The sequence below is a fragment of the Pelophylax lessonae genome, assembly GCF_965119305.1.
Source record: "Pelophylax lessonae genome assembly, chromosome: 11".
NCBI classification, from domain to species: Eukaryota; Metazoa; Chordata; class Amphibia; order Anura; family Ranidae; genus Pelophylax; species Pelophylax lessonae.
In genome coordinates, this window is record NC_138778.1 from 57,123,885 (window position 1) to 57,229,512 (window position 105,628).

At 44.1% G+C, this 105,628-nt stretch overlaps 3 protein-coding genes across 3 annotated transcripts; 2 read left to right on the forward strand and 1 right to left on the reverse strand.

The window, feature by feature from the left end:
• Positions 1-25,127: 25,127 nt before the first annotated feature.
• On the forward strand, positions 25,128-48,754 carry LOC309566883 (sorting nexin-21-like; the record flags this gene model as incomplete). The annotated part of the gene is made up of 4 exons (XM_082272229.1): positions 25,128-25,283; positions 32,697-32,880; positions 38,897-39,051; positions 47,903-48,754. 4 exons carry the CDS (start codon positions 25,128-25,130, stop codon positions 48,581-48,583), a joined length of 1,176 nt encoding a protein of 391 aa, XP_082128355.1. The 3' UTR covers positions 48,584-48,754.
• A 2,436-nt stretch (positions 48,755-51,190) lies between these two features.
• Positions 51,191-77,875, reverse strand: ACOT8 (acyl-CoA thioesterase 8). Its single transcript, XM_082272069.1, has 6 exons — positions 77,653-77,875; positions 71,774-71,910; positions 61,106-61,331; positions 55,947-56,104; positions 53,051-53,242; positions 51,191-51,466 (listed from the first exon to the last, which is right to left on the reverse strand). The coding sequence occupies exons 1-6, from the start codon at positions 77,775-77,777 to the stop codon at positions 51,348-51,350; spliced, it is 957 nt and encodes a 318-aa protein (XP_082128195.1). The 5' UTR covers positions 77,778-77,875; the 3' UTR covers positions 51,191-51,347.
• A 107-nt stretch (positions 77,876-77,982) lies between these two features.
• ZSWIM3 (zinc finger SWIM-type containing 3) lies at positions 77,983-91,079 on the forward strand. Its single transcript, XM_082272954.1, has 3 exons — positions 77,983-78,164; positions 78,282-78,636; positions 89,019-91,079. The coding sequence occupies exons 2-3, from the start codon at positions 78,482-78,484 to the stop codon at positions 91,030-91,032; spliced, it is 2,169 nt and encodes a 722-aa protein (XP_082129080.1). The 5' UTR covers positions 77,983-78,164; positions 78,282-78,481; the 3' UTR covers positions 91,033-91,079.
• Positions 91,080-105,628: the final 14,549 nt, after the last annotated feature.

Below are 105,628 nucleotides of genomic sequence, written 5' to 3' on the forward strand. Positions count from 1 at the left end.
AAGGTGAGAGGCAGAGAGAGAGGCTATCCAGTCCACCACTTTACTTGAGCAGATCACAGAAGAAAGGTGGAAGCATCTGACAGCAAGTGACAAGCACTTCTTAGATTGCACACTGGAATTCAGTTATGGACTTTTCCTTATAAAGTTTAGTTTACACACTTAAACTTGCACCTAACTTATTCACAATCACAACTTATTTTATTGTGGTATTGTCATATATATTTTATATGAATTAAATGTACATTGTGGGAATAATTTGCACTGCATTTAGCACAGACATGTCACTTTATTTTTGATACTGTGGGCGATGATTTTGAATACAAAAAGAATATATATAATTGCAGGCACTTTATTAGCATTTTTAGCACAGCCACTTTGTTAGTAGTTTTTGATGCATTTTTCACTTTAAGCGTTGTAGGTTTGATGAAGCTGGCCTTCACATCATCATCAATTGAGCAAATCAAATCAAACCGCGATTAAGAAGACTGCGCATGCTCCTGTTCTGCCTTTTGATCAGCTGAAAAGATGGACGAACCAAAGACACCAACTTCCACCCCTGGCCCTTCAACTTCAAGTGATCTGCCTGGCTGTGAGAGTGAGGAAGCTCAGGAAGGAGACCACCCCTGGCTTTAAAAGGTGGATGCTTTAAAAGGTGGATGCTTTAAAAGGGGAAGGGAGGGACATACTTTATCTGTTTTTGTTTACAAAAAGTTACAGCCTAAGGAATTGTGATTGTCCTTTAGGTTAATCATTTGAATAAATCATTTGAAATAATAAAAAACAATATGATGTTCAACCTTTTGACTTCTTTCTTTAATAACTACATAATACAGTACTTGTACTTCTACTTTCAGTACTTGAGTAGAATTTTTTTTTCAAAACTACTGGTACTTTTTACTTTTAGTACTTAAGTAGCAATTTTTTTGAAAAAACTACTTGCAATACTTAAGTAAAAAAAATGTTGAATACTTTAGTACTTCCACTTAAGTAACTTTTTCTGCGAGCACTTCCACTTCTACTTAAGTCACTTTTTGATCGACCACTTGTACTTTTACTCAAGTAGAAATTTTGAGTACTTTATACAAGTCTGGTGTGCATAAATATATGCTCAGGATATGTAGGAAGAAGAGAGGGGCTCACATGGGGAAGTAACGTTTTAAAATCCAAAAAAGTTTATTAAAATTGTACTCACAATAGTGAATTAAAATACAGGCAATCAAAGGAAATCGATTCCTCCGCTATCAGGGTAAAGGGAAGTGCTCCTGGTTTACATATAATATATATATATATATATATATATATATATATATATATATGTGTGTGTATACAGGAGGTCCTCGGGTTACAAACATCCGACTTACCAACGACTCCTACTTACAAATAGAGAGAGACAACAGGAAGTGAGGACCTTTCTACCCCTAGGAAGGGAAATTCGCTCCTGTAAGAGTTCTCATGGGAAAAAGTGTCTTCATTGGTGCTTTATCACTAATCCTTGTTTCCACAACAACCCAGAATTTTCAAAATCCAGTTGTCACAGGGACAGAAAGTGAGGTGAAATCTTCTGAACAGGGGCACAGACAGCAAAACAAATGGTACAGGGGGGTTAATCCTTCCCTATGCTATCCAAAAAATTTAAAAAATATTATTTTCGGTGGTGCTGTACCTGTTCCGACTTACAAACAAAGTCAACTTAAGAACAAACCTACAGTCCCTATCTTGTTCGTACCCGGGACCGTCTGTATATATAAGATTTTAGGTGACCTCTACTTGGAACGTGGAACTAAAGGCACTTCATGGCCCCCCTTCACATTGGTGCCTCTGGTGTAGCAGAGTCTGCTTGCTCGGCAAGGGGATCGCTCTGCTGAGCAGGCTAATGACAGGTCCATGTCCGCTCTGCACAGTGGACACATCCCGTTCTCCTCTATGGGGAAATCAGATGGGAACGGTCCGCCTGTCCATTTACATCCGATCCGCCGGATGGATGTGTAGCACCCTCCTAGGTAGGTGCTAGAGAGAAAGTATAGTTTTTGGCTCTGTCTGCCTATCAGAGGAGCAGCAGGTAAATTCTATATTCTCTCTGCTTAACAGGGAGCAGGATCTGTGAGTTGGGTCTACTCAATGTGCTCAGTGTTATTCATGTGGTCTCAGGGAGTGTCCCCACTGGTCCAATGGGCACATTGCACAGTGGAGGAAACCTGACCAATGGACACACAGGCTTTGATACAGCCCCAGTGATTGCCACAAGACTGCTGTCTCTGTGCATTGTGGGGTGTAGCATATAAAGCCAGGGGCACATGTGCTCGAGGTCTTTGGCTGGTGAGCAGAGTCCCGGAAGGAGGGTGGCGACTGCCTCCTCTTTTGCAGCGGTGGGTGTATGGTCAAAGGCAGTCGGCCTGGAGAGTCAGAAGTGTGGAGCTGAACCCAGAGGTCCAGGAGAGCTGACTGAAGGAGTTGAGGCACTGGGGAACCTGGAAAGCAGTATCGTGAGTACAGGGGATCATGTCTAAGGGCCTGACCAGGAAGGGGGCCACTCCAGAGTAGAGTAGTCAGAGGACGAGTGTCAGCTGGAGGATAGAAAGGGGGTACTAGGTGTGTGCCCTGAAGATAATTACTAAAAGGAACATTACCTCAGATTCATCTGGTGTCAGGATGATGATGCGGCCTTGCCGCAGTCTCAGATAGAAGTCCTCAGCACTGTGAATAGTTCAAGTGTTGGAGTATCCCACTCATCCCTTCTCCCATCCCAATATCAAATAAAACAACAAAAACAACCCCTAGACTGTTCATTGACTGAGCCAAGAAAGTAAAGTGTTAAGATTCTGCATGCATTTGCTACTGGTAACCCAGGGGAATCCAGAAGTGTGAAAAACCAGCAGCTCCTAAGTGGGCAGCGCTACAGATGAAAAATGGGACAACCACCCGTCTTTTTTTTTAGCCAGGATCAGAATAGCTGGCAGCGAGTGTTAGCGGACATGTGTTTGCTGTTATCCGTCGCTCCATATGGGAGACTGGGCGGTCCAATCAGGTCTGCCTGAAAAACTGACAGGTGGAACCGATTTGACAGCTTGTGTGAAAGCCCTACCTCTTCTCTAACGGTCCAGGTCCCTTGCCAGCACCAGTATCTTCTCCATGAGTGTCAGTCTTCAGGCATCTCCCAATGAGGTGGTGCATGATGACATATGCAGCTCAGTTTACATAAAGCATAAAGGCCCATTGCAAGTGTGTGTATGTGTATTTTATATATATATATATATATGTATATATATATATATATATATATATATATATATATATATATATATAATCTCTATCTAGCCTTGTTTTTATTTTTTCCAGAATTCAGCTTTAAGGCCCTTTTAACACATACGGTCCGTTCAGTTCATCAGTTCAGTCACGTCAAAATGTATCGGTTTTTCATCAGTTTTTCATTCGTTTTTCGTCCATTTTTTTTACATCCACTACCAATGCAAAAACGGACCGTTTGTCCGTTTACATTCGTTTTTTGCCCGATCCAGTTTTATAACAGAAGAAAAATAGGGCTTTCATCCGTTCAAATAAACAGATATTGACAGAAGCGGATGAAACTGATGTAAATAGATGATCATCCGTTGTCATCCCTTTTTCCATAGGAATGCATTGATGTCTGTTTTTCATCCGTCAACGGATGATTGAAAAACGGGCAAATGGTCCGTATGTGTGAAAGGGGCCTAAGGAAGGTTGATGTTTATTAGTAAAGTTGTGATGTGTGGAGCACATGACAGACAAAATGTGCAAGCAAAGCTGAATTAGCAGATCCTTCTTTTTTTGTTCACTTCTGCTTTCTTCCACAGGATATAATAGCGCAGTACTCGGCGTTACATAGAAATCTCTCTTGATCCAACAGGCTGGTCCCACCTGTCTTTCCACTGCATTGGAAAGGCTACATTTGATTAGTTGTAATTAATCGGTTTATTAATCTGCCATGACGGTCTGTAAAGATTAAATATAATTATTAAAAATATGATTCGCAGATCCAGATAAAGACAGCTGAATTTATATGTAAATCTCAATAAATCCTGTAAAAATCAAGCTTGCCCCTGCCCTTTTTACCTGAAAATCCCATTTCTATTATATTTATTGCACAAATTCCACAGCCCCCCATCAAAGTGCCCCTTTCAGTCTGCCCCCCCCCCCCCCCCCATCTCTCTTTTACTCTCCACCCAGTCCTACCTTTAGCATAAACAGATGGTCCAAATTATTTGGTGGAGTGGGGATCATGGTGTGGGACTGTTTTTTAAGGATTGGGCTTGGCCCCTTGGCTCCAGTGAAGGGAACCCTTTAGGTGTCAGTGTACCAGGACAATTTGTATAATTTTATGCTCCCAACTTTGTTGGAACAGTTTGGGGATGGCCCTTTCCTGTTCCAACGTGAGTGCGCACAGCAAGGTCCATAAAGACATGGATGAGTGAGTTTGGGGTGGAGGAACTTGACTGGCCTGCACAGAGTCCTGACTTCAACCTGATAGAACACCTTTAGGATGAATTAGAGCGGAGACTGCGAGCCAGGCCTTCTCTCCAACATCAGTGCTTAACCTCACAAATGTGCTTCTGGTAGAATGGTCAAACATTCCCGTAGACACTCCTAAACCTTGTGGAAAGCCTTCCCAGAAGAGTTGAAGCTGTTATAGCTGCAAAGGGTGGGCCAACTCAATACTGAACCCTACAGACTAAAGCCTCGTACACACGATCAGATTATCGGACGAATTTTCGCCTGTTTTTTTTTGCATGCTAGTCTCACATTGAAAGTGAAGAGGTTACTTTCATACGAAAATTTTCATACAACAGAATTCAACTTCAGAAGTGATGTAAGGTATTTGTTGTAATGTTTTTTGTAATGTATTCTTTCGTTTGTGAGAATGCGTAGTCTTGCTCTTAAGATTTTTTTCTGACGAAAACTGTACTAATAAACAAAAATCGGACGTTGTGTTGACGTACGATAACATTTTTTTAGCCTGCACATCCAGTTTTTGTTGTACGAAAATTTCCTAATCGGCTGTCGAAAGCACTATACTAATGATCCGAAAATCGTCAGATCGTTCGTCGGATGAAATTTTACTTCCGATTTTCTTATTGTGTGTACGGCCTTAAGACTGGGATGGCAATAAATTTCATGTTTGTGTAAAGGCAGGTGTCCCAATACTTTTGGTAATATAGTGTAAATCCTGTGTTGTAATAATACTACTACTAATTAAAAAAAAAAAAAAAAAAGGTCCTTGTTCAGACACTTCCTGTTATAGGGTGACAACTGTTTTCCCTGTGTTGTCACCCCCTCACATGCACCTGTTAGTCGAAACCTAAATTGTACAGGCACGGTCCAAGGTTGTCATCATCAAGAAGCCAGGTGAAAGCAATGATGTGTGGCTGGAGTGAATGTATATAGGTAGGGTGTGGATATACAAGGCTGCATTACATTAGCGGTACTGACATGTAAAAAATGATAGGTAATAAAATGGTAATTTTTTGCTACACAGTGCTTTAGCAAAATACAAATCATTCAGTTAGATTTTAGATCTGAAGCTCCAAAACGCCCAACACACAAATCCCCGTTCTTTTCAATGGCTCCTGTTCACATCTGTCGCCTGAAACAAAACACATGAAGTTCAAAAAAGTATGACCTTCTTTTTGGGAGATATTCCTCCTGTATTGAATGGTATTGTAACTGTATTGCAGTGGCATGGTGCTCCATGGGCCGGCAGATGGACCACACCATACACCCCCCCCCCCCCCGCGGACCCAACCAGCTCCAGCCCGCATACCATACCCCCCCTGGTTGCCGGTTCACTCACCTTGGACTGACATGTGGAGGGCAGGTGGCGGTGGCTTCCCCATCAGTCCCCTCCGTTGGTTGGGCTTCCCCTGTGCCTCCTCCTTCTCCTCCTTGGCCAATAGCATGGCTTCTCCTTTTGGCCAATAGGGAAACGGGTTTAGGACCCACTTCCTGATTGGCAAGGAGGAGAATCTGTGTGACAATAGCGAATATTCATTCACTATTGTCACACAACTGGGTGGGCTCAGGGCGCAGTACTCTGCGCCCCGAGTCCACCCTTTTTTGAAGCATATTAGAGCCTCTGGCTCTAATCACGTGCTTAAAAAAAACCCTATTGGAATCCATGCGTCCGGCGCCCTGCATGTAGATTAAGGGCCCGGACGCTTCGATGGGGGGGCGGCGCCACTGCTGTATTGTCTTCCCTCATATTGTAAAGCACTGTGCAAACTGTTGGCGCTATATAAATCCTGTATAATAATAATTACAAGCGTTTTTGTCCCCTTAGACTTCAATAGAAACGCCTGACTTGAGCAGAAAAATGCTCATAAAAATGCTCATAAAACGCTCAAATAGCAACTCTCCACCCCTAATTTCCTCTCCCTCTCCTCCCCCTCTCCTCCCCCTAGTGCTTTCTATTGGCTAAACAAAAATGCCCGAAGCTGTAAAACACTTGTAATACGCTTCTAAAATGCTTTAAAAAAGCTGCAAAAAAAAAAGCTTAAAAAAGCCTGAAAAATGCCCATAAATCGAGACTCTCAGATGTGAATGGAGCCTTTCAGAACAGAGGCATTTTATTTCTCTGTGACCAGTGATTAAAAAAAGGGACAGGTGCACTTTTAACTATAAATGCTTTAATTACTCTAAGTCCTTACACTAGAATATTCTTTATTGCTCAATTTCGAAAAGCGAGACCTGCAGCATCATATCGAAACTATGACAGGAAACTGCACATTCAACTCAACACAGAATCAGCAAAGAGTGCCCTCTGCTGATCACTACGAGGAACTTTATCACCAGGCAGAGTCATACATGAACACCAATGGTGATCTGTACTAATAACAGGTCCTATTAACCACTTCTGGACCGGAAGGATTTGCCCCCTTAACCACTTAAGCCCCGGAAGATTTTACCCCCTTCCTGACCAGGGCCTATTTTGTGATTCAGCACTGCGTGACTTTAACGCACAATTGCGCGGTCGTGCAACGCTGTACCTAAACAAATTTGACGTCCTTTTTTCCCACAAACAGAGCTTTCTTTTGGTGGCATTTGATCACCTGTGCGATTTTTTGATCATGTGCTATAAACAAAAAAAGAGCGACAATTTTGCAAAAATAATATTTTTCACATTTTTTTATATGAAATTCCCCCAAAAAAATGTAAAAATCTAATTTTTTTAACATTTTAGGCCAATTTGTTTTATGCTACATATGTTTGGTAAAAAAAATCGCAAAAAGCGTATTTTGATTGGTTTGCGCAAAAGTTATTGCGTTTACTAACTAAGGGAAAGATTTTTGTCATTTTTGTTGTTTTTTTTTTAACGAGTAATGGCGGCGATCTGCAATTTTTTTCGCGGGACTGCGACATTGCGGCGGACAGATCGGACCCTTGACTGACATTTTTGACACTTTTGGGGTTACCAGTGACATTACTACAGTAATCAGTGCTATACATATGCACTGTTACTGTAAAAATGACACTGACAGTGAAGGGGTTAACTTTTTTTTGAGAGGAAGGGGTTAAGTGTGTCCCTTAGGGGCGTGATTCTAACTGTGATTGGATGTGGCTTGATGTGTAAGAATAGAGATCAACGGTCCTACATAGCAGAACCGTTTGATCTCTATTTTTACATAAGGGAGAATGACAGGCGGCTTGTTTACATTAGCCGCCTGCCTTTCTCCCGGTGTAACGGACGATCTCGAGTGACCGGCGGACATCAGGTCCGCCGGGCACATGCGCGGGGGGGTCCGTGACCAAGCGGGAGCATGTCTCCGGCCGCGCGCGCTCGCTCCCTAGAGCCTCACAGGCTAGCAACGTAGTCCTGCGTCACTTTGCCTGTGAGGGGCTGACCGCCGCAGTAAATAGTCGTGCGGCGGTCGGCAAGCGGTTAATGACCAGGCCATTTTTTGCGATTCGGCACTGCGTTATTTTACCGGACACTTGCGCGGTCGTGCCACGCTGTACCTAAATAAAATTGATGTCCTTTTTTTCCCCACAAATAGAGCTTTCTTTTGGTGGTATTTGATCACCTCTGCGATTTTTTATTTTTTGCACTATAAACAAAAATAGAGCGACAATTCTGAAAAAAAAAAAAAAACAATATTTTTAAAATTCTGCTATATAACATTTAAAAAAAAAAGTAAAAATCTAAATTTTTTTAACATTTTAGGCCAATTTGTTTTCTGCTACATATTTTTTGGTAAAAAAAAAAAATCGCAATAAGCGTATTTTGATTGGTTTGCGCAAAAGTTATCGCGTCTACTAACTACAGGAAAGATTTTCGTCATTTTTATTGTTTTTTTTTCTTTACTAGTAATGGTGGCGATCTGTGATTTTAAGCAGGACTGCGACATTGCGGCGGACAGATCGGACCCCTTACTGACATTTTTTACACTTTTGGGGGTACCAGTGACATTACTACAGTAATCAGTGCTATAAATATGCACTGTTACTGTTATAATGACACTGGCAGGGAAGGGGTTAACACAGTGGTTGATCAAGGAGTTAAATATTTACCTAGGGAGTGTTTCTAACTGTATGGGGGTTGGTCTTTTGAAATGATCACAGAGACCTGTGGTCCTATATAGAAGGATCACAGACGCTCTGTGATCATTCCAGAGAGAAGAACTATCAGCTGTGTTAACAATAGCTGACCGTCCTTCTATCTCAGTGGGGAGCGATTGCCGGTGCCAGGCGGCAAGCGGAGCTGCCTGCCCCGTGCATCGGAGTCCTCCCTGCCGAGTGGGGGCAGGAGCGTGCCACCGGCAGCACGTGCTCGCCCCCTAGCTGCAGGCACGCGACCGAAGTAGAGCTACCTCGGTTCACGCAGTAAAACTGCGGCGGGCGGTCGGAAAGTAGTTAAAGAGGTTTTTTTTTTTTTTTTTTTTAGAATTATACTTACCTAGGTGGATGCAGCATCTGTCCACTGGCGCCTCTGCGCTGAGAACCGAGCGATCAAACACCGCCAATCACTTAGTTCTGACAGCTCCCCGAGCAGAGAGCTGCTGACTGTCAGTCACCGCTCTCTGCTCTGCCCTCTCCTCGCTCATTGGAGCACTGGGCTGTGGAGGGGCGGGGAGCGGCCAGCTCAGGCTCTCAGAAGCTTGCTAAGAGGTTGAGCCGGGTGTTGGTCCAGGCACCTGGTGGATCTAAGGTTGCCAACTCATCCCTTTAAACCAGGGCACACATTATTTACACAGGTTCTGTGGCTGATTAAGGTGGTAATTAAACTCATTTGGTGCCTTATCTGCATTATGTTAGCCTCAGAACCTGTGTAATTATTGTGTCCTGGTTTAAAGGGATGAGGTGGCAACCCTAGGCGGATCGCGACTTCCATTGTCGTGATGACGCGGTGCCTGGACCAACTTCTGTGACGTCAGCAGAGAGCGGACTTCAGCCCACTATGTGCTGAAAACGGGTCACAGGAATGCAGAACAAACTGCACTCCTGTGATCCATAGGAGATGTACAGCCAAACAAGCTTTGGCTGTACATCTCCTTTAACCACTTTACGACTGCCAGCGCCCCAGATGTACCACGGCAGGCAGCCGCTCCCAGGCAAATGGCTCTCGGGATGTTAGGGGGTGAGCTCCTCAGCGGGGATCCCGATGCAGCGGGCATGTGGGTCTAATTGCAGCCCGACACCCGCGATTGTTCCCCGCTGAGAGAGAAGGACGGTCAGTTGTTGTAAACACAGCCAACCGTCCTTCTCCCTGCAATGATCATAGAGCCCATGTGATCCTTCTATAAAGGATCACATGTTTCTATGGTCATTTAAGAAGCCACCCCTCCCCCACAGTTAGAATCACTCCCCTAGGCTCACATTTAACCCCTTAATCACCCATAATCTTAACCCCTTCCCTGTCAATGTCATTATTACAGTCACAGTGCATATTTTTAGCACTGATTAGTAATCAATGTCACTGGTAACCCCAAAAGTGTCAAAAATTTGAGTCAGGGGTCTCATCTGTCCGCCGCAATGTCGCAGTCCCGCAAAAAAATCGCAGATTGCCGCCATTACTAGTAAAAAAAAAAAAAAAAATGACATAAATCTTTCCCGTAGTTAGTAGACGTGATAACTTTTGCGCAAACCAATCAAAATACTCTTATTGTGATTTTCTTTCACCAAAAATATGTAGCAGACAACACATTGGCCTAATATGTTAAAAAATTTGGATTTTTAAATTTTTTTTTTTTTTTGGGAATGTTATGTAGCAGGTTTTCCAGCCATTGGGCCTGATGTAGGTCTGCCATTGTCACCAGTAACACCTTCAGCCCATTTAAAGCGGAGTTCCGGCCTCAAAAAACACTTTGGGCCATCCGCTTGCTGACAATCACCTGGCCTAAAATGTTAAAAAATTTAGATTTTTACATTTTTTTTTTTGAGAATGTCATAGAGCAGAATGTGAAAAATATTGTTTTTTTTTTTTTTTTCAGAATGGTCGCTCTTTTTTTGTTTATAGTGCAAAAAATAAAAATCGCACAGGTGATCAAATACCCCCAAAAGAAAGCTCTATTTGTGGGGAAAAAAGGACATCAATTTCATTTGGGCACAGCATCGCACTATCGCGCAATTGTCCATTAAAATAACGCAGTGCCGAATCGCAAAATAGGGCCTGGTCAGGAAGGGGGTAAAATCTTCCGGGGCTGAAGTGGTTAAGTTTGAGTCTGTAGGAAAACAAAAAAATAAAAGTAAAGCATGTAAAGCAAGCAAACTTATTATTTATAGTGGACCTCCATCTTCGTCCTCTGCTGCCTCCCCCTCTCTCTTACACATTTTTTTCCAATTGGAAGAAGAAACCTTTTTGCATTATGCAGCTTGCCACTTACTGACTGTCTAATGAGGTTGTTTTACCCCCCTGCTGCCCACGTGGGATGTCCATGGCACACATCCAGGAAACAGTTTTGGATAAATAATTGTTCTCTTTGGATCTGAGATCTGGCAGAGATCTGCACATATTTGCGCATGTGTGAGATGGGCACCAAAACAAGGGAAGACTAGATACAAATCTGGTCTACTATGTCCTAATCTATTAACAACCACAACTGAATCCGCATTCAGGACTGTTGCGTGCAGGTACATGGTCCCATTAGATTAGAGCATCTTTACTCCTCCTTCTCTGGCAGATGCATTTGTGGCTGTGATGTCCACACACAGTGGACCTGTCTAATCCTCACAAGGTTTTGGATCAAAATTCTCAAACTTTTGCAGAATCTGTTTCATTGCTCTTTCCTTAGAGATCTCTGGTATGTTCTGCGTCATCTTAAACCTCAACTAAATCTAGCAGTTTATGTTCTGATGAAGCAGACCACAGCAAAAGCTTGGAAGAAACAGTTTACCCCCTTTGAGGAAGTTTGTTGCTGTATTGATGGTTTCCTTAACAACAAAAAACCCACCAGCATTCTTTTAAACACACATAGGAAACTGCTTATGATAGAAACCCCTTGGGTACAAAATGCCCACAGCAAGCTATTCATCCTTGTAAGTCACAGGTGTCAAACACAAGGCCCGTGGGCTGAATGCGGCCCCCCAGGCCATTTCATGTGGCCCTCGCACCTCTCCTGCAGCTGCGGTACCCCCCTTGTCTCTGCTCCCTCCTTGTGTCTGTAGATGGCAGAAGAGAGGACAGAACTCCTTTGCCAGATCCTGCACTCCTCTGTGCAGCTGCAGAAGAAAGGCTGGTCTTTAATCACCCACCCCCCTTCTCAACAGTCCGCAGCAGAGAGGAGGGCAAAACTCCTACAGATCCTGCACCTCTCTGTGCAGACGCAACACCACCTTGCCTCTGCTTCCCCTGGTCTCAGCATTCAGCAGACTCTGGAAGCTGACTTCAGCCCTCCTATGGTTCTCCTCCAGACCCTGCTCTTCTTCCAAGATCCACCCGAATCTTCTTCCTGGCAGCAGGACAAGGTAAGGGGGTGCATTGTGATGTAAGGAAGGGTGGGTAACTCTTGACTTCTGATGGTGGGGGGCTCTTGACATCTTATTTAAGAGGGCATGTGGTCGCAGGAGGTCCTCCTGAGGGCCAGAGGAGCGGTTGAGAGGAGCTGAATGAAAGGGGAGACACTGGAGACCCTGTGGCTGCAGTATTGTGAGTACAGGAACTCGTGTCAAGGGGCCTGACTCGAGGGGGGCCACCCCTGCTCATAGGATAGTCAGTGGACAGGTGTCAGCAGAAAGAGGATGCTAGGGAGAGTATTCTGAAGATAAAATAAGATCTTGTCCACCGAGTCGCCTTGAGAGAAATCAAGAGACTTATTCCTATTCATCTAAAGTGGCAGGATGAATTAACAACTTGGTAGTTCCATACCTACAAGCGAAGTAGAGAAGATCGAAGTCCTCAGATATTGTGAATAGTTAAATTGGAGTATCCCACTATTTCCTTCTCCTACCCCTATTACAAAATAAACAACAAAAACAACTAAATACCCCTGGACTGTTTATTGAAGTGAAGAGCCAAGAGGAATGTAAGAATTTCATTTGCTTATAGCCGTGTGTTGGTAACCAGGGGGACCTGCAGAGTGGAAATTCAGCAGTCCCTACGGGGGCAGTGCTACATAAATATACCAACCAAGACACATTTCCATATTATTATTAGCATCATTCAACTCAACAAAGCCCTAAACTTCCACCTAAACACACCCTCAGGTTAAGAAACAATTACACATTTAACCCATACATGCAGCCTCTTTCCAAAAATCCAATCTTATCAAAAATCTAGGGAGTATGAAAGGACAGAAAGAAAAGCCGCACACCCAGAGACTGACAGACAGCAGCTACATAAGCTCTGAAGAAGGGAGCTTGACTCCCGAAACGCGTTAGCGGTCGCATTTTCCAGGACATGTTCCAACATACTTGTGACGGGAATTTGTAACACGATTTCAATTCTTCATGTTTGTGAGTATGCATTCAGCATTTATTGAAATATTTTATACAGTACCACGGGTAATGCACTAGGTGTTTGCGCCTCCTTTTCCTTTCTTTTAAGCAGCTACAGGGGACCTGACATTCCTCCGTGTCTTTGCACAGACTCCCGGCCATCACCTGTCCTTCTCAAGACCCCAAATCTTCCCAACCTCACCGAGAATGTTGTGCACCTCCACCTCAACAGGAAGAACTTTTTTTCTGAGTGGAAACCTGACACCGTGCATTCCACGTGAAGTAACAGACTACTAAGCTAACTAGAAAAAGTGTCTCAAAATCAAAATTCAGATGTGTCTCAAAAGACCCCTACGACCACTCCGCATAACTCAAGCGAGAAAAGAAAGGAACACTAGAGTAGAGCCCTACCCACTCGTTTATAGACTTCTATATTGAAGGGGCACTGAAGCAAGAAATGGTCCATCGTGTTCTCCACACTCCACTCTTGGACAACCATGGTTCTCCGCAGAGCCAAGTTGCTTTTCACATAGAGTCTGCCACAGAGTTGTATAAAGTACTCAAAACTCATACTTGAGTAAAAGTACAAGTGCTCGATCAAAAAGTGACTTGAGTAGAAGTAATAAAGTATTCAACATTTTTTGTACTTAAGTATTGAAAGTAGTTTTTTAAAAAAATTTGCTACTCAAGTACTGAAAGTAAAAGTACAAGTAGTTTTGAAAAAAAAAATTGCTACTCAAGTACTGAAAGTAAAAGTACAAGTACTGTGTTATGTAGTTATTAAAGAAAGAAGTCAAAAGTTTGAACATCATATTGTTTTTTATTATTTCAAATGCAGCTTTTATTTATACATACAGTAGCATTTATTTTCGTATGCGCTGATAATACACATGTTTGAGCTTCATGAAACCTGCCATCTACTGTTCTGGCAGTAGTAATTTTTATAATTGTAACGAGTAACTATGCAGCACAAAAAAAATATCGGAGTAGAAGTATTGAAATCATTGAAAAAATGTAGTGAAGTAAAAATAGGAGAAAAAAATTCTACTCCAGGAAAGTACAGATACCGCCTTTCGGTACTTAAGTACAGTAGTGAAGTAGTTCTACTTAGTTACTATACATCTCTGGTCTGCCATGGAACGAGAGCCAGACCTAATCCTGAGAAGAATAATAAAAAAATAAAAATAATAATTTGTTGGACAGCCTGGTCTGTTAAAGAAAGTTGAAAAATAACAGACTTACCAACCCAAATCACTAGAACAAAAAAGTAGGGAAAAAAGTCTAAAAAAAAATAAAGAAAACTAATAAGTAAGGTGCAATATAACACATTTTTGTTTTTGAGTTTAACGCTGACATGAAAAAAAGGTGCAAGAAATATCTACAGTAAAGATAAGACAAAGCTAACATAAGCAACCGTTAAACAAAAAAAGGTCCAAAAGTGAAAAGTACTTACTCTGGACCCTGCTGCACACAGCCATTGTAAAGCACTGTGCTGCCCATGTAGTGGTCAGTATGTCATATATCGCAATACACAGCCTTGGAGCAGGAATCCATCATAGTGTTCATGATGGCCAGGTGATTGTGCTGACCAATGAGAAGAGCTTCTGAGGCTTCTCCTTCTGTTAAGGTGCATCATATGAAAGAAGTGCTTCTCTTTGGTCAGCTTGGTCAAGTAGTTGCGCTGGCCAATGAGCTTTTACCATTACAAGCCTTATGATGGATACTCCAGGGCTGTCTATTGCAGGGTACGGACAGCTACACTGCCAGCACAGGGCACCACAAGTGATATTTTCAGTGTGGCCCATAGGGGTTGCCAGGATTTTAGTAGATGGTTCACCTTTTCATTTTCCATGATAAGGTGAACTTACCATTTAAGCAGAATCCATGTGGTCTTTGGTACAGGGCAGAATTTACTTGATCCTGAACTCACTTCGTCTGATGTTGCAAGAGTCATGGGACCTCATAAATAACCAGAGTCAGTGTAAAACAGCATGCACTGTGTAGAGATGTGATACGTTGACATGCAGTGACATGTGTTGTGCTGTGTAAAAATGCAGACATACTGCATATTTTTGCAACACATACCAGCACACATGTATAGATAGTATACCTTTATACATCAGAAACACCCTAAAGTAAGCCTATAGTAGCGATCGCCAACCAGTGGTCCGTGCACCACTGATGATCCACGAGAACATTTTGGTGGTTCCTAGGGGTTCTGCCGCAAATCAACATTGTGGCAGATGCATACCGCCCAATGTTGTTGCCAGAGTTGTATAAAGTACTCGAAACCCATACTTGAGTAAAAGTACAAGTGCTCGATCAAAAAGTGACTTGAGTAGAAGTGGAAGTGCTCGATCAAAAAGTGACTTGAGTAGAAGTACTAAAGTATTCAACATTTTTTGTACTTAAGCATTGCAAGTAGTTTTTTTTAAATTTTGCTACTCAAGTACTGAAAGTAAAAGTACCAGTAGTTTTGAAAAAAAAATTGCTACTCAAGTACTGAAAGTAAAAGTACAAGTACTGTGTTATGTAGTTATTAAAGAAAGAAGTCAAAAGTTTGAACATCATATTGTTTTTTATTATTTCAAATGCAGCTTTTATTTATACATACAGTAGCATTTATTTTCGTATGCGCTGATAATACACATGTTTTGAGCTTCATGAAACCTGCCATCCACTGTTCTGGCAGTGGTAATTTTTATAATTGTAACGAGTAACTATGCAGCACAAAAAAAAAAATATCGGAGTAGAAGTATTGAAATCATTGAAAAAATGTAGTGAAGTAAAAGTGGAAGTAGGAGAAAAAAAATTCTACTCTAGGAAAGTACAGATACCTCCTTTCGGTACTTAAGTACAGTAGTGAAGTAGTTCTACTTAGTTACTATATATCTCTGGTTGTTTCCAGTGTTGTTCTTAATGTGTGCTGACAGTCAATATTGTCAACACGCATTGATACCCGATGCCGCCTCTGTAGTTCCGGCTCCTGTGTACTCAGAGGGAGGCATCGGGAGTAGTGCAAAGAGTGGGAGGTGAAGAAGGAGGGGACTTTCAATGGCAGCGCTGATCACAGATTGTTGGAGGGAGCACAGAGCTCGAGCACATGGCTGTATAAGAAGGTGAGATCCAATGAGGAGTCCGTGTGATATAGAGTGCGGGGGGGGGGGGGGAGCAGAGAGCCTGAGCATTGTGTGTATAAGGCAGCAGTGTGATCCAGGGATAGTGGGCAGGGAGCCGGAGCATTGTATGTATGAGGCATGTAAAATTTATGTCAGTGGTTCGCGGGATTCAAAATTGTGAGTTTAGTGGTCCATGAGGTCCGAAAGGTTGGCAACCACTGGCCAATAGGATAGCAGTGGACACTGCTGTGTCTGAAGCTTACCAGAAGAAATAGCGATTGCTAGGTTAAAAAAAATAAAATAAATATTGTATGCTATAAATGACTGTAAAAAAGTGTAATTCCTTATCGTTATACTTTTCCAGGTGTATTGATGTCCCATGATTCTCTCATGCAGGTGTCTAAGATAAAGACTTCAGCCAGACACGTAGTGCATTCTTTAGTTGAGCAAGTCATAGACTTGCACTATGGGAGGGAGCAATAAAGTGAAAGCACTGTGTAGCCCTACAAAGCTAGAACCTGAAACACAATCTCTGTTCTTATGGAAAGGACGAATCTTACCAGTTGGATAAAGGTATGAATAGAATTTGCAGGGAAAATGCACAAAAATGGGAAACTTTCTGTGTAAGGGATTGTTTAGACTAGATTTTCTTTTTTTTCTTATACATTTTTATTCTTTTTACAAAGAAAATACAAATCAGAGCCTTGGGCATACCCAGCTCAAAGCAGACAAACAACAGAAAAAAAAATATAAGATTACATAACATAATCTAACAAAACAGCTGCTCAGTGCTAAATACAGGATTATGAAGGGTAATAACGTTTAGACTTGTGTTTAAGTTGGGAGTGGAAAAAAATATAGTCAGGTCCATAAATATCGGGTCATCGACACAATTCTAATCTTTTTGGCTCTATACACCACCACACTGGATTTGAAATGAAACAAACTGCAGACAGCTTTAACTGCGGACTTTACGCTTTAATTTGAGGGTATTTACATCCAAATCAGGTGAACGGTGTAGGAATTACAACAGTTTGTATATGTGCCTCCCACTTTATAAGGGACCAAAAGTAATGGGACAGATTAACAATCATAAATCAAACTTTCACTTTTTAATACTTGGTTGCAAATCCTTTGCAGTCAATTACAGCCTGAAGTCTGGAACACATAGACATCACCAGACGCTGGGTTTCATCCCTGGTGATGCTCTGCCAGGCCTCTACTGCAACTGTCTTCAGTTCCTGCTTGTTCTTGGGGCATTTTCCTTTCAGTTTTGTCTTCAGCAAGTGAAATGCATGCTCAATCGGATTCAGGTCAGGTGATTGACTTGGCCATTGCATAACATTCCACTTCTTTCCCTTAAAAAACTCTTTGGTTGCTTTTGCAGTATGCTTCGGGACATTGTCCATCTGCACTGTGAAGCGCCGTCCAATGAGTTCTGAAGCATTTGGCTGAATATGAGCAGATAATATTGCCTGAAACACTTCAGAATTCATCCTGATGCTTTAGTCAGCAGTCACATCATCAATAAATACAAGAGAACCAGTTCCATTGGCAGCCATACATGCCCACGCCATGACACTACCACCACCATGCTTCACTGATGGTGATGGTGATATGCTTTGGATCATGAGCAGTTCCTTTCCTTCTCCATACTCTTCTCTTCCCATCACTCTGGTACAAGTTGATCTTGGTCTCATCAGTCCATAGGATGTTGTTCCAGAACTGTGAAGGCTTTTTTAGATGTTATTTGGCAAATTCTAATCTGGCCTTCCTGTTTTTGAGGCTCACCAATGGTTTACATCTTGTGGTGAACCCTCTGTATTCACTCTGGTGAAGTTTTCTCTTGATTGTTGACTTTGACACACATACACCTACCTCCTGGAGAGTGTTCTTGATCTGGCCAACTGTTGTGAAGGGTGTTTTTTTCACCAGGGAAAGAATTCCTCGGTCATCCACCACAGTTGTTTTCCGTGGTCTTCCGGGTCTTTTCGTACTGCTGAGCTCACCGGTGCATTCTTTCTTTTTAAAGATGTTCCAAACAGTTGATTTGGCCACACCTAATGTTTTTGCTATCTCTCTGATGGGTTTGTTTTGTTTTTTCAGCCTAATGATGGCTTGTTTCACTGATAGTGACAGCTCTTTGGATTTCATATTGAGAGTTGACAGCAACAGATTCCAAATGCAAATAGCACACTTGAAATGAACTATGGACCTTTTATCTGCTCCTTGTAAATGGGATAATGAGGGAATAACACACACCTGGCCATGGAACAGCTGAGCAGCCAATTGTCCCATTACTTTTGGTCCCTTAAAAAGTGGGAGGCACATATACAAACTGTTGTAATTCCTATACCGTTCACCTGATTTGGATGTAAATGCCCTCAAATTAAAGCTGAAAGTCTGCAGTTAAAGCGCATCTTGTTTGTTTTATTTCAAATCCATTGTGGTGGTGTATAGAGCCAAAAAGATTAGACTTGTGTCGATGTCCCAATATTTATGGACCTGACTGTACGTTATGTAGCTGTGTTTTTAATGCCCTCCAACCACCACCCTTCCCGTTAGGCTTCAAAGGCAGCAGATTGAGGTGTTACCATGTCATGGTCGCAATACTTTGCATTCGGCATACAAATGATCCTCCCATTGTGATCTACCGGCAGTACTGCCGCCAAATGTGATTCGTTCAAGCAAATGGGGATGCACTGCAATGGCATGTTGGTGTGGCATTTACGGGGTTAAAAAAAGGCATCATATTTTCTCCTTAAAGCCGGTCAAATGCCACTGAAAGTGATCCAAACATAGATCACTTTTAAGAGGCACAGCAATTTATCCACACATCTAAACTTAGACCAATACTTTAGGGATAAAGGGTGCAAATATAAAGGATAAAAGTGAAGCTACTATGTAAACATAGTTCCTATAATCGTTACTTACAACTTAGACACGCCCTTCAGGCCCAGTTTAGCACTGAAAACCTTTAATATCTCAAATTATTCCCTGATCGGTATACTTAGGTCACAGGGTCCAAAAAGGTTGATCTCGGTTTTATACACCCACTTAAAATGTGCATAGTACCACTCCCTGCATGGGCTCGCTGGCAAGATCTTTGCCCGGAAATGACGAATGAGGATTGGGAAGAGGCTTGGTCCTCCCACCTGTCCCCCCCCCCCCCCCCGCGCCGCTAACAATAAACTTACACAATTGTATATTATCCACCAAACGTACAGTATCTTACCGGTAAGACTGTTGGCTATGGACATTAGTGATCGACCAATATCGTTTTTTTATTGACGATACTGATATTTTGGTCATCGCATATCGGTATCGGCCGATATTGGCCAAAATTTTTTTTTATTTATTTTTTTTTTTTTACAGGTACTCTTGTGGAGGGATCTGGGGGTCTAAAAGACCCCAAACCCCTCCTCTGCACTTAAAAGTATTCAAAACAGCCAAGTCATTTTTTTTAATCTGGCACCAAGTACCCAGAAGTGGTGTCATGACAGGAGACCCGGGCGAGCCGCAGAAGGCGGCGAGAGGGGAGGACGTCCCCTCCCACTCCTTGTAATGACAGCCGAGCGGCTTCTCAGCCGCAATGGTTGTCATTACAAGACAGCCGACCGTCGGCTTTGGACGCCGGTGCTGGGGTGATGCCTCTAGCTGCAGGCATCACTCTGGTACAACACTTTCCCGAAATATCGGCAATGTCGGTAACCTAAGGGGCCGATTCCGGTATATCGGGGAAAGTGCATATCGGCCCCCGAAAATCGGTCGATCCCTAATTGACATGGTTACCACTTTAAACTGTTTGCAATGTGGTTATCCTGGGGCTGCCTTTGACCACCTAATCTGGTTTTGTCCATCAATCATACCTTACTGGTCACAAGTAGTAGATTTACTGATTAAACTTCTCTCCACACCAGTAGCACTTACACCAGAATTATGTCTTTTTGGTTTGCTAGATGAAGAACAATGGCCTAGGCTAGGCACACCAGGATATTTTTGCACAAGGCTTTGTTTCTAGCCCAAAAATAAATTGCCATTAAATAGATGCAGCCATCCATACTGTCTGTTCCCCAATTGCTTCATCCCGTTAATCAAATTCTACCTTACATGAAAATCCTGTATAAACATAGGGGGTGGACTCGGAAATATGGCAAGGTGTGGGACGTGTGGTGTGATTCTAACCTCCTCTATCTCCAATAACTGTTAAATATATGTTGTTGGTTAATCTGTCCATAGGAGACTAGCCATATCATGTAAAGCATTCTTTATATGCTCACTTAATGTTTGTATCCATGGACCAAGACAAGGCTTGTCTTGGTTTTAGTTTGTAGTTTTATTGCATTTCAGCAATTGTAGAGATCAACCGATTATCGGCCGATATATCGAGGGCTGATATGAACTTTCCCTGATATATCGGAATCGGCCACCAAGATATTTCGGAAAGTGCTTGTACCGGAGTGATGCCTGCAGCTCGAGGCATCCCAGCTACCGGCGCCCATAGCCAACGGTCGGCTGTCTTGTAATGACAACCGATGCGGCTGAGAAGTCGCTCAGCTGTCATTACAAGGAGCGGGAGGGGACGCCTCCCCCTCCCGTCGCCTTCCGCGGCTTGCCCGAGTCTCCCGTCCCACCGGGAGAACCAGGCAACCAGCCTTCACAGCCGCCGAAGACCCGACCAAAGCCGCATTCGGCTCTGATCGGGTCTCCATGCAAAAACCCGGAACTGATGTCATGAGTGACATTACTTCCGGGTACTGTCTGGCGCCAGATTAAAAAAAATGACAGCATTCAAAACAGCTAAACTTGGCGTTTTGAATGCTTTTAAGTGCAGAGGAGGGGTTCGGGGTCCTTTAGGAGCAGATACTGGTCCAGCTGATGGGTTAATGACCTTCTACGCCCTGTCCAGCTCTCCTAGAGTAACTTTCTTTCTCTTGGAATCTTCTCAATGCTCTTGAGACTGTGCTGGGAGACAAACTTTCTGGCAATGGCACCTACCGATGTGCAGTCCTGGAGGAGTTGGACTGCCTGTGCAACCTCTATAGGGTCCAGGTATTGCCTCATGCTACCGGTAGTGACACTGACCCTAGCCAAATGCAAAACTAGTGAAAACAGTCAGAAAAGATGAGTAGGGAAAAAAAATGTCAGTGGCCGCCACCTGTAAAACCATTCCTGTTTTGGAGGTCATTTCATTGTTTCCCATCTAGTGCACCTGTTAATTTCATTACCACCAAAACAGCTGAAACTGATTAACAACCCCCTCTGCTACTTAACTGACTCAATCAATATCCTGGGCGTTTACTTGATTTGATGTTATACTCTGATTAAAAAGTGTTCCTTAAATTTTTTTAAGCAGTGTATTACCTTTTTGTTCTTGGATTTCGATACACTTTAAAATTAGCCATTGTTAGTACATCAACTATCATGTGATTGCCATGTGTTCTAGGGGGACATTAGAGAGAGAATTTACGAACCTAAATGGCCTTATTCACACTGAAGATGTTGTCATGCATCAAAATGCATAAGAAAGAAAAAATCCATTCTTTTAAATTGGACATGTCAATACAAAAAATATCACATTAGGAAAAAAGTCATGCATGCTATATTTTTAAGGCAATAACCTGCATTTGCCATTCAGGCCAAGACTGTGCTTTAACCTTTTCGCTGCCAGAGCTGTTTTTGCATTTTTTGCACACATGTTTAAAAAATCATTTTAGGCCTGAAGATTACATAAAACCCCCAAACATTATATATTTTCTGAAAGCAGACACCCTAGAGAATAAAAAATTGGTAATTCCAATTTTTTATGTCACACGATATTACCAAAAAGGTCTAGGAAACCCAAAGTTTCAGTAAAAAACACACTAAAGTGAATTGTAGGGCAAACAAACACAATAAACTACCCACTTTTTTTTGGTAAAATATAAAATATGAGGTTGCACAAAGTAAAAAAGATACCCAACATGTTAAATCTTTGATTTGTGCGCGCTTGTGAAATGGCAACAAACTTCAGTACCCTATATTTTTTATTGGTGACGCTTCAAAAGCCCCCTTTCATCAGTTTACTGTGACAGTCACAGAGGAGGTCTTGTTCTAGAATTATTGCTCTCGCTCTGGTGTGCGCGGTGATATGTAGCATGTGGATCACAAAGTTTTCACGTGTAGGCACCCTGACACATGTGTTTATGTTGGTAAGTGCATATATGTGGGGGGGGGGGGGTGGCCCCAACATTTTTGGGGGGATTTTATTATTTTATTTGTTTGGATGTAACTTTATTTTTTTGCAAAAAAAAAAATGTTTTTTTACTTAACTTTTTTTTTATGTGACAAGTTCCCATTAATGAGATATGAGATATGCAAATCATTAATGAGATATGCAAATCATATGATATTTTATATTTTTACTCAAAACGAGTTGGATCCATCCAGGCTCTAGGATTGGTCTATTATCTATATTTTTATGTCAGTGACAATTCATGACAATGTCTAATCCCTTTACATTACCCATTTCATTGTCTAATTATTAATTCAAATTTATAAAGTTTTTTATCGGTGGTCTGTTTTATATTCTTACTGGGACCATTTGCAACACTTTATTGTGGTGATGTATTATAAATTTGTTATTTATCCATTTATCCAAGTAAGGGTTTACAGCATAGAGCCGGCGAGGATGGACGATTTATTCGCCTATCGATGTTTATCACACATATATCGTGCATACAATTAGGTTGTATGATTCGGCCGACTTTAATGCGTTAATTTACCCACAATATAAGTGGGGATATTAAGATCTCAATACTAGTCCCTTTTGGATGCAACTCTCACCGGGTTGTAGATTTATTTGGGGTATAATTGGTTGCTTATTAATAAGATATTGAATGTCGTTTTGCATTATCCAGGAATGGGTATTTCCATAACTTAAGATGGCGCCCGTCGCTTCCATTAGTTTGGACACGGCAGCAGCTATATAAATGTTCCCAATGTTGCTCTATGTGTATGGAGTAAGGGCCTTTTCCATGGTCCAACATGGTGCCGGCCGCTTCCATCGACTCCGGAAGGGGCGGACGCCTCACATGGTACATAAATGGTGACTCAGTGCGCCACCCGCATCCCCAGGAAGACGTCATCTCTGACGAAACGCGTAGGGAAGGCATGCTGACGTCACCACGGTGTACCTGGAAGTCGGGCGGCGGCGGTCGTTTTGAATTGTTTTCTGACAGCGCTTGATTTTTACTACGAAATTGTGAGTGTATTTCTCTATTGTTTAATAAACTATATCTGCAATCTACACTATTGTGGCCCCTTTCTCTTGCATACCTTTGCTTGATTGGCGATCTGGACGAGGTGGCTGGTGTGGTTTTTGCTGGATGCTGCAGTTTTCTGTGCATACTAAGACCCTGTCAGGAAAGGAACTCTGCACTGGGATGTGCCCATAGGATGTCCATATTACATATGATGCGGTTTTTCCTTATACATCTGGTAAGCGCATATCTTTAGCATGCCTCACTAACGGCTGAAAGAGTGATCTATGGTGGCGGACTCATTTCCTCTTTATTGCACTTTAGAATCCTTTATATTTTGGACTATCCTATCTGAACTTTTAGGCACAGGTTGTGCCATATGTCTGGACAATTTTATGAACTTTTTTATGAAATATTTTATGAATTATTTTTAGGAATCATTGTTCATTTATTATCTGTCAGTGTGATACAGTTAATATCAGTTATAGCGCAGCTTTCTGTTTGCCATAATATAAGAATGTCTAATCTGTAATTTGATGCCTTTTGGAGATTTTTCCATCTTTCCTTGGCTTCTTTATGCACATTAATACAAATTTTTACCTGGGGTGCCCAAACTTTCGAACCCCACTGTACCATTAAAGTAGAACTATAGGCAAAGCTTTTTTTAATTTTGGAATAGAGAAAGGGTAAATTGTAACTCCTATCTGAATTGTTTTTTTGTTTTTTTTGCCATCTATTTCCCATTGGGCAGAATCACCTTCTCTTCCTCTCCCATAGCCAAAACAGGAAATAAGAGAAAATTCCTACAAAATAGAGGAAACCTTTGGGGACACCTAGTTCACCAGGACAAGTGTCCCCATTGGAAGATTTCCCCTCTATTACTTTTCTGGGGAGAGCGCAAATCTTTCTAACAGGAACATAGATGGTAATTAAAACCTAAAAGGTGTTCTAATTCCTCTCCACTTCCAAAACTAAAAAAAAAATGTTTTGCCTTTAGTTATACTTTAGGGCTTTTTGTTATTGTAGTCAGGTGTTTGGTTAACAATAAGAGAGAGAGAAACCCTGTGGTGCTGAACTGTTTAATGGATATCTCCACAATATGAGAGAGCTGCTAAGCAAGAAGAGTTCAATAGACTGTGTCAGGCAGCAATGTACTGTTGTAACTGTAGTCCAGAGGAGAGAGACTCTACTGTGTAATCAAGAGCTTTTGAACTGCATTTCCCAGAGAGGAGATTGCTGGGAGGAGGGGAATGAGCTGCATTTCCCAGGCTGTACAGGATACAGCTTTCTCTTGCAGTGTGGGAGACAGAAGAGTCCAGTGTGCACCATCACTGTTGCTGGAGATTTACTATCTGCTGCTAGAAAGACTGAATCCTTTAGGAACTGCCCATAAAACCATCTAGTAGCCTTACTGCTGCCTGTGGGCTTGACTGGGGCAATTTGCATGTGCACCAACAGTACAATTGAGCCCCAATGCTAACCGGCTGATGAATTAGGGCTAAAGACTGCCCCTTTACAGCTGCTACACAGGGACCTTTACGTATTGTCTATCCTGAATGGTACCACTTAGGGGACTTTGCACCATATCCTAGCCATCCTCTTAGGGTGCACTCTAGACTAGTTATAGAATTATTATTCACATTGCGGTTAATGCTTATATGTACTGTTTATTGCGGACTTTGCTGATTTATTTGCTTATTTCATTCTAGTGGTACAGAACGCCATTCTAAGTTACTTTGTCATAGTGATTGTACTGTCTAGCTATCACATACCTGGTGCTGGAAGCCAATCGAGAGAGGGCTTCCCTTGCGGCTAAGTTCCAGACCCCCCCTGAGAGTGAAACAGGGGAAGTCAGGCCCAAATTAGCATGGGTCACCTTCTGGACTGTGTGCAGGAAATTCCAGAGTACAGCTGTTGTGCTGGAGTGAAGTCAGCAGACAGGTGGCACCCTGTGAGACGTTGCAAGTCTAGAATAATGCAGAGATTGGAGAGTGGTCAGTGGGAAGCCAAGGTCAGGAGCCAGGTGGGTATCAGAGCAGACGTGGTTAGATGGGTAGCCAAGGTCAAACACAGAAGGCGGGCAGGAGACAGCTCTGGGACAAGCCAGGTCGGGAGCGTGTATGGTTGCACATCTGCGCATTTGTTATGCGCCTGTGTACTCCTTACTCTTGCGACCATGCAAGGTACAGGCAGGACTGCCAGGTCTTCGAGCACTTCCGTTGCGGATGGTGCCCTGACACTAGCAGACTGTGTCTGAACCTACCTTCTGTATACACATTTATGCTCAAACCCCCATTTACTGTAAACCACACCGATACATTGAGTTAATTCACCACTGAACAGTCTTGTACCTAGTTCCTAATACTAATTCACAGTCAAGTTAAAGGTATCCACACTTGTGTTCTTATAGGTGCATGCAGTAACTTTCATTCAACCAGGTGTGCCAGAGGGGCTGAGGTTGTTCTTGGAGTTGAGGCGCAGAACAGAGAACCAAAATTACCAAACGGCTCCTGCGGGGGTAGCGCTACATTATTTGTTTGATAAGTGGAAAAAAATATTGGTTGATCATGTCTGAAATTCAGAATTGTCCTGTGTACACTTCCTGTGTTATTTCAAGGAGTATAATTAGCCCTCCTAGTTCTTATCTTTAAAGGGAATGTCAACCCTGCCTATCCTAAATCATTTTAATAGCATGCAATAATAATCTGAGGCAAACCTTTTTAAACAAAAACAAGCAAATCTTATAAATGTAGTACTACTCCCATGGGAGCTGCTGAGTGTGGGTTCCCCTGGGTTACCATTAGCAACAGTAGAACATTCTGACATGTTTCCAAGTGTTTTTACCTCAGACAAGGACCAGTCCAGTTTATATGGTTTTTATGTTTTATTAGGAACTTGAATAGGAGAAGGGATGAGTGGGATACTCCAAAGAAACTAAACTATGCACAATAAGCAGGGACGATCTGATAAATGCTGATTAACACTGGTTAAATGCTGATTAACGCTGGTAAAATGCTGAGTAACGCTGAGTTGAGCTAGTCACAGCTAGGCCGCTTAATTTACAGTACTTTGCCTTTTGACTGTGAAAGAGTCCTTTAGCTTCCTTAGGCACTCCTTTCCTAAGGTAACTGTCCTTAAAAATAGACTGTACAGCTGAGCAACTTCAGGGCCCTTCCTGGCGCCCCCTTTACCCCCTAATCTTCAGGGCTTTACAACTTGGTACCCCCTTTTTACAGTAACACACTGGGTTAGCTGGCTCTTGGATCCCCTGGACCTTTCTGAAATGGTCCCCTCTCTTAGGCAGACCCCTGGGCAGATGCTTAGGTACTCATGATACTGTTTTCCAGAAGAATCCTGCCCCACAGCTCCACTTGGTCTGCACACACTGGATCCTCTACACTACAGCACAGCTCATCCCCTGGTCCCTAGCCCATCTGCCTGGACCACCTTCCTCAGCAACAGGAGGAGAGACAGCCATCACCCTCCTCCTGGGACCTGGCTTACCGCCCAAAGACACCCTGTCACATGCTCCCTCCAGATTTATTCCCAATCCCAGGATGCATTGCAGCAATGCCCACCCACTGGGACAGTCATAAACCCTGGTGTGCTATTGGCTAGGTTTCCTCTACTGTCCAACAAGGTCCCTCAATGGATACAGTGGGGAGACTCCCCAGACTCAAGAGAACACACATGGAAACATGTGACAGGCTAACTGACAGATCAGACCCCCCTGATAAGCAGAATAGGGTCACATTTGTGTTTTACCTAGCATCTACCTAGGAGGGTGCTACATCAATATATATTTTTTTCATATGTTTAAGTGATTACATGAATTCTATGCAGGCTTGGCATCCTGGGCTCCAAAGGCTGCTGCCACACAATTGTGCAAAGCTGGGCTGGGTCATGTCTGCAAAGATCAAACCATGACAGTACAGGCACACACAGCATCCTGTGTCCCCTAAACAGAAGGCAGAGCTGGGAGGGGAGTGAAAGCCACAAACTGACCACAGTAGTACATGTACGGTCTGTGTAGGCATGTGAATATGGCGTTCCTCCTCAAATGCAAAGGTTCTGTATCATTGAAGAAGTTCTGTACACATATTTAGGATAAACAGCAGTGCAATCTGAGCACAGACACGTTCAGCCATTTTGCCACATTTTTGCTTGCTGGAACTCTGACCAAGTTGAACTTGACCAAGTGGGTTCAAAGCCATCATTACGGATGGCCTGAGGCTAGTTGACCAGAAGTGCCCTGTGGCTGATTGAATACGGTTGCTGTTTGTCTTTTATGGTCTTACCACTAATGGAGGTTATACCAAGGCATATGTGACCTTCCATAATAGAGGGTCCATACTCTGTGGTAAGAGTACATCTTTACCTAAGGTGGAGGTGTTTTCATGTGGTGAAGGTATTCCACTTCTAAAACAGAAACGCAAGATTCTTCGCTTTTTTCATTGATCGGTTGTCACATTATTGGACTTCATGTTTTTTGTTGTTCACAATTTTTCTTATGTTTCAACACTGGAACTTCTTATGATTCACTTTTATTGCTTTATAAACAAAGATGTATTGTAACTAAGTAGAACTACTTCACTACTGTAAGTACCGAAAGGTGGTATCTGTACTTTCCTACTTCCACTTTTACTTCACTACATTTTTTCGATGATTTCAATACTTCTACTCCGATATTTTTTTTTTTTTGTGCTGCATAGTTACTCGTTACAATTATAAAAATTACCACTGCCAGAACAGTAGGTGACAGGTTTCATGAAGCTCAAAAAATGTGTATAATGTCATGTGTACTTTTGACTTTTGACTTCTTTTGACTTCTTTCTTTAATAACTTTAACTTTAATAAACTTTTGACTTCTTTCTTTAATAACTACATAACACAGTACTTGTACTTTTACTTTCAGTACTTGAGTAGCACATTTTTTTCAAAACTACTGGTACTTTTACTTTCAGTACTTGAGTAGCAACATTTTTTAAAAAAACTACTTGCAATACTTAAGTACAAAAAATGTTGAATACTTTAGTACTTCTACTAAAGTCACTTTTTGATCGAGCACTTCCACTTCTACTCAAGTCACTTTTTGATCGAGCACTTGTACTTTTACTCAAGTATGAGTTTTGAGTACTTTATACAACTCTGTTTATAAATCACAGTACAGATTGTATTATCGTAGTAATTTTTGTGAAAAATCAACATTATTGTTGCAGCTGTCCTGATACACTTTTGGTAATTCACAAGCGCCATTCACAAGAGCCATTTACTTGTATTGGTGGCTGTACGTGGCACATGTGGCTCCCCGGGAGGTGGAAAATGCGGAGAATTATATGTAGGAGCTGGTAATCATCCATGTATATGAGGCCTAACACAGAATGAGGTGATAGTGGAAGAGAAACTTGACCTACCCTGCTACTGTGGTATATATATATATATATATAGGGGGCTATAGGGCCCCCTATAGTTTCCCTTTAAAACATTCTAAACTTCAGTGAATAGATGGAACCCAGCCGCATTGCAAATAATGGGATTTCTACTTAAAGCGGAGCTCCACCCAAAAAGGGAAGCTCCGCTTGTTTGCTTCCTCCCCCCCTCTGCTGCCACATTTCGCACCTTTCGGGAGGAGCAAGTATCTGGACAGGTAAGTGTACTTATATTAAAAGTCAGCAGCTACAGTATTTGCTGACTTTTAATATTTTCCCCCAGGCCGGAACTCTTCTTTACCATGTATTTTCATACTGAAAAAGCATGTGTTTTACTGCAGGAAAACGGGCAAGTGTGAATAGGTAAATAGATCATAGTAGTGGATTTAAACCCTAACCATGAACTTCTCTTAGTGCTCCCTTTTGTTCTGTTAAATATACCCTTGGAAGCATTTTATTATATGCATTCTATAAGTTCAAAAATACCTGTTGAACCTGACAACTTCTTGTTCCCTCTGCCAGTGCTGCATTTTTATCAGTTAGCACTGTGCCAAGCCCTTTCTCTGGACAGCAAAACACCTCTATGTTATAGTGATGAAGAGAGGAGAAGGTGTTGTGTAGTTGAAAAAATATTTGCTGTTTCCCTGCTCCTATGCAAGGCAGCCAAGATTACATGATCACTGGCGGATCATTTCTGCAGAGATTCGGTTTTCAATCGGCAGATAATTGAGATAAGAGGATAAAAAGGGCTGCCCCATATACACTGAACAAAATTATAAATGCAACACTTTTGTTTTTGCCCCATGTTTTGTTTTCATGAGCTGAACTCAAAGATCTAAGAGCCCATTCACATTAGCGCGACTTGTCAGGCGACTTGTCAGCCTGACAAGTCGCGGTATGTCGTGGTCCATTGAGTAGTACAGGACACGTTCTAATAGGAGCGACACAAGTCGCTCCGACTTAGAAAAAGGGTCCTGTACTACTTTGGGGCGACCTCGGAGCGACTTGCATAGACTTCCATTACGTGAAGTCTCTGCAAGTCGCGCCGAAGTCGCGGTACACGCGACTTCACAGGTCGCCCCCCCCGAAGTCGTGTCGCCTCAATGTGAATGGGCTCTAAGACTTTTTCTATGTACACAAAAGGTATATTTCTCTAAAATATTACCTAATAAATAATAAAATAAACCTAATGTGAGCAAAAAAAAAATAGCTTCTATGTATTTCTCCCAAATATTGCTCACAAATCTGCCTAAATCTGTGTTAGTGAGCACTTCTCCTTTGCCGAGGTAATCCATCCATCTCACAGGTGTGGCATATCAAGATGCTGATTAGACAGCATGATTATTGCACAGGTGTGCCTCATGGGCGTTGGCAGAACTTTTTTCAGGGGGGCATCATTTTAAGGTCACCCATGCTCTGCCCCTTTTCGCCCCATAGTTCCCCTTTTAGAGCAGGCCAGGCTAGGGTCCCCCATAGATGCCTTTTAGAGCAGGGTCCCCATAGATCCCTCTTTACTCTTACCTTTTCACCTATATTCCCCGTGCTACCAGGTTTTCCTGCACCACCAGGTACTTCAGGCACTCCCTGAAAAGAATATATATATACATAGCCAATTTGACCCCCTTTAAAGCAGGCCAGGATCCCCCTAAATCCCCTTTAGGGCAGGCCAGTGTCCCCATAGATCCCGCTTGAGACCTGGCCAGGCCAGGGTCTCCCATAGATCCCCTTTAGAGCATGGTCCCCATAGATTCCCCTCTTAGAGCAGGCCAGGACTTTTCCAGGGGGGAGGGGGCACTTGCCCCCCATTGCAGACGCCCATGGTGTGCCTTAGGCTGGTCACAATAAAGGCCACTCTAAAATGTGCAGTTTTACTGTATTGGGGGGGTCTGGGGGGTCCGAAAACCAGTCAGTTTCTGGTGTGACCACCATTTGCCTCATGCAGTGCAAAACATTTCCTTTGCATAGAGTTGATCAGGTTGTTGATTGTGGTCCACTCCTCTTCAATGGCTGTGCAAAGTTGCTGGATATTGGCAGGACCTGGAACACGTTGTTGTATACCCCGATCCAGAGTATCCCAAACATGCTCAATGGGTGACATGTCCGGTGAGTATGCTGGCCATGCAAGAACTGAGATGTTTTGAGCTTCCAGGATATGTGTACAGATCCTTGCAACTTGGGGCCGTGCATTATCATGCTGCAACATGAGGTGATGGTCGTGGATGAATGGCACAACAATGGGCCTCAGGAACTCGTCACGGTATATTTGTGCATTCAAAATGCCATCAATAAAATGCACCTGTGTTCGTTGTCCATAACATAACCCCACCGCTACCATGGGCCAGTCGATCCACAAGGTTGACATCATCAAATCGCTCACCCACACAACGTCATACATGCTGTTTGCTATCTGCCCTGTACAGTGAAAACCGGGATTCATCCGTGAAGAGAACACCTCTCCAAAGTGCCAGACGCCATCGAATGTGAGCATTTGTCCGCTCAAGTCGGTTACGACGATGAATTGCAGTCAGGTAGAGACCCCGGTGAGGACGACAAACATGCAGATGAGCTTCCCTGAGACAGTTTCTGACAGTTTTTGCAGAAATTATTTGGTTATGCAAACTGATTGTTGCAGCAGCTATCAGGGTGCTGGTCTCAGGCGATCTTGGAGGTGAAGATGCTGGATGTGGAGGTCCTGGGCTGGTGTGGTTACACATGGTCTGGATGAAGCCGGTTGGATGTACTGCCAAATTCTCTGAAACGCCTTTGGAGATGGCTTATGGTAGAGAAATGAACATTCAGTTCACGGGCAACAGCTCTGGTGGACATTCCTACAGTCAGCATGCCAATGGCACGCTCCCTCAAAACTTGCGATATCTGTGGCTTTGTGCTGTGTGATAAAACTGCACATTTTAGAGTGGCCTTTTATTGTGGCCAGCCTAAGGCACACCTGTGCAATAATCATGCTGCCTAATCAGCATCTTGATATGCCACACCTGTGAGGCAGATGGATTATCTCGGCAAAGGAGAAGTGATCACTAACACAGATTTAGGCAGATTTGTGAACAATATTTGGGAGAAATAGGCCTTTTGTGTACATAGAAAAAGTCTTAGATCTTTGAGTTCAGCACTGAAAAATGGGGGTAAAAACAAAAGTGTTGCTTTATAATTTTGTTCAGTGTAGTTAGATAATAACAAACGATACATAGAAGCTCGTTTTTTTATAAGATTGCTCACTTTAGGTTTAATTTATTATTTATTAGGTAATATTTTAGAGAAATAGACCTTTTGTGTACATAGAAAAGGTTTTTTGATAAGATTGCTCACATTAGGTTGGTATTTTCATATGTATATCTAATTATTCTATTAAATAGTACTATATTCTTTTTGGAGGGACATATAGTAAAATATAGCAATGATTTACTGTTACCAGGTTATGGACATTCAGATATTTACATTATCTCTACTAAGCAGTAAATGATCTTTGAAGTGACCCTGTCACTGATATAAAATCTTGATTGGGACTATTACCTGTAAAGATGAGACCAAAAACTTGACTCTCCTCCTGCTCATGCTGATGAACGTCTCTCCATTGCTGGGAAATCATCCCACAAAGTCTGCTGGGATGCCAACACTTCAGGAGTGTCCATTTTCTGTTTCCCATGCAGCACTCACTGGTTCCTCCCACTGGCCTGCATTCCTCTACAGGACACTGTAATGACATGGAAGTAAGCAGGAGGAACCAGTGAGTGCTGCAGGGGAAACAGGAGATTGACACTCCAGGAAGTGTCAGTTTCTTAAAAACTTCAGCAGGTGATTCCTCCTCATCAATGCTGTGTTAAGCACTGTAAGCAGTGGCAGAAGTAAGTATTTTGTTTATTCTTTACCAGAACATCTGTTTTTTAAAGGTCCATTTTAGTTACAGAGTTACTTTAAAGAAGCTGAAGGTCATGAGAAAAAGCATTTTTGCTCAGCATTGACTACTCAATCAATTTTAAATCTCATTCTAGATGGCATCCAAATTTCCTCAGCTTCTCGGTACTTTCAGTTTGAAAAATCAAAGTGACCCTGAGCCACCTGAGGAACCGCCAGAGACTGCAGAGTTGGTGGATGATCCAGATATTGCAGGACAGCTGAGTGGGACCCTTACTTTGAGTGAAGACAGCCTGGGCTCCGAGGAGAGCAATGGAATTGGTACTTAACTACCGGGCAAGAAAATCTCATCTCAAATAAATTACATCACAATAAATATAGTTTAGATGGTGCATTCTGCAGTTTTCTTGAGTTTTGGTGGAGTTTTACCTTACATGATGCTATTTAACCACACAAATCTGGAAAACAAACTTCCTGTTATGTGGATGTCGTTAAAGAGGATCTCCAGGCACCTGTCAAAAAAATAAAAGTCAGCAGCTATAAAAAGTGTAGCTTCTGACTTTTAAAAAACAGCTTCTCACCTGTCCCACGGTCCAGAGGTGAGCTCATCCCAGCCATCTTCATCTTCCCTCTTTACTATGGGCACCCAGCTGTGACAGCTTGGGGCTTCACAGGCGGGTGCCCACTGCGCATGCCCGAGTCACGCTGCGCATCCTGACTGGTGGATGCAGTCCTTTGGGACCTATCAGTGTCCCAGAAGCCTGCAGGGGGGAGAGAGTGAGGAGAACTTCTGTTCTGGAAAATCAAAATCAGGTAACTGCCCCCCCCCCCCGCTCCTCAAAAGTGGCTATTGGGGAATGAGTCCTTAAAGCGGAACTTCCCCTTTTGGGTGGAGTTCCGCTTCAACTATTCAGTTTGGTACACCCTTCCTGATCCAGCAGTTGGGGGCCATTGAAAGACATTCAAATTGCATATCAAGCTCCTTGTTTTAGCACCTATGTGAACCTAAAGTGGTTGTAAACCTCTGAAATGCAAATTGACCAAAGCATATCTTTCTAAAGTGTGTACTTGACTATATCCAAAGCCTCTAGTCTGGTTACTTTCTGGTCTCTTCTCTCTCTGCTATCTGCATTAATCACTTCTGAAAATCTAACCTGACACCACAGAATCCTGAGTGACAGCTCTGCCCACCCTCCAGCACACAGCTGGTGATTGACAACGTGCATGCTTCCCTGTTATTCTGTGTAGAGGAGGTGTGTCCTTTCCCACCCTTGATGTCTGGGGTTACAATCATCTCTCCTCTCTTGCATTGCGTGACATCAAATCCCTGACCCCTGCCTGCTGGAGCTGAGAAAAATCCTCTGATCTGGGTGTTTTAGAAGGATGTAGAGGAGACATAGCTGCAAATAAATAGGTACAACTTACATAAGAAGATTTGTTTAATCTCTGTGTATCCCCTGATCTTAGTCACTTCACTGGGTATACAGGTGCATCTCATCAGAATAGAATATCATCAAAAAGTTAATTTATTTCAGTAATTTAATTCAAAAACTAAAACTCGTATATTTTATATATGGATGCCTTACACACAGAGTGATATATTTCAAGCATTTCTTTCTTTTAATTTTGATGACTATGGCTTACAGCTAGTAAAAACCCAAAATTCAGTAACCCAAAAAAATTTGAATATTACATAAGACCAATAAAAAAAGGATTTTCAATACAGAAATGTTGGCTTACTGAAAAGAATGTCCACGTACAGTATAGTATGCACCCAAATCTTGGTCAGGGCTTCTTTTGCATTTATTACTGCATCCATGCAGTGTGACATGGAGGCGATCAGCCTGTGGCACTGCTGAGGTGTTATGGAACCCCAGGTTGCTTTGATAGTGGCCTTCAGCAAGTCTGCATTGTTGGGTCTGGTGTCTCTCATCTTCCTCTTGACAATACCCCACAGATTCTCTATGGGGTTTAGATAAGGCGAGTTTGCTGGCCAATCAAGCACAGTGATCCCATGATCATTAAACCAGTAAATTGGTACTTTTGGCAGTGTGGGCAGGTGCCAAGTCCTGCTGGAAAATGAAATCAGCATCTCAATGAAGCTGGTCAGCAGAGGGAAGCATACAATTCTCTAGAATTTCCTGGTAGAGGGCTGCACTGACTTTGGACTTAATAAAACACAGTGGACCAACACCAGCAGATGACATGGCTCCCCAAATCATCACTGACTGTGGACATTTTGCATTTCATTTGGAAATCAAGGTCCTAGGGTTTGGAGGAAGAGTGGAGAGCCACAGAATCCAAATTGCATGAGGTCCATTGTGAAGTTTCCACAGTCAGTGATGATTTAGGGAGCCATGTCATCTGCTGGTGTTGGTCCACTGTGTTTTATCAAGTCCAAAGTCAGTGCAGCCCTCTACCAGGAAATTATAGACCACTTCATGCTTCCCTGTGCTGACTAGCTTTATGAAGATGCTGGTTTAATGATCATGGTATCACTGTGCTTGACTGGCCAGCAAACTCGCCTGACCTAAGCCCCATAGAGAATCTGTGGGTTATCAAGAAGAAAATGAGAGACACCAGACCCAACAATGCAGATGAGCTGATGAACGTTATCAAAGCAACCTGGGCTTTCATAACACCTCAGCAGCGCCACAGGCTGATCGCCTCCATGTCACACTGCATTGATGCAATAATTTATGCAAACAGAGCCCCAACTAAAAGTATTGAGTGCAAATTATACTGTACATGGACATACTTTTCAGTAAGCCAACATTTCTGTATTAAAAATCCTTTTTTTTTTTATTGGTCTGATGTAATATTCTAATTTTCTGAGATACTGAATTTTGTTTTTTTAGTAGCTGTAAGCCATAATCATCAAAATTAAAAGAAAGAAATGCTTGAAATATATCACTCTGTGTGTAATGAATAAATATAATATATGAGTTTCACTTTTTGAATGGAATTACTGAAATAAATTACAGATTTGATGATATTCTAATTTTATGAGATGCACCTGTATGTAGGGGGTTACAACAACTTTAAAGCAGAACTCTAGTTTTGCTTTTTTTTTCTATATTGCTGCTATGTATCTGTTAAAATTAAAAAGCAGCTTTTGCTAAAATACTCATCTTATCCTTGGCACTGTCCTTTATCCCACAGGCTTATCACTCCCTGTCCAGCACTGCTCATCCCCTGGGTTGAATGAAAACCAACATCAACCAACCCATCTCCTGTGAGACCAGGCTGTCATGTTGTTATACTATACACACTCTCCATGCAGGTGCGCCACCATGCAGCCTGGACTCACAGTACTCATGTTTACACATGGACATCCCGCCACCGCCACCAAGGAAAAAAAAAAATAGTTTTGGCTGAAATTAAATTTTAACCACTTGCCGACCAGTCACGTTGACTGTACTGCGGCAAAGTGGCTCGTTCCCGTCCAGCGACGTAGACCTACGTCGCTGGACTCCTCCCCTAGTGGGAGGCGCGCGCGCGCCGCCGGAGGCTCGCTCCCGCTGTTTTCAGTCACAGCGGGAGTCGGGCCAGGGGAGGTGATCACCGCCGCTCTTCCCCGATCGTTGGGGAATCGAGTCTGGAGATCCGCCCGCCTGTGTAAACAAAGCGGGCGGATCTCCTAAGTGACAGGCAGGGTCAGATTGCAAGGTTCAGCATAGCTGAACCTGCGATCTGTCCCTGTATCATTCAGTCACCTCCCCCCACACACGTTAGTAAGCACCAGGCATACATTAACCCCTCCCTCTCCAATAAAATTAACCCCTTCCCTGCCAGTGTCATTTTTACAGTAACAGTGCATATGTATAGCACTGATTACTGTAGTAATGTCACTGGTACCACCAAAAGTGTCAAAAATGTCAGTCAAGGGTCCGATCTGTCCGCTGAAAAAAAAAAATCGCAGATCGCCGCCATTACTCGTTAAAAAAAAACCACCAAAAATTACAGAAATCTTTCCCTTGGTTAGTAAACGCGAAAACTTTTGCGCAAACCAATCAAAATACGCTTATTGTGATTTTTTTTTACCAAACATGGGTAGCAGAAAACAAATTGGCCAAAAATTTTAAAAAATTTAGATTTTTACATTTTTTGGGGGGGGGAATTTCATATAAAAAAAATGTGAAAAATATTGTTATTTTTTCAAAATTTACGCTCTTTTTTTGTTTATAGCGCAAAAAGTAAAAATCGCACAGGTGATCAAATACCACCAAAAGAAAGCTCTGTTTGTGGGAAAAAAGGACGTAAATTTCGTTTGGGTACGGTGTCGCACAACCGCGCAATTGTCAGTTAAAGTCGCACAGTGCCGAATCGCAAAAAGTGGCCTGGACATAAGACAGCAAAATCCTCCGGTGGTAAAGTGGTTAAAGTAGACCTGTTATGGGGAAATACTGGGGCCTACCATTGCTAGCCTCCTTTTGAAAACGTCAGTTGCCTGCCTGTTATGATCCACTGGAGTCAATAAACTGGAACAAATACTGTATGCAGATCAGGAAAGTCAGAGGACAGTCAAGCGCTTATCTGCATACTTGTTCTTGTTTAGCGACCTAAAGTATTGAAGAAGAAGAAGAAGAAGAATGTCATTGTGACAGCCAGGCAACTAATTTTCCCAGAAGGAGAGGGCAGCAATGGAAGCCCCTGTGTTTCTTTTATCACCAGGCTTATGGCTGGAGGAAATAGTGATCTCCAGTAAGGTACTATTGAAATTCTTGTATTAGTCCATTTTCGTTTTTTGCTACTTTTGTTTTTTTCATTGATACATTTTTTATACATCAGTTTAGGACATTTGTGTAATTTGTGTATTAATCATTAATCTTTTAATGATCTATTTTTACATATACACAACAAAGCACAAAGGGAATTGGTGCACTAGGCTGGATTCACATACCAGGTTTAGCCTTTCATTGTAAAGGGGCCAACAATGCACCCAACAATGCACATGACCATTTTGTTTTACTGAAGCTCACCATAACCCATGGCATGTGTGTTGTGATGTTCTGCAGTGCAGACGTGTTGCCCAATACTGTGCAGTGGGTTGGGATGACATTCACAATGAATGGCACCACACTGGGAGGGATTTGTTGACCTGTGTTGTGGTTATCACAATCCAATAGTTTGAATTGGCCATTACTCTCTGCTCCTTGACAGTAAGGGGGTCGCCAGGTGGTTATTACTTTTGCCTTGCAGCATTACAATACAAAATGAAGCGCTTCTAAATAAAAAACATATAGGAAAAAACAAAAGAAATTAAGTGAAAAGACCAAAAAATGTAAAGTTCATATCAAAGTGCCAGACTAAATCTTCCACAAAGGTGTACGTTTCACATTAAGGTGCCAGATATGATCCTCCACTGACACTGATGAACACACTGACCCTTACAGTATAAGGTGGACCACTATTTCCATAATGGTCAAATGCTCACACAGCCTCAGATCTGGATCAATCATAATCGGCTTCGGCTTCTTCCCCCTCGGTCTTCTGCGTCTCCTCCCTCCTCCTCCATGGCCAATGGCATGGCTTCTCCTTTCAGTCAATCGGGAAATGGGTCTCAGACCCGCTTCCTGATTGGCCAGGAGGAGGATCCGTGTGACAATAGTGAATATTCATTCGCTATTGTCACACAACTGGGTGAGTCCACCCTTTTTTTTAGCCTATTAAAACCTCTGGCTCTAATCACATGCTAAAAAAAAAATAGGGGAGGCGGCACCCCTGCGACCCCAATGCACCAGCCGCCACTGTTCAATTCCCACCAAGCACACTGCATGGGGTGTATACGTTTTTCCCTCATTTGCATTAGCTTTATCCAACTATCTAGAAACATACTGAAAATTGAAAGTTCAGCAGGAACCGGCCGAGATTCGAACTGTTAATGGGCAGGTTGAATGTAGCAAGTTGATCGATAAACTTGTGTACAACTAGCCTGCCGGATTCTCTTCCGATTATTGCTAGCGGCTGCTATAGCCACTAGTGATAATTACTGTCTTCCCCCGGCGGGGGCGGCTTCCCCCGCCCTCTACTTTCCCCCCCTGAAGAGAAGACAATGGCCCAGCAAGTGGGATTCCTGCATCAACACTGTCTATGTTGATGGGAAAATTGAGCGACTCGTGGTTGCAGGAAAGAAATTCGCTCTGAGTATGGCCGGCCCGATTTGTTTGATATGCCCTTACGTTAAATAACTTTAGGAAAGATAAAGCAGATTGTACATTTAGAATGTAACATGTAAGTCCACCGCCTTCAGTTTTAATGCAGATTGTGCACATGAGGTTAAAAACACCTTTTTTTGTCTTATCCATTTACTGTATCTGAACATTCATCCTTGCAGAAGCTAGATTACTGGAGGAGCCGATTGCTTGTCCTCTTCTGACAAAACAACTGAGGGAGATGTGGGCAAATACTCGAGATCACAGCGTACCTGTCAGGTTGATTTTCAAAGTGACAGAGGCTAATATTGTGCGTGACAGTCATGCCAAACATGTGGTGAGTGTATGTTTCCTAATGACATATATACTAGTATCAATGCATACCTGGTGATGTCAGAAATTATATAGCTACCATTATGTACGATGACATAAGTACTTTTAATGTTGTTTTCACACTTGGTGCGATTGCCTGGTCCGAACCAGAGTTTGATTGCTCCCCCCTCCCCCTGCCCTCGATGGACTGTGTTCACATTTGATTTTTGTATCTGAACTGCGGTACACTTGTGTCATCAAGCTGCAGCCGGCGCGTACTCATGTTGCTTGGCAACCGCTGTAAACGAGAAGGTGTCAAAATGGATAGAATTGCTTGCTTTGGTACGGTTGCGTTTTCGTCAGAAGCGAACCGTACTGGAGTTCACATGAACTGTACCCCAGACCACCCTTTTTAAGTGGACTCGGGTATGGTTCACGGGTGCGCACCCGAGTTCAAAGACAGTGTTCACATCATCAAAAAGAGCCGAATTCTGACGTCAATCGAACCCGGGTGCGCACCAAAAGTGCTAGTGTGAAAACACCCTTAAACAAACCTTCACCATTAAAGTGAACCTGTCAACTATTTTATATCTTTAATGCGGCCCATGGTGCTGTTTTTTTTGTCTTGGAGAGTTATGGTGGCTAAAGAATCTTCTACATCCGACATATCTTATACATCCAACATCCCTCGCTATAGTAACATCCGATGGCCCCTACATCACTACAGGGCACAACAGTGATGTAAGTGCTGACAGATAGAATGAGCTCTGTCCAAAGCACAGCTTTTTCTGCCCAGCTATGCTGTCTAGATCCTTCAACTCTTGTGCTACCTTTGACAAATGACTGGGGAGACGCTCGTCTGCAAAAATGCCTTCCTCAGGCTCAATTTAATATTTCCTGGCTGGGGACAGAGAGAGCCCCGGTGATCTAGACGTGCAGGCCCTCTCTACTAGAGCCAGCAGATTGCCATCCACCCACTTGGCCTCCCCTCGCAGAAGCTCTCCGGCTTCCTCTTTCAGGTCCGACTGCATGGAAGACCTTGGTTCCCCTGTGGGCTCTGACGAGTCATCTCTGATGTGAGGCCTGAAGAAAGAACTGGTGGGTATGTTTCAGAACCTTGAAAAAATCAATAAAAAAGGAGCTCATAACCATACAAACAAGTCCCTCCCTTCTATTAGTCCATGTAAAGAAATGCCAGGATATCCGCAAGGAGGCCATTAAAGAACTACAGGAGCGAGTTACTCAACTATCTGTTGCCCCCCTAACTGCTCTCTACAAATTGAAGGATCTTGAGAACAGAATTCTTTAGAATAATCTCTGCATTCAGGAACTACCCAAGGCAACCAAAAGGTGTAGATCTGGAGGTCACAGTGTGGAGTATTCTCAACACAGTCCTCAAACAACCAGCTACAGCCCACTGCGGTTTGATTGAATACACTGGGCCCTATGTCTCCCGCAACCTATCGGCAGAGCACCCACAAGACATGATCTGTCTAAAATGACTTTGAGGAAAAGAATGCTATTGAGGTGAAGTTCAGCAGCACCCAGTCATTGACTTTAAAGGTGCTGCTATTAACGTCTTTCCAGACATATTCAAAGAAACCCTGGGATGCCGCCGAGCTCTTAGACCTCTTCTGAGATCTGATGGAGCCACCTATCACTAGGGATTCCCCCCCTGCCTTACCGCTACTAAAAATGGCCACTGATGTGGTTCCCAGAAGATCTTCCAACCTTCTACCATGATCTCAATATGATACCCCTGGAACTACCAGGCTGGCAGGGACATATCCCTATGTTCTCCATAACACCGAAATTCCAATGGCGCAAAACTCCTTTTAAAAAGTAAAGCACTGCGACTCCTGGATCTTCACAGAAAAATGAGTGAGACAGTTTTTGTCTTCAGTTATCCCATGTAATCTGCTCTTGCACGTTAAGTGAGGCTTCGGTTTTGTTTCTGTTTTTGACTCCCAGTAAAGCACAGTATTTTATATATGCCAAGTGGGGACTTTCCTGATGTCTGTTTGCTGCTGCAACAAGGGTTTTGTCTCTTACTATAGTCCATACTACAGTATATATCCATACTATAGTCATACTGTTACCATTGGACATTTTATGTAATGTTTTAATTCTGTTTTCTATTTCAATCATATTGAATATACTTGTTACAGGTAGAGTTCTATTAGCACCTTACAGTTTCTTATATTATAGCTGTTCCTAGGATGGGGTTATTAGTTCCAGTATATAATGTGTAGTGACGGGCTTTATGTTCGACTCGAACATCGGGTGTTCGTGTGTTCGATGAACACATGAACACCTGGAGCGCTCAGCGGGAGGTTGCAGTGCGATTGCAGTGCATTAAGTGCTTGTGATTGGCCAATGCATGCACCTGACCTGTAATCACAGCACAATGTCCTGTCAGAGCCATCATTGGTCAAAGGCAGGGTGCCTTTAGCCAATTATGGCTCAGAGGCTAAGTCCACGCCCCACACTTTATATAAGACTGCTTACACGGCAGCCCATTGTAGTGCGTTAGGAGTGGAGATTAAGCAGGTAGTTAGTGGATTGTGCTTTCAGTCAGTGCAGTGTAGTGTAGGGCTGATTCTTGTGTAACAGTGTGGTGCTGTCAGTGTAGTGCAGTGCTGTGCTGATTCTTGTGTAATGCTGTCAGTGTAGTGCTGTCAGTGTAGTGCTGTGCCGATTCTTGTGTAACACAGTGTAGTGGTGCCACTGAAGTGCTGGTGTATACAACACATCTGTGTCCCCCCATTGATCCCATTTTTTTCATTGATATATATATATATATATATATATATATATATATATATATATATATATATATATATATATATATATATTGTTTCCATTCATTTTTTCTTTTGCACCATCAGCTTTTGTTGCTGTAGTATTAGTTACCCCCCCCCCCCCCCTTCTGTGTTGCAGGTGCTATTCCTTCTGCGTCAGCAATGATTTTTTTTTTGTGGGGAAACAAGACTAATATTATTTAGGGCATAATTGCTGCCCCCCCCCCTTTCTGCGTCGCAGGTGCTATTCCTTGTGGATCAGCAGAGGTTTTCTTTTTTTTTTTTTCTTTTTAAGTTTTTCTTTATTAAAAAAAAAAAACTAAAAAAAAAAACTATAATAAAACGGTTTATAGTGCACCAAGCACAAAAGTATTGCACCCAAGCTTCATATTTCTATCTCACATTCTATAATAAAAAATTATAAAAACCCTCCAAAAAATCCTCATTATATTCGAAAGGCCAACAAGGAGAGGCAGACGCTCACAGGCCACTAAAAGAGGGCAAGCAGCCTCTGTGTCCACAGTGAAAAGTGGTGGTCGCTGACATGGTGCATCCTCTGCAGGCGGGGCATGCTTGTCCCTTTTTTCCAGTGATGGCCGTGTTATTGAACCACAGCATGCAGAAGAGTTGGTGGAGTGGATAACTAAGCTGTCTTTATCCTCCATCACCCAGGCTCATACTAGTTTGCCTTCCACCACAGCTGCCACCTACACAGCTACACCTACACCTTACGTAGTCCCACCATCATGCACGGAGGATTCACCTGAATTATTTGATCATAGTGTCAGTTACCTAATGCTGGAGGATGCGCAGCAATTTGAATTCCCCGATGTTGGTTCCCAGATTGAGGAAGGGAATAACATTAACCTAGAAAGAGGGGGGTGACAATGACGGACAAGAAACTAGCTGTCATGTTCCCCCAGCTTCAGCATACTGCCAAGTTTGCTCCAGTGAAGAGGAGGGAGGGGATGATGAGGTCACTGATCGTACTTGGGTGCCTGAGAGAATATAGGAGGAAAGTGAGAAGGAGGGACAACTCCAATGAGGCAGAATGTCCTCCAGGAGCCGGCTTAAGGGCAGCCACCCTATTGCATCACACCACAGAGCTCCATGGGTGCAGGGTGCTGCTAACTCCCCACTGACTTCCAAAAGTTCATTGGTGTGGGCTTTTTTCAACATATGTGCAGCAGACCGCAGCATTGCTGTTTGCAATCTCTGTCTGAAGCGGATCAAGCATGGCCTAAACACCAGGCGCTTGGGCACCACATGCTTGACAAGACATGTGACTACCTGCCATGCAGTCCATTGGCAACAGCACCTGAAAGAACCACATCATAAAAAAAAAAAATGCAGACTTCACCTTGTTCCTCATCTGGGATCTCTACCCCTACTATACCTCAAGTAGTCTCAAAAACATGCACTGAGAGGGATGATGGTATAGCTATTGGGTACTTGAACCCAATCTGTTAGCAGTACACCACCTGCTGATTTCAGCACCAGGCAAATTTCGCTACCCCCATTGCTTAACCATAAAAAAAAATAATGTCCCAGCCATCCACATGCTCAGGGTCTAAATGCTAGCCTGGCCAAATTGCTAGCACTACAACTGCTGCTGTTTTATCTGGTAGACTCTGCCCCTTTTGTGAATTTGTGGAATTTGATGTACCACAGTGGCAGGTTCCAAAAAGAAATGTATTTTTACATAAGGCCATTCCAGCTCTGTACCATTATGTGGAAGGCAATGTTTTGGCCTTGTTGAACAGAGCGGCCAGCAGGAAGGTTCACATTACGACTGACTCATGGTCCAGCAGGCATGGTCAGGGACGTTACATTTCCTTCACAGTGCACTGGGTAACTCTGTTGGCAGCTGGGAAGGGTGCAGGACAGGGTTCAGTGCTAAAGCTTGTTCTGCCACCATGCCTCCAAAAAGCTGGGGGTGATTCTGCCACATCTGTCTGCTCCACCCCCTCCTCTTCTTCTTCCTCTATGGCCTCTTCTGCTGAATTGTCCTCTGAACCAGCAGTGCTCCCTAAGCATTCATGGGGCTACACAAGCAGTCAGGCTAAAAGATGCCATGCAGTGCTTCAGTTGGTCTGTCTAGGGGACAGGAGCCACACCGGGGCAGAGATTCTGTCAGCTCTGCAGGTGCAGGCTCAGAGGTGCTTGACCCCATGGCAGCTTGAACCAGGAATGGTTGTATGCGACAATGGCACCAACCTTCTCTCCACCCTCCAACAGGGACACTTCACACATGTTCCACATGTCCTAAATTGGGTGGTGCAGCGTTTCTTGAACAGGTACCTGGGCTTACAAGATCTGACCAGGCCAGAAAAGTCTGTGGCCATTTCCGGTGGTCATACAATGCCAGTGCTCAGCTGGCTGACATTCAACGGGAATTCAACCTGCCCACAAACCGCCTCATTTGTGACATGCCCACCAGGTGGATCTCAACATTGACAATGCGGCAGCGGCTGCACACGCATCAGAGGGCTATCAATGAGTACCTGTGTATGGCACAAGGAAAGGCTTCTTTTGGCCATGCCAGTGGCGGCTAATAAAGGATGCATGCATTGTCCTGTCACCATTTGAGGAGGCCACAAGGTTGGTGAGCTGCAATGATGCATGCATCAGTGACACTATCCCTCTAGTCTACTTGCTGGAGCACACGCTTCATGGAATCATGGACAGGGCACTTGAGGCAGAACAGCGGGAGGAAGAGGAGGACATCCTTTCCTCACAAGAACGCCAATTTTTTTAAGTACAGCGTCGCATGACCGCGCAATTATCCGTTCAAGTAACGCAGTGCCGAATCGCAAAATAGGGTCTGGTCATAAAGGAGGAAAATCCTCCGGTCTGAAAGTGGTTAAAGAACAATTTGTGTAACACCTTTCCAAACACTGGGAGCTTACCATTTCCTGGACAACGTGTTTCTGAGGCTTTGTTTGGTAAAAAGAGGAGCGGTGGAGAAGGCGGCTGGCTGACCAATGCCTTTAAAAAGTTCTTTAGTCCTCAGCGCCCAGGGCTGTTAGGTTTAAGCAACCATTGGTAGAGCCTGCATCATATGGTGCAAGATGATCTAGGGGCAAGAGCAGACTTGGAGACCTTTACAACTGAGCATCCACTGGGTTACTAGGTCTCAAGAATGGACCACTGGCCAGAACTTGCTCAATATGCAATTGAGTTTCTGGCCTGTCCTCCTACAAGTGTGCTTTCCGAACAGACATTCAGTGCTGCTGGAGGTATTGTGACGGATAAAAGAGTGCGTCTGTCCACAGACGCCATTGACCGGCTGACATTTATCAAAATGAATCAGTCCTAGATCAACAGCAGCTATCAAGCCCCTGATGCTGATGTAACTAATTGAATTTGCTAGGGATCTGGGATCCCTTGAAGACTGCCTATGCTGCCTATCCTATCCCTGAATCTTGATTATGATAGGTTCCAACAATGTTTTTGGTTTAGGTCACCACCAACACCCAAAGCCAAATTTTTCTGCACCTGTATGAACAGGTGCATGTAACTTCATTTTTTTTTTCTAATTTTATACAGCAGGGCATGTTTCCCCCCCCCCCCCAAAATCCATACCAGACCCTTATCCGAACGTGCAGCCTAGCAGACCAGGAAGGAGGGGAGGGGGGAGACGAGCGAGTGCCCCCCTCTTGAACCATACAAGGCTGCTTGCCATCAATATGGGGAGGGTGCTTCAGAGTGCCCTCCAAAGCACTTTGTCCCCATGTTGATGGGGACAAGGGCCTCTTCCCGACAACCCTGGACTGGGAGTCTGCGGGTGGGGGGCTTATCAGAATCTAAAAGCCCTCTTTAACAAGGGGGCCCCCAGATCCCACCCTCCCATGTGAATGGGTATCAGGTACAACGTACCCCTACCCAATAACCAAAAAAGAGTAGAAAAAAAAATAAAGCACACAAGACAGTTCCAGATCCTGTGTTGAATATCTCCCAGGGTCACTCTACCATTCCCTTTAAACGGTGATCTTTTATTAGGAAACGCCTCCATGATACCCAACTGATAGACACCTGGCGCTTGATTCACCCTAAGACTGCTCATATTATTCCAAAACACATGACTCTTACTCTAGGATCTTTATCAATCATCTCCACATTTCCCTACTGCATTCAGCCTCTATTGGCACTGCCTATCCCTCAGACCACGCACCATTCACTATACCTTTGCCCATTCTGCCTCGATGCCCAAGCAACTGGAAATTAAATGATTTCCTACTCTCTAACCAAACTGACATGTCCCTCTTATCGGCTTCTTTAACACAATATTTCAGAGATAATGCTACCTCCGATACAATCCCTTCCATGCTATGGGAAGCCCACAAAGCTACGATGAGGGGTAAATCAATGAAACTTAGGGCAAGGAAAAAGAAGGAGCAAAGTCAACAACTTACAGAAGTTTTACGGTAAGTGGCAGAATTGGAGAAAGCACATAAGCTTTCCCTACACAAAACCCATTTTCAGAGTCTAACGCAGAAAAGGAAAGAACTTAAAGCTTTGCTTGACTTTGATATTAAGCAGCGTTTTCAGCTAGTTTCTCAGAAACTGTATGAAAGGAGGGTGGGTGGGGGGGGTTTAAACTGGGCAGACAACTAGATCGATTTTTAAGAGCATAGAAAAACACCTAATTTATCTCCAAGATTAAAACTCTGCTTCGTGCGAGATAGTTCACACTTTTTCACATATTGCCTGGGTTTTCAGGCCCGTCTTTACAATGTCCAAGGCGACTTGGCCTCCCTTTCTCCCTGCAGAGAAACCCACACGCATTCTTCGTTACTTTTAATGAACTAAGTTGCCTAAACTACCACCTATCCGTGCAGCCTCATCAGCACACATCGGTGAAGAAAAAAAAAGTTTGTTAAAAAATGTTGTAAATAAAAAAAATTTCAATTTTTAAAAATGCCGTTTTTTTTTTTTTTTTGTTTTTTTGTTTAACAAAAAATAAAAAAACCCAGTGGCAATTAAATACCACCAAAAGAAAGCTTGGTCTCAAAAATAATGATAGAAATTGTGTTTGGGCACAGTGTTGCATGACCACGCAATTGTCATTCAAAGCGCAACAGCACTGAAAGTTGAAAATTAGCCTGGGCATGAAGGGGGTAAAAGTGCCCAGTAGGCAAGTGTTTAAACAACATTAAAATTAGAACTCTGCCGCTAATCTTTACTTTGTCACTCAGAACTGCTACCATTATGGACAAATGGGGCTACACCAAACTTACGCAAATTCCTACGTTCCTTACCACAACAATTTCATACCTTACAGGATTTAAACCCTATGGAGTCACTTCTAAGTCAGAAAGATCAACCGCTGCACTGTGTCTTGCAGTTTTACAAGACGCTCATTTCTATGCAATGGCCTCAATACCTGGATTATCTTACTCATTGGGAAGCCGACCTTCATTCTTCCCTTACTGATACACAGAGGGAAAAAAAATGTGCAATTATCTTACCCCTTCTCTTTATCATCAAAAATGGCAGAAGTCGAAATATAACCTTTTCATTTTCTGGCACTATACGCCTGTAAAACTCCACGGCATGCTTCCTTCCCACTCCCCCACCCGCTGGAGAAATTGTGGAAACGTAGCTACCTGTGGCCATATTTGGTGGGATTGCCTGTTAATTCACCCGATTTAGCAATAGGATAGGTGTTCTTATCTCCCAGTGCACGCTCAGCAGCGTCAGGCATCCTCTCCATCCAGGCTCCGGCTTCCATTCCTGGTCGGGTTGTCTTCTTGCAGCATCGTCTCCCTCCTGCCTGTGCTCTTCTCCCCCCACTCATGGCCGAAACAGGGAGATTTCACAGTGGCTCCGGGCTCCAGAGGCAGCAGCTTTGACTTTTACTGCTTTAAACAAGCTTTATGTATTATTCTTCCATATCTCTGATTACTATTCACCCAAATGTACCATAAGCAGTAGATGCAGTAATTACTTGGGGTTTCCTGAAAGTTATTTTAGGAGTTCCTTTGTGTAAAACATATTTTGGAATGTCTGTTTTATACAGTGTAGCTTCACACATGCCACTCTAACCTACCCTTTTCATATTTCCCTTTTCAGATGTACACCATTTGCCTTCTACACTCAGGACAATATGATCCTTCACCCGCCTTTATCACTTGTCAATACTCTGATATGGAACAACTGATGAAAAGTCTACACTCTCATTATCCTGATGAAATGTACGAGGTGTCTTTTCCTCGTAAGCGTCTGCACAAGACCTTCACAGCAGAAACCATTGCAAAACGCAGTCTTGCCTTTGAGCAGTTCCTCTGCCATGTGTCTTCACTACCCACTCTACGACACACTCCACAATTCCTGGGATTCTTCTACTTGAGTGACATGCAGAAGGCCCAGCAGCTTACATGTACAGGATTAAATAATCTAGCCCTCCCAAAATGGACAAATTGCTGGCACCTCCAAGAAAAGCTTTGTCCGAAGTGGGCGTCTACCCACCGACTTATTGTGCTTGCTGGGCTGGTGGTTTGCCACCAGGAGCTGGATACTCTGGCAGACGCACAGGCGTACAGCGAACAGGCACTAACCCTTATGCAGGAATCGCAAGAGCAAAACATGAAATTCCTTATTGCTTTCCTCCTTGCCCACATCCAGTTGTCTTGGAAGGTGGGGAGGGACAAAATGGGCTCTAATGCTGCCTTGCGGAAGCTGGAAGAGGCTGGACACAATACAAGCAACGCTCCCACTCTAAAGGAGATTCTAATTAAAGAGACCATAAACTGATCACCCAAGACATCTTGTAGAGATGCACTACATTCTATTTTTATTTTTTGTAGCAAACATTATGCAGAAATCTGCCTGTGTCACCATCAGTTAGTAAAACAGAGCCCAGTGTACGATGGGTAGCATTGTGAACGGAGAATGCTTAGGAACCCTGGGCTGTATATATAAAATATAGGGTGAAGAAAAGGGATATGTGAAAAGTGAAAATATGTATAATTCCTGAGTTGTAACTGGCAGTTGGCCTTGGTAGTGCTGAACCTCAGACAAATGGTTACATGCATACAAGCCTGCTATCTGTTTGTAATACTATTCAGTGAGTCCTGTGATCCATAACTGCTGACAAGCAGAAAGACACCTCTAGTCGCTGACCTCTCCTGAAAAGGTTACTTGCCTTGTTGATCCAATGACACCTATATTCTCTGGGTCACTGACTTGGGAAAAGGTATGCAGTTTAGAGGTTCGGATTTTATTTTTTCTAATTTACGAGCTTGTTCCAGGTCAGCAAGTCAGAAAATACTGCAGCTATATACTGCCAAGCAGCAAGCATTTTTAAAAAGGAAGTTACAGTGGAAGCCTGTGTATACAACTGGACTTTCACTTTAAAACTTTTTTTTTAAAGTTCACCTTTAAAAAAAAAATAAAAAAATGTAAGGGAGAACTAACACCAGGCACCTTCACCACCAACCCCCTCCCCCTCTGCTCTACTAACCTCTGGGATGGCCGAGCTGTCAGCGCCTCTGCAGCCACTCCAGTGGTCCCAGAATTTGAAATCTGGGCAGTGCTTTCAGGACAGATCAGTTCACTGTGACAGTGTTGGCCAATCAGAAATCATTCCGGTCCATTTTGGAAGTGCTGCATGGAGAAAAGCGGGTATTTCAAATCCCGCACCGCTGGAGCAGCTGTGGGGATGCAGACAGCTCAGCAACCCCAATGGGAAGTACAGAGGGAACCGGTGAGGGGAGGGGGGTATCCGGTGTTCGTTTAGCTTACATTTTTTATGAAAAGGTAAAATAACCCTTTACATGTAGTCTTACTTAATTATTTAATAGCTTACTTGTGCTACAAAATCATCTGTGATGAATAAATGAAACAAATGGTTTTCCACAGTGTAAGCTACACAAGCAGTATGCAATCACATATGATAGCATTATTCTGCAATTGTGTGCCATTAAAGCGGCACTTTACCCATAACAAATTTTAAAAACTCATGTTCTTTAGCAAGGAAGATACATTCCACATTAATAATATTGCTGCTAAAATGTGCTGTAAAATTTCCTCTAGCATTGTTCCGGTTACTTCTTGCCGGGGGCTGCCATTTTGCAGAAGCCCACAGCAGCAGTAAATCTTTAAGCTGTCAGATCAGCCTCTAGAGGCTCTGATTTTGAGCACAGTGCCAAAAAATAGAGATAAACTGAGCATGTACTGAGCAGGGAGAGACAGTGACTTACTGGATTTTAAACAGTATAGGCACTTCTTTTTAATGTTTTACATAGCTACAACTGCATAAGGGGTCAGCTTGAAGTGATCTTGCGGAGTTCCGGCCTCAAATACCTTTTTTAACTAAAAATACCCATATAATACTAATCCATCGCCCTTTACAGAACAGCTATCCTCATACTTACAAGGTGTATGTTATTGGATTTTAGTCAAAATCGTACTTTTAAAAACGCTGTCTGGGTGCGGCCATCTTGGATGTGGGCATCTGAAGCCGCAGTGTAATCTGCTGTGTCCTTCTTCCTGATTCCAGGGAGTGTTCTGGGAGTTCTTCCTGATTCTAGCCTCCTGGGAGTGATGACAAACAGCTCCCAGGATGCAATGCAAAGGCGGAAGTGATGTCGGTGGCCGTGGCCACAGGGGAGGGGGGGGAGGAAGTACAATCATAATTGCCCTGAAAATAAGGTAAGGGACCCCCGAAAAAAATGTAAAATGCCCAATTGTTGATCAGCATAGCGACGCATAACTCCAGGAATCACTAAAGTTGCAAAATAGGCCGGAACTCTGCTTTAAAGCGGAAGTTTAGCCAAAAACGAACTCAAAATCTCCTGACAGCCACATACTAAGACTTTTTAACCCTGTAAAGTAAAAATCGCTAGACTTACCTTTTCTGCAGCTGTTCCGTCTCCAGCTGCGGATGCTGTGTAGAAGAGACAGTTGACAATGGCTGGGAAATGCCAGGGAAGTGATGTCAGAGTTAGAGGCTTCTGTTGTCGGCTACATCTCCTGCACAAGCCTACACAGAAAAGCCGTGGGACCAAACTGGATCGCCTACAGAAAAGGTCTGTATAACGATTTTTGCTTTACAGGGTTAGATAGATTCGTCTTAGAATGTGGCTGCCAGTAAATTTAGCGTTAGTTTTTGGCTGAACTTTTACTTTAATTTTGTGACTAAAGTTCCACTTTAAGTTGCTATGACACTTGTCTATCTACACCAAGTGCAGCCATTTGTTCCATCAGTTAGGTGTAAATACTGAACTTAAAGCCGCTTACATGCGGTCTAAAATGCTGAATTCCTTTAAAGCTCTTTAACCAGCCTTAGGAGGTCACAAGTATAGAAACAATAGTCCCCAAAAACATGGCAAATACAAAAACATTTATAACATCACCAGATAAAATAAATTAAAATTTATTCTGATTATTTACAATTTAAACAATTGTTTAACGTTAGAGCCCATTGAAAACATTAGTGCAGAGAGGTCTATAGACAGGGATGGAATGCAATGATTAGGTCTTCATTCAGATAGCTGTATGATCAGCATGCTTTGGGTCAAAGCTTGCTTTTGGGAGGTTCCTCACGCACCCGGAATACACCTTCCTGAGCACATGTGACTGCCAGGACACCATCTCTTCTCCATAAGCGGCCATGCACTAGCCCACGACTGTTACCTAGGTATGGAAAGTAACAATGAACTGGTTACAATTCCCATTCAGCATATGAACCCCCCCCCCAAAACAAATAATTACTACATGATTTGCATAACTACTTCTAGGCATTATATACATGGTCTAGGACAGGGGTAGTGAATTAAAATTCAAGGAGGTCCGGCCGGGGTCTGAATCACTAGTCTGTACAATGAAAGATTGTACACGCCTTCTTTCCTTTTTTTGGCACAAGCCACACTTTTCTTACGGTTTCTGATAAATACATTTATATTAAGGGGCACTCTGATGGGTATATTTAATAATGCCCATCAGAGTGAACCTTACATTAAATGTGCCAATCAGTGTGCCCCTTAACATAAAATGTGCCCATCAGAGTGAACATTAACATAAAGGGGCACTCTGATGGGCATATTTTCTCTTAAGGGGCACACAGATGGGCACATTTAATGTAAGGCTCACTCTGATGGGCACAAGAAAATGTGCCCATCAGAGTGCCCCTTTATGTTAATGTTCACTCTGATGGGCGCATTTTATGTTAAGTGGCACACTGATTGGCACATTTAATGTAAGGTTAACTCTGATGGGCACAACTAAATGTACTCATCAGAGTGCCCCTTAACATATATATATACCCATCAGAGCGCCCCTTAATATAAATGTACTCATCAGAGTGCACCTTAACATAAAATAAGGGGCATGCCAATAGGCACATTTTATGTGAAGAGGGCACTCTGATATTTTAGGTTAATGTTCACACTAATGGGCATATTTTATGTTAAGAGACACACTGATGGGTCTCTTAACTGATGTGTCTCAGAAAATGTGCCCATCATCGTGCCCCTGTAAACACCTCACATACCTTGAGACAGGCAGGGAGCGGGAGCCAGCAGAGGTAACAAGCTACACGGTTCGAGAGCTGCGCCGGGAGTCCTGCTGAAAGAGGCGGGGCACGCATATCACATCAAATCTAGTGCCCGAGAGCTGCGACGAGCAGCAAGGGGCAGGGACGTGCACGTGATGTCACGTCTCACCTCAGGGCCCAGCCGGGAGCCACGAAAGAGTAAACAGCAAGGGGTGGGGCACACGCAATGTCATTGGTTGCAGGGACGTTCGCGGTCATCAACCAATGACTGCGGAGTGGGGATGTGGCACTGTACACTGGTGGCCTGACGGTTCGGACAGGAGCGTCGCACAATCTTTGTTCGGACCACGGGGCGCGATCTAATGACAGCTGGTCTAGGATGCTGCCTATGATGGCAACAGGTTGGCGAATAGTGGCCACACATTGATTTAGGATCTAGGTATGATTGCTCGCAAACAATTTAATCATTATTTAAAATACGAATGATGAAACACACATGGTAATTTGCAAAAGACTAAAAATATTGATCAAAAATTTGTTTACGATCAGTTCACTTATCTGTATTATGGCTGGTTTTGCAACACACAAACAGACATTTCGTTAAACAATTGCCAAGACTGAGTCCAAAATGATCTAGAGTTCATGATCCCTCCCCCCAAAGATCAAAGCCCTTGTAAATTACTTGCATTTCCTCCCTTCTTTGTCACACATGCTATTGCCCTTACCAGCCCAGTGGCTTTCACACTCATACAGCATCCAGTCATCTGCCCTAAACGGAGCATGGAACCACATCGAGTGGTCAAGTGAAGCCATAAATGCCATGCGAAGATTAAGGTGAGGGAGGGCGGCTGTTCCCAGGAAGGAATAATCTGAAATATAGGCAGCTACACAGCAGTGCAACCTCATGTCTCCAGGACCTACGAAACGAGAATAAAAAGGGGAACAGAATTTTTATTTTATATTTACTCATATTCAAAATTGTATTTTTATTATACATTTCTTACAAAAAATAAAACCATTTGATGAAAATATGAACATTATTCAGAATATTTAATTTTTAAAAAAAATAAGATATTGATGATACTGTACTAAAATGTGCATAAAAGCAATTCTGCAGTGTGATTATTATCATTATGAAAATGTTTAGTAAGCAGATTGGATGACAATGGGCATGCATTGCTGGATCATAAATAAGTACAGCCTATATACCTAAAAAATTAATAGCATCTAGATGTACTCACTAGCTTAGTGCATGTTGAGTAAAATTCAGTTCAAATCTGTGGAATAGTGGGGAGGTAAAAAATGTAAATGCACTTTCACTCATTTAAGGGAATGGCCAGCCAGCCATGGCAGACCTCCTTAAAATGAATGGGAACTGTGGCGAGAAGGAGCACTGCCTCACTAGGCAGATTCTGAACCGAAAGGAAGGGAGTAGCAAGTGGTTACTGGGGTAGGGCCCAAATAAAGTGTAGTGCGAGGAGTACAGTTACCATCTGCTGGTAAAAACCCCACCTGGGGTTAGGCTAGGCATAAACAAAAATAAATATAAAAGTAAATTGCATATTTTTTAGGTTGCCTGTATCTTTTTTTTTTTTTATTTAAAAGGTAACCCGACTTAAGCATTTGCTCAACTTGAATTACTGTGCTTTTTGGCTAGTCTGGTCAGAAAAGTGGGTTATCTCTGAATACAAAATTTCAGCCACTACTGCATGGATGCATATAATATATTAGATAGTGTGGTTATAAATGTATTTATTCTGCTTGCACACTGCTCGGTTAAAAAGAAATACATTAAAAAACACACAAGCATTTTTGATGCGTTTTCTGGGTGCATGACATGTGGACTGAAAAAATCCAGCAAAAACACAACTGTGGTACATTTGAATTTCAGTGGAGAGCTGGGTTTTTTGCGGCTTTAAAAAGGACTTGTCAAAACGCAACACACCTCCTGCACAGTGGTGTGAAGAGTCCCATAGGATTTAAAGGGAAATATTTTGATTGCATTTTTTTTTTAACAAAGGTAAAAAGGCATCAGTGTGAAAGGGCCCATAAAGACATAATTCTTTGTTTGACTACAATAGGCCTTATTTGCAAACTGAGTGAGTGTCATTAATTGAGAATGAAACATACACTTTTTAAAGTTTTCTTTGTTTTAACAAGGTATTAGTATACAGGTAGTCCCTGAGTTACAAACATCCAACTTATACAAGACTCCTACATCAAGAAGTATGGGAATTTTTTTTTATTTTAGCTTCATAATTACCTAGGTGGATGCAGCATGCAGAACCAAGCGATCAAACACCGCCGATTGATTCTCAGAGCTCCCTGAGCAGAGCTGGTGTCTGTCAGTCACCTCTGTCTGCTCTGCCCCCCCCCCATGAACACTGGAGTGCTGGGCTGTGGAGGGGTGGGAGCAACTGGCTCAGGCTCTCAGCGGCTCCCTGAGAGGCTGAGCCGGGTGCTGGTCCAGGCATGCAGGCAGATCCCATCCATATGGTCACGATCTTTCCCAAGCCTGGACCACCTGACGTCAGCACGCTCCAGCTCTCTGTCTGCTAAAAATGGGTCACAGGAGTGCAGAATGAAATGCACTCCTGTGATCCACAGAAGTATAGCAAAATGAGCTTTGGCTGTACTTCTGTAACAAAAGAGGCAGCGTGATATCATGTTGGTCCTGAAAACTGCTGGGTGGCCATCTTGCTGCTCACCACATGCTGCCACCTACTGTCCGGCAGACCAGTCAGCAATCACACATCATTGCATGGCCAGTTAAGCCTTCCCTATGCTATGCAACACATAAAATAAATTTTGGTTGGAGTACAGAAAAAAAAAAAAAATGTACCTGTTCCAACTTGCATACAAATTCAACTTAAGAAGAAACCTACAGAGCCGATCTTGTTCTTAACCCGGGGACTGCCTGTAGTTATAATCTCTGCAGGACCACGTTGTGGCTGCAGTCTGTAGTGTTATGGCAAACCAATTCCTCCATGTCCCTGTATTGCTTCAGCTAGCTTTTCTTAATGCACCAAAGAAACAAGACAGCCATTTTGTGTCACATTACAAATGTGGGACTGCTAATATAATGAAACACATCTCAAAACTGCAAGTGAGCTCTCTGTGTCTGAATGCTCTGCCTGCTTGTGTCTGTGTCAGATCCAATTATTTTGTAGCTCTCACCTGCATTTTACAGAGACCCAGAGATTGTGGGATATGTAGTTTTACAGAAAATGTCAGCTCTCACATTACAGGCAGAGGTCATGCATTAACCTTTGCAATGCCATGCCTCATATTTCTACGCAAACAGAAACTGCTGACACAGGAATGTGAAGGTTTACTATAAAACTACATGATCATTGCACATCTTATGCAGGTATGAAACACAAGGTGCAGGTAGGAAGGTGTACCATGCCTTTAAGTGTTTGAAGCAACTAGCCAGTGCTTTATTCAATTTTCTAATTACATTGGAAAAAAAAAAAAAAAAAAAAAACAGCTGGAATCTGTGGACAGCTTCTGGCAACAAAGGCATTTTCCTTTCACCTACTTATGCATGCGGCTCTGTATGTCACAACATTTAGAAATCTTTGGGCATATAAAACAATGCTGTAGATATGTTGCCATTACCTATAACACCCTTAGCTCGTACCCAGAACATCTGTCGTGGCTCCTGTGGCTCCCGCTGATACATGTCGGGTGGATTTACAGGTTTGATTTCAATTGGAACATCCTGTGCCAGAATTTTAGTTAGGCCTTGTCTATGTTTTTCCACAAGCTTAGGATTCCTGTTTGAGAAGAATTAACGTATTTCTACATCAACATTTAAATCCCAATCATTCTATTCTTTAAAATGCTGTCAATTGATTACAGGTACAAATAAAAAAAACGGCAAGTGGTCACAGTCTTCCCTTTCATTTAGCTGGTAAAGCAGCTCCAGTAAAATAGGCTGTCCCTTGCCATCATGCTGCAGAGAACAGACGCTCTTTATGGAAGCAGTGGTGTCCCTGATGGTCTGGCATGCCCACTGTAAGTCAGAGCTAGAGCTCTTCAATCAAGTAAAGCTTAAGCCCCCTGTGGACTGGAAAGCTTTAGCTCACAGGGGCATGTCAGACTACTGCAGAGGCCGCTGTGCCTTCAATAAGCTTTTTAAAATATGTGGTGGGGGCTACAAAAAAGCATATCCTTTAGAGCCCCACACTAGGTACCAGAAAAAAAAAATACCCTTGCAGTGGGGCCTTCCTGCACAAGTTAAAAGAGAAGTATGGGATTTTTTTTAAATTTTAAATCATACATAACCTAGGTGGATGCAGCAACGGTCTGATGCTGCATTGGTTCCCTGCCGGCTATAAGGCTGAGAACCAAGCGATCAAACACCGCTGATCGCCAGTTCTCAGAACTCCCTGAGCAGGGAGCTGGTGACTATCAGTCACCACTGTCTGCTCTGAACCTCCAGCACTCACTGGAGCACTGGGCTGTGGAGGGGAGCGGGAGCAGCTGGTTAGGCTCTCAGCGGCTCACTGGGAGGCTGAGCCAGGTGCTGATCCAGGCATGTGGGTGGATCCCAACCATATGGTTTGCGATCTTTCCTGAGCCTGGGCCAGCTCTGTTACGTCAGCTGACAGCAGGCTTCAGCCCGCTGTCTGCTAAAATGGGTCACAGGAGTGCAGAACTTACTGTACAAGCTTTAGCTGTACCTCTCCTTTAAGTCCAGGTGCTAGAAGAATAAGCTGTGGCACTTACCTAATTCCTTGCTCTGGCAGGTTTCCTCCACACTGTACGACTGGTCCTCTAATGCCTCGTTTCCACTGAGCGGATCGGTTTGGTACGGTACGCTAATTTTGAGTGTTTCCATTATGAAAGTGGCCCATACAACCGAACCAAACCGCACCATTCCTGGTCCTGCTTCAGATGTAGGGCCATAGGAAATGGTACGGTACAGTTAGGGCGGAGCTACTGGCGTCACACGATAGATTCCACTGATTGGCGGACAGGAAAACTTCAATGCTCACGTCAAAGGAAAGAGCAAAACAAACACCTCATTTGGTGTAAACCCCGCATGGTCCCTGGTGGCCCGAATTGCAGTGGAAACGCTCACCTGAATAGACCGGACCATTCTAACCCTTCCAAATTGTACCGACCCGAACCGTTCCACTCAGTGGAAACGAGGCATAAAGCTCCGTCTCTTCAGCTCGTGGTTGCACTCTGACATCAACACATACTATGCAATACCAATAGTCTTGAAATTGTACATGAGGAATGTGAGGGCCCACCCACAGGATGAAGTGTGGAAGAGAGGAGGTAAGCCTGCCAGCATAAATATTTAGGAGAGTATTACAGCCTATTCTCCTGCCCCATGTCCTAATGAGCAGCTCACCCTTTTATTCCCAGATGTTCAGCTTTAAAGAAAGCTGTGACAACCCTGGGCAAGCAAAGGCTACCTTCTGCAAAACTGAAAAAATGATTAGCAGATCCTTCTGTTTCTTTCTTCCACTGGACATAAGATCACAATTCTGATTTCCTCCACAGGACATGAGCGCAGTGATACAGATACCTCGGTTCATCCAACAGGCTGATCCCACCTGTCCTTCCGCTGAGTTTGAAGGGCTATCGCTGACACTAGGTGTATTTGATCAGCCTCTGACATGTATGTAGCCTAAGCCTCGTATTTGAATTTTTGGCCTGTACCTTTACTGTGACAATCTGTAAAGTTTAAAAAAAACTTTCACTAAATTCTTTAGAAAAAAAAAAAAATGAATAACTCCTGTGAAAAGTCAAGTTTGGCCCTGCCCTTTTCACCCAAGCCTCTCTATTGATCAAATTGGCTGACCTTCACAATAAAAAGGGACCAATAAGGAGGTTTGGGAAGAGATAGAATAGCAGAGTCAGGGGGGGGGGGGGGGGAGTCAAAATTTCCACAGAACTGTAACCATCTATACCTCAATCTACTGAACAACATTACTCACAGTTTTTACTGAATGTACCCCCCTCCCCTGCTTGTGGATTTTTTCCATCACAAGCTCAGACTAAATTATCAGGTTTGCAACAGACATACAGTATGTAAAGCCCAGATAATGTCAAATTCAAGGTAAGCCCTAAACACAAAGTTAGTATGCACAAATGTGAATTGTAAGCATTTTGTCTGTCAGTCTGGTGACTCTAGCACCTCCACCACACCACATAGCAAGATTGACAACCTTATTTCAGAACCACAGCTTCCTGGTCGTTGAAGGATTGAAGGATCATAAATCACATCAATTACATTTTTTCTTTTAATGAGGGATGAGGGACCAGCAGCAGGTTGGAGACGTCAGTGCACTTGTAGCCTATCCATTACTACCTCAATCCTCGTAGCAGCAGATCCATACCTCGGTTTGTACCCATGGGTAGGGATTATTAATGCAGGAGCCTGTGCATTGCACCTGAGATGCGCTGATCGCAGTCGCAATGGTCTGCAGAGTTGAATGCAAACATGTAATAAATGCACATTTTTTTTAATTAACTGGTGGTCAATTTATTTAGTTATTTTCACAGGGCAATTTTTTATTTCTTTTGTTTTTCCATGAACAAGGGAAGTAGATAAAACCCCAAATAGTATCATACAATGCAAGTCATACAATGTTAATGTCATTTCAAAAGTTCTCTTTCTTCAATCTTAACAAATCTGCAGATTTTGTTAAAAATAAATATCTGGTGGTCCGGTCATAAGTCTTTGAGAATGTAACATTTCTCGAGCAGGGTCCTCCATTGTCTTGAATTGCATTGTTAGAGCCGGTTCACACTGAGGCGACACGACTTTTGGGGGGGCGACCTGTGACGTCGCGTGCACCGCGACTTCGGCGCGACTTGCAGGGACTTCACATAATGGAAGTCTATGCAAGTCGCTCTGAGGTCGCCCCAAAGTAGTACAGGACCCTTTTTGAACAGGTCCTGTACTACTCAATGGACCGCGACTTGTCAGGCTGACAAGTCACCTGACAAGTCGCGGCAGTATGAATGGGCTCTAACTGTACTGTCTTGCTTTATTTTGTAAAGTGCTGTGCTGTACAAACTGCTACTGCTATATAAATCCTGACTAAATAATAAACAATAAAAAATAATGTTCTTATTCATAGACTTCATACTTCGGAATGTGCATTGTTTATTGTACTGTTAAAAGTTGTTAATAAAAACGTTATTCTGATTTAAAAAAATAAATAAATAACAATTTTGAAAACAAAACAGCAATTATATTTTTTTACCTACTGCTATAAAACCAATCCAATAGAAAAAAAAAAAAATCTAATTTCTTCATCAATTTATGCCAATATGTATTCAGCTACATATTTTTGGTAAAAAAAAAATCCCAATAAGCATATATTGATTGGTTTGTGCAAAATGTATAGTGTCTATAAACTATGGGATATATTTATGAAATTTTTATTTATTTTGTTTACTAGTATTGACGGCGATAAGCAGCTTATTGCAGGACTGCAATATTGCAGCGGACAAATCGGACAACTAACTGACACTTTTTTTGGGAACCAGTGGCACCAATACAGTGATCAGGGCTAAAAATATGCAGTCACTGTACTAATGGCATTGGCTGGGAAGGGGTTAACATTAAGGGCGATCAAAGGGTTAACCGTTTGCCTGACCAGTGTTTTACTGCTGTGGGGGAGGTGCTTTTACTAATGGAAGGTAAATGCTTTCCATACTGACAGAACTGCAATCTGCCTTGTTTACATTGATAGACTGCCGTTCTGCCTGAGTAACGAATGATCGCAGAGTGCTGGTGGACATCGAGTCCGCCGGACCTGCTGATTGGCACCTGCTGTGCACAAGCACAGTGGGAGTGAGCCTCCGGTGGCATGCATGCCTGATACAAGGAAGTGCAGGATCACGTATATATACACAAGTGATCCTGTGCAGCATGGCCGCCCTGTAGCTGTAAATAGGCTATGGGACGGTCAGCAAGTGGTTAATGTGCCATTGGGTCTCCTTGAAAGTGGAACTAAAGACAGCAATACTTACCTGTGCCCCCAAGGTCCCCGGCTTTTTCCAGAAGCCTGTCTTCGGCCACCTTGATTGGCTGGTGCAGGAAGACATCACTCCCGCGCATCACCAGGAGTCATTTATCCCAGCCAGCTGGCACTATGCAGGAACGGTCAACAGAGCTGCCTATGCACAGCTCTGTTTATTTATGTAGAGGATTGCGAACAGGCAGATAGGAATATTTTGTTGAGGAAGAGACATTGCATGTCACATTTTTGAAGCTCCTCGGGTCGGTGCTTTGTCAAACCCGTGAACAAAAAGGTGGTACAGCATGGCCAAACCTCCGAAGAGAAAGGACCTCTAACTTTGAACCTCCTGGGGTACAGGGCTCCTGATAGAGGAAGGGTACACCATGGTCTACTTAGGCCAGAGCCAGGAAGACCCTGCTCCTTATGGACCAGCCAAAGCCAGTCTGCCAAGTACTTGGTGAGGGGCTCTGCTGGAGAGAGACCTCTCCAGATGGGAGAGGAAAAAGATCTGAAGACCACAGAACCTCCCCCTAACATCAGGGCAGGCCCCCATGCACTTTCAGTCTCTGTGCAAATAACAACAACACACCTGCAGTGTATGAGCTCATGAAATAAATATGCAACAAAAAAAAAAAGGAAAAAGCGCTACATGCAATTCACAGCGGGCCTTTCGGCCAGTATAACAAATTGTCCTGTAAAAATGTAAAAAAGTGTGTAGGGCTACTGCCCGTGAACTTTAAAGGGTTAACCCTCTATCTTCTCCATTTCACCAAAACCCATGCTTACTTTAAGTATTGGTGTATGAGTTCCTCTCGGGTGAGCAGATCCTCCGGGAAGGGAACCGTTGGCATTGTGAACTGGTGCTTCAAAGGGCTCTCCTGGCTGCGATGAAAGGAAGCTTGACAGGTCAAGATTGGGACGCCATGCTGTACAGCTTTTACAGAGCGAACACTGAAACTTCGGCCATCTCTTGTCCTCTCAACTTGGTACAAGACTGGAATATCAGGGTCTCCTAGGGATCGATGTAAAAAGATCAGAGCTATAAATTCAGGAAGAGATGTACAGGGAAAGTATAACCAAATGTAGCGCCATGCAGGGAATCTTTGTTCCTCTTTAGACCTTACTGGACACGTGTAACAATGTTTAAATTAGTATATGTAGCCTATTAACCACTACTGGACCGGAAGATTTTCCCCCTTAATGACAAGGCCATATTTTGCGATTCGGCACTGTGTTACTTTAATGAACAATTGCGCAACGGTGTACCCAAATAAAATTGATGTCCTATTTTTCCCACAAAAAGAGCTTTCTTTTGGTGGCATTTGATCACCTGTGCGATTTTTATTTTTTGTGCTAAAAACAAAAAAAAAAGAGAAACAATTCTGAAAAAAAAATTGATATTTTTCACTTTCTGCTATATAACATTCTCAAAAAAAAAAAAGAAGTAAAAATTTAAATTTTTTAACATTTTAGGCCAATTTGTTTTCTGCTACATATTTTTGGTACGTGCGTAAGGGGAGGGGCTTGGCAACTGTCGGTGAATGGAGAGACAGCTCTGATATATGCAACAGAGGCAGAAGATTTCCAATCAAAAGCCCCGTACACATGTACCGAATGTCGGCCGAACGATCGGCCGTCTTTTGTCCGATGCTGTCCTGTCGGTTGAAAAGTGCTAAAGACTGCACACGAATTTTATCGGCCAACAACAGCCGACTGCAGAAGTGATGTCATGTGATGGTTAACTTTCCATGTGTTTTTTCTTCTCTGAGCATGCCCAGTCTTGCTCATCTGCTGTTAGTCAGCCGAATTCTGTACTGACTGGCGAACAATCGGCCGCTCTGGTGACGGCCAACAAAAATTTTATAGCCTGCACACCAGATCCTGTTCGGCCGAAAAGTCGCAGTCGGTTGTCGGAAGCATCATACTAACAAGCCGACAATCGGCGGCCGAATATTTACGGCCGACAATCGCTACGTGTGTACGGGCCTTTAGTGTTAGTGTCTCTTTGGATAAATTGTCTGCATAGACTGGTGCACTCTAGCACCAGTATCACGTGAGTGAATTTTTAACTTTTGTAACAAAACACCCCTTTTATACGTTATTGCACTATGGATCTGCTTTATTTTGTCCCCCACATGGATGGCTGAGTAATTGAACGAGCCATCAGAAACTTATCCCTCTGGGCGATTACCATTGAGGATAGAATGGTGGAAATCCAGGAGAGCATCACATAAATCCAAGCGCAATTATTCACCCCGCGAGGTAAGCACATACCCTAAGGGCTCTTTCACACAGGCGGACGTTCAGATCCACCTGTCAGTTTTTTTGGCGGATCTGAACGGTCCCCCCATGCATCCCTATGGGGCATCGGATGTCAGCGGAGACATGTCCGCTGACATCTGATCTGTCGAATCTGGACGGATGGAAACCCTATTTTCCATCCGTCCAGCGGATCAGATGAGAACGGACCGACGGTCCGTTTCCATCCGATTTCCCCCATAGAGATGCATGGGGAACTGACAGCTGTGTCTCCGCACACAGCGCAGAGACACAGCTGTCATCCTCCTGCTCAGCGAGGGATCGGCAGATCGATCCCCCCTGAGAAAAACGGACTCCGTCCGACGGACGGAGTGTGTGAAAGGGGCCTTAGGGGGAGTTACTAAAAGAAGGAACATCCATAATTGCTCATCTACATTCCTATAAGGGAGTATTAATCTAATAAGGGTGATTAATCACCACCACAGACTCTACATAGAACTGTGAACTTGCACATTGCAACATTTCTACATTCACATTTCTACATTCAAAAAGGCACAGTCTTTGCAACATTGTTTAAATCACTATAGTGGATACACTTGTTTATTCAAGGGCTTATGACACATATATTTTTTTTCAGCAAGTGGCTTTTGCTTTTATTATTGGTTTTGAACTATCACTGATTTTTAATTAGGCACATTCAGGAATTTGTTTGCACTTATATGGTTCACATCACATGGATTATACACTATTCACAAATACTGAAAACATTTTTTTATATTATTAGTAACGGATTATTTATAAATTTTTTTTTGTTAAATTATTTTGATTTTCAGCATGTATAAAAATTTTATGCGCAGCACTTTAACAAAACATTTGATTATTAGCACCTACTTAAAGGGAAGTGATCAGTGCCTGCAGCAATTAAAAACCATCATTACATAGCTGCTCACAGGATTTGCTTATTTTATATTTTGTGCAAAAGTTATCACGTATACTAACTACGGGAAAGATTTAAGTAATTTTTATTGTTTTTTTTTTTTATACTAGTAATGGCGGCGATCTACGATTTTTAGTGGGACTGCGACATTGTGACAGACAGATCGGACCCCTAACTGTCATTTTTAGGGGGACCAGTGACATTACTACAGTAATCCGTGCTAAAAATATGCACCGTTACTGTAATAATGACACTGGCAGGGGATTAACATTGTTGGTGATCAAGGGGTTAAATGTGAGCCTAGGGGAGTGGCTTGTGAAATGATCATAGAGACCTGCGATCCTATATAGAAGGATCACAGGGGCTCTATGATCATTCCAGGGAGAACGGTCAGCTGTGTTTACAACAGCAGACCGTCCTCTCTCAGCGGGGAGCGATCGCGGGTGTCAGGCGGCAATCGGAGCCGCCTGACCCGTGCATCGGCTTCCCCGCTGCAGAGTGGGGGGCGGGAGTGCGCCGCGCTCTCGCCCCCTAGCTGCAGGCGCGACCAACATAGGTCTACGTCAGTTTGCGCAGGAGGGCCGCCCTGCCGCAGTAAAAAGGCGGCGGGCGGTCTGGAAGAGGTTAAAAGTAAACGTGAGCCCATGCTCTAACATATCATAGAAGATGAACCCATTAATGTTAGCTTCGGGTCACAGTATGAGCCACATGTGAAATCGCATGGGAAACGCACCACATGTCTGTTCAATTCACATGCGATTCTGTGTGGTGTGATTTGAGCCAATTCATTTTGAATGGACAAATTGCACCGCATCATACAAAATCATGCATGTACCAACTATAGAACCACAATGCAACTGGATTGCATAGTACTTGTGTACCATGTGATCCAGTGCAGGCAAATACACTGCATATTTGACCTGCGTTTGGCATGTCATTAAGATTACACTGACACCTGTGACGGATCACAAGGGCAGTGCGATTTAAATGTGATGCAGGAAATGCACACTGATCACAGGGTTTACCACTCCGCATTAGTGTGAACCTAGGCCAATAGTCAACATTTTTAAAGACGTACAGCCAAAGCGGTTATGGCAGAGAGCCAGAGACTGACAGTCACTAGCTCAGCGGGGATTGATCGCTCAGTTCTCAGTCTTAGAAGCGGTGGGGGACGTATGCTGTATCCACCTAGGCAAGTAGGATTTCTAAAAAAAAAAAATACTGCCATTAAAGATCCTTGTGTATGCATTTCTGAGAGAAACTGTCCCTGTCACTCAGTAATGCTCCCGTATTCTCACCCTGTCACAAAAGGCTTCCTATGGAGACCACAAATAGACATTTACATGTATTACATGGGCATAGCCCACTGTTGAAACCCAACCTAAAAAATGCCATGCAGCCATCACTGGCGTTTATGTAGACAGGAATCCGCTGCAAAGAGGCTGCAGAAGATCAGCAGCACTGAGATTAAACATAGGATAAAAAAAAAAGGTGACAACTATTTAATGTGGTTGTAAACCCTTACATATACCCAGGAAAGTGACTGGCCTCAGAGGTCAAACAAAACTGCCCAACATAAGCTGTACCAGTCTGTCTGCAGCCTTCTCTAGATTTGTTCAAAGTGCTGAATTTATAAAGCTTGTCTGAAAGTCTAGAAAAAGGGGGCAGAGAGCTGAAGTTACACTTTGCAAAGCTCAGCGATGAGAGCTCTTAGAGCTGATTGGAGGGAAGGGACACACACCCCTTCACACAGCAAGCAGGAACAGAGCTGAGCCTGTCAATCAACTGGGGGTCCCTCCCCTGTCACTATTATTATTTTCTTGGTATCAGGAAAACTTGTTAGAAGTGATTCATGCTGATAGCAGAGAAACTAAGCACCAGACAGAAATGACACTTCATACTCTGGATTGAGACAAGTACACACTATAGAGGGATATGCTTTGTTCATATTTCATGTTTGAGGTTCACAACCACTTTAAATAAGAAAATGGCAACTGTTTATCATACACTGCGTTTAGGCAAATTGAAGGTTATTCAATTATTTATTGGGGTATACATCTATATTAACCACTTGCCGACCAGTCACTGGGACTGTACTGCGGCAAAGTGGCTTGATTCCGTCCAGCGACGTAGACCTACGTCGATGGACTCCTCCCCTTGTGGGCGGCGCTCGCTCCCGCTGTTTTCAGTCACAGCGGGAGTCGGGCCAGGGGAGGAGCAGCGGCGATCGCCGCCGCTCTTCCCCGATCGTCGGGGAATCGAGTCTGGAGATCCGCCCGCTTGTGTAAACAGAGCGGGCGGATCTCCTAAGTGACAAACAGTGACAGATTGCAGGGTTCAGCATAGCTGAACATGTGATCTGTCCCTGTGTCACTCAGTCACCTCCCCCCACACACGTCAGTAAGCACCAGGCATACATTAACCCCTCCCTCTCCAATAAAATTAACCCCTTCCCTGCCAGTGTCATTTTGACAGTAACAGTGCATATTTATAGCACTGATTACTGTAGAAATGTCACTGGTACCCCCAAAAGTGTCAAAAATGTCAGTCAAGGGTCCGATCTGTCCGCCGCAATGTCGCAGTCCCGAAAAACCCAGATCGCCGACATTACTCGTTAAAAAAAAAAACACCAAAAATTACAGAAATCTTTCCCTTAGTTAGTAAAACGCAATAACTTTTGCGCAAACCAATCACAATACGCCTTTTGTGATTTTTTTTACCAAACATAGGTAGCAGAAAACAAATTGGCCAAAAATAAAAATTAGATTTTTACATTTTTGGGGGGGGGGGGGGGATTTCATATAAAAAAATGTGAAAAATATTGTTATTTTTTCAAAATTTACGCTCTTTTTTTGTTTATAGCCCAAAAAGTAAAAATCGCACAGGTGATCAAATACCACCAAAAGAAAGCTCCGTTTGTGGAAAAAAAAAGGACATACATTTCGTTTGGGTACAGCATCGCACGACCGCGCAATTGTCAGTTAAAGTCACACAGTGCCGAATAGCAAAAAGTGGCCTGGACGTAAGACAGCAAAATCCTCCGGTGGTAAAGTGGTTAATGAGCTTCATCAATGCCGGAATTAAAAAAAGGAGAGCAAGCAAATTATGTACTGTGAGTCAATTATATTACAGCTCAATGGTCACAGCCATATAAACACATTACATGGTCATAACTGGAGGAAATGTCAAGGCGATGGATTGTTACAGATGAACCTGATAAAGTTTAGAGCAAAGTACAGAGGTAAGCCTGCACACTGCACTAATACAAGGTGCCAAAAAAAAAAAAAAAAAAAAAAAAAACTAGAATTAGCATTACAAAAAAAAACCTACGGACAACAGTTTTTACCTTAGAAATATTACATATACAGAAGAATACTTTTGATTGACAATTTACTCCATTCACCGATTACCCAAAACTTCTTCTTTAGTTTTGGATAGAGAAAGAAAGGGTTAGAACCTCTGTCAAGTATATACTTACGTCTGTGTCCCCAATGAAGTGATTTAGTCAGCTAAATCATTGTGTATTAAACTATTTGCATAGTTTCTTCTTTCATAAAATAAGTTTTTCCATCATTTTCATGCTTTGTTACAACTCCATGCTGATCTTTTCCAGCCTCTGTCAACCACTTCCATGCTTTACTTACATGCACTCCCTCCAGTGTTGGCTGCACATCAATGCTTCCTGATAGTCACCATAGTGAACCATTCTTGCTTCATGTTTGTTAAATTATGCTTCATCCCAGCAACTGTATTTCAGGCCTTGTTCAACCCTTTCACTGCCAGGTCTGTACATCCGCCGTATGGACCTGACAGCAGGGTGTTTGCGTGTAAAACTGACAGGCTACCGGGATTGCGTGTAAAACTGACAGGCCACCAGGATTGCGTGTAAAACTGACAGGCCACCGGGATTGCGTGTAAAACGGACAGGCCAACGGGATTGCGTGTAAAACGGACAGGCCAACGGGATTGCGTGTAAAACGGACAGGCCAACGGGATTGCGTGTAAAACGGACAGGCAGACTCCTGCCTGTCAGGTGGATGCATTAGGCAGCTGCACTGACACCCACGCACCCCCCTATAATCTATTTCAGGCACCGCCTACCCATCTGTGGGCCAGGGACCAACATGGCAGGTGCCGGCGGGTAGAGGGGAGGGAGAAAAGCGGACACACATCCTCTCTCCTCGCCTTCTTGCTGTGACCCGCAAAGCAATGTGCATTATGTCACTTCCGGGTCAGGCTCTCAGTGTCCCCAGCTAGCATAGCTGGGAATGGATGTATTGCAATGTGATCTGCATTGCAATACATTCAGTGGAGCCCAGAGGAGACACACAGTCTTTTACACCCTGCATGTGTCATTAAAGAGAACATGTCACCTAGCAAGCATCACATAGGGGACATTTTATTCCCTATGCGACGGGCAAAAAAAGTTTTTTTTTTTTACATTTTTTGCAAAAAAATATAAAGTTACAGCCAAGCACATAAAATCCCCTGTCCAAATATTTTTAAGGCTCCCCACGTATACACACGTACAAACATAAAACGCAAGTATCAAGGGGCGCTTACACGTGAAAACAGCAAATTCAATACTAGATTGCAAGATTAATCGTTAAAAAAAAAAAAAATTCTTAATTCACACAACCCCCCCCCCCCCCCCCTCACGATCTTAAAATGGCATTTCCTCGATTCATACAGAGCGGTTCTCTGTTCACTCACAGCTGTCAAAAAAAAAAAAGAGAGCCTACAGCAAATGTTTATCAACATCACTAAAGCTGAAAGATAACTATAAACACAATGCTTTACAATGTATCATTTTGTTCTTTTAGATCAAAGGAATGAATTTCCATTTGTGAGTGCCGGGTCACACTTGTGTGATGCGGGACTTCACTTTAGTGTGTTTTTTTACAGAATTTTTGCGTTTCCTAGACCTTTGTGGCAGTATCAAGTGACATACAAAAATTGTAACTACCACTTTTTTTCTCTAGGGTTTCTGCTTTCAGAAAATATATAATAATGTTTGGGGGGTTTTATATAATCCTCAGGCCTAACATTATTTTTTAAACATGTGTGCAAAAAATGCAAAAATGGCTCTGGTAGTGAGAGAGTAAACCAGAGGCAGTCCCTACCACAAAGCATTCCGCAGTGGATCACTTTTCAGAGGGCAGTAAAGCAGTGCCTTCCAGCTGTTCAGGAGCAAATACTACAGCCTTATAAATACCATTTTTTGCTGGGTTTTTTTTTAAGTGGGATTTTGCATGTAAATACTGCCCTGCAACCAGGAGATAAGCAGTTAGATTGTGTTTGTGGCACAGTTCCACTGACTTCAGTTGGGGAGTCTAATAGGACGTGCCACTTGTCAAACTTGCCATGCCATGTGCATGGCTCCCTCCAGCTGCCTGTTATGTTTTATATGGGCGGTCAAACTAAGGTGCAACTAGACATATGCCGGTTTTCGGTAATTCGATATATCGCGGTATTGCATAGCCACGGTATTGTTATTGTGGCATTTTTAAAATACCGAGTTTCTCTGTCAAGTCTGCCTGACTTGTGAATTGATACATTTCAGTGAGCTGGATGACTCATTCACTCACACAGCTAACCCCTTTCAGCATTAAGTCTCCTAACTATAAACAAAAATGATTACATTGTATCTTTTCCTTCCCTCTGCCAGGGAGAAAGGAAGTTTAACCTCTTAAAGACTGGATCTTTCTCTGACACTTGTTGCTTGCAAGTTAAAATCAGTATTTTTTTTTTGCTAGAAAAGTACTTAGAACCCCCAAACATTTTATATATTTTTTTAGCAGAGACCCTACAGAATAAAATGGCGATTGTTGTAATATTTTATGTCACACTGTATTTGCGCAGCAGTCTTTCAAACGCAATGATTAGACTTTAATGAATAAAAAAAAAAAAAAAAAAAAAAAAAAAACGTAACAGTAAAGTTATCCCAATTTTTTTTTTTTTGTTACACAGAGAATCGTGAGAGAATCGTGATCTTTATTCCAAGCTAAAAAATCGTGATTCTCATTTTGGCCAGAATCGTGCAGCTCTAATAAATATATATATACACACACACACACGCCTAGCAGCCCACATTACATTATTATATAGCCATCAAAGCAGTGTCTGGCCTACCTGGTGATGACTGGTCCTGGCGCTCTGATCCGATGGCCTGGTCTTTAAAGGGGCAAATCCTTGCGATCCAGAAGTGGTTAAACCTGCAGGAGGACCGGTGTTTTTATCTATTAATGACTTTACTATTGCTTTAGGCCTGGTTCACATGTATGCGGGTTGGCGGTTCACATGTATGCGGGTTGGCGGCCCACATTTGCACAGGCATAGCAGCCCATTGATTTGAACGGGCTGCTATGCCCTCATTTTCCGCAGAAAAAAGGTGCATGCAGCATTTTTTTTAAATTCAGTGGCCTTGAAATCCATCCTGCTTTTGCACCATGCGACTAACCTGCAGTTCCTGCTCTGGCAAGCTTTCTGCATTTTTTGTATACGTGGGCACGGCATTTAAAAATAAACAGTTTACGTGTGCAGCAACGGCAGGTAAGTCGCATGGTGCAAAAGAAGGATGGATTTCATGGCCACTGCATTTTTTTAAATTCTGCATGCACCTTTTTTCAGCTGAAAACGCAGGCATAGCAGCTCAAGCCCATTCACATCAATGGGCTGCTATGCCTGTGCAAATGTGGGCCCCCAACCCGCATACATGTGAACCACCAACCCGCATACATGTGAACCAGGCCTAAAGCAATAGTAAAGTCATTAATAGATAAAAACACCGGTCCTCCTGCAGGTTTAACCAATTAATGACTTTACTATTGCTTTAGGCCTGGTTCACATGTATGCGGGTTGGGGGCCCACATTTGCACAGGCATAGCAGCCCATTGATGTGAATGGGCTTGAGCTGTTATGCCTGCGTTTTCAGCTGAAAAAAGGTGCATGCAGAATTTAAAAAAATGCAGTGGCCATGAAATCCATCCTTCTTTTGCACCATGCGACTTACCTGCCGTTGCTGCACACGCAAACTGTTTTTAAATGCCGTGCCCATGTATACAAAAAATGCAGAAAGCTTGCCAGAGCAGGAACTGCAGGTTAGTCGCATGGTGCAAAAGCAGGATGGATTTCAAGGCCACTGAATTTTAAAAAAATGCTGCATGCACCTTTTTTCTGCGGAAAATGAGGGCATAGCAGCCCATTCAAATCAATGGGCTGCTATGCCTGTGCAAATGTGGGCCGCCAACCCGCATACATGTGAACCGCCAACCCGTATACATGTGAACCGCCAACCCGCATACATGTGAACCGCCAACCCGCATACATGTGAACCGCCAACCCGCATACATGTGAACCACCAACCCGCATACATGTGAACCACCAACCCGCATACATGTGAACCACCAACCCGCATACATGTGAACCAGGCCTAAAGCAATAGTAAAGTAATTTATAAACAACACCTCCTTCAGGTTTAACCACTTCTTGACCACAAGGATTTGCCCTCTTAATGACCAGGCCATCGGATCGGAGCCGAGCGCCAGGACCAGTTATCACCAGTTAGGCCAGACACTGCTTGATGACCTATTTTAGGCCTGGTTCACAGAGTCTGTACTGACTGACTATATAATAATGTGCATAAGTGAACCAAAGCCCCTAAATTTAGCAATGAAATTGAAGTGAGGTGGAAATTTAATAATTTAAATTTAATAATAGAATACCGTGATAATACCGTATACCGTGGCAAAACCTTAATCAATTAATCGCAGCATGAAAATCTGATACCGTCACAAGCCTAGGTGCAACCACCTAATTGTACCCCCTGTGTATATGAGACCCCAGAACAATGCAGACCCAGGCACAGTGGGGTTGATTTACTAAAACTGCAATCTGGTGCAGCTGTGCATGGTAGCCAATCAGCTTCTAACTCCAGCTTGTTCAATTCAGCTTTGACAAATAAACCTGGAAGCGGATTGGTTTCTATGCAGAACTGCACCAGATTTCGCACTCTCCAGTTTTAGTAAATAAACCCCAGTGTTTTAACACAGAGCGGAATTAGCTCCTGTAGTGGGATTTTGTTACATACAAATGCTGCTTCTTGAGATATTCTTTTTTATTTATTTTTATAGTGCCCAAGGGTCCTGCCATAGGTTTGTTTTGAAGCGGTTTTAGATCACTTGTGGTCACAGAGCATAACATTAAAGTGTTAATGAGAATACCAAAATATATTTGGATTGGGATGGGTTTTGTGTCACCTGCTCGTACGAAGTAGCAGTGTAAGGAGTGGACGTTTTCTTCCTCCGGTACAGAACTGGCAGCTGCCACCAGAGCTTGTCCAACGATCTGTCCACCAAACAGCCTCTTGGTGACGGGTACCCAGTGATGAGAGCCTCTGTAACAGTAAGAACACTTGTAAATTGCATGTCATATGCAGTAGGAAAGGACATATCTAGCTGTGTGTATTCAGCTTTGAGTTCCCTTCATTTGTGTGTGCAGTGAATGTCTTCCACCTTTAATCCTCACATGGCCATTATTACCCAATACCAGTAGAATGAGCTTCTGCTCAATGCCATTTGTTTTTTAACACTTGATTTTCCCGCCATCTCCTGGCAGAAAGATCCAGCTTAGATAGGAGTATTGGGTATATGCCCCTGTGCATGAGGCCTTAGTAAGGCCCCTTTCACACAGGCCGACCGTTCAGATCCGCCTGTCCGTATTTTCGGAGGATCTGAACGGATGCCCCATGCATCTCTATGGGGCATCAGATGTCAGCGGACACATGTCCGCTGACATCCGATCCGATTAATCAAATCTGGACAGATGGAAACCCTATTTTCCATCCGTCCAGCGGATCGGATGAGAATGGACAGACGGTCCGTTCCCATCCGTTTCCCCCATAGAGAGCAGCAGGGACCTGACAGCGCTGTCTCTGCACACAGCATGGAGACAGAGCTGCCATCCGCCTGCTCAAAAAAGTGTCCAATAAATAAAGTGAAAATATTCTTCTTAACCACTTGCCTACTGCCGCACGACTATTTACATCAGCAGTCAGCCCCTCACAGGCAAAGTGACCTAGATCTACATCGCTAGCAGTTGAGGGTCTAGGGAACGAGCGCGCGCTCCCGCGTGGTCACGGACCCCCCCCGCGCGTGTGACCGGCGGACCCGATATCCGCCGGTCACTCTGCGATCGTCGGTGCAGAGGGAGAAAGGCAGGCGGCTGATGTAAACAAGCCGCCTGTCATTCTCCCCTGTGTAGAAACAGTGATCATACGGTTCTACTATGTAGGACCGTTGATCACTGTTCCTACACCTCAAGCCACAGCCAATCACAGTTAGAATCATGCCCCTAGGGACACACACAGCCCCTCCCTCTCAAAAAAGTTAACCCCTTCACTGCCAGTGTAATTTTACAGTAACAGTGCATATGTATAGCACTGATTACTGTAGAAATGTCACTGGTAACCCCAAGTGTCAAAAATGTCAGTCAAGGGTCCGATCTGTCCGCCGTAATGTCGCAGTACTGCAAAAAAAAACAAAAAAAAAAAAAAAAAAAACCGCAGATCGCCGCCATTACGCGTTAAAGAAAAAAAAAAACAACAAAAACGACAAAAATCTTTCCCTTTGTTAGTAAACGCGATAACTTTTGCGCAAACCAATCAAAATACGCTTTTTGTGATTTTTTTTTACCAAACATATGTAGCATAAAACAAATTGGCCGAAAATGTTAAAAAAATTTAGATTTTTACATTTTTTTGGGGAATTTCATATAAAAAGTGTGAAAAATATTGTTATTTTTGCAAAATTGACGCTCTTTTTTTGTTTATAGTGCATGATCAAAAAAAAAAAAAATCGCACAGGTGATCAAATACCACCAAAAGAAAGCTCTGTTTGTGGGAAAAAAAGGACGTTAAATTCGTTTAGGTACAGCGTCGCACGACCGCGCAATTGTCCGTTAAAGTCACGCAGTGTCGAATCGCAAAATGGGCCCTGGACAGGAAGGGGGTAAAATCTTCCGGGGCTTACGTGGTTTAAATGTTCTAAAGTGCACAAAAAAATTAAAAAAACACAGACATGCTCCTCACACCATTGTGATCAATCTGCTTACCAGACATGTATGGCCAAACATTATTATGGTCATAAAAGCAAGTTGCACCTCCATGAGTTATTAGCTCCAGCTCCATATTTTTAGCACTGATTAGCATAAAGCCCCCATACACAGTCGAAAATCGGCAGGGAATTTTCGTCCAACGACTGATCTACAGATTGGCGGCTTGTTAGTATGATGCTTCCGACAACCGACTCTTCGGACGAAAAAATTCTGGTGTGCAGGCTATAAAATTTTTGTCCACCGTCAAAACACGTCCGATTTTCGTGCAGTCAGTCAGATTTCGACAGGGAAAAATCTAATGAGCAAGTCTGGGCATGCTCAGTGAAGAAAGAACACAAAGAAAGCAAACCAACACATGACATCACTTCTGAAGTAGAATTCTGTCGTGCGAGAAAATTCGTGTGCAGTCTAGAGCACATTCCAACCAACAGACACCACTCTGTACAAAAGACGGATGACCGGTCGGTCAATAATCATTGCGTGTGTACGGGGCTTTAGTCACTGGTTCCCAAAAAGTGTCAAAAGTGCGTTAACTGTTGGCGCTATATAAATCCTATATAATAATAATAAAAAAGTGTCAGTATTCGAATGTTTGCCGCAATATCGCAGTCTGGCTATAAGTTGCTGACTGCCGTCATTACTAGTAAAAAAAAAAAATCAATGAATAAAAATATCCTATAAATTTGTAGACGCTATAACTTACACAAACCAATCAATTTAAGCTTATTGGGATTTTTTAAACAAAAATGTAACAGAATATTTGTTGGCCCAAATTGATGAAGAATTGTACATTTTTTAATTTCTTTCTTCAATATTTTCTATAGCAGAAAGTGAAAAATATATTTTTTTTCAAAATGGTCTTTTTTACTTTATAGCGCAAAAAATAAAAACAGAGGTGATCAAATACAACCAAAAGAAAGCTCTATTTTTGGGAGGAAAAAAGGACAAAATAAAAATATTTTATTTAGGTACAGCGTTGCACTATCATGCAATTGTCAGTTAAAGTAACGCAGTGCCGTATTGCAAAAAGTGGCCTGGTCATGAAGGGGTGTAAAACCTTCTGGAGGTCAAGTGGTTAAGAGACCCGAGTGCTCCTGTATGTGAATCACCGTTCAGTCCGATCACAGATGGCATGCACGATAACGCCATGTCCCAAGGCTCTGCCCGACCAGTCTCACTGCTGACAGCATCACTAGTGGAACTGGCCAGTAGTAAAGTAAACCTGTCCTAACTAGAAGGCCTCATGCACTTGGGTGCCAGGGGCCATATGGCATAAACTTTGGGTGCACCTTCCCACAGAAAATATAGCTGCTGTATATAGGTACTTATAGACATTAATTACAGGATGCCATAGTTTGTGGGTATATGCAGTACTTGGATAAACATGTCTACAGGCATACACCTCTAGAGCAGATTGTCGGATTCTGTCCATACCTGTGCTTATGCAACTACTGGCAAATTCCCATCTACACCCACATCCTGCGATCGGTTTCTATGGGCAACTGTAGGCAGCAGCTGTGGCTTCCGGGTGAGGAAATAAACCCAAATGTGAAATGGATCCTGCTGTCCTCCTGCATGTGACTAGCATTACACAACAGGCGGCTAGCAGAGCCAGCACTTACCTGCAGATGATCCTGGGGTACGCTAAAGTTGGCCATACACTATACAGTCCGATTGTACAACCTCCTTTAGATCTAACAACTATGCAACATAAAGGCCTGTGCAATTGTTTAGAAACTGATTGCATTGTCCTCATATACACAGCTTTGTTATGTAATCTAAGGTGGATTGTACCGTCAAATGATTCTGCTACTTCCTGTATTACCGAGGTGAGGAAAGTCATTTCCTGTCCAATGAAGATATCAGACGCAGCTTCTCTGATCCTGAATATTTGTACACATCACTTCCACAATTAGATGAGTGATCAGAACACTGGCTGCACAGAATTGGAAATCCTTTGGCAGATAAAGGAGCTCACATGTGTGTGTGAACAGTGTACTCAGAGGTGTGTGCAGAGACATCATGACAGGTACATGACAGAGTGAGAGCTACAAATCTTCTCATCATATTGAACCGTTTTAGTGGGTGAGCGATGATCCGGGAATGTCTTTATAATAGAACATGACATTGGGATTGTTTATTTCTACTATACCCAAACATGTACACTTTACACACATACAATATGTACACACAGCACCCAGCATACTCCTCTGTGTACACCCGGCACCCAGTATACTCCTCTGTGTACACCCGGCACCCAGTATACTCCTCTGTGTACACCCGGCACCCAGCATACTCCTCCGTGTACACCCGGCACCCAGCATACTCCTACCAGCATACTCCTCCGTGTACACCGGGCACCCAGCATACTCCTACGTGTACACCGGGCACCCAGCATACTCCTACGTGTACACCGGGCACCCAGCATACTCCTACGTGTACACCCGGCACCCAGCATACTCCTCTGTGTACACCCGGCACCCAGCATACTCCTACCAGCATACTCCTCCGTGTACACCGGGCACCCAGCATACTCCTACGTGTACACCGGGCACCCAGCATACTCCTACGTGTACACCCGGCACCCAGCATACTCCTACGTGTACACCGGGCACCCAGCATACTCCTACGTGTACACCGGGCACCCAGTATACTCCTACGTGTACACCGGGCACCCAGTATACTCCTACGTGTACACCCAGTATACTCCTACGTGTACACCCAGTATACTCCTACGTGTACACCCAGTATACTCCTCTGTGTACACCCAGTATACTCCTCTGTGTACACCCAGTATACTCCTCTGTGTACACCCAGTATACTCCTCTGTGTACACCCAGTATACTCCTCTGTGTACACCCAGTATACTCCTCTGTGTACACCCAGTATACTCCTCTGTGTACACCCAGTATACTCCTCTGTGTACACCCAGTATACTCCTCTGTGTACACCCAGTATACTCCTCTGTGTACACCCAGTATACTCCTCTGTGTACACCCAGTATACTCCTCTGTGTACACCCAGTATACTCCTCTGTGTACACCCAGTATACTCCTCTGTGTACACCCAGTATACTCCTCTGTGTACACCCAGTATACTCCTCTGTGTACACCCAGTATACTCCTCTGTGTACACCCAGTATACTCCTCTGTGTACACCCAGTATACTCCTCTGTGTACACCCAGTATACTCCTCTGTGTACACCCAGTATACTCCTCTGTGTACACCCAGTATACTCCTCTGTGTACACCCAGTATACTCCTCTGTGTACACCCAGTATACTCCTCTGTGTACACCCAGTATACTCCTCTGTGTACACCCAGTATACTCCTCTGTGTACACCCAGTATACTCCTCTGTGTACACCCAGTATACTCCTCTGTGTACACCCAGTATACTCCTCTGTGTACACCCAGTATACTCCTCTGTGTACACCCAGTATACTCCTCTGTGTACACCCAGTATACTCCTCTGTGTACACCCAGTATACTCCTCTGTGTACACCCAGTATACTCCTCTGTGTACACCCAGTATACTCCTCTGTGTACACCCAGTATACTCCTCTGTGTACACCCAGTATACTCCTCTGTGTACACCCAGTATACTCCTCTGTGTACACCCAGTATACTCCTCTGTGTACACCCAGTATACTCCTATGTGTACACCCAGTATACTCCTATGTGTACACCCAGTATACTCCTATGTGTACACCCAGTATACTCCTATGTGTACACCCAGTATACTCCTATGTGTACACCCAGTATACTCCTATGTGTACACCCAGTATACTCCTATGTGTACACCCAGTATACTCCTATGTGTACACCCAGTATACTCCTATGTGTACACCGGGCACCCAGCATACTCCTATGTGTACACCCAGCATACTCCTATGTGTACACCCAGCATACTCCTATGTGTACACCCATTACCCAGTATCCCCCTATGTGTACACCCAGTATACTCCTATGCAGACTGTGCCCCCAGTGTCACATGACTCCCCTCATACATACAACCGGCAGCACCTGAACAGATCCTTCTCCAGCGGCTCCAGGTTGAGCACACTGGTCACCAGCACACTCCTCAGGTCCCGAGGCTTCTTCCCTTCCGGCTCCTCCAGCACATCCTCCGGCTGCAAATACCCGGCCATGCTCCGTGTGCGCTCACTATACTGACCCTTATACAGCAACTAGCGGCACCGACGGCTCCGCCCACCGGCACACAGGTGTACACCGGGCCGGAAGTGACGGAAGACAACTTCCTCTCTTCCTCACGATCCGATCCGGGATTGGACGCCGGCTGTGGGGGGGAGGGCTCAGCCCGTGTACAAATACTATAGGAAAGGCGTGGCCAAAGCCCAACGTTCTCCATTCTGGGCTCGGCTGTCATTGTTTACAGTGATTTGGTTCCTCAGCAATACAGGAAACTGCGTGACTCGGCGATCAGGCCAGGAAAACGTTAAAATCTGCTTCCTGAATCTATAGAACAAGAGCAGGAGAGCTCCATACTGAGGATATTCAGGTTATATAATAATCAGGTCAGTGGTCCTTACATAAGAACCAAGAGGATGTATGCAGGGCCCTCCATCATCAGGAACCCCTAGAGAGCCATCCTCCTAATCCCTGGATGATGATGATGTATAATGTCTCCATAGGCGATCTGTGCGAGGCGTACACAAGGCCGTGACCGATCAGCGATTGTCTGTCATCACAATGTACTGGAGATAAGATCACCGGACGCTTCCCATTTCCTTCACCATAGGACTCCATTTTTATTTATTATTTTTCATAACCAATCGCCTTGCAAGTCTTTATTATTCATCGAAGAGCCCGGCGAGGAGGAAGAGTGTCCAGTATGCAGCGTGGAACCTGCTTCATCAACTACGAGGATTTCCGGGAATGCTTCGATTCCTACAAACAGGAGACCAAGCTGACTTTCGCCATCCAGAGCTGTGCGTCTGTCCAGCACCACAACCTCAAGAACGGCACCGATATCCGCGATGACATTGTGTAAGAATCTGCGCTGGTATTATACTGGGAAAAGGGTCGCTTCACCCAATATTGGGTATTTTTGTTATTTAGTAGATGTGAAGATGGAATTCAAATCTAAAATGAAAGGGTTAATTCACCCAGTATATAAAGTTTTTGATCACTATTGGCCTATAAAGGGTGTGGGTTTTGCCGTCATCCCTGGAAGGTTTGTATGTGGGGGTTGGTACCTCAAGCCAAGTTGGATGGGACTTTTTAGGCAAGTAATTTTCAGAACATATCAGTTTATAAAAACGATAAATATTTAATATTTTCAATTAAATATGATACAGGTAAGTACAGGCGTACCCCACTTTTAAGTACACAATGGGACCAGAGCATGTATGTAAAACGAAAATGTACTTAAAGCGGAGTTCCACCCTGGAATTTTTTTTTTTTTTTTAAAAATACCCCCGGGACAGTCAGGGCTAGTGAATTCCACAATGGCTAGCCTCTGATCTGTCCCGGGTTGCACTTACCTGTTAGGACAAACACTTACCTTGAAAAAGTCTTGTCCAGCGCTGCCATCTCAGGTGTGGGCAGCTTGAAGCCAGCGCGATCCTCTTCGGCATCCTCTTCCTTCTTGTTCTGTCCCACGATGCACTGCGCCGGCCCCGCCGTCACTTCCGGGTGCGCGCGTCATCCCTCCACAGCTTCTGGGCATGCCCAGAAGCTGTTTAGAAGGGAATGACGCGCGCGCCCCGGAACTGACGTCGGGGCTGATGCAGGCGCAATGATTCCTGGGAGCTATGACGTTCAGCTCCCAGGAATCATTGCAAAGCCAGGAAGTGACGACGGGCCGCGGCCGAGCAAGAAGGAAGTAAGGTGAGTATATTTTCTTCTCTACGAGGTAAGTAAAAAAAAAAAATGCGATTATCCATTTGTTTTTCAGGTGACCCGGAGCGAGAAGATGGAGGTAAGTATAAAATTAGGGTGGAACTCCACTTTAAAGTGAAGCAATACCTTTTTTTCACTTCTCAATGCATGTAAATACACCAGCTCCATAGGAAATCTTGGTCGGCTTGACATGGCACTGCTCCCAAACCATAAGTGACAAGAATACCAAGCTTGGGGAGCATGTTAAGGGGATCCAGGACTATGACAAGGTAGATTACCTAGGCAAGCTGGCCAGCCACAAATATATAAGTATATGTTGTAGTCCTGGGTCCCCTCTCGGTGCTCCCTAAGTTTGGTATCCCTGTCACTTATGGTTTGGGAGCAGTACCATGTCAAGCTGACCAAGATTTCCCATAGAGGCCAATGTTAAAAACCGGGAGTAGTGCCATGCCAAGCTGACCAGGCGGTGTCTGTACTCGCGAGTGTACTTAAAGTGAGTGTACTTTAAACGGGCTATGCCTGTACATAGTTGTGAGTGTTGGGTGATAGACCCAAGTGAAGAGGTGTCCAAAGTCAGAAAATTATGTGAAATCGGTGACAATTTAGGATAATCTCTGTCAAACGCAGGAAAAAATCTCTGACTTATAGAGATTATCCTAAATTGTCACCGATTTCACACATGTCACATAACTTTCTGACTTTGGACACCTCTTCACTTGGGTCTATCACCCAACACTCACAACTATGTACTTACCTGTATCATATTTAATTTAAAATATTAAATATTTATTGTTTTTATAAACTGATATTTTCTGAAAATTACTTGCCTAAAAAGTCCCATCCAACTTGGCTTGAGGTACCAACCCCCACATACAAGGGTTAATTCACCCTTCCAGAAAAAATGTAAAGGTGAACTAACCCATACAGTTGTCAAACATCGCCAAATCAGCATTCTGGTTGTTCTCAGCGAATAAGTGCAGGAACTCTGGGCTGCATTGAATGTTGGGTTTGGGTGTGTTTGGCCTAATTGCAGTTGGAGGAACGTAGAGGCAATAATTACCAAGAGTGAATTATGTAGAGTTCATGTGTACACAAAGTGCAGAGTTCAGGTGTGCACTATGTACATGGTTAAAGTGATACTAAAGTCTCGTGTTTTGGGGTGTGTGTGTTTTTTTTTTTTTTTTTTATTGAAAATAACAAACATGTTGTAATTCCCTGCCCTGTGCAGTCATTTAGTCATTTTGAGCAGCACAGATCCTCTTCTCGTGTCCAGTGCCCCCACAGCAAGCAGCTTGCTATGGGGGCACCAGAGCTGAGCCACAGCTCCCTGTGTCCATTCAGACATGGAGCCGTGGCCTGGCCCCGTCCCCTTCTCTCCTCCATTGGCTGACTGACTTTGACAGCAGCGGGAGCCAATGGCGCTGCACTGCTATCTCATCCAATGAGGAGGGGACCTGAGGCACTCCTGTAACATCGCTGGATCTGGATGGACCTCAGGTAAGTTTTGGGGGGCTGAGGGGGGCCGCTGCATAGAATGCATTAAGATATTAAAAAAAAAAAAAAACTGCCTTTACAACCACTTTAAGCGGAGTTCCAGCCTCACACACTCACCTGTCCAGGTCCAGCATTGCGGCCACCCGAAGCCTCACTCTTCTTCCTCTCTGCTCTGCGGCGCCGGCATCACTGGTGTGGGCACCCGGCTGTGACAGTTTGCGGCTTCACAGCCGGGTACGCACTGCGCATGTGCGAGTTGCGCTATGCGTCGTGATTGGCCGGCATTCTTCTGGGACTTCTGACATGTCCCAGAAAATTGCAGGGAGGGAGGGGGAGAGGAGAACTTCCGCTCAGGGTGCCGCGGCGCTCCGAGGGGAAGTGGGAGCGGGTACCTGTCAAAACTAGGTACCCGCTCCCCCCCCAAAAAAAATGACATGTCAAATGTGGCATGTCAGGGGGTTAGAACTGCCTAAAACGGAAGTTCAACTTTTGGGTGGAACTCCGCTTTAAGAAGTGTGCTATATGCAGAGTTCAGGGGTGCTCTATGTACAGGGTTGTGGAGTGCGCTGCATACAGAGTGCAAGGCTTAGGGGTGTGCTATGTACAGTTTGCAGCGTTCAAATCTCGCACAGGCTGTTCACGTCTTACTTCCCTTCTTGGCTCTGATCTCTGCAACACTTTCCACCATCTCTGCACACATCTCCCTCCACAGCCTTCACCCCCCCCCCCCCCTCCCCAAAAGCTTCCTTGCATTTCACCTACCCGCTTCTCTCACTTGCAGGGAGGCAGGTGAGCATCCGTGCACCTGGGCCTAGATGGTGATCTTAGTGCAGCCTACTATGTGATACCCCATCCCACACTCCACCTGCATCCCCCTTATCCCCACTGTGAGTTCAGGGCAGGCAGGGATCTGTCAGAGCCACCTAGAAGAAAGCTGTCCTTGTAAACACAGAGGCCTTCTGTGTATACAAGTGACATGATGAGCGGGGAGAGGAGGGTGAGAGCTGGAAGTGGCAGAATGGTGTTCCATCATATTCTGGCTGAAAAGAGGCCCTGGGTGCGAGGGCCACATGAAATGCCCATGGGCCTTGTGTTTGACACATTCCATACAGTCTACCAACCCTACCCCCTCCAGTCCCGCCATACTTTTTTCCTAGGATGCTGAGCTGTCAGTGCCCACATAGCTGGTCCAGGGATTTTAAATCCCCACTGTTCTTTTCTGTGCAGCACTTGCCAAGCAAACATCTGCCATTGACCTAAGGGTAAAAGTGGAGCGGAGCTAGGTCCAGAAAATCACAGCTATTACTGCCGTAGTCCCGAATACTATAGTGACTTCCAGCTTACCCATCGCTCCATCAGGTATAAGATATGTATACTTATGATGTTCCAAGCTGGAACAATATAACTATGCAATACAAATATTTCCTGAAGTTCTGCTTTAAAGTGGTTGTAAACCCTCACATCTACCTAGTGAAGTGACAGGCCTCAGATGATACAGAGATGAAACCAATCCTCCTACATAAGTTGTACCTGTCTATCTGCAGCCCTCTCTTCTCTACATTCATTTAAAGTGCTAAATTTTTTGTAAAACTTGTCTGAGAATTCAGAAAAAAGGGGATGGAGAGCTGAAGTTGCACTCTGCAGAGCTCAGTGAGGAGAGCTCTGAAAACTGATTGGAGGGAATGGACAATAGCCAAGGAACTAAGCCACAGACAAGGGATATAAAGGGATATGCTTTGTTCATATTGTCTGAGGTTTACAACCGCTTTAACTGTTTTTTTTTTTTCTAAATCTCTTTGACCATGGGTGAGATCCTGTGTTTGACTTCCTAGGTTTGCACACCTACCTTAGGCCTTGTTTACACTTGTGTTGCTCCTGAAGAGCAATCTGCATTCAGATCATTGTTCAGAGAGCATTTGACCGGTGGTGAAGAGGCATTAAATCGACTCCTCACTGCTTGTTTTAACCCCTAAGGCTCGGTTCACACTGAGGCGACACGACTCCTTACTACTTTGGGGGCGACTTGTGCATTACATTGCATCATGACTTGCAGGGACTTCACATAATGGAAGTCTATACAAGTCGCTCCGAGGTTGCCCCGAAGTAGTACAGGACCCTTTTTCTAAGTTGGAGCGACTTGTGTCGCTCCTATTAGAACGGGTCCTGTGCTAATCAATGGCAGGCGACCCACCGCGACTTGTCAGGCGACCAAGTCGCCTGACAAGTCGAGCTAGTGTGAATGGGGACATACAGTGTAAATGAGCTGTCCCCTCAAAATAACTCAACACACAGCCATTAGTGTATAAACTGCTTGCAACTAAAATGAGTACACCCCCCTAAGTGAAAATGTCTAAATTGAGCCCAAAGTGTCAATATTTTGTGTGGCCACCATTATTTTTCAGCACTGCCTTAACCCTCTTGGGCATGGAGTTCACCAGAGCTTCACAGGTTGTCATTGGAGTCCTCTTCCACTCCTCCATGGTGACATCACAGAGCTGGTGGATGTTAGAGACCTTGCGCTCCTCCACCTTCCGTTTGAAGATGCCCCACAGATGCTTAATAGGGATTAGGTCTGGAGACATGCTTCGCCAGTCCATCACCTTTACCCTCAGCTTCTTAGCAAGGCAGTGGTCGTCTTGGAGGTGTTTTTGGGGTCATTATGTTGGAATACTGCCCTGCAGCCCAATCTCCGAAGAGGGGATCATGCTCTGCTTCAGTATGTCACAGTACATGTTGGCATTCATGGTTCCCTTAATTGAACTGTAGCTCACCAGTGCTGGCAGCACTCATGCAGTCCCAGACCATGAGCCACTCCCAGCACCATGCTTGACTGTAGGCAAGACACACTTGTCTTTGTACTCCTCACCCGGTTGCAGCCACACACGCTTGACACCATCTGAACCAAATAAGTTTATCTTGGTCTCATCGGACCATAGGACATGGTTCCAGTAATCCATGTCCTCAGTCTGCTTGTCTTTAGTAAACTGCGGGCTTTCTTGTGCATCATCTTTAGAAGAGGCTTCCTTCTGGGATAACAGCCAATTTGATGCAGTGTGCGGCGTATGGTCTGAGCACTGACAGGCTGATCCCCCACCCCTTCAACCTCTGCAGCAATGCTGGCAACACTCATCTCTATTTTCCAAAGACAACCTCTGGATATGACGCTGAACACGTGCACTCCACTTCTTTGGTCGACCTTGGCAAAGACTGTTCAGAGTAGAATCTGTCCTGTTAAACTGCTGAATGGTCTTGGCCACTGTGCTGCAGTTCAGTTTAAGGGTCTTGCAAATCTTCTTATAGCCTAGGCCAGAGATGGCAAACCTTGGCTCCCCAGATGTTTTGGAACTACATTTCCCATGATACCCATGCACTCTGCGGTGTAGCTGAGCATCATGGGAAATGTAGTTCCAAAACATCTGGGGTGCTAAGGTTCACCATCACTGATGAGAGCTAAAGATCCCGGGAGCCGTACATCAGAACAAGACCTGATGTGTAGACAAGTGGCACTCAGCCTGGACGCCCGCCAGACCATGCCCCAAACGCGTTTCACTTTGTCCACTGGAGCTTACTCATAGGAAAAAGCACCTGTTGGAGGGGGTGGTTTATGGTATATGCATCATCGCTCACCACTAAGTGGGTAATTAAGTGCCAGGTGTGTGAGGTAACATATCAGTGATCAAGCAGAATATATCATGAAGAAGGGCTATGGGCAAAGCAACTACATAGAATCTATTTGCTTGGCCGGCCAGCCTCTAGTTTAGTCTGTGTGTGGATAAAGTAAGGTGCAAAGATATGTGGTGGTGTAGCTGAAATATAAACTACTTAACCCCCCCCCCCCCCCCCCATAAAAGACCCAAAAGCTTTACTAATATGGTTCCTAAAAATTGAAAGGGAGGAACACCCTCTAAAATTCTGTTATATAAAGGGTTTAAAGGTGCACAATAACAAAGACACTCTACTGCCAGTGCGGAAACCCTCCCCCCCCCCCCCCCCCACTCCTGAATCGGATCACGAGCATGTCCACACCTGTGCGGTGCGATCTGGCAGTCGCTCTGGGTTTTGTGATCTGTTTCGGGGTGTCGTTACACTACACTGACGCCCGTGGCGGTTTGCGTGAGATTCAATGGGTTTCATAAGTGAACCGGAATATTTATATTTTTTTATTTTTCATTCTTTTTCCATCTCTGTACTTGACTTGTAGAGTGTCTTGTTAGAGTTCTCATTTTAGCCCCTTTATTTATGTACTAGTAAATACTAATTTTAATACTAGTAAAGCTTTTGGGTCTTTTCTGGGCGGGGTTTAAGTAGTTTATATTTTAGTTACACCACCACATATTTTTGCACTTTACTTTATCCACACACAGACTAAACTGGAGGCTGGCCAGCCAAGCAAATAGATTCTCTGTAGTTGCTGTGCCCATAGACCTTTTTGAAGAGGAAGTAAACCTTCCCTGGATTGTTTTTCCCTAAAGGTAAGACTTCTTATAGGCTTACCTATAGGTACTGTAAATAACCCCTAAACATGCAGTTTTACTGTATATGCCCGTGCCATTTCTTCAGAGCCCTAGGTCATGACCAGTGGCTCCCACACGCATGTACAGGAGTGACCTCACGCAACCCTGGCCAGTCACACAGCTGGAGTCTACTGACCCGGAAGGAAGAAAGGCGAAGATGGATGCAGCCTCCATCACTGACAACGAGGGCTTCGTTTGCAGGTAAGTTTCACAATGTGCTACATTATACCTTTACTTTGCCGGTCAGAAAAGGGGGGGGGGGGGGGGGAGAAGAGGCAACATTCACCCCCCCCCTTTTTTTTTTTTTTTTGCAAAACTAAAAATACACAGCAGAGCCTTTGGGCATACCCAGCCTAAAGTAAACCAAACATCAGCAATAAGAAAGGAGGGCGAAACAAAACCTAAAAAAAAAAAAAACCCATATAATTCCAGAAGTCTTAACAAAACCGCTTCTCAACTCCAAATACAGGATTAGGAAAGAGAGTAACTTATGGTACCGTTCGTCTCATTGGTTAGGATTATATGCACCTTCGAGCTACTGGACGCATAGTTAAGTTACAGTACCTCCATAGAGCATGTCGACAAATACTCATATCCAAGGGGGCTTAATACCTTGGGCAGAAGTTGTCGAGGAGGACTCAGGCCAGATATCCCAGACTTTGGAAAATGTATTAGGACATCCCGGGAGAGGTATGTGGCTTTATATAATTGCAATCCCGCGTTCACGAAGGACTGCCAGAAAACTATAGTAGGAGCCTCCCTGGATTTCCACTTCACTATAATGGCTTTGCAGGCATAGAAAAGGAGTAAACTAAGGAGGGTTTGAAGCGCCCTATGAAGAGCTAAAGGGGTCACCAGACCAAGTAAGCAAATTTCTATGGTGAGAGGGACCCCAACCATAGTTAATGTAGCGAAACGCATCAATGCACTTTCTGACGTCCCTTTCTGGTCCTTTCCTGGTTCTCCGTGGAACACACGCGGCCGCTTTGATACGTTTTATCTGCTTTTGCAAGTATTATTTTATGTGAGTATATTTCTTTTTGGCGGAAAATTAAGTTTGAAAACAGGCTTCACTATTTTGGATTGCTTAATGTTTTTGGAGCTGCCTATGGCTACTAAATTGAAGGGATACTCTCCAGCACATTGCACCTTCCACCAAGGAGAGGATTTTCCATGTTAAAGTTTCCAACCAACTAGGGAAACAGTTAGGAGGATCCCTCTGAAATACAAGCGTTTTTGACCCCTGACAAGGGTCCATCCATTCTGGTGAGTGGGGTTTTTGAAGGGGATCAAGTCACCTGGCACCAGTGATTATCCTAGGAGCACCTCAGCACTTACACAGGAGCACCTTAATATTGTATTTTGCACAACTTTCCAGCACCACCAGCACTTCCATTTATATCTATGGTTGCACTTTGTGCACATAAAATTTGAACTTTCTTAATTTTGTGGACTTTATTATGAATTTGGCTATTTTAGGTACTTTATATTTACTACACTAGCACTTAACTTATTTATATTTATGGTTGCACCTTGTGCACATGAAATCTGAATTTTTCAATTTTGTGGATCTTATTATAAATTTTGTTATTTTAGGCACTTTATATTTTTGCAAGCGCTGTGTTTTTCTGTTTTACTACGGGTAAAGAACATGTTAACGTCAAGGCGTCTTGGGGGAACAGACTACCCCCTCTCCCCCCCCCCCCTTTCTTCAGGGCGTAAATGTTGCCGTTCAAATCTGCAACCAACAGCATAAGGTTATGCTGTCGGTTGCAGATCTGAACGGCAACAAAGTCTGAAAAAGTCTGTTTCTCCGAAACACGTTGGATTTAACACGTTCTGCTACCAATAAAATGACAATCTTTTGATCCAAGTGGGGTTCTTATTGCTGATTTGGGGTGCTCCTTTAACCGACTACCACTAAAAACAAATGACATAATGCCTGTGGTCAGTAGGAGGAGGAATGAGTCCTCATTGTTAGTTGGACCAATTGTTTATCAGCAGGAGGAATTATGCCCCATTGTCAGTGGGGAGGAATAGTGTCCCATCGTTGGTGTCAGTGGGAGGAATAGGGACTTGTATCAATGGGCGTAATTGTGGGTCATATCAGTGGTAGCAGCAGTGCCCCAAGGACTGGATAAAGGCAAGCAAATGGCTGCATCTGGCCTGCAGGCCATAGTTTGGAGACCACTGATCTAAAAGGACCATGTGGCTTGGAACTTTGTCCCTTTTGAGGGAGCTAGTCAGGTCTTCCACTAATTTGATATCTGCCACCCAACTGAGCCATTGTTGAATTAATGGAGGCAAAGTAGGCATGCACAGCACAGGGATACATGCACAAATGTGCTCGTGTTGGACTAATCCTAGGTGTGCCACATCCCAGGTAAGAATTGCAAAGAAAAATTTCCCCTGGTTGTGGGACTTTTTAGGCATTGGTTTAAAGAAGTTGAATGTACACAACAAAATATTTAATGAAAATACAATTTATTGGAAAATATTACATGGGTTAAAAGAATGGCAAGGTAATACAATGCATAAAATCCGCAGGCAGAAAAGTGACCACTAGACCCCAGGGTATAGATCCAACGCGTTTCGACCCATTGTGACTTCGAAATGCATTGGGTCTATACCCTGAGGTCTAGTGGTCATTTTTCTGCCTGCGGATTTTATGTATTGTATTAGCTTGCCATTCTTTTAACCCATGTAATTTTTTCCAATAAATTGTATTTTCATTAAATATTTTGTTGTGTACATTCAACTTCTTTAAACCAGTGCCTAAAAAGTCCCACAACCAGGGGAAATTTCTTTGCAGCACAGGGGGATACATGAGCGTGCTGCATTAACCAGATGTACTACTGAGTTTTTGTAGGTTTTGGGTGAAATATTGTGATGAAGAGGGAAATAATCTAGGGAGGTTATCCTTTGCGCACAAAGGGAAAATCTGCTCTTTTGGAAATCTTAACACACACACATGTATATAGTGGGAAATAACTCGTGAAAATGCAAAAAATCATAATTGAATTATACTGTTTAACATTCCATACATGTTTTGATATGAGATTAAGTAGCATGAGATTAAAATCCTCTGCAGCTAGGACCCCTTGCACACAGGGCTGCTAGGTGCTGTGCGTCCCTCCCAGCATTTTAGTGTACCCTGCCTACAGGCTGTGGCTAGAGGGGGGTTGATCATTGTACTGAGTGGTACTCGTGTTTAGGACCCTTTGTGTTCAGGGACGAGTGTTGTGGGCATTCATTCCTGAAGGCATAGGGACCTTTAAATGCAAATACCACGTATTACAGTGATAAGCCACAGCCTGCCATAGATGGCTGCAGGCAATCGGGTTGCATGCTGCACCTGTACCTGCCGTTTACACTAAATTGCAGGGAGTGATTTACAGTAGCTAGACTGCCCGGTGTGCAAGGGGAGTACTTTGGCAATATACTGTTTCTGCAGCCTCTCTAAATGGTATATGTGGATCTCCATTTAAATATTAAATTTTTTATTTTTTTTTCTGCCAGATATACTCAAGTGAAGTTTCGCTGTTCCAAGCTGCAAGGACACAATGGTAAAAGAAAGTCTCAAGAAGTCACCTGCCCAGCCTACTTTTTTCTGCAGTATGATTCCACAATAGATCGACTTGTCGTTAAAGAAGAATGCTCCACCCATGTCCACGACAAGCCGACAAGTCTGAAAGCGTCTCCCCCTACACGTCCACAGAAAGTGGTAAATTCAGAATGTGGGGAGCTGGAATCTCCATCTAAAAAGAGATGCGGTGAAACAATATCTTTAACTCTAGATACAGAATATAATGAAAATCTTCAACTGCATGTGCCATGTGAAGATGAAGAGAGTTTGTCATTGGAGGGAAACGATGGCAGTGAAGCTGATTCTCCCAATGCCCCCAAAGACTGTGTTCAGGAGGTGTTGTCCATAGAGGCTATTTCACGTTTAGGTGAGTTGATGAAGAAATTTCAAACCAAAGATATTGGTTCCAAAGCCTTGTTAAGCATTGGAAGTGAACAACAGTTGGAGCAGATAAGCTTTCAAACTAGTAAAATGTGTGGATTGTTTGTAAAGTTCCCAGAGGGCCTTCTGATCCACAAGGTGGTCAATAAACGTGGATACACATTGTATGCTTTTCTAGTGGAAAACACAGAGCGCAGAGCAAAGGTAATTAACTTCTCTTTCGTTCGAGAGGATAATGCAAGGGAGGTCTCCAAAATGTTGGAAACCTTTAAAAATTTCAACCCAGAATGGCAAAAGGTAAAGATTATCTATACAGATATCTTTTTTAGACACCAGGAAAACTTGAGAGAGGCATTTCCTTCAGCCAGGACTCTCTTGTCTGTGTTCCATACTGTGCGTTTCATTGAAAGAGAGATTAAAGGATCATCTTGCTTCAAGGAATGGCTCCGTAAATGGATTGATGATGCCATTCATCACACAACCCCAGAAAAACTGAAATTCTTAGCGGAACAAATACAATATAAATTGGACAAAGAGGTTTATGAAAACCTTTACACAAACTGGTTCTCTTGTGAATTGCTGTGGTACATGCATATGAAGAAAGGTTTGCTTTCTAGTACCATGTACATGGACAGCTTGGGCTTGGTAAACGATACGATCACCAGCCTACTTGAAAAAGATTTACCTATGGAAGAAAAGCTCCAGCTGTTTGTTGACTCTGCAGACCATTTCAATAGCAAGGGGTTGGAAAACAAAAGGGATGGCTGTTTGGATTTTTCCAAGAATATCGTCAAACTTCCGAAAAAGAGAAGGGTAAAAGCAAAATCTGTTGATCCTTCACAACCGCCAACCCGCCCTGCTTTGAAAAAGAATGCTAGTTTGCCAAAGGTCATGGACTCCGTAGACCACAAACCTAAGCTGCTGCCTTCCAAACTACAGAAAATTTCAGACAGAATGTTACTTTCCTTGAAGAAGAACTGCAATGACCTTGGCTTTCAGCTGTGCAGTAAGGAGTGGGAAGTGGGTCAGAAGTCTAGCCACCTTATAAGTGTGCAGACCACTTGCATTCATGTCCAGTTTCTGGAAGAATCCCATCAAGTCTCTCAGGATGGTGTAACCTGCACTTGCTATTTCAATATTCTTTATAGGCTGCCATGTAGACATATCTTAACTATGCTACTTACAAACAAAAAGCTGGTTGACCGAGAAATGATTGGTGTCAGGTGGCAGAAGAGGGCCATAAAACCAATGGCACAAGACAAGATATTGGATACGGTACTTTGCAATTCTAAATCTGAAGAAGAAGCTAACAGAAGGGTAGACATGATCAACAGTCTGGTCATGGAATTCGCTAATCTACTCCTGCAGGGTGATGAGAAGGAAATGCACGTTAGAGCTACTACGCTACAGAGGGTAATGGATATGTGGCCCAAGGAGTCAAATACTAATAAAGGACACCTTGCTGAGAGTAACTCTAACGACCTGCCTTACAGATGGGTAAAGAAGGAACCCAATGAAGGAGAAGCAAATTCTGACGGTTGTGAACTGTACAGACTAGAAACTTGATCCGACCATAAGTTCAATATTTATTAGTAGACCAAATAAAACCTCTAATAGACTCCTGTAACTGTGTTTATATGTCAGAAACAAAAAACTCTTAAGTCTCATCTGCATTTGCTCCTCTGAGAGCTTTGCTGTGTGGCCTGTTGCCTTTTAGAAGTCTCCTGGCCAAGCTTTGGGCCTCATTCACATGGGTGCTGAGGCCCGTACACTGTGAATTAGCTATTTATGCAGCTAGAGATGTTAGGTGTTGCATGGGCCATGTAAGCCTATAGGGCTGTTTTGACACTGCCGCTCCTAACTTGACATAGCTGTGGGTCAGTGGCCCCCCAACGCACAATGTTTGCATTTGGGGCTGCTCACCTGCATCCCTGTCAAATAAGGATGAGCAGCTGTGCTCGGACGGCCGCTGCATCCCTGTAGACCTAAATGGGCTGATTGCACCCAGCAAATGGCACCTCAAGCTGCATAAGCAAAAAGCTGAATCATGGTGTACAGGTCATGTTGCCCATGTGAACTACAGTCGCCATTCATTCCCATAAAAGAAAAAATAAGAAATTCCCTGTTATGGTAAAAGTTGATGGCCTTCTCATAGGAAATAAACATGTACAGAAGAGCCTAGCCTGGTTACTTCAGAAGTAACAGTCCCCAGCAGACCCCACGATTGAGATCTCCTAGTAGGGACAGGTAAGTGCAAGATTTGGGAAGGCTTTAAAAGTGTAAATGTACAAGTATAGCAATCCCTTAATTTGCTTATCGATCTTGGATTCATATTTTGCATTTTATCTGGTTTAGATGACCGGCCTCTCCTGAGTGCCGGTCACCACAGCAGGTACATACTTCTGCTGCAAAAAGTGGATATTGGATGTGTTGGGAATTCTTGTCCATTGCCAGTATTTTCCCTTGTCAGTTCAAATGTAGGCACAATGATGTAAGCCATAATACATACAGGATTGGAGGCTATGACTGTTGTGTAAATTTAAAGAAAGCTATTATTTGAATGTAAGTCTAACACTTCACTTGGCCTCCCGTCCAGTGATCTTTACTGTAAAGCTCTGCCCAGAAACCCGCAGACATCCTCCCAAAAGTGCTGCCTTCTACTTGTGCATGTGGACCACAGCTCTGTTTATTCTTATGGGGGGAGCTATAATCTGCAGGACTGCTGTAGGCCAGCATAAGTAGATCTCCCTGTAGGAATATATTAAGCCACAGTGCACATGTGCAGGAAGAGGAGGGCCTGGCGGGGACCATTTCTGCAGAAGGTCTGCATGGCTCCAGGTGGAGCAGTGAAGATGAGATGGGGGGGCCAAGGCAAATGTTAGACTGGGTCTACAGCTCTCAGCTGAGTGGGGGCAAGTATTTGAAGGACAGTTCTTCCAAAGGTGTCCAATAAAAGTGCCATAAAAGTTGTATCTGATGTCAAAGCATTTTAGGTTTTGGCTAGACTTAAGGAGTGTTAAACACCTGTCAGGTTTTTATTGCTGTCTTTGTCTCCACTTGGGATATTTAAAATCTCTATGTAGCTTGGAGACCATTTTCACTGGGACATGAAGTGACCGGAAATGCAAAATGTTACAGTTGTCACCAGAAAAAGAAAGTGAAGGGTAATTTTTCAATGAGAGACACCTGTTTTGGTGACAACCAACATGGCAATTCCCCTAATTTTCTGTTGCCTCTTATACAGGAAGTAGGAGGAAATCTCAGTTGGACACAAAGCAAACCCAAAACCTTATTGGACATGGAAGTGTGAAGATTCTCTATTGTTCATTGACAGACGCAGTTCTCTGACCCATATCAGTAGGGTTATAGTGCCCTCTACAGGAGTAGGACACTAGGCAGAAAAAAAGTTCTGGCTACGCCTATGGGCAGTCCTGGAGGGTACACTTCCTGCATAGGATGTCCGTTTTAATCTGCCTTGTCAAGAGTAAGGACCTAGTTCCTTGCTGGGAACTTTGGTCCTGGCATAAAAGTTTTTTATTTTCTTCTTTTTTTTTTTTTCCCTCCGGCATGTTTTCCTGTGAGATCTTCAAGCAACTATGCCGGGCTGGGCTACGGGCTGGATCTCTATATCCAGTGCCCCCCCCCCAGTCTGGCCAGCGAGCGCGTGCAGGCTTTAGCTCCGCGCTGGGTCGGGCGCGACATAGTCCCACTGGACGGGGACTGGCCCCGTGAGTTAAACGTCTCACCAGAACTCACACGACTGGGTCTAGGCTTATTTCTCAGCGTTCCTATTTGGCCGACAGCCCCCCCACTTTGGTGGCGTGGGATCCTGTCAGGAGAGGGCGCCCGCCTTTGTTCCTGGTATTGAGTAAACGTTACCCCCCCCCACCCCCCCCCCCCTTCCCTGGTGAATTTTGGGGTGAACACGGGCCCCCTCCCTGGGATGGTTAGACCCTCACACTCCTGGGTTTCCCTAAATCCTGTTGTGACTCCCCCCCCCTCCTCCAGGTGGGGGACTGTTTGGGCCTACCTGGGGCTTTGACCTCTTTTTCGAAGGCCGCATGGGGGGCCAGGGAGTGTGCTGTCCACGTCGCTCAACCGATCGTGCGTGGGGGGGACCTTGGGGAGGTTCCTACAGCTGGATGGTGTAGATAGGCTGGCGGGGAGTCCCCCTGTGGGTCCCGATTACCGCAGGGCCGCCATTTTCCTGTAGCCTCCATCTGGCCTTCTATGGCGGCTATGTTGGTACACCTGTTTTCTGCCATTTTGCGGTGGATTTCTTGTTGTGAAGGCTGGTGGGAGTGCCTGGAGGCGTTGTTTTGGTCGGAGGAGCCCTTCCCTTCTCCCCGTGCAGCTTCCTGGCTCACTTCCTTTCATTGAGCCACCGCTGAGAACCTCCTAATCCGATTGCTTGTATGGGGACAGTGTGTCAGTGGGGACGCATTAGTGCGTGCCTGACCTCCGGGGGGGGGGGGGGCTTCCTTTTTTTTTTTTTTTTTTTTTTGTGCAAATTTTGCTTGCGGGTTCCTCAGGTTTAGTATGGATCCTGCAGGCTATGTGTCCCTCACGTAGGCCCGCAGGGCCTTTCTGGATTTCCACTGTCCAATGTTTTTTTTTCTTTTTTTCGGCGGTTCGGGAAGCATGTGGGCCCAGGTGGAGGTGGGTGGTGTGCTGAAATGTTTCTCCACCTACCTCATCTGATGTCTCGGATTCTGAGCCGTCGCAGACATGGGGCCTCCCTGCGGGGTCTGTTACCTCGCGCCCTGTCTCCTCGGATAATGAGGATGACATTTCTACCTCCCCTGCTGCGCATGATATAGGGGTTGGTGGATGCATGACACCCTACAATTTAGAGGACGCAGCGGCGGCTGCACCTGGGACGCAGGTAGCATCTGGCACTCGCCTGCCATCTGGAGCAGCTTATTTTGCTAGCATGCTCATGTAGGCTGGGGCCTTCTGAGACATTCCCCTGGGGTGTCTAAGCGGCTGCTAGATGTTTTTTTGAGGAGTCTCTGGTACAGTGGACTGTTCTGCCTTTGGTGGACGTACGGTCTCTAGGCTGCCTAGGACTACCATTTGTTCCGGTGCAGGAATCCCCTCCCTTTAAGAACTTGGGGGATAGGATGGCGCGGGCTCTGGCCCTCAATCTGTACTCCCTGGCGGGGTCTGCACTGGGAACAGTGTTCATGATTGCCCTTGCCACGCAGACTCTGCCTGAAGGGCGGAGTTCCAACGCCGTGACTTTGTGAGGGACAAGTCCCTCCTGCCCTGGGGGAGCTGTTGATTTATTTGTAATGCCGTGCTGGACATGGCTCCTTTTTTGTATGGGTCACCTTTCACTTTTGGTGGTGGTGGTCTGGCGTATACTTGACCGGAGTGTTGGTCTGTGGATGAAACTTCTAAGAAGGCTTTAATGGATCTCCTCTTTCAGGGGGATTGCCTGTTTGGTTCTCCCCTGGATGACATGATATAAGGGAGTCACGGGGGGAGAGTGCCTTTTCTTCCACAGGCTAACAGGGGTAAGGGCCTTCTTTTTTGCTCTCAAACAGTTTCTCATCCCTCTGGGACAGTCAATGTCCTTCAAGACTTCCTCGGGTGGTTCTAAACGACCCTGGCCTGGCCTACTCGGCCTGAAGGTGCATCCTCACCCATTTATTGGGTGGGGGAATGTTTTGTCGGTTCTTGGACTTGCGGCTGGCCCGATTCAGGAGGGTTGCAAGATCGTGTTTCGATCAGTTTTTTTCCAGCAAGGTTTTTCCCTTCCAATGTACGGCTGTCCCCGGATCGCTTGCAGGCGCTCTGTGGGGCAGTTCAGGCTCTGGTTCAACAAGCTGGACCTACTGGCCCTTTTTGATGGTTCTGTACGGATCAAACATTCAAGCTGGTAATGGTTCGCAGTATGGTGGCTTCCCTGCATCAGGGGGATTCCTACCCTCCAAGGACATCAAGATGCCTACCTTCACATCCTGTTTATGTTCAGGCCACCAACGGTTTCTCCATTTTTGCTGTGGGGAAGGATCTCTATTGGTTTGTGGCGTTACCTCCCCCCCCCCCCTGTCTCGCCTCTGCTCCTCAGGTCTTCACAAGGGTGTTGGCTCTGGTCCTGGCGCTGTTGCGAGAGCGGGGCGTATCAGTCCTGGTTTCCTCGCCGGTCTGCTTCTCCGTGTGGTGTCCTCTACGATGCTGACAACGCAGTTGGAAGTCACCATGAGAACTCTGGAGGAGTTCAGGTGGGTTCTGAACCTTCAGGAGTCATCCCTGGTCCCTTCCATGAGACTGGACTATCTATCTGGGCCTGACTTTGGACTCGTCCTCAGTCAGGGTGTTTTCTCCCTCCGGAGAAAAAACTCTTGAAACTTCGTACTGCGGTTCAGCTATTGCTGTCCTGCACATGGTCGTCCCTTCGGACCTGCATAGCAGTTCTGGGACTGATGGCGTCGTCTTTTGAGACGGTCCCTTTCACTCAATCCCTCTCGGGGATTCCCCAGGTGGCTATCCTTCTCGAATGGGACTAGAATCCAAACTCTCTGGATTCGGCTGACCAGGGAGTCTTGATCTGGAATCCTTCCTCCCCTTTTTACTTAATGCAAGCCTGTCCAGGTGGGGAGAAGTCCTCGAAAGGTTCTCTGCTTTGGGAGTATGGTCCCTGGAGGATCCAGGTTACTGATCAATGTCCTGGAGCTGAGAGCGATCTGGCTTTACCTAATTCACTGGATCGGGCACCTGCAGCGAACGATGCAGAGAAGTTTAGCGTGGTCACCTGTGCAAGGCTGACGCGGGCAGGGCCGCCATCGGGGGTACAGCCAGTACTCCTGTATGGGGCCCTGGCACATAGGGGGGCCCGGACAGCAGGAAGATCGGTAGGATGACAGCATACCTCCCAACCTGGGCAGGACTGTCCCACTGTCCCGTTGTACAGAGGCTTTTGTCTGGCATAATTCTGGTGATAAATGTTACCTTCTAGCTCAGAAGGACCTGCAGCAATGGGAACATTTAGAGCAGCCAGGGATTGGCTAACAAACCAGCTGGGTGTGCACTATGCAGCCACAATGAGAGACTGCACCTGTCAAATTCATGCTGTGATGTCGGTAATGGGCGGGACTGTGTCAAGCAACACGTGCATAGGGAAGAAGGAGAAGGAAAATATGGCAGCCAGCAACAGAAAGGTATTTTAGAAAGGTAATCATGTGGAAGATGGGGGACATTTGCGGAAGATAAAGGCAGAGGAGAGGTGTGTGTGTTGCAGAGGTTGTAGCAGCTGGGAAGAGGTGCAGTACAAAGGCATTTACGTACATTCGCTGCTATGTACAGCTTGGTATAACACTACTCCCGATTTTTAACATTGGCCTCAATGGAGAATCTTGGTCAACTTGGTATGGCACTGCTCCCTGTCTAACATTTGCATCTATGGTAAATCTTGGTCAGCTTAGTAAGGCACTACTCCCTATCTAGCACTCTCCTGAACCCTGTGCATAATGCACTCCAGAACCCTGCATTCTGTATCTAGCATTCTCCTGAATATATTCCTGACCCCTGCACTCTGTACGGGGATGGGGTTGTGAATTTGTGGAGGGATTTGGGGGGTTGCGCTGTGAGGGTTGATTGGGAGGGATTTCTGCTAGGTAGAGGGATTGGGGGAGGGGGGTGATAATATAATTTTGATATTTTTGGTGGAAGGGGGGGGGGGCCCCAGGATTTCTAGAGGCAGCCCTGGACGCCGGCATGGTTATGTGAGCGTGCTCACGGACGGGCCAAGGTCAGTATCAGCTGCTGTCTGCCTTTCCTCCTCTCAAGTTGCTGCCAAGAAATCATCGCAGTATTGAGGTGGAAGGGTTTCCGGTTTTTCTCGTGCCTCCGGACTGGCCTCGCCGAGCTTGGTACGCCGACCTGGTCAGGCTAGTCGCAGACGCACCTTGGAGAAATCCTCTCAGGGAGGAGTTATTGTCTCCAGGGCCAATCTCCCATCTGACTTTGCGGTCGCTGGCTTTGCCGGCTTGGCTGTTAAAAGCCAGGTGCTGAAGGACGGAGGATTGTCTGCTTCAGTGATTCCCACCCTGCGTAAAAGTGTGGGAAGCGACTTCTAGGATGATTTTACCTCATACGAGAGTCTTGGATTGCGTGGTGTGAGTCTCCTTGGGCTCTCCCTCGCTCTTACTCTGTGGCCCGGATCTTGGCTTCCTTCAGTGGGGAGTTGATCAAAAGTTGGCCTTGAGTACTGTCAAGGGTAAGGTTTCGGCTTTGACAATTTTCTTCCAAAATGCTGTTGGCCACCCATTTCCTGGTCTAACTTCCTCCAGGGGGGTGTGACACTTGGTACTTCCGGTGCAAACTCAGTCATCACCTGGGGACCTTGATTGGTGCAGTCGGTTCTTCAAGAACCTCCGTTTGGGAGTATTCGTGGGTATCCCATGCCTACCTTTTTATTATAGAAGGTGGCCTTCTTGGTTGCTGTCACTCTGTGCGCAGGGTGTTGGCACTAGCAACTTGTCCTGGTCTCCCTATGTGTTGGTTCATGGGGCCAAGTGGTACTTCGTCTGGATCCGTCCTTCCCTCCAAAGGTGGTTTCTGGTGTTCTCTTGCACAAGGACATTGTATTACCATCTTGTGTCCTAAGTCCTCACATCCTAAGGAATGTACTCAAAGTGTACTTGGCGAATACTGAGTCTTTTTTGTGAGTCAGGTTCGCTCTCTGCACTCACGGATGGCCTAAGAACGGGGCTGCCTGCGCCTGCTACGACTATTTCCAGATGGATCGGACAGTCGGTGTTGCAGGCTTATTCAATTAAGGGTCAGGTCCTACCTTTCCCTGTTTCGGCGCATTCTACTCGGGCACCTGGTGCTTCCTGGGCTTTTCGCCATACAGGCATCTGTGCTCAGGTTGCAAGATGGTTACCTGGGCCTACGGCCATAAGTACTTCATCTGTTCACACCTTTCCAAAATTTTATGAGGTGGATGTGCTGGCATCTGCAGATGCCTCTTTTGGCCAAAGTTTTTGCTGGCTGCTGTCTGGAGGGCTTTTGGCCTTCCTTGAGGGTGTTTACTGTTTTTGTTTTCAGATGGGCCTCCTCTTTTGTTCTGATGAGTCTTATGTTGCCTGGTCGGCTATGTTTAGCCTTGGACATGTTCTTTTCTGCTGTTTCCCCCTCATTTTATGGCACTGCTTTGGGACGTCCCTACTGATATGGATCAGAGAACTGCATCTGTCAGTGAATGATGGAGAAAACTGGATTTTTGACCTCCCGTAAAATCCTTTTCTCAAGTTCATTGATGGATGCAGTACCCACCCCTCTATATTGAGGTGGGTTGGTGTTCCTTTCTGACACTGCTTTGATACAAAACTGACATCCTATGCAGGAAGTGAGAGGGTGTACCCTCCGTGACTGCCCATAGGCGTAGCCAGAACTTTTTTTCTGCCTAGTGTCCTACTCCTGTAGGGGGCAGTATAACCCTACTGCTATGGATCAGAGCACTGCGTCCGTCAATGAACTTAAGAGAAAAGTCAAAAATCCAGTTTGTTGATTGCTAGCTTAAAGTGACACCAAATGATATATCCTTTTTCTACAAAAATAAGCCAAGCACAACTACTACTTAATGGCCCTGTAATTTATTTTTCATGAAATAGTTTTTGTACTGTTTTTTTCTGCCTCTTTGTACCTTTTCTCATTGAGCTCCTAAATCCTTTTCCTTCACTTCTGTTTTTGTAGAATGAGCAGCACATGTTCATTGCGATCATTAGGAACTGCTCTATGCACACTACAAATCCTTTTAGGCCTGGTTCACACCTGTGCATTTTCAATTTTGCAGAAACGCACGCTACAGTCCATTTAATATGGTTTCCTATGGGTCACGATCACATCTGTGCTTTGTAGGAAAAGGTCAGGGACTCCCCCCCCCCCCCCCCGCACCAGGTTGCGTCTTTGTTCCATTGACTTCAATAGAAAGGCATCAAAAATGCAGTGCTTGAATGTTGTTGCCTTTTTGCTGGTTTCTCCTGCAAGACAACAGACGCCTCCACAAACCCAAAACGCACCTGGAAAATTCATCTGCAACCTGCATAGGTATGAACCAGGCCTTAGTTGCTAGTTCATCTCAGGAGCAAGAAAGAGAGGGTGGCTACGTTCCTTCACACAGTAGGACCATGGAGAAAGAAAATACCCAACCTCCAACAGGAAGCCAGATCATAGCAGCTAGGATTTGGAGATGTGGGGGAGCCTGAGAGTAATGGAAGGTACTTTTTTTTTAAGTTGGAATACATATTTGAATAGATTGTTTTGTTCTATACCAGAGTTTAGCGCCACTTTAAATTGTCTTTCAATGCAGCTCTGTGAACTCCACTAGCAGCCATGCTTAAAAATGGCATATAAACGTCACTTGCCTGACTGCGCAGTGTGACAAGTGTAAGTATAATTTATGTTGCTGAAATTCTAATTATTTAAAGGGTCAATCCATTCAAACCTGATATTTTCATTCTTGGTGGCTGCTAGATGAGAGGATCCTTTTAACTGATTTTGTCAGGGTTTTAGTTGTAAGATTTTTATTTTATTTTTTTTCCACCCACCACATTCTTTTACTAAATTACATTACACTATGTTAGAGCTTATGCACACTAGAATAAAATATGCTGCAATCCAATAATAATGCATGCATTTTTTTTAAAATTGGGACAGCGGTATGTTATGGGCCTATGAGTGCAGCTCAGAGCTACATTCAACTGTGTAAAAGAAAGAAATGCATCCATGGTTCTGCGTATGGACTTTATTTAACCATGTAGGCATGTCAACATTTGTGCCAATATTTGCAAGCATAGTGTTTAGCATAAATGTATGCAAAGGACCAAGGATGCTAGGAATTAGGAACTGCCTGTGTACTAGTAACCAAGGACACCAGGCATCCGGCCCACCTGCATCCTACCTACCGAGGAACATAGGCATCAGGGCCCATCTGCATCCTACCTACCAAGACGCTGGGCATCGGGGCCCACGTACCGAGGACCCTAGGCATCGGGGCCCACCTGCATCCCTCCTACTGAGGACCCTAGGCATCGGGGCCCACCTGCATCCCTCCTACTGAGGACCCTAGGCATCGGGGCCCACCTGCATCCCTCCTACTGAGGACGCTGGGCATCGGGGCCCACCTGCAGCCTAACAACTGGGGATGCTAGGGGGCACCCGTAACCTAGCAACCGGAGACACTAGGCAGCAAGGGCCCTCTGCCTCCTAAATGCTGTACACAGGAAATCCTGCTGCATGAGAATTTGGAGAATTCAAGTAGCCAGTGAGTTTTATCGCATTACAAAGGACAAATTCATTTAAAGTGTATGTCCAACCAAAACATTTCTTTCTTCTGGATGAGTGGGGGAAGTGCAGAAGGTTAAATGAAGTGCAATTGCAGTTGCTCTAGATCTGAGGGGAAGCTCTGAAATGTGGGGAAGCTTTGCTAATTTTTATCATCCAATCATGGGCAAGTAAAGATGCTTTCTTTTTTTTTTTTTTTTTTTTTTTTTTTTTAATTAATTTTCCTTGCATGTGATTGAGTATTTATTGCAAGGTGAAGCTTTTACCTCATTCAAGGTCTGGAGCAACTGCACTTGTAGTCCACAGTATATTTGACTTTAGTAAATCAACCCCATTATATTAGGACAACAGCACCTGCCACGTGCTGCATGCTGAAATACATGTGGGGGCCATTCAAAATTAATGTCAGCCCCCTACATTCTCTAGTTTGGCTGCAGGTGGGTGCGGGTGTGGGAACAGATGCGGAAACTGCAACCAGAATGCACAGTGCGGGATAGTGTGAACCTGGCCATAAAGTGTCAGCATTGCACAGGTGCACTAACAGCAGCAGCACATTGCCTGTTCATTAAATATGGCATCCACAGCCTCATCTCTAACTTTATTTTCCCAAGAATTGTGGGAAAAAATTACAACTTCAAAAAACTCACCATGCCTCTTACTAAATACCCTGGAATGTCTACTTTCCAAAAAAGGGGTCATTTGTACTGTCCTGACATTTCAGGGCCTCAAGAAATGAGATAGGCTGTCAGTACATCAGGTGTGATCAATTTTCAATGATTCGCACCATAGCTTGTAGACTATAACTTTCACACACACTAAATAATAACCACTAATTTGGGTTATTTTTACCAAAGATATGTAGAAGTATAAAATTTGGCCCAAATTTATGAAAAAAAATTACTTATTTGCAAAATTTTATAATAGAAACTAAAACAAAATGTTTTTTTTTTTTTTTTTTTCAAAATTTTCGCTCTTTTCACTTATATCGCAAAAAATAAAATACCCAGTGGTGATTAAATACCACCAAAAGAAAGCTCTGTTTGAGGGAAAAAAATGATAAAAAATTTGATTGGGTACAGCGTTGTATGACTGAGTAATTATCGTTTAAAGTGTGAGAGCGCCGAAAGCTGAAAATTGGTCTGGGCAGGAAGGGGGTGTAACTGCTCTGTATGGAAGTGGTTAATTTATTCAGAAACTACCTAGAGGATGGGATATCCAGCACAATCTCTGTATTTGTGGATGATACAAAGCTAAGTAGGCCAATATCACCTATACAGGATGTTGTAACCTTACAAGAGGTGGTCAACTACATGGCAGATGAGGTTTAATGTTGAAAAATGTAAGGTAATGCACTTGGGTGTCAGAAATACGAGCGCAAGTTACTCGCTAGGGGGTAACCTCTGGGTGAATCTAAGATGGAAAAGGACCTGGGGGTACTGGTGGACAACAGGCTTGGCAGTGGCATGCAATGCCAAGCCACTGCAAGCGAAGTCAACAGAATATTGACATGTATAAAAAAGAGGATTCACTCCAGAAATAAAGAGATTATTCTCCCTCTCTACAAGACTCTGGTCCGGCCACATCTGGAGTAAGCCGTCCAATTCTGGGCACCGGTCCTCAGAAAGGATGTGTTTGAACTGGAGAGTCCAGAGAAGAGCAACAAAGGTAATTAGGGGAATGGAGGACATCAGCTATGAGGAAAGACTACAAGTATTGAACTTATTCTCTCTGGAGAAGAGACGATTGAGGGGGGATATGATATCAATGTACAAATACTGTACTGGTGACCCTAGCATAAGGAACAAACTTTTCAGAGAAGGGGAACACAATAAGACACGGGGGCCACTCACTAAAACTAGAAGAAAAGCGGTTTAACCTTAAACTACATAAGGGGTTCTTTACTGTCAGAGCAGTAAGGATGTGGAATTCTCTTCCACAAGCAGTGGTATCAGCAGGGAGCATTGATAGTTTCAAAAAAACTATTAGCTGGGCACCTTAAAGACAACATACAGGGGTATACAATGTACGGTTAACAGTAAACACACACACACATCATGGGTTGAACTGGATGGACTGATGTCTTTTTTCAACCTCACCGACTATGTATGCAACTATGAATGTTATGCTGCCTGTAACCATTTAGCATAACCGGTTTGGTGGTGGGTCAGTGACGGTCTGGGGAGGCAAATCCATGGAGGGACGCACAGATCTCTTCAGACTTGACAAAAGCACCCTGACTGCCATTAGGTATTGGGATGAAATCCTTGGACCCATTGTCAGACCCTATGCTGGTGCAGTGGGTCTTTGGTTTCTCCTGGTGCTTGACAATGGTGGACCTTGTGTGGCGAGTGTGCAGCCAGTTCCTGGAGAATGAAGGAATTTATACCATTGAATGGCTCGCCTAACTTAAATCCAATAGAACACCCCTGGGACATTATGTTTTGGTCCAACCAATGCCGCCAAGTTGCACCTCAGTCTGTTCAGCAGCTCAGTGATGCCCTGGTCCAGATCTGGGAGGAAACACCCCAAGACACCATCCGTCATCTCATTAGGAGCATGCCCCATGTTGTCAGGCATGCATACAAGCACGTGGGGGGCCATACAAACTGAGTACCATTTTGAGTTGCTGCAATGAAATTTCAGCAAAATGGACTAGCCTGCTGCATCATTTTTCACTTTAATTTTTGGGGTGTCTTTGAATTCAGCCCTCTGTAGTTTGATCACTTTCATCAAACAATGTGGCATCCTTTCATTCCTAGCACATTACCCAGTCCATATCCGTATAGATATCCAGCATGATATTTTTCCCCATTGAGATCTGATGTGTTTTCAAAGTGTTCTTTTCATTTTTTTGAGCAGTGTAGATAGGAAAGTATATCATATTTACTTGTTTCCAACTTTTTTACATTTCTACGATTACTTCCTTGTTTCTTCCCCAGGCAAATAATGTCATACATCTCAGGAGACTTCAGGAGGGGAGGGGGGTTCTCATCTAAGCATGCCCTCCCTGGCCTGCATGCCTGAACTAAGGGCAGATGGATTCCACGGAGTAAATGCTACATTATCTGTGCTTACCCAAGATGGTTGCAGCCAGAAATGCTAGGGGGGGGGGGGTGTTTTTTGGATGAGTTCTCAGCAAAAACAAGCATGGAGACATAGATGGATGGAGGAGTTGGCTTTAAATATTAAAATTTTAATTAAACAGCATTTTTGGTGCTCAGATGCAGTATAGTTCTACTTTAAACTCGGGTCACTAAAAAAAAAAAACACACACATTCGCTATTTTTTCATGGTACAGGCAGTAGATATTTTAGAAATGTACAAAATACATATGATGGGAACTCTGCACTGGCCAGTAAGTTAAAGCTGTATCAAACCCAAAACCAAAAATATATATATTTATTTATTACAGGTACTCTTATTGCGCCATAAATTTAGGGCTCTTTCACACGGTCCGCCTCTGTAGGCGGATCCGTGCTGCTCAGCGGGGATCCATCCGTGATCCCCACTGAGCCGGCGGATGACAGCTCTGTCTCCGCTTGCAGTGCGGAGAGGGAGGTGTCACAGCTCCCGCTGCTCTCTATGGGGAATCGGATAAGAGCGGACCGCCTGTCCGCTCTCATCCGATCCCCAGGACGGATGGAAAATAGGGTTTCCATCCGTCCGGATTTCACGGACAGGAACGGATGCGGGTGTCAGCGGACATGTCACCGCTGACATCCGCTGCTCCATAGGGCTGAATGGAGGATCCAATCAGATCCGCCTAAAAAACTGACAGGCGGATCTGATCGGAACGCCCGTGTGAAAGAGCCCTTACACAGGGCTTTACATATTAAAGTGGAGTTCCACCCTAAAATTTGACTTCGGTCCATCTTCTTGCTCTGGGTAACCTGAAAAACAAATGGATAATCGCAATTTATTTATTTTTTTTTTTTACTTACCTTGTTTAGAAGATAATATACTTACCTTACTTCCTCTTCCTCCCCTCGGCGGCCACAGCGAGTCATCACTTCCTGGCTTGCAATGATTCCTGGGAGCTGAACGTCATCGCTCCCAGGAATCAATGCGCCTGCACCAGCCCCGACTTCAGTTCCGGTGCAGGCGCCATCATACCTTGCTAAACCGCTTCTGGGCATGCCCAGAAGCTGTGCAGGGATGACGCTGCAGCCCCGGAAGTGACGACGGGGCCGGTGCAGTGCATCGTGGGACCGAAGAGGACGCAGAAGATGATCACGCTGGCTTCAAGCTGCCCACACCTGAGATGGCAGCGCTGGACAATACATTTTCAAGGTAAGTATTTCTTCCAAAAATTAAGTGCAACCCGGGACAGTTCAGAGGCTATTCATTGTGGAATGTACTAGCCCTGACTGACCCGGGGGTATTTTTATGTATATTTTTATGTTTTAGGTGGAACTCCGCTTTAATTGCACCTTATCAGTCAGTGTGGATGGGGTAATTGAGTAATTTGTTTTCCACTCATGGTGGATGGAAAGAAAACTGCATAATCTTTGGGCTGCGTTACTGGTAAAATCACTAGAAGAAAGAAAGCCTAAAAACTAAAAATAATGAAACCATCACATCTAAGAATTGGTAAGCTACAATATAATAAGCCCCCGTTCAAACGGAATCTGATTTCAAAGCTGCAGGGCAGTGAGACTTGGCTGACATCTGTGCGACTTCATACACAGATGTCTATGCAAGTCGCACCTGAAATCGCAAAAAAATAGTGCAGGAACATTGTTTCAAATCAATGCGGCATCGCAAAGTTGGAGTCGCCCTGATTTGAAAAGTTCCATTGCTGCCAATAGGGTGCGACTTATCATTGGAACTGGACCTGTTAAAGGGCATGACAAGTCGCACCAGTGTG

What these genes read in the sequence shown, in the direction of transcription:
- ACOT8 (XM_082272069.1), bottom strand. Translation starts at nt 77,777, where the DNA reads ATGGCCGGGTATTTGCAGCCGGAGGATGTGCTGGAGGAGCCGGAAGGG. An exon ending in CTCATACACCAATACTTAAA is followed by an intron (nt 56,105 to 61,105) that starts GTAAGCATGGGT and finishes CTTCTCAAACAG; the next exon opens with GAATCCTAAGCTTGTGGAAA. An exon ending in ACGAGCTAAGGGTGTTATAG is followed by an intron (nt 53,243 to 55,946) that starts GTAATGGCAACA and finishes CTCGTTTCGTAG; the next exon opens with GTCCTGGAGACATGAGGTTG.
- ZSWIM3 (XM_082272954.1), top strand. Translation starts at nt 78,482, where the DNA reads ATGCAGCGTGGAACCTGCTTCATCAACTACGAGGATTTCCGGGAATGC. An exon ending in GATATCCGCGATGACATTGT is followed by an intron (nt 78,637 to 89,018) that starts GTAAGAATCTGC and finishes TTTTTCTGCCAG; the next exon opens with ATATACTCAAGTGAAGTTTC.